The sequence below is a fragment of the Delphinus delphis genome, unplaced genomic scaffold (assembly GCF_949987515.2).
Source record: "Delphinus delphis unplaced genomic scaffold, mDelDel1.2 scaffold_84, whole genome shotgun sequence".
Lineage (NCBI taxonomy): Eukaryota > Metazoa > Chordata > Mammalia > Artiodactyla > Delphinidae > Delphinus > Delphinus delphis.
Genome location: NW_027192705.1, coordinates 1,049,052 through 1,193,230, shown reverse-complemented (window position 1 = coordinate 1,193,230; position 144,179 = coordinate 1,049,052). Strand labels below are relative to the sequence as shown.

Below are 144,179 nucleotides of genomic sequence, written 5' to 3'. Positions count from 1 at the left end.
GCTCTAGTAGTTTTCTTGTAGCGTCTTTTGGATTTTCTAGGAATACACCTACGTAAGGAGACAAAAGTCCTGTACTCCAAAAACTATAAGACAGTGATGAAAGAAATCGAAGGTGACACAAACAGATGGAAAGATATACCATGTTCTTGGATTGGAAGAATCAACATTGTTAAAATGACTATACTACCCAAGGCAATCTACAGCTTCAATACAATCCCTATCAAGTTATCGGTGGCATTTTTCACAGAACTAGGACAAAAATCTTAAAATTTGTATGGAAATAGAAAAGACCCTGAATAGCAAAAGCAATCTTGAGAAAGAAAAACAGAGCTCAAGGAATCAGGCTCCTTGACTTCACTCTATACTACAAAGCTACAGTGATGAAAACAGTATGGTACTGGCACAAAAACAGACATATAGATCAATGGAACAGGATAGAAAGCCCAGAAATAAACCCACCCACCTATGGTCAATTAATCTATGACAAAGGAGGCAAGACTCTACGATGAAGGAAAGACAGTCTCTTCAATAAACTGGTGCTGGGAGAACTGAATAGCTGCATGTAAAAAAATATGAAATTAGAAAGTTCTTTAACACCATACACAAAAATAAACTAAAAATGGATTAAAGACCTAAATGTAAGATTGGATACTATAAAACTCTTAGAGAGAAATATAGACAGAACACTCTTTGACATAAATCAAAGCAATATCTTCTACTATCCATCTCCTAGTGTAATGGAAATAAAAACAAAAGTAAACAAAATGGAACTAATTAAACAGAAAAGCTTTTGCACAGCAAAGAAAACCATAAACAAAATGAAAAGATAACCCACAGTATGGGAGAAAATATTTGCAAATGACGCAACTGACTAGGGTTTAGCCTCCAAAATTTATAAACAGCTCACACGACTCAATATCAAAAAAACATACCACCCAATGAAAAGATGGGCAGAACACCTAAATAGACATTTCTCTAAAGAAGACATACAGACGGCAAAGAGACACATGAAAAGATGCTCAACATGGCTAATTATTAGCAAAATGTAAATCAAAACTGCAATCAGACATCACCTCACACCAGTCAGAATGGCCAGCATCAAAATATGTTCAAACAATAAATACTGGAGACTGTGTGAAGAAAAGGGAATCCTCCTACACTGTTGGTGGGAATGTAAATTGGTACAGCCAAAAATGATACCAATAAACTTATTTACAAAACAGAAACAGACTCACAAACTTAGAAAATAAACTTATGGTCACCAGAGGGGAAGCGTTGAGGGGTACAGATTGGGAAGATGGGATAGACACATACACACTGCTATATTTAAAAAGATCACCAACCAGGACCTACTGTATAGCACAGGGAACTCTGCCCAATATTCTGTAATAAGCTAAATGGGGAAAGAGATTTGAAAAAAATAGATACATGTATATGTATAACAGAATCACTTTGCTGTCCATCTGAAACTAATACAACATTTTTAATCAACTATAAGCCAATATAAAATAAAAATTTACGAAAACAATTATAATTGGAGCTGGCAAGAGGTAAGGGTGCCTATTAAGAAAGGATTGGTTGGTGTTGGAAATTGTTGCATAGTTACAAGGGGAGACCTGGAGACCTTAAAGTTGCAGGTGGCAGCTGCCAGCAGATACTGTTTTGAGAATGGCTCTTGGTGTCCTTGAATCTGATACTGTAACTGGGAAGAACAATCTGACTTCATATTAGATCTGTTTGTTTTTTGTTTGTTTGTTTGTTTTTTTACTTTAACCTATATAACCTATTGTTTTTGCTTCAAGTTAAAAATGTTGCCTATAGCCTGAAATATACAGGATAGCCCATTCTCAATGCTCTGACCTTTAAGAGTATAACACTTTGCCATTCATATAAAGATAAAAAGTTGCAGAACAGAGAATAACATTTCTTTTGTTGGAGGTTTACAGGAACATCGTGACCTGACCTTCATGGACAAAGGATTACTGCACCAACAACCAACCTCACCCCTCCTTAAGCTTGCCCTTACACATGCTTGACTGAAACCCTTCAGGGAGTTTGGAGTGTTTTGAGCATGAGCCTCCCATTCTCCTTTGCATGGCTCTGCAATAAACCTTGGTCTCACTCTGCATCAGGCACATGAACTTGTGTTCGCTAACAATACAGGTCAGAAAACTCAAGTTTTCACTAATAAAAGAATGTGTTTGAAAACTTGTCTATAGTGGTCACCCGGTTCATTTCGAAAGCCTAAATCATAGTTGCTCCATTTTACTTTTAAATGCATTTTTTTCTTTAATGGTTAATAGCAGATGTACAGTGCATGTCGAATAGGCTACAAACAGGCTTTTTGGGATAACCTAAAGTTCAAGTCATGTGTCAGCCAGAATGACTTCCCCATATCTTAATATGTGAAATTTTCTTCCATCATTGTAAAACAAATTTTTTTCAAGTTGTGCAGAAAGGGTAGTGTGGTCAACAGAATAATGGTTCTTCAGAAAGCCTATGGCCTAATTCCCCAACACACAAATATATTACCTCACGTAGCTAAAGGAACTTGTGTGGGTGTGATTAAATTAAGAATCTTGACTTGGAGAGGCTCTCCTGGATAAGTTTTGTGGGTGCAAAGCAATCACAAAGGTCTTCAGCTATGAAAGAGGAAGGACAGAGAGTCACAGCCAGAGAAGGAGGTGTGAGGACTGGGGCAGAGGTGGGAGTGATGTGATTGCCGGCGGGGCCAGAAAGCGAGGAAATCATGTGGCCTCTACAGACTGGTGAAGGCAGGGAACAGACCCTGCAACAGATCCTCCAGAAGGAACAGACCTGCTGACACTTTAAGCTCGCACAGTCAGATCCATTTTGGATTTCTGGCCTCCAGAACTGTAAGAGAAGGAACTTTTGGTAATTTGTTACATCAACAACAGAAAACTAATACAGGTATTTCAGTGTATCTTTTTATTTTTATAAGTTTATTTATTTATTTATTTATGATGTGCCGGCTCTTCATTGCTGCGTGCGGGTTTCTCATCGGGTGGGTTCTCTTGTTATGGAGCACGGGTTATAGGCACATGGGCTTCAGTAGTTGTGGCGCGTGGGCTTTGTTGCTCTTTGGCATGTGGGATCTTCTCAGACCAGGGCTCAATCTCATGTCCCCTTCATTACAGGTGGATGATTAACCACTGTGCCACCAGGAAAGCCCTAGGTGGATATTTTTAAAAGCAATGTATAACACTGTTTGTGGAATGTCCTTGTGTTGGGGAGTTAGAAGGAGGAAGGGTCCCGCTGATAATGTTGCTCAGGAAATCAATGTAGAAGCCACTCTCCTAAGAGGGAGGGGGAGATGTGGGTAGATGCTACAGATCCTCCTGACAGCAGGGGTGTTGTGAGGAGAGGAGGTTCAGGGGGCCAAGCAGAGAGGGACTGTGGGCCTTGCTTAGAACCTCTGCGGGCATCTCTGCTGAAGAAGGAGGCCTTCCTAAGGTCTGTGCATTTGCACCTTAACCAGCAGCTGAGCACAGTCACCAGAAGTTGAGGGGTGGAGAATAGAAGTGAACCAGGACTTCCCTGGTGGCCCAGTGGTTGGGAGTCCACCTGCCAGTGCAGGGGACGTGGGTTCGATCCCTGGCCTGGGAGGATCTCACAGGCTGAGGAGCAGCTGAGCCCGCGAGGCACAGCTGCGGAGACCCTCGCGCCTAGAGCCACAGGTCTGCAACAGGAGAAGCCGCTGCGGTGAGAGGCACACGAGGATCTAAGGAAGCCAACAACAAAAAAGTGAACCATGGGAATTAGTTAATTAACTAATTAATTATTAAAATATTTCAGTTTTATTTCTTTCTCTTCCTCATTACAGTTGTTAGAAAGTGACAGCTGTGTTTTATTTAATGCTTTAACAATCTTTTATATTATATTTTTTATTATTATTAATTTTCTTATTTATTTTATTTTTGGCTGTGTTGAGTCTTTGTTGTGGTGCACGGGCTTCTCATTGAGGCGGCTTCTCTTGTTGCAGAGCAAGGGCCCTAGGCTCTCGTGCTTCAGCAGTTGTGGCTTGCGAGCCCAGTAGTTGTGGCTTGCGGGCTCCGTAGGTGTGGCCCACGGGCTTAGTTGCTCCGCAGCACATGGGATCTTCCCAGACCAGAGTTGGAACCCGTGTCCCCTGCATTGGCAGGCGGATTCTTAACCACTGAGCCACCAGGGAATTCCTATATATCCTTTTATTTTTCAAAAGATTATGCAAAATATGTGGGAGACTTTTCACAGTTCATTTCCCAATCCTGAATTAAAGGTGCTTGTGTGAGGTGTGGCTCATCCATTTAGACATGAGGATGCTGCTAGGAAATGCACAAGCTGGTCCTGAATTACACAAACATTCCCGCCCTAGCTCTACCCCTTCCTATTTGTGTGACGTTGGACAGGCCACCTAACCAACTCTAGCCTCACTTTCCTTACTTCTAAAGCAGAGATGGCCATACTACTATGTCATAGGGCTGTGTGGAGAGTTCCATGAGATGATGTATTTACTAGCACTTATCTAAGACCATGCAGCAAACACAGTAACCCCAATGAATGATTGGAGATAATTGTGTCAATTGTCTAAATAGGCCCCAGGGTGGTCACTCTTAGTGCTGGATTCTGGTCCTGCTTTGGACCCTTTTCATCTCTCATGGTCTGTTTCTACCTCTCCATCCCCTCGATCCACAATGGCCTAATGGCTTCCAGCTGAAACTCTGTGTTCCCTTGTCTGTGGTTAGAGTGGTGGGTGGGAAGCAGCCTTCTGTGCCCACCTGAGCCCTTACATGCAAGATCTTGTTTAATTCTCTTAATATAATTTTTAATACTTTGATTATTTTCATATTTAATGAGCCTGTTTTCTGGGCAGAATATCTTGGTAAATTTTCCATATTTACTAGAAAAAATATTATTTTATTCTGCAATGATTTGGTGGAGAAGTCTATAAATGTTCATTACTTCAAGGTGAATAGTGTCATTCAAATCTTCTATATACTTACTGATTTCTTTTTCTTTCTCTGGTCTAGATGCTATAACAACAAAGATGATTTTAATTATATATTTTCATTTATTCAACCTCTTTGTGCACCATACACTTTTCTATTCCATCTAATAAGTTTACTGAAAATATATAAATTCACTTATAGGATGTCACAGGCAATTATAAAGTATAAATTATGCTCATTAAAGTAGAATGAATACATTAAAAAGATAAACCAGTTTATTAACTGATTTATTAACCAGTTTATTAATTAATTCATAATGTGATTATTATTTAACCTTTTAACATTAAAAACCCGAATTCTCTTCTGAGTGTCATTATTTATAAATGAGGATAACCCAAGACTTTATAAGAAGTTTATGAAATTGAACTTCCTCATCTTGTCAATCAATGTTGCCAAGGAGAATTTTCAATTATTATAAAGAAAGAACAGAACATCGATTAGTGGCCAACTTCTGTTTTCCATTCAAAATATTGCTTTTACTTCAATCATAAATATTGACAACATTTACTTTGGTTGTTTCCCTTTGATAATTGATATACCTGAAGTTTATATTGAGGGGTAACAGAGCTCCTTATGTTGGAGATTTTTAGAAGTCTAAGGATAATACAAAAAAATTAAAACTTACACTTTTACTCGGTTCATGTGTTCATAGCCTCTGTGTCTGTAGGCACAAATATTCTCACACAATGTCCACATGTCTTTTCTTTAATCCCTTCAACTAAGATCAATTTATAATTTAAACATTGTCAGAAAAAATATATATCAATAAATAACCACTGTCAGACACTGGGGTGGAAGGAGGGTCTGCACAGCTGTCACCTCACAGGCCAGAGAGGATTTCTGAGCTTCCTCTTCAGGTAATTAGCCTCCCTTCCCTAGGAGAAGGTGTCTGGAAGGTCCCCTTGAGGGGATGAGATGGGTGTGAGACTTGTAGGATGTGCAGGTGATGAGCAAGATGAAGAGTATTCCAGGCAGAAAGGACAGGAGCAGAGGTTGGAAAGAGCCCGGTATGTTCTAGGGTGTGAGAGGAGGTTGGCATCATCAGATGCAGGGAACCATGGGGAGAGGGTCACAAGGGGGGCGGCAGAGATGGGCAGGATCCCCAGGGGGCAGGGTGTTATCAAGGATCTGTGGATAATGCGCCCCCTCCTTTTCATGATATTATCCTCATGTGTCTGTTTGAAAGCTTCTTTTCTATGGCTAAAAGCGAGCGAGCGAGAGAGAAACACAATTAGGAAAAAGAATATGGAAGATACAACTGCACGTATGCACGAGAGAGCACAACACTCGGAGAGTGAAACCTGGGGTTTTGGTGAAACAGTGACCCAGAAAATGAGAACAAAACCTTGCCCTCCCAGCATGCAGAAAAAGCAGCTAGTAAGACACCACAAATAGCAACTTCATTACCTCAATTCAGCTGATGTTTAAGATTTTGTCTGGGCAGGTCCCATGTTAGACACGGAGTGGGATACTGAGTAGAGTGGCCACAGCCTTGGGCTCTGGTAGAAATCGGGAGGGGGCACCACGGGAGGAGCCTAGCAGAGGATGAGGGGAGAGAGAAGTAAGAGAAAACCCTCGGAATCTAGCATTGCTGTTGGAATGCAGACACTCAAATACAGTAAAGTCTGGAGGATGGATTCTTGGTGGGGACCGGGGAGGTGTGTGCACCTGTGGGTTTATGTTTTGGAGAAGAGAAGGGGCAGAGCAGAGATGACAGATGTACTTTATAAAGTTGTGATCCGTTGTACTTTTCTTAACTTCTTGCCCATTAGCTTACTGATAATTATCTTTGCATTCCTGTTAGAATCACACTGGGAGATTCAAAACTTCTGTCACAGAGGACTCCACATCACGAGAACAATTAGGGCAGAGTGTGCAGGAGTGGGGCAGCCGGATGGCAGGATATTTAAACATTTACCTGAGTATTTTATATTGCAACCAGAGTTGAGGATCACAGGCCTCACCTCTACTTAGTAGGAAAGTCTAAATTGATGAAAATTTTAAATATTACTTTTCGGGGATATTCCTATTTTCTTTAGAATTTCAAAAAGAGTCTCAAAATACTAATTGGAGTCACCAACTGAATAATCGTCTTGGAGACTAAGAGACTCAGTTTGGGTGTTTTAGTGCCAATTGAATTAGAAAAAAAAAATCTAAACCAAACAAATGGACAAAAAAAAAAAAAAAAAAAAACCTCAAACATATAAGTATTGTTAATCTTGATATATTACTGCGTTTACTTACCCAGAAATAAATATGTAATATGTATACAAATTTTACACAGAAATACTTTAGTTTATGAATGTAATCTGAAGGTTGTCTGGGCCTTACCTCTGCAATAATGAAGTAATAATAAAGTAAGTTTGTACTGATCCTACCAGCTCTCAAGTGCACTGGCCATGCCCAGCAGAGGCTCTCAGCTCTCATGGTCCATGGGGACTTACCCTCGACAGCATCCCTTAGGATTCTCGGAGACGGGCTGTTACACAACACCTTAGCAGCTTTCATTGTCTACACACGACCTACTATGACTTGATTGTCCCTCCATCCTTAGTCGATGTTCATTTCTCCTTGGCCAGAGCCATGCTGCTCCCGTCCGGAGCAATTTTCCAGGAAGCCCCTGCCTGGGGGCTGAACTCTGCCCTGACACGTGAGGCCCCTCTCCCCTCCAGACATGCTTCTCACTGCTCCTGTCACGCTGCTCCAGGCCCCACTTCCCAGCAATTCCTCCTGCTGCCTCACGTGCCTCTGGGGCTGGTGAGCCTGTCACAGAGGGAGGCTGCTCAGAGCTGCCGGTTCAGCCCCTGCTGCTTCGTTTACCACCGACATCATCTATATCTGGAACTCCAGTTTCTGCACTGACCACACGGGCCACCGCGGCCTCTAAATCGCTCCCTAGTTTCTTCCTGGCTCTTATTTGAACATCACGCTCACTTCCACATTGTCACTAAGTCCACGATGTTCTGCTGTATTGTGCCTCACAAAATGAAAAGTTCCCAGGACTTCCTTTTTCCTGCTGAACTGAAAATATGATTCTCTTACCCTATATGCATTTATTAGACGGTTCACCGGTATTACTCATAGCTTCATTCCCACTTGGCATTTGGATTGTTTGGGTCAGGGTCATGTCAAGTAAGAGCCACCAGGTTTGTCTAGAACAACTGAACCCCTCTGATTATTGGCCTTGTTCCCAGGACTGTCTCATGAGGTCACACATATTTCCCACGGGGACTCTCTCTGAGATTCTCCAACCATGCTTCCCCTTTTGTTCACTTTCTGTCTGCAAAGTCATCAATTACACAAGGGAATTATGAATCCTTACTGTGGAAACAGGTCTAGGATGTTGGGTGGGGACTGCTGACAACACCTCAGTCAGAGCCGCTGGCCAACCCCACCTGAAAGCCACTGCACCCGGGGAGCATCCTGCTACATGAAAAGTAGCTGGCTTGAGTTATTTTATTTTCTCTTTTCTTTTTTTAAACACTAAAGTCATTTAATAAATTATATTCCTTGGGATTTTATTGATTTTAGGATAATTTTAAATTTCAAAGAGGAAGTAAATCAACATTGTCATTTTATAATTGGGAAAAAAGAAAACAAACACACTGAAGTCCATAGCTGTGTGAGGGGTAGACTGAATCAGGATAGAGAGGAAGAGAGCATGTATTGGAGTATTATTGGGAAAAATAATGCAGCTCTGGACTTCCCTGGTGGTGCAGTGGTTAAGAATCCGCCTGCAAATGCAGGGGACAGGGGTTCGAGCCCTGGTCCGGGAAGATCCCACATGCTGCGGAGCAGCTAAGCCCATGCGCAACGGTGACGGAGCCTGTACTCTAGAGCCTGCGAGCCTCAACTCCTGAGCCCACGTGCCACAACTGCTGAGTGCAAGCGCCTAGAGCCTGTGCTCAGCAACAAGAGAAGTCACTGCAATGAGAAGCGTGCACACCACAACGAAGAGTAGTCCCTACTCGTCGGAACTAGAGAAAGCCCGCACACAGCACCGAAGACCCAACACAGCCAAAAATAAATAAATAAGTATATTAACAAAAAATAATGCAGTTCTGAATGAGGGAATTAAGTGATATTTTGAAGGTAGAATTCATAACATTGTCTGTGGTCCTAGAATCCAGGTCTGAGACTACTTCTCCAAAGTTCCACGATTTGTCTCTTCCGAATGATCTGTCTACAGTGATAGTGGTTCATATGTAGTGAGAAATTACTCTTCTAGGCCATATGCTAAATATCTCCTATCTATGCTCTCCTCTAACCTTTTGTATAGCCCTGTTGATTAGGTGCTATCATCAACGTATTACAAATGAGAAAATCCAGGCTTAGAGAAGTTAAGTTAATATATTCTGTGTCACAGAGAAGAGGAGTATCAGAACTGGGCTTGGTCAGATCGCCTATCACAGAACAATACCCAGGGGAACTGTGATTATTATGTAACTAATAATATAGGTGCAGTGAAAACACCCCAAGAAATAAGATATTCTTATATAACTTACATCTCTGCCATGGTCACACCTGCGACCTCAGCAAATACTATAGCTCTATTTATCAAAATGTCAAGTGTAGACAATGTTTATTGATTCTCCTGTTAATCCATCTGGAAAGTATACATTAGAGGTCAGAAACTCACCAGCGCTCCCTGTGGTCTCTCGTGGCCCCTTTCAGCAGATCACATGTTCCAACAGCATGCAAAGTTTGCCAAGAAATGGGATTTTGCTCCCTGACCCTCCTGACGTCTCCTTGAATCCTTTTTTTTAAATTCTCCTGACCCTATTTCTCTAAATTCTATGCCATCTTCACAATCCACTTACCCTCATCAAGGAGAGGCCGTTTGGTACCTTACCCAGTATTTCTTGCTCTTGACCTCAACTCTACTGTTGGCGCTTGTTCTCCCCTTGACTTGCTGCATTTTTGGGAACTCTCAGCTGAACTGGCCCTAGAAACACCTCCTCTCCCTGTTTGTGTTTATTGTCAAGTCCCAACCCAGATGCCATGAGGGATGCAAGATGACACATATCCATGTGCCTGCAAAGACCTTGCAGTGCGGTGGGATAATGAGCCACATCCCTCCTGAGCCGCTACCATTGCAGAGTCAAGAGTCTTAGTGTCTCTTGACACTAAGACACAGGCTTATATGTAAAGGTGTAAATATACACAAAACCGACTCATGTTAATTCCCCTTCAGAACAAATTTGGTTATTCAGAACAAATTTGGAAAAATGCATGTGTGTGAAACTAAATCATTTAGATTATTATATCACTGCTGCTCCTGCTAGGAGAGAAGCCTGAAGCAGGAAATCTATGGCAGAGCAATGGAAAGGGTGATCACAGTTAATGAGTCTAGTTTCGCTTCAGTCCATTTTCAGGCTCAGCAATAAGTTTTGCCTTGGGGATCTGTGTGATATCCAGGGATGTATAAAATAATTTTTCCTATTCTCTTACTTACAACCAATTATCTGTATTCAAGAAAGGGAACAACTGAAATTCTAAATCCATGATTCGGACACATGCCATTACCACGAATTCCAGGGAAATACCTGCCCTGGCAGAATCTGCCTAACTGAGCAGAAAAGCTACAAGGCTCCTGTCTCCTCTCTGCCATAAGGTCTGCATGAAAGGTCAAGTGAACTGTCCCTGAGCCCCTTTACTTTATGCTCACCTTGGATCGTGTCCCCGTATGTCCCAGTGCTCTGAGGAAAAAAGTGCACAGAGATGAAGCTAGGGAAGGAAACACAGTCTTCCCTGAGCCACTGGGATGACCTAGGTTGTCCACACAATCACATGTCTCTTCTGGACACTCTCACAATCTGGCCAGGATTTTTTGGTGCAGGGACCGTGCTCAGCATGTCAGCCCTCATTGTCACCAAAGACCAGGGAAAACAAAAGACTGAAAGGGAAGCAATCCAAGTGAGGGGAATCACACCCATGATGAACTTATTACAGTTTGGCTTCATTTGCTAGAAAAGGAGTGTAAATCTGCCCGGTGGGGTTAACAGAAACTGGTGACTAACAGAATTCTTGAGCTTGTCTTAAAGCTCGTTAAACACCTCACTGCTTGTAGCCTGCCTTCGGAGAGCAAGCTCACTTTAATTGTTTTGTTGCATGTCCTCCAAGCGTCGTGTTGACTAAACAATAAGATTTCACCCAAGTTATTTTCGGGAACCTGGAGTCAGCTGTGTCTAAGTCAAGCTTGAGCTGGCTAAGACTTGTTGGGACAACTGCCCCCAAACTTGGGAAAGTGCAGGTGTCCCATGAATGACCCCTTCAGGTCAGAGGACCAGAATTTCCACCCTCAGACCATGCTAAGTGCCTCCACTTTTGAGCATACATCCCACGAAGAAGCACATTACTCACACGCCTCTGCAGAACACCAATTAGCTCACCTTTCCCTACTTCCAGTCACCTTTTCCCAGGCCCAAGCCCACCCAGCTTCTTTATCTCTCAAATGTCTCAAGCCTCTGGCCTTTGGGGAGGGGGATCTGAGACTTGTTCTCCTTTCTTCTCTCTTGGATGCCTTGTGAATAACGCCTTTCTTTGCCGCACCTCAGTGTCTCAGGTTTTCCGCTTTCTTTGCATAGGACACAAGAACCTGGTTCAGTAACAGGAGCACCCATGTTTCTTGTCTTGATGTTGATCAAAGCTCCACTTACCTGGGAGCAGAGTGGAGCAGGGGTGGCTCTTAACTTCCCTGTTGGATTAGGCTGGGTCACTGATGTTGGTTTACATTGAAGAAGTCTGGAATTCTGTAAATGAAGATGTATAGTGGCAAGTTCAGTTATAATCTCTCCATATTACAAGTTTTAAAAATCCAAAAAGGAAGCACATACCCTCCCAGAGTCCATGCAAAAACAGTGCACTGCCCTGCTCGACGTCCATGTAAGAGTCAGCCCGGGAGCCCCCAGCAGAGCTGAGTGTCAGGCAGAGACCAGAAAGAAAGGAGGCCAGTGTACTGGGTCCTGGTGGTGGTTATAGACAGACACCATAATGGGGGATCCACACCCAGAACCTGTAGGCTGACATGAGTGGGAATAGTGAGAAAAAGTAACATTTGTTGTCAGAGACTTAGCTGTGAGAATGTCAAAAAGAAAGGGCTTAGAAAGGGCTATGGGGCAGTGGGAAGTTCCAGGCCAGCAGCATGATGGAGAAGGAGGCGGCCTCATTAAAGGAGGTGATCTTTGTGGGCTTGTGACAGAAGCATAGGATGCTGCTAAAGATGAGACTTGTGGAACCTGATATAGTAAAAGGAATCAGAAGACATATCAGGAACAAAAAGAATCTGTACTATGTAGCTGCACACAACCATGGCAGCCATCTAGAGCGCTCTCCAAATAAGAATCCAAGTCACCACCCACATGCTCTCACCACTTCCTCATTTATAAACGCCATATATGGTGGTTGAGGCTGGGTTTAAGGTGCAGGGGTCAGTGCCAACGTATCAGGCACTGAAGTGGCTAATGTAGCCTTCTGAAAAAGCCAAAAATCTCTGGTTTCTTTCCTGGATCCGTAGATAAATGATACTCTGCATAGGGTTGATCTTAAACTTGTCTTTCAGATATTCACTTACCCATCCATAAAGTACAGTTCACACCATCTCTCGGGCCAGCACTGACACTTTTAGTGTGACCCACCCACAAATTCTTCAGAGGCTCACGGAGTTGAAATAAGAAATCCTACCTGCTCATCCACCCTCATGATTCCATTCCTGCCCTTCCCATTACCATTACCTGCATCACACAGGAGCAGTTCACTTGTCTTACAGAGCACACATGGGGTGGAAGTCACTTTCAGCGCATGGAAACTAGATATTTAATGGTGATTATATCAGGCATTCCATATGTCATCTCAAGCACTGGCCTACTTTATTTTTTCAAAATGGAAGTGGAGCAAGCACCAAGAGTGCCCACCCCCATTATCCCTGATTTTCTCTCATTCTCCATATTTTTTTTTACAAGTATGGAATCTAAAGCAAGCAGTTACGGTAGAGTTGAGCACAGTAAAGCCACAACAAAGGACAATGTATCCCTTCCAGTGTCGCAGGTTTTCATCATCAGCCCTTGGATGAGTGTCATCACTGTCCTGTCTCAACCAAAGACAAACAACGGGCGCTCTTCCTTCAATAACCTGATGCCTCCTGAGTGTCAAGTGTCCCCCGCCTGTTTGCAGGCACATTGCAGGTGTTCTGCTGGGTTAATAAGGGATTGTTCACACAGGGCTGTCCCCACCGGCTTAGCAGCATCTCAAGCACAAACCTGGACTCCACGTGACTCATATCTGGGGCTCCATCTCAGGCCCGATAACCCAGAAGCCCCCGTTTAGTTTACAAACTACACATAAAAATTGTTCCTATGACATCCTTCCCGAATAAACTTGTTAGCCCATACAAATGCATTCTCTCCCTTCGGTGACCCTTTCCCTCTTCCAAAGGGTGTTGCATAGGATCTTTCCTTCACGCCCCGCCTGCCCGAAATTTTCTTAGTTTCCCAGAAAGGTCTGCTTCTTCCAAGAAGAGACCTGCCCTCTCACCTGTCTCCATAAGAGAGCTCAGTCATCAGCCATCAGTTCAAGCAGAACGTCCCTCCAGCAGAAGCACCGCATGTTACCCGGCAGCCCCAGGTCACGAGCAGCTGCCACTAATGTGGGCAGAAACCCGTGGCCGCCTTCCCCGGCTACACCTCCTGCCAAGTCTCGCTCCCCCGAGAGTCATTATCCTGAAGCCTGACGTCTCTGTACAGCAGCTTCGTGGAAGGGAAGAGGTGCCCACAGGACAGCAGATCCCTATCCTGTCCCAGCAGCTCTCATTTCTTGCTGTCACTTCCCACCGTCAGCCATGGACTCTCTTTCCAGCCTTCATAGGATCCCAGGACCTCCTACAGAGAGTCCTTCTGCTGAGTCCCCAGCCGCCATTGGGCCTCACCTACCACTGCTGTGCTTCCCGTCCCCTCAGAAAATAGTTTCTGTTCTGAGTTCTGTTCTGTTTTGAGTTCAAAAAAATTGGTAATGATGCTTTATTCCCTTTTTTGTCCTTCTTCTTCTATTTTGTGTCTGACTTTGCAAACCATTGGAATGTTTCCAACACTCCAGCTCACTGAAAAGGGAGAATTTTCAGTTAGAGTTCAAAGAGGATCAGGGAAAGGATGGTCAGGGCTTCGGCTGGATGGTCCAGGAGACACGAGCACAGCAGTTACCCAGGGCCACCGGAAACCTCAAAGACCAGGGCAGCCAATGTGCCCCTGAGCAGTGGTGGCCGGTGCTCACTCATTGGCTGCAGAGGGTCTACGGGTCTCAGTGAGGTTTCCTGATGCCCACAGCCTGCTGATGAGGGATAATGTCTCTCCACGATGATTCTCATCCCTCATCAGTAAACCCAGCCACGTCTCTTCATCCATGAAGCCGCAAACCCTCCAAGAACAGCCCTCTGTCCACCCTCTTCTCCTCTCTCAGCCAGAATGAATCTTGTCTCCTCTCCTGGGCAGGGTGGTCTGTGTCATTCTCCTCCTCTTTCCTCCTATTGCTGGGCAGGTTATCACTGTGCTGCTCTTCTATCAGAGTGTCCTCATTCTTATTTTCTAGGGCCTTGTCTTCATTCAGTGAATTTCACCTCTTCCAGATGAAAGGGATAGCTTTGAAAACAACTATTTCCCGTCTGGACTTAAACAGTTTATTTTGAAAATATAAAAGCAGAACATTGGACCATTCTTTTTCTTTGCATTCTTGTGATAAAAACCTAATACTTTTTGAGGTAACATACATGTCTCTTACTAACTAGAGAAAGGGTCATATTGAAGAAAATCATAAATATATATATATAAACAAAATTATTCCATGATATCTCCCTATGTCTGATTACAATCTAATATATAAAAAATCAAAGGAGTCCCCACGAAGGGTAATCTCCAAATGCAGCATTTTACTTTGGGAGAATAGGATCGAACACTCTAGAAAGTTTCCAGTGTGCAGCTCTTTGTAAATCATGCACTAAGCCACCAATGCCAGTCAACATGGTAATTCAGAAATGAGTAATAAATAAGCCTTGCTCAGATACTGTCAGCCAGGGGGACCTTTTGGATCGTGTGATGTTTGACTGAGTTCCTATAATCCTAAGTGTTATGGAGCTAGACACTATCAACCTTCCATTTTTCATGGATGTAATACTGAAACCATGTCCCTTCCTGGGTTAACAGAAAGTAGTGACTAAGAGAAATCTTTGAGCTTGTGTTACAGAGCAACAGATAAGGAAATAGCGTGTTGAAAACCTGCCTCTGCTGATTGAACTCACTTTAGTTATATTTTCCCCGTCTCTCTTTAATTCCATACACTCCAAGCTTCACGTAACCTAGGTAATATATAACAAAACACTTTAACCATCCCTGTAGATAACACCTCCGACTATGGGTCACTATAGTAACAGGGAGGTTTAAGTAGTTTTAAAGGAACTTCGAGTTGGTTCCTGATCAGTTCCATCTAACTAAGACTGGCTCGGACCCACCACCCCTACAACTGGGTCTGCCCAGGGGTCTGATGAGTGACCATTTGATGTCAGAGGGTCTAAACCTCCCATCTCAGAACATGTTGAGTGCCTCCATCTATGAACATGCATCTCATAGAAGCCTGTGATCCAGATACACCTGGGAACAACACTGATGACCTCACCTTTCCCCCACCGCCAATCACCTTTCCTCATGCCTAAGGTTGCCCTGCGACTTTATCCTGTAAATATCCTGAGCCGTCACTTTCGCGGAGGTGGATCTGAGGTTTCTTCTCCTATCTCCTCACTTGGCTGCTTCATGAATAAACCTTTCCCTGCTGCAAACTTGGCATCTCAGTGTTTGGCTTGCTGTGCATCAGGCAAGTGAACCTGGTTCGGCAACAGTATCTGTTTTAAAAATTCAGATTTAAATTTAGGTAGAATTGTCATAAAATTGTAAGATATTCAAAGTGTACATCATGTTGATCTAGAATATGTATGAATGTGAAAAGATGCCCACCGCCGAGGAATTAACACATCCGTCTCCTCACATATTTATCATTGTGTGTGTGTCAGAGAACATTTAGGTTTCACCCTCTTAGCAAATTTCAGTTACAAAAACAGCGTTATCAACCATAGTCACCATCGTTTACATTAGATCCTCAGACCTTATCCATTTTATTGTTGAATGTCTGTTCCCTTTTCCCAACCCCTCCCTCTTTACCCCAACCTGGAAACCACCATTCTTTTCTCTATTTCTATGAGTTTAGTTTCTCGTGGCTGTAATATATGAGGGATGTAAGCAAATACAAAGTTGCTTTCTCAAGGTCATCCCTCCAATTGTGTGTTATCTTCCATGTTATGTAAAACCACTCTCAACCAAAAATGGATCAGGTCATGTCCCGAGAGGACTTACAGTGTGGAAAGCATTGCTTTGGGAATTCATCATGGGATTAATCAGTTTCGCAACTTAGAGCAACCTAATTTGACATCACACAAAAATGGATTTATTTATTGTTAGAAGGTTGATGTTAAACCAAAGCCATACAACTGGTGTATGTAAAACGAGTCACCAATGGAAATGAGATATTTCTAGGGTAGATGGGATATACTTTTGGAGGATAACATGGGCTTCTTTCGAGCCTGTGCCGAGAAAGATTAGCCTCCAGCCATGACCCTTCTGGTATAAACAGCCAAAGCAGCCCATCACCATGGTAATAAACATGCCAAATACGGCCACTATGGATGAAAGGAAGCTCTGCTGACAAGGTTTATTATTTATTTATTTATTTATATTTGATGTATGTGGGCCTCTCACTGTTGTGGCCTCTCCGTTTGCGGAGCACAGGCTCGGGACGCGCAGGCTCAGCGGCCATGGCTCATGGGCCCAGCCGCTCTGCGGCATGTGGGATCTTCCCGGAGGACCGGGACATGAACCCGTATCCCCTGCATCAGCAGGCGGACTCTCAACCACTGCGCCACCAGGGAAGCCATAGTTTTAAAGTATAGAACTACACAGAACAGTGATGCCAGAGCTGCGGTTTTATTTCACCGTGTTTACTTTTAGTCATGTGGCTGAGATTTAATGGGAAATCTTGTATAGAATCAATCTTTAATAAATCAGGCAGGCTTGTTTCATCTTCTCATCTCTTGGTCATTAGGACAAGACCAAAGTGAAATTCCTGCACACGGTGAAGTATATGGAACACTTAATAATCAATTCATCACAGAAGAAAACACTTTAAACCAGGAAGCACAAATGTGCAAGATCAACAATAGTAAGCAGTTGTAGCCGAGGATGGCTTTGTTTGAGATGAAGCATTCACCATCAGTAAGTGCATGAGCTTTTTATTCTGCTCTCTCTGGTGAGAATATGATTCCTCCTCCAAATATCTGGCTGTTGTGCAAGAAGTGGGCTCAACCTAGGCATGTCACTCACGCTGCTGAATGGGTAGAGATCAGCAATTTCAGAGAGCTTATGGATGGAAGCAGGGGCACTGCTCTACAATGAGAAGAGAGAGAGAGAGAGTATGTGTATCAATGACGTGACTTATAGGTCAACCAGGAAGAGATTTTTTATCTCCCAGAAATGGAATATTGAACCATCCAATTAGGAATCTCCTGATCAGGACTACTTAGGTTATCTGCCCGCAAGGCCCCTCCCATCCCCTAAAGGAAAGGAACCTTGCAATTAGCAAGGAGTCTGCTGCCTATCATAACTCTCTTGCCTCTGCTCCCTTCCACCTGTAAAACCTCTTGCTTTCTTTAGCTCTTGGAGCTCATTTCTGTCTGCTAGACCGGATGGTGCCAGATTCAAGAATCACTGAATAAAGCCAATAGGATGTTTAACATTTACTCAGTTGAATTTTGTTTTCACACTTTGAAAAATTGTCTACTGATTTGCCAAGATAAAGAGTGTCAAGTTACATAAGTATCAATATGTGTAAGAAAAGATCTGTAAAATAGCTACATGTTAAGGGTAAATTGATCAGCTGAGGCACTTTTTCATCAATGAAGGGTCAGCACAGGTCCTGGGAAAAAACGGAGTGTGAACTTTGGTCTCGTGGAGAATGATGACAAAGACACAGGAAGCAGAGAGAAAAGCAACGCTGTGTTGACAACAAATTCCCAGAACAGTGCCATGTTTGAAACAAAGGCTTTTATTTGGGGTTTGCTAGGACTGCAGCCCAGAAGACACACATCCAAGAAGCACTTGAACTGTGTTCTCACAGACTGCAAAATGGGGAAAGTGTATAAAGCCACAAAATTGTGATGTTACATAAATTGTTTGACAAGAGGTAGGATTGAAGTTGGTAGGAAGTAAGAGGCTTGTTAAGCAAGGATTGGTTTGGGTTCAAAATAAATGTATAGTTTTGAAGGAGGGTGATTTTGAAATTCCAGGGTTGCAACTGGCAGCTGCTGGCAGACATTGTTTGGAAAATGGCTAGTGGTGTTCTTGAGTTTGATACAGCCCCCAAAATTCAAGTTCTCGGTGATGCAGGGATGTATGTAAAGCCACATCGACAATGGCCACTCAACTCTATATGGATGCCTGAAGCATAGTTACTCCATTTTGGTTTTTAAATGGTCTTAGACATGTGATCAACCACAAATGAGCTCTGAAGCCTCCCTGTTTGCAAGACAGCTAGCACACAACTGTGTTCATCTTCGTCAGGTGTTCCCCTGGTGGATGACTGCCATTTCACCCTGGCCACAACTGGAGACAAAACACTGGAGAGAGACCAACATAGACAACATCTGAAAGAGGGAAGGAGAGGGGAACTAGGCAAGACCAGGAGTGCAGGCCAAGATGGAGAAGAATGAAGACCCAGTGAAGCTAACTGTTGTAGGGTTTGATCCCTTGAGGTAAAGAATATCCACCTCTCTACCCAGTCCAGTCATGAGGATGCCCTTTGTAAAGTGTCTCTAATTTCCACACTGGAAATATAAAATCCATAATAAGATGACACTGTATGCCCATCATGGCCAAGACACTGTGGAATTTTACAGGAAATTTTTTATTTCATGATCAACACAATCTTATCATGTCCATTTTACACATAAGGGCACTGAGGCTTGAGGGGGGTGGGGTGTGAGGGACATGCCCTGAGTCACAGCTGTCACAAGGCAGAGCTGAGAGGCACCCCAGGTCTGTCTCTAATTATAAGCTGAGTTATCATGGGGAGCAGGAGTTCAGTCAAAGCTCAGGTCTTTCATTAACCAGGGCTGTAGTATTACTAAGTTATACGATGTCCTGCTGCACAGGTGCTTTCCCGTCCGTGACTGGCGGGCGGCAGGTGGGTTGCTGCTGCGGGGTCCTCTGCAGGACCCTGGCCGGACCTCTGCTGTATGGGGGCCCCTCTCCCGTCCCCTCCACTTCTCTCCTCTTCTGATGTGACTCCTTCCACCTTCCCCCCCCCCCCAGGTGCTCTGTACTCCCCCCCTTCTGCATGTCGCTTCTCTTTCTCAACTCGCTTTCCTCTTGCGGTGCCGTCGCTGCTTTGGGTTCCCATTCATGACCCAGTTTTCACATTTTCTCTCCATCTGCTCTGAAGGCTCTGCTTCTCTTGGGGTCTGGTCTACTCTCTGCATCCTTGGCCTCTAGGGAACCTCACTCCATCCTCATCCTCAGGTCGTGTTCTGTGTGACTTCCCTGGTCACAAGGACGTTTGCCCCTTGTGCCCACCCTGACAATATGGCCATGTTGACCAGGTCACTGTTCATCACTGTGGCCTTGAGGTCAGGGCTGGACACATAACTCACGTCCTCAGGGATGTTCAGTGCAGGAAGAACTTATCTACTTCCTGATATCGGCCGAGGAACAGCAGTGGCTGTGACATGTAGGACGTCTCCATAAGGCAAGGGAACAGGCAGAGTCAAGGTGGAATGACAGGAGGGTGACTGTGAGGGAAAGGTGACAGCGTAGCCTGGCCAGCCCTCTGTTCAAGGACAGGCTGACACCCTTGTTGACTGAATCAAATGCAAATCAACCATCATCCCGAATTTGAACCCGCAGCAGGTAATGGTTTCAGATCTTTGTCCCCTCCAGCAGGTGGGCTCCTGTGAGTCCAGTACAGCCAGCCAGGGACACAGGAGAGACGAACCTGACAGGAGGTCACAGCCCACCTAGCCTGTAGCCATCAGCACCTGCTGGGGAAGCAGAGACAGACAGAGAGCTGCAAGTCACCAATCCTCACTAAGGGAACACGGCAGGAGGTTGTGGCCTGAGATTCATTCCCCAAAACCTTCGTCATGGCAAAAAGCAGAAGTAGCCATTTCTAGAAGCTGTTTAGCAGCAGCTCTAAACGTACTACACTGGCTTCCTACCGGGCCAAGGTGAGGTTAGAAGAAATTGTGGCCATCACCACATTTGTTCATTACTCAATATTTACTGAGGACTGGCCGTTCTTATCACTAAGAATACCAAACCAAACCAAACTAACAAAGTTTGTTTGAACTACAAAGTTTGACTTTGAACTACAAAGTCAAAATGTTATTTATAACATGTTTCACGGAAGTCTGATATTCCTGATAAATAATTCCTACAAATATATAATGGTATAAACATTGTAGCAGAAAAATTGGCACGATACATAAGTGGGAAAATTCAAATGAAGAAATACAAAGTGTTACTAGAAAACAGGAAAGGAAAACAACCTATCTGTATAAATTTGAACTGAAATATTTTCCTTTCTCTGAAGAGAAAAATCTGTTTATATAATATCTTACCCACTAACAAAGACTCTAGCTTTCATCCATTAAGATCTGCATCCCTTCAACTTTTTTCTGCTTGGCCCTTTTGCAGTATATGCAAATCAAAAGCCTTTAAAATGGATTCTGTTTGACGTAGAAATTTCTGTTGTCATTTGTGGGAAATTATATCAGATACATAATTAGGTATAATATTCTAACTATCAGAACACCTACTCTAAAATGAGAAATAATCTTAAATGTTCAACAACAAGAATTTTGGTGAAACAAATCTAGTAACTTCTATATCAGGAAAATATTTAAAATGGAAAGGAAATGGAAAAAGAGAGATCCTCTCTTACAGGTAGATTTTTTGGGTTGTGAGTTACAGGTGAATTTAAATCGCTCGTTTCGTGATTCTCAATATGTTTAAAGCTTGCTACAATAAATATAAAGTGTTTTGGTAATAAGAGAAATCCGTGACCAGAATTTGAAGACTACTTCTAAAGAAACACCAGTACAGTCACTGAGCTCTGAGTAGCACAGGAGGTGAACTTCCTGTGGTTGTGAGGGCCCAGGAATCAGACTTGCATGGATTTAAATCTTGGTCACTCACTCATTCACTCTGAGATCTTGGCCAAGTTACTAAAGCACCAAATTTCAGTTCTGTGTTCTCAAATATCAGGAGAATATTTGTGTTGCCTCAGTGATTTGTGACGAGGATTAAATAAGATCCTGAAATTAAGGGTTCAGGTGGGCACAGAAGAAGGCTGCTTCCTGCCCACCCTCCAACCACATACAAGGGAAAGTGGAGTTTCAGCTGGAAGTCATTATGTCCGTGTGGATCAAGGGGGATGGAGAAGTAGAAACAAGTCAGGAGCGAGGAGAAGGGTCCAAAGCAGTGCCAGAATCCAACGCAAAGACTGACCACCCTGCGGCCCATTTAGACCAGTAGCACATAATTATCTGAAGTCATTCATGCGGTTTATCGGGGATTGCTCCGTGCCCTGAGATATGTGCTAATACACACATTACTTCATGTAATTCTCCACACAGCTCTAAGACGTGATAGTATTGTCATCTCTGCTTTAGAAGTAAGGACAGTGAGGCATCGTCCCTGCTTCCACATGAACGCCCGGCGCTCAGCTGCTGGTTAGGTGCAGATGCAGAGCCCTCAGGAAGGCCTCTCAGCATCTCCCTGTCCCACTCAGAGGCCCTCAGACCTCCTCAGTCAGGTGTTGGGCACACAGTTACTCCCTCTGGTGCCCTGAGTCTCCCCTGCTCCTGATCTGCTATTTCTTCACAGGAGAGGGGCTCTGAAATGATTTTTTTGAGGAAACATTATGTGTCACCCCTCTTCATTCTAACTTGCGATACAAGGTAATTTCACTTACCAGTGTTAAAATAAACCTGCTTAAAAAAATAAGAAAAGATACATTTCCCTACCTGTATTTTTTTCCTATTGCTGATGTAACAAATAACACAGGTTCCTTCTCTTACAGTCCTGGAGTCAGAAGTGCAAAATGGGTCTCACTGTGCGGACATCAGGTGTGAACGGCGCTGTGTTCCTTCTGGAGGTTCTGGGGGAAGGTCTGTTCCTTCACCAGCTTCTAGAAGCCGCCACACTCCTTGCTTGTGGCCCCAGCACGCACTGCACTCCCGCCTCGGTCACGTCCTCCCATCTTCTGCACTTGTGACCCTCTTAACTCTCTCTTTCACTTCCGAGGATCTATGTGATCACAGTGCACCATCGCAAATAACCCAGAATGGTCTCCCCAGCTCAAGATGCTTAACTTAATCACCCTACACAAGTCCCTTTTGCCAGGTGACTTTACATCTTCATACTGGGGATTAGGGCCTGGACAACTTGAGGGGCCATGTTTCTGCTGACCACTCTCCCTTCTGCATCATTTGAAAGGACATTATTTTACATAATTGAAAATTTTCTTCACAACACTTTATAATACAACTAAGTATTAAAATATGAGTTACAGATAATCAAACAATGGGGGTAATCAGACTGGGTCATAATAGATGGATACAGAATAATGCTTTGTTAATTTATCACCAGCAAGAAGCAAGGCATGCACACTATATGGTGACAGCCTGTCAGGGCAGCTTCGTGGAGGACGATGTGGGGAGGCCAGGTGGGGTGTGCACAACCAGGTATGAGCCAGGAGGGTCCCCGGGAAACACAGGCACAGAATGCAATGCACAGCTAGGCCTGCTGCGGGGTTTAGGCAGGAGGAGCCCAAGACATTAGGGTGGCGGTTGGGTGGGCAGAGTGCAGCTGTGGGTGTGGGTGCTCCTGAGATGCTGACACTGCTCACTTCAGTTATTTGCGCAAGTACCCCGCCCACCTTAACACCTAGTCTCACCCTGGTGTCCTGATGTAGAGTCCATTCAACACAAAACACAACGCAGCAGAGTGTTTGGACCACAGAGTGAATTCCCGACCATTGAGGTCAAGGAGAAGCACAGGGAAAAACAAAGGCCTTGAGTGAAGAATGGTGAACCCCACTTTCATTTGAAGGCACACAGGGTGGAACAAGGGCAGAGAACAAGGACGCGCTCCTGGCAGGTGCCCATGGCCCGGAGCAGGTGTCCCCAGGTGGCCTCCACTTCTCAGCCAAGAACTTGCCCAGACCCTCCGGCGGTCACGTCGCCGCCCCTGTGGGTGGCGGACAGCGCGGGCCGCCTCCTTTCAGAAGTGTCTCAGGGCCCACGCACAGGGTCCGTTTGGGTTCCTAGGACAGGAGTCCAGGTGCCCCGAGGTTGGGGAAGGAAAGAAGGACGAGAGGGAGGACTCCGCACTCCAGGGCCACGGGGCGGACAGATTGACTGCTTCTTCGGGCGGGAAACAGCCGGCGTCGCGCGGGGTACCTTCAACGACCAAGCAGCTCAGACACAGAGGAGTCGGAGCCTGCCTGTGCTGTACCCGCATGTCCAGGGTCGGGGGCATCAACGGACCCTGGGGGCACAGCCGCGAGTCTGGAAGAGCAGGGAGCTGCCCTTCGGAAACTCCGCAGACACCTGACACCACGCGCCCTGGAGCTGCTTCCCCGTGTCCCCTTCGGGGAGGGCAGTGAGACCGGCGAAGCACGTGCGAGGTCCCGAACCCGCGGTAGGTCCCCTGCTTCCCCTGCTCCTCCAGCGCTCCTTCCCAAGATATGCCGGCCCAGCGGCAGCCCAAGCATTTGCGCCCGGCCTCCCGTGTAAGTCTGGGGGCGCAGGGACGATGCCACTTCCCGCTCCGCCTGCCTGCGGACCTGGCGCCCAGGGAGCAGGCGGACGGGACGCTCCGGCCCCTCCGCTGTCTGCGTGCTGCGCGCAGGGTCGCTGCTGTGGCACCAAGTCCATGCTGCACCCCGCGTGTCCCTTCCTTGATCCTTGTCTCTGGTGTGAAGGGTCCCAGGTTTCCATCCTGGTAATAACGGTTCTATAAAATTATATTGTAGAAGGCGTTCGGGCCCCTGTTAAAACAAGGCGGTTCATGTATCGAAATGCCAGTCATCCTTAAGCTTTGGCTGTGAGTCTCAAGATCTGGTCACAGCCTCAACCACCTTTGGGTGCACAGAGCGCAAAACAGCTGCCACGCTCCGCTGGCCATTAGCCGTCAGAGAAGCAGGACTCAGTGGCCGCACTCCACGTCCAGGGGTGGGGTTGGAAAGGCAGTTTTATGACCCTCTGGGAGGCCCTGTAGGTACTGGTGACTTGACAGATGTGGATATGTACCCAGCAAGTAGCTGCTACTCAGAACTAATGGGGGCCCTGCACGCGGCAGGACATGGGGCACAGGGAAAGGACAGGTTTCACTCACTGCCGGTGGCTGGGGATGCCAAGATGAGGAGGCCGTGCATGGGGACCTGGGGCATCTTGGGGGAGGACTTGATGGGGACCATTTGGTAATTTGGTATTTGTTTTGTTTTAATATTTTCTGGCATGTGTGTAATGCAATCAGTTTATATTGGAATGTTGATCTCTAAAAAGTGTTGGCTCCACTGTGGCTCTATAGATCAGGTCATGGCATCCTGCATCCCGTGCACCAAATTCTGCCCAAACCTGTGCTGGTAGGACCTGCAAGTTAAAAATGGTTTTTATAAATTTAATTGTTAAGATATTAAAAAAAAATTGTGAGACGTGAGAATTCTATGACTGTCAAATTTCAGTTTCTATAAATAAAGTTTTATTGGAGCACAGCCATGCTCATTCATTTACCTTTTATCTGCAGCTGCTTTCCTGATACAATAACAGTGTTGAGTAGATGCAACGCAGGTCATGTGACAAAGCCTAAAAGATTTACTATCTGCCCTTTAGAACATTATGCCAGACATAGGTTAGGAAAGTATTATTTTTTAATACATGTTGGAGTTTTACATAAAAAACACGTAAACTTAGGAAATTTTGCCAAGTGAAATAATGCTTTCTTTGGTAAATATAAAACTGGTTACATTACTCTCAGTAATCTTGGTTAGAATAAACACTAAGACACAAAATGTACAATTGTTACTGCTCTGGGGAGGGAATCCACCTGCTGCCTTCTCTCATCTAAGAAAAAATTCACAATTTCCTGTTACTGAAATACAGCTCCCATCTGCATGAGTTTCAACTATAAAAACTACCAGGTATTTTCTGAGTATCAAAACGGGGCATCATAAACCATAAAACTAGTTTGAACTTTGGTTTGGAGACAACTCTTTTGACTGTGAAAGTGTTTGCCAGAGTTCATTGAATATGTAAAGTTTTTTAAAGAATAGAGGGAGGATTCAAGATGGCAGTGTGGGAAGATGCAGAGTTAGTGTGTCCCCACAACTAGGGCACATGCCGGCCGCTGGTGGGGAACTCTGAACCCCAAGGAGACGGGAGGAACCCCAGAGTGAACTGGTAGGACATACGGGGGCTGAAGAGGGAGGAGAAGTGTAAACCAGAAAGATCGGCGTCCCTGAGGCGAGGGAGGCCAGCAGAGGCAGGTGGGAGGGACTCTCCAGGAAGAGTAGGAGAGGAGAGGAGAACCTGACCCACTTAGGCCAGAGGGCTTGCTGAGCTCCTAAGCCTCTTCCCCCCTTCCAAAGCCCCATGCAGGCCAGATGGGCCCTGGGGACATAGGAAGGAGACCAGGGTGATTAGGAGAGATAGGTGGAAAGGGCCCCAAGGGAGGAGGAGAGGCGAGGAGAGGAGGGTGTTTGCTCTACCCACTGGAGTCCAGGAAGCCTGAAGGGCTCCCAGGTGATGTCCCCTGCCCTCTGAGACCAGGGATTGGGGCACACGTGGGCCCTTTCTGTTTCTTGAGCCTAAGCCCCACCCCCCACAGCCCCCAGGGCCCTTTCCAGCCCTGTGGGTCCTGAGCATTGGCGCCACCCACTGCCCAAACCTCACCATTTCTTAGCTCCTGCTCTCCACAGCAAAGTCCTCCCCCTCCACCCCGCCCTTATTTTTTTGCTTCCCCCCTTCTTCTTTTTTTACTATTGCGGTACTGTTGTACCTTCCAGTTGTTGATTCATCTATATGTTTAATTTTATATTCTTTCAACATATCTGTTAATTTCCTAGTCTAATTTTAATTTTACTTTGTTATAGTTGTTTTCTCTCTCTCTCTTTTTTTTTTTTTCTGCCCCACGTGGCTTGCAGGATCTTGATTCTCGACCCTGGGTTTGGGTGGAAAATCCTGCACTGGGAGATCCAAGTCCAAAGCACTAGACTAACAGAGAACATACACCCAGAGAATATTCATCTGAGTGAGGTCTCATAGAGCTCCTCGTCTCAGCAGCAAGACAAAGCTCTAGCCAAGAGCATACAGACCCCAGGGATGGAAACCTCAGGCCAAACAACCAGTATAACAGGAACACAATCCGAATCATAGAAAAAAAAATGACACAGCAAAAAGCTATGTCATAGTTGAAAGAGGAACATAAAGACCTACAAGGCCAAATAAATAAAGAGGAAATAGGCAACCTACCTGAAAATAATTCAGAGTGATGATAGTAAGGATGATCCAGAATATTGGAAATAGAATGGAGACATGGATTGAGAAAATACAAAAAATGTTTAACAAAGATCTAGAAGAACTAAAGAACAAACAAACAGAGATGAGCAACACAATAACTGAAATAAAAAATACACTAGAAAGAATCAATAACAGAATAACAGAATCAGAAGAAAGAATAAGTGAGGTGGAAGACAAAATGTTTGAAATAACTGCTCAGGAGCAGAATAAAGAAGAAAGAGTCAAAAGAATTGAAGACAATCTCAGAGACTTCTGGGACATCACTAATTCATCAACATTCATGTAATAGGTGTCTCAGAAGAAGAAAAGAAAAAGGCAGTGTCTGAGGAAATATTTGAAGAGATTATAGTGGAAAACTTCCTCATATGGCAAGGGAAATAGTCACCCAAGTGCAGGAAGCACAGACAGTTCCATATAGGATAAACCCAAGGAAAAACAAACAAAGACACATATTAATCAAACTAACAAAAATTAAATTCAAAGAAAAAATATTAAAAGCAGCAAGGGAAAAACAAAAGTAACATACAAAGGAATCCCCATAAGGTTATCAGCTGACTTTTCAGTGGAAACTCAGCAGGCCAGAAGGCAGTGGCATGTTATAGTTAAAGTGATGAAAGAGAAAAACCTACAACCAAAATTACTCTACCCAGCAAGGATCTCATTCAGATTTGATGGAGAAGTCAAAAACTTTTCAGACAAATAAAAGCTAACGGAATTCAGCACCACCAAACCAGCTTTACAACAAATGCTAAAGAAACTTCTCTAAGCTGGGAACACAAGAGAAGAAAAAGACCTACAAAACCAAACTCAAAACAATTAAGAAAATTGTAATAGGAACATGCATATCAATAATAACCTTGAATGTAAATGGCTTAAATGCCTCAACAAAAAGACACAGACTGGATGAATGGATACACAAACAAGACCCATATATATGCTGTCTACAAGAAATCCACTTCAGACCGAGGGACACATACAGACTGAAAGTGAAGGGATGGAAAAAGATATTTCATGCAAATCGAATTTAAAAAAAAAAAAACCTCGAGTAGCAATACCTGTATCAGATAAAATACACTTAAAAATGAAGACTATTACAAGAGATAAGGAAGGACACCATACAATGACCAAAATATCAATCCAAGAAGAAGATATAACAATTACAAATGTTTATGCACCCAACATAGGAGTACCTCAATACATAAAGCAAATGCTAACAACCATGAAAGGAGAAATCGACAGTAACACGATAATAGTAGGGGACTGTAACACCACAATTACACCAATGGACAGATCATCCAAACAGAAGATAAATAATGAAATACAAGCTTTAAATGACACAATAGACCAGATAGCCCTAATTGATATTGATAGCACATGCCACCCAAAAGTGGCAGAATACACTTTCTTCTCAAGTGCACACAGAACATTCTCCAGGATACATCACATCTTGGGTCACAAATCAAGCCTCGGAAAATTTACAAAAATTGAAATCATATCAAGCATCTTTTCTGACCACTCTGCTATGAGATTGGAATTCAACTACAAGAAAAATACTGTAAGAAACACACGTACATGGAGGCTAAACAGTGCACTATTAAATAACCAAGGGATCACTGAAGAAATCAAACAAGAAATTATAAAATACAGAGAAAAACATGACAGTGAAAACACACTTACCCAAAACCTATGGGATGCAGCAAAATCTGTTCTATGAGGGAAATTTATAGCCATTGAATCTCACCACAAGAAATAAGAAAAATCTCAAATAAACAAGCTAACTGTACACTTAAAACAGCTAGAGAAAACAGAACAAAGAAAACCCAAAATCAGTAGAAGGAAAGAAATCATAAATATCAGAGCAGAAATAAATGAAATAGAAATGAAGAAAACAATAGCAAAGATCAATAAAACTAATAGCTGCTTCTTTAAGAAGATAAAAAAAATTCATAAACCCTTAGACAGACTCATCAAGAAAAACAGGGAGAGGATGCAAATCATAAAATTCGAAATGAAAAAGGAGAAATCACAACTGACACTGCAGAAATACAAAGGATTGGGCTTCCCTGGTGGCACAGTGGTTGAGAATCTGGCTGCCAATGCAGGGGACACGAGTTCTCGTGCTGGTCTGCGAAGATCCCACATGCCCCAGAGCAACTGGACATGAGAGCCACAGCTACTGAGCCTGCACGTCTGGAGCCTGTGCTCTGCAACAAGAGAGGCCATGACAGTGAGTGTCCCATGCACCACGATGAAGAGTGGCCCCCGCTCCCCACAACTAGAGAAAGACCTCACACAGAAATGAAGACCCAACACAGACAAAATAAATTAATTAATTAAGTAATCAATTAAAAGAAGAAATATAAAGGATTATAACAGACTACTACAAACAAGTATATGCCAATAACATGGGAAACCATGAAGAAATGGACAAATTCTTGTAAAGGTACAATTTTCGAAGCCTGAGCCAGGAAGAATTAGAAAATATAAACAGATGTATCACAAGTAATGAAATTGAAACTGTAATATAAAATCTTCCAACAAACAAAAGTCCAGGACCAGCTAGCTTCACAGGCGAATTCTATCAAACATTAGGGAAGAGCTAACACCGATAATTCTCAAGCACTTCCAAAAAACTTCAGAGGGAGAAACACTCCCAAATTCATTCTATGAAGCCACAATCACCCTGATACCAAACAAAACCAGAAAAAGATATCACAAAGAAAGAAAACTACAGGGCAATATCACTGATGAACATAGATGCAAAAATCCTCAACAAACTACTAGCAAACAGAATCCAACAGCACATTAAAAGGATCATACACCATGATCAAGTGGGATTTGTCCCAGGGATGCAAGGATTCTTCAATATATGCAAATCGATCAATGTGATACACCACATTAAAAAATTCAGGAATAAAAACCATATGATCTTCTCAATCGATGCAGAAAAAGGTTTTCACAAAATTCAACACTGATTTATGATAAAACCTTTCCAGAAAATGAGTATAGAGGGAACCTACCTCAACATAAAAAAGGCACTATATGACAAACCCACCACATGCCTCATACTCAGTGGTGAAAAACTGAAAGCATTTCCACTAGGATTAGGAACAAGACAAGGATGTCTACTCCTGCCACTCTTATTCAACATAGTTTTGGAAGTCCTAGCCATGGCAATCAGAGAAGAAAAAGAAATAAAATGAATCCACATAGGAAAATAAGAAGAAAAATTGTCACTATTTGCCTATGACATGATACTATACATAGAAAATCCTAAAGATGTCACCAGAAAACTTTTAGAACTAATCATTGTATTTGGTAAGGTTGCAGGATACAAAAGTAATGCACAGAAATCACTGGCATTCCTATACACCAAAAATGAAAAATCAGAAAGAGAAATTAAGGAAACTCTCCCATTTACTATTGCAACAAAAAGAATAAATTACCTAGGAATGAACCTGCCTAAGAAGGTGAAAGACTTGTACTCAGAAAACTATAAAACACTGATGAAAGATATCAAAATGACATAAGCAGATGGAGATATATACCATATTCTTGGATTGGAAGAATCAATATTGTGAAAATGACTATACTACCCAAAGCAATGTACAGATTCAATGCAGTCCCTATCAAACTACCATGGCGTCCTTCACAGAATTAGGACAAAAAATCTTGCAATTCTTATAGAAACACAAAAGACCCCGAATATCCAAAGCAATCTTGAGAAAGAAAAACGGAGCTGGAGGAATCATGCTCCCTAACCTCAAACTATACCACAAGCTACAATAATCAAGACAGTATGGTACTTGCACAAAAACAGAAATATAGATCAATGGTACAGGATGGTGCAGGTACCCACACACATATGGGCACCTAATTTACGACAAAGGAGGCAAGAACATACAATGGGGAAAAGACAGCCTCTTCAATAATTGATGCTGGGGAACCTGGACAGCGACATGTAAAGGAATGAAATTAGAACACTCCCTAACAACATACACAAAAATAAACTCCAAATGGTTTAAAGACTTAAATGTAAGACCACACAGTACAAAACTTTTAGAGGAAAACACTCTTTGACATAAACCACAGCAAAATCTTTTTTGACCCACCTCCTAGAGTAACAGAAATGAAAGGAAAAATAAACAAATACGACTTAATTAAACTTAAAACTTTTGCACAGCAAACGAAACCATAAACAAGACAAAAAGACAATCCTTAGAATGGGAGAAAATATTTGCAAATGAAGCCACAGACAAAGGATTAATCTCCAAAATATACAAAGAGCTCATGGAGCTCAATATCAAAAAAACAAACAATGCTATTAAAAAATGGGTGGAACTCCTAAATAGACATTTCACCAAGGAAGACATACAGATGGCCAAGAGACACGTGAAAAGATGTTCAACATCATTAAGTATTCGAGAAATGCAAATCAAAACTACAATGAAGTATCACCTCACGCCAATCAGAATGGCCATTATCAAAAAATCTAGAATCATTAAATTCTGGAAAGGGTGTGGTGAAAAGGGAACCCTCCCACACTGTTGGTGGGAATGTAAATTGATACAACCACTATGGAAAACAGTATAGAGGTTCCTTAAAAAAATAAAAAGAGAACTACCATATGACCCAGCAATCCCACTACTGGACATAGAAAACCATAATTCAAAAAGAGACATGCACCACAATGTTCATTGCAGCGATATTAACAATAGCCAGGACATGGAAGCAACCTAAATGCCCATCGACAGATGAGTGGATATGGCAGATGTGGCACATATATACAATGGAATATTACTCAGCCATAAAAAGAAACGAAATTGAGTTACTTGTAATGAGGTGGATGGATATAGAGTCTGTCATACAGACTAAAGTAAGTCAGAAAGAGGAAAAAAAATACCATATGCTTACGCATATATATGGAATCTGAAAAAGCAAAAAGGGTACTGATGAACATAGTTGCAAGGCAGAAATAAATAGGTAGACATAGAGAATGGACTTGATGACACGGGGTGGGGGGCGAAGAGAAAGTAGCATTGATGTATTTACACTACCGAATGTAAAGCTCGATGCTTTGTGCTGACCTACAGGGGTGGGATAGGGAGGGTGGGAGGAAGGCTTAAGATGGAGGGGAAATGGGGATATGTGTATGCATATGGCTGATTCGCTTTTTTGTGCAACAGAAACTAACACAGTAATGTGAAGTAAGTATACTCTAATAAAGATGTATTTTTAAAAATGATATGACTTTAAGAGTGATCACAGATTTAATTTTCCAGGTATACTGAAAAAAACAGAGTAGTGAGATTGCACTAAGGATGACGATAGCAACCAACTTCATTTTTATTTTATCTGCACATTGCACAAGAACTCTTACCCCTGTCCATCACTGCCTTTTAAAAGAGAAGCTTCTTCCATTATAGGATTCTTTTTAAACAAATAAATAAGTTTATTTATTTTTAGAAAAAGAATAATTTATTGATAGAAAACTATCAGGAGTTAATGAGTTCTAATTTACACTTGGGAGTGAAGCAAACTCTAAAAATGGTCACAATGATGAAATAATGAATACATAATTTAATATGCTTCTGAAAACTTAACAAAAATAACCAACGTCTAGAAGTACACAATTTTCGGTTATTAAATACAAAATATTTTCATGCAACTTCCAGAGATTCTTGCATCTGGTACAACATTTCTTTCTTAAAAGTGCATTCTTGCATAATAATAAAACAAACAAAATACATTTTGTTTTTTTCTTATGTATTTATCAATACATTTCATTTCAAATTTATCAATAATGTATATAGCTTCTAGCACATTTCAGGAAATGTCTATATGGCAAGAGTGTGTTATTTGGGGTGTTTTGGCTTATCTAAAATTAAGTTAAGAGAAAATTAGGAGCCCAAAATAATGATTAAAATAGAGATCCTCTTGTACAGTGTTCTTGAAAATCATACCCCATGGATGTTCAAATAAAATGGCAGATAAATGGAATGTTAAGGCACATGTGCAGCAGATTTTCTATTCTAATAAAAACCATTATTGATTTTCAAAAGTTTACTTTTGAATCGAAACAATTAATTTTAAAAATACTTATTTCATGATACAGTAAACAGGAAACCTGGCTCTTAGGAAAATAAATCTTGCTTTACTCTTCCTAAATCTTGCCGAACAATTTTACAAAAGTTCAGAATTTTAGACAGTATGTTTAATAATCCAGTCTTTCTCCTTTTTTTTTTTTTTTTTTTTTTTTTTTTTTGCGTTCCACGGGCCTCTCACTGTTGTGGCCTCTCCCGTTGCGGAGCACAGGCTCCGGACGCGCAGGCTCAGCGGCCATGGCTCACGGGCCCAGCCGCTCCGCAGCATGTGGGATCTTCCGGGATCGTGGAACGAACCCGTGTCCCCTGCATCGGCAGGTGGACTCTCAACCACTGCGCCACCAGGGAAGCCCAATCCAGCCTTTCTTAAAACACACAGCCTAATCAAGGATCCAGAATTGACAATGTTTTAAATTTCAACATTATTTTATAAAGCCAAATTTTCTTTGTAAGTTAGTAGAAAAATTTTTTAATTTTCCCCCTTAATGGCTAAGTTTTCTGAATGTTCTGTTTTTATATTAAGTAATTCTGAAATCAGTAATCTTATTACACATGTATTTTCACAAATGTTCCTCACACACTGGTTTCTTATCATTGGACTTTGCTTCTGGAATAGGTAAAAATGAATATATAAAGATGAATTTGTGGTTAAGTTTATCTTTCATTTCTTTGATGGTTTCTGGACTTTAAAAAAAAGATTCTTTACAAGGACTCCATTTTTTATCCCACATAATAAAAATCATTCATACAAGTTTTCTACGTGTACTTTTATGGTTTCAGTTTTACAGTCCACGGAACCCAAGTCCCCGCAAAATCCCTAAGTGCTCCCAGGAGCAGGGACCCGCCCGAGCGCTGTGGGCCGCTAGTACGCCCGCCCCGCCGGGAATCGCTTGGGGAGCGCTTCTCCGCTGCAGCCTCCCGGCGACCTCTTCCCAGTCCCCCGCCCTCTTTCTGTTGCCGGGGTCGCTTCCCGCAGTAGTGATACAGGAGCTAGCTCCGGGGCGGAAGCCGCGGGACGAACTCGGGCGTTTGGGCGGCCCGCGCTGTACCCTCGCCGGCCGGCAATCGGGATCCGTCCCTCGGGGTTTCCCACCGCTTGTCGGGCGCCAACTGGCGGCCGCTTGGAGACCGTCCCTTCCATCCGGAGCTTCAGTGACCTTCGCGAGGGCTGAGACTCAGCCGCCGGGCACGAGGCAGAGTTCCGGGAGGCCGGCGACGCTTGCGGCGCCTGTTCCGGTGGCGCCGGGGCGTGGGCGGTTCATGTTGCCGCCGGAGATTGGCCGAGCAGGTCTCTAGTTTCTAAGGCTGGCGCTAAGTTTTGGGAAGTGTTGGGCATACTGGATGGGTCGATCAGCACGCCGTGGTGCCCCTAGCGCCGCGAGGACAGCCCAGACAGGTGTGTGTGACCAGGAGAGGGTGTCCGTGTCCGGCGTCGTCCTCCGTGTGTCCCGGTGGTCGTACTTTCTCATATTTTCCAACCCGCCTGGAGGTTGGGAACAACACGGATGTACGCAGACATCGCCCAGTTTTCAACGGCCCCACCGTGGATCCCGATCGTCCTAACCCCCAAATGTTTACGTTTCTCCCCCTAGTAGGGATCGACCCTGGTGGCCGAAAGGAGGAGACACTGAGAGGGCGACCCGGGGCTCCCTGTCCTCCTTTCCACGGAGTCGCGACGCTCCGTCCCAGAGGCCGCCCGGCGGTACGTCCTCGCTTCCTTGGGGTCCGGGTCCGTCCCAGTGCCGTCGCGGAGGTGGGGCTGTTCCCCGGTGGCCACTTTCATTTCTCCAGGTTCCACGCGAAGCGGCCACGGGGCTCCGCACACCAGATTTCCCGCAGTTCGAGCTGCGTGTACGCGGGGAGGGTCCGTCGTCCCCTTTTCTATTTGCCCCGTGTTGAGAAATGGTAAGAATGGTGGACTGGGTGGAGCCGGAGTGTCAAGGTGCGCTTTCGTCGTTGTGCCACAAGGATCCCTCTGGATGAGATTAGCACTAGTGACGCTTTACCAGGTGGCTGCTGAGGTGAGGTCGACCAGATGGTCCGACGGCGATACTGGGCATAAAGAAAAGAAAGTAATGATATTTTTCTGTTACAAGCTCGATTCACTATAATGTGGACATTAGTTAAATGAGAAATCCTGAGATTTATAGTAATGAAAATTACCATTGTCAGTGTTACTCAAAATTACAGTAATTATTACCCTTGTTTGCAGTTAATTTTGAAAACAGTGATTCAAGTTTCTGTATGCACAGAGTATGTGACTGAAGATGATGAAAGAGGGATTTTGGAATGCAGAATTTTCTAAATCTTCCTGGAAGTCGGGAAACCTCTCCCTCGAGCCACAAGGCCCTATGCCACACCCTGCAACAACCAACGTGGGAAAGCAGACCTCAACCTCGGCAACAATAGGCCTCAAGGGTCAGTGTTTAGTCAGTGACTCACAGCTTCCTCATTTTTCATCCTTTCCATTTAGAACCAAATGGGGGAAAGAAATATATCAATATGGTCCCCGAAGTAATCATGTGGGACGCCCATTCTCCTATCAGTCCGCCTCCAACTTCCCCACTTGACAATTGTGATCAGGACATGCCTCCCTTTTTTTCCCCCAGAAGCCATCCCTATCCCTATGCATTCCCTGAGTCTCAGCCGAATGTGACTGGTGGTGGCTGACTCCTGTGCTCTATAGACGAATTCTGAGTAAATAGGGCTTGTCTCATTTTGGGAGTGGGGGGTCTTTGTTCATGTGTACAGAGCTTAGAGTGGGAACCAAATCAAGCAATGAGGATAATATGTGTTTCCAATTATTTTTCAAAACGTATTATTTATTACTCACCGGTTTTTAAGTTGAGATAGAAATCATATACCATAAAATGCCCTTTGAACACTCTAGAGTTTAGTGATTTATTGTCTGTTTACAAAGTTGTGCAACCATCATCACTATCTGATCCAGAATATTTTATCTCCCTACAAAGACACCTAGGACCTCTTAAACAGTCACTTCCTAGTTCCCTGCCCCACAGCCGTAGGCAAATAACTGTGTGCTTTTCATCCCTGTGGACTTGCTTTTTCTGTATATTTCAAGTACATGGATTTATACAACTGTGGCCTTTATCTGGCTTCTTATACAGTGTCATCTATTTGAGGCTCATCCATGTTTTATCATGTGATTAATTCCTCTCTTTGGCCCAGAACTTTCCTTTGTAAGTCCTTAAGATACACACACAGGAAATTCCCTGGCGGTCCAGTGGTTAGGACTCCACCAGCCTCTCTTTTTCAAGGGCCCTGGTTCCATCCCTATGGGGGAACTAAAATCGTACAAGCTGCGCAGTGTGGCAAAAGGAAAAAAAATAAACACACACACACACAAACACACCATTTGCACCAAAAATGCTACCATTTTTATTTAATTTGGAAAATAGAGTACCAAAATTGCTATTGTAACCATTTTATGCAGACAGTTCCAGGGCCCAAAATTGCCCCACCAACCCAGAGCTGCCAGCAAGCACACAGGACACCAGCCCAGCCGTGCTGCCCTTTCTCAGAACTCTCCACACACCCTTTCCAAGACTCCACCAATTTGTGCCACCACCCAGCGGCCAAAGAGGTCACCAACTGTGCAAGGGGAGGGGTCAGCAGTGGCAAAGGGAGAGAGAGATGAAAGGAGAGACAAGTGGCAAAGCCTACAGCACCGGGTATCCCAGTCGGTCTCACCACCAAGTACTAACCAGCCTCAACCCTGCTCAGATTCTGAGCTCAGAAGCTGGCAGTTGACTTCATGGTGAGGCGGACCTGGATGGTGGCAGCCCAGACCAGGCACCCAATGCCCCATGTTGTGCAGCCCTGCCAAGCCACCTCCACTCCCCAGCCCGTGTCAGAGCCCTGTGGCCCCAGACTCCTGTGGCAAACTGCTCCTGACACACCCTCAGCCATCTGGTGGCCAGGCCACCAGGCTGTGACTCTGAGTTCCCAGGAGATTGTTTTCAGTCAGGGTATGTGGCCAGTGGTAAGAGGGACTGGGCAGCTGGAAGTGACTGGAGGAAAGCCCAGTCTTCTGTAATTCAATGCTGCCCTGACACTGACTGACAGGGTCTCTCTGATGCCTTCATGGCTCCCTCTGGATATTCCACCCACACTGCCATATTCCAGGCTGGGATGCCAGGGGAAGCACAAACAGGGTGGCAGCATCCCCCAGTGACCAACGCAAGGCACTCGGCCTCCACCATCTCTGGACGCTCATGTACATAGCCTCGCTATCACATTCCTTAATATTAAAAACAGGGGATCCAAGGCACTGAAGACTTGTCGTAGGTCAGGGTGAGAGCTTAGAACTGAAGCCTAGTGACTTCGAATGCTGTCCCCTAAGGTGACGCCATCTGCCAGGAGACACGTCCACCTCCAGGTAATCACAATCAGTCTAGTTCAGTACAAAGAGGGACAGGTGTGCACGGTGGGGATGGGGTGGAAACTTCCCCCCTCTGCTTCTGTTTCCCTACTTGCTGCTGCCCGGGGGGCCCAAGCCAAGTCCTCCTCAATATCCTATATTATTATGTCGTCCTATTTTGACTCAGACACCACAGGAGGATGCCTGCCCCTCAAGGTATAATTTTCTCATTTTTGATTAGTACAGCCATGAAATGTTTTCAAAGTGTTAAAGTACACAAAATATGAAAATCTTCCAGGCCATTGAAGTTCTACATGAGGTAAGGGTGAAATAAGTTCCGTTGAGCTCCTAGTCCTGGAAGGAGGGAAGGAGGAGGAAGAAAGAATTAAACTTTGGTGAACTTACTCTACACATGGCCTGTGTTTAATCCTTTTATCTATTCAGTTACTTAGTCATCACAGTTTTTCAAGATGTTTCTCTCTCTGGCCCAGTGTGTTCACAAGGCTCACAGGCTGGAGAGTTTCTCAAAGAATGATCACACCACTGTGGGCGGTGGGGTCCCAGATGAAGCCAGAGGCAAGCAGGAGAAGGTGTGTAGATCAAGAAGGGCTTCGTGGAGAAGGTGACATCGGAAGCAGCTCTTCAAGAATGAGTTCTCATCTAGCCAAAGACTGGCATTGAGCAGGACTCAAGTACAAGATAAATAAATGAGTGGATAGATACACTAATTCATGCCATCCCTCTAGCACAGACAAGGAGGCCTGGCCCACTGAGGAGTTGCAAAGCTTGGAAACAGGGAACACGGGGTGATCAGTGGGGAGGGGCTACAGTGTGATGCCTGCCTCACTCTCTTTATGGGTGTCTTGACACACCGATGCCCTGTGTTCTGCCTTCTTAGGGAGCGCTTGTCTGTCCTCTGCTATGGGATACTGCCTGTAATTCCCAGCAACACCTTCCTGTGTGTCATCAGTGATTCCATGTGTAATTGTGCTCATTTCAAAGGGATCTATTGACGAGTGAGAGTGTGGTGGGCAGCTCAAGATAGAAAGGTGGAAGGAGAAAATGACAGGGAGTCTTGCGTCAATGGGATCAGGGGTGGGATGCAAGGGAGTGGGGGAGGGGGCAGAGGTCGTGTCTTAGAGCTTGAGGGTGGGGCCATCAAGGGGTTCCCTGACTGATAGTGATTTCACAAGAGGAGACAAGGGATGAACTCAGTTTGGGACCTAGGGCTTTGAGAAGCCTGTGGGAATTTCGGGCGGGGATGACAGGTGAGCTACGCATAGAAAATGAAGGTGTGGCAGAGAGGCAGGATCAGAGCTTTGACCCAGATGAGATGGGGAGGAAGTGGAGCGGAAGGGGCCTGAGGACACTGGGGAAGTTTGTTAACTGCAGTCATCATGGGTGTTCAGTCCACAGACTGCTAGCTGCTAACAGAGTGCTGGGCCCAAGTTCACATGTTTCCATTTTGAAACTCTGGAGTAGAATTTGCTGATCACTGGAATTGAATTTACAGTTGGTGTGATCAAACTCAAGCTAATGAGCTAGGAAAATGAAATCAAGGCTTACAAATAAAAGCAAAACAGACTGAGCACAAGACAAGTATTCCAGCTAAAAGCTAAGTCTCTCAAACATGCAGCCCATGGTGACTTCAGGGCCTTTGCACTTCCTATTCTCACAGCCTAGAACACTGTATACTCTGCATGTTTGCTCCCTAAACTTCAGGAATTTTCAAAAGTTTACTTTCCTTTTCTTTATGGTACATATCACCTCCTGATATTGTGTACCTCTATTTCTTAATCTGTTTTCCCCATGAGCCTGTCACCTGCATGTGAATTGGGATATCCCTCCACCTGTTTCACCCACTGCTGTCGTCTGGTGTCTGGACCAGGTCAGCACACAGTAAGGCCTCACTGAATGTGTGCCATGTGCTGGGTGAGGGAGCACTGAATGTATAGTGGGGATAGCTGCGGGTCATAGAGAATTGCCCTTGATTGAGAATGAAGTGTTCAGAAGGACAATCTGCTGAAGGTCTTTGTATCTTGTTCTTCTGGAAATTTCTCATGGTTATTGTAAAGACGCAAAACTAGACCCAGGGAAAGCCGATGCTGTCCTGATTTGGGGACAGCCCTAGATATGCTATGCTGCTACTTTCCAGAGCTGAGGTCACATGGGTGGGTGTCAGGTCCAAGCGTCTCAGGGGCATTTCACCTCCTCCTAATCTCTCCTCCCATTGATGTAAGAAACGCCGTGTTCAGTACACCTTTCAATTGATGGAGGCTGGGCTAAGGTAGCAGGATTTCCAACCCGAAAGACCTCATTCCCCTCTGTAAAACTTAAAAAGCTGTTTCCTCCAACCTGAGTCCATCCAAGCCCCACCCATTCCTCACATTCTGCATCTCAAGAGAGTTTCTGCATCTTCATTCAGCAAATGAGACTCCACTAGATGTTAGGGGCTGGGGCTCATCCAAGGACCCAAACCTCATGTGACGAGTAAATGGTCCTCGTGTGTGGATAGAAACCTGTGGGCATCTTCTGGGACAGCTAGGAGCCTCCTATCTTTCTGTGCTCTCAGATTATGAATGCTGCAAAGCTGAGCCCTGATTGTGCTAACTCCTACCCACCCGTCCCCTCACTCTGAACGTCACAGAGATGCTCTAGTGTATTAGACAAAGCTCAGATCCTGCTTAGACTCGCAAGGCCCTTAGGAATACAGAGCCAAGGAAGCAGCAATCTTGTCCCTGGTTGGTCCCTACCGGCGTCATTCTCCTCTGCTTGCTATTGTCCAATGACCAAAAAAAGTTGTTCTATGTGTTTTGCACAGTTTCTAATTGTTTATATTGAGGACAACTCCCACACAATTTCCTCCTTCGTGGAAGGTTCTGGAATTATCTTTTTTCATGTGCTTCACCTTCTGGACTCCAAGAGCGCAGCGAGACTGTATTGGGCCCTGACATCCGTTGCTCTGTTGTAGCATTCATCACAGAATCTTCGTGGTGGTTTATCTAAAAAGGCAGCCACCTTCAATTCCTTCCTTCCTTATACAAAACGAGGCACCCCACCCCGAGGAGACAAGCGGTCTGTTTCTCCAAACTCCTACATCTGACCTGGCCTGTGAATGCTTTGACCTGTAGAGAGTTGCAGAGGTGACTTTGGGCCAGTCCTTAACGGGCCTTATAAGAGATCTGACCCTTTCTTTAATCAGACTGCTGCTCATACAATGTGGTCCATGGAAACACAGGCTCTGCTGCGAGGAAACCAAGCCACGTGCGGAAGTCACGTGCACACTCTGGCCCCCAGCACAGGTGACCCCCAGCCAGCCCTGTGAGGGGCCTGCTGGAGCCTCTCTGTGACACTGCCCCATCTGCCCTCCAACTGCAGCAGCACGAGGAGCTCTAAGCAAGAAGCATGCAATTAAACACAGACAGCCCACAGAACTAGCAGTGATAATAATAAATTATATTTCAAACCACTAAGTTTTGTAATAGTTTGTTACATAGCAGTAATAAACCCGACTATTTCTAGGACAATCCCTTGAAGCAAAATATAACCTGAAAATCAACTATAAGTTCCATTAAAAGAAAAAAAGTAAAATAAAATTCTACTGAGTAAAATTTTAAAATCACTGGCTTTATTTGAAGATTTATGAATCAGGCAGGATCCAATTTAGCAGATAGAAAGAAGCTCTGAGGAGTTGCACAAAATGAAAGACGCTTATAGGCAGAAGGGAGCTGAAACAAGGAAGCTGTTCTGGGCAAAGCTTCGTGTGGGTTATTGCAAGGTTTCTTTGCATTAGCGGATGGCAGCAGTCTCCCAGGCAGATGGCTTAGCTAGTGCTGATCACAGGATTCCTGACCCTCTGGATTACGGTTCCATTTCTGGAGGAGCCGAAACTGCATTTAAGTCGCAGTTTGATGACATTGTTCTTACTAAGCAACCCCTTTGGGGCTGTTGTCTTGATTTTAACTGTCCCCTGAGGGCAGCAGCAAGGTTTATCACTGTTGAGTCCTTGTGTTAAGCACAGTGAGTGGCATATTCATTCGTCAAAATGCTGATCCAACATATGCTGTGTGCCAGGCCTGTGCTGGGGGAAGGGATTCCCAGTCCCGAGAAGACAGAGACTCTCTCAACAAGGAAATCACAAAAAGGCGCGTTCCGGGCCATGATACCAGCTGCTCATTCAGTGCTTATGGAGTCTCTACCTCGGGCTCCACACTGATCTGGGCTGTAGGCCATGCAGAGAATAAAATATACAAGAACAAGAACAATTTAAAAAGAAACAACCCTGCTGCTGCTCCCATGGAGCTGACGCTGCGGAGGGGGACAGACAGTAAGCAGAACAGCGTGTAGAAGGGTTGGCGCTGTGCAGGGAAGAGCAGGCCTCAGGGGAAGCAGGAGAGCAGGGTGGGGGAGGGGCTGGGGTGGCAGGGAAAGGGGACAGCGGTGGCAGAGGAGCTCGTAGGACTGGGACCCCGTGAGGAGAGTTCCTCCGGGTGAGGCAGCCACAGTGGGTGCTGACTGGGCCGGCCCTTGGTGCTGCGCAGCAATGAGGTGGGTGATGACTGGGACACATGGGCGGGGGAGGCTGACACTGCAGATGCACAGGCAGGGGACGTGTCTCTGAGGACGGGACGTTTAAGCTGCTCCCTAGTGTGGACCAAGTATCTATGTTCTGTAAACCTGACGCTTTAACATCTCCTCACATGAACACGCTGGGCTCGCCTTGTTCTAGACAAGCCAGTGCCAAGCCCGGGTCCCCTTGCCTCGGCCCCTGGGTCCCTACTCTCCCGCCGCCCTGGATTCAGAACTGCTCCCAGGCCTGCTTTTCAAATACAAGCCGATCCGTCCAGAGCCCTCACCATCCACCTCCTCTGTGGCTCTCACACTGGGGGCCACTGTCTCCTTTCCCTCAACACCCAGACACCAGGGACAGCCCCTGACATCCTACAGGCTACTCAGTCCTGAATCTACTCGCCATCCTCCCTGTTCCTTCCTGGGGAATCTCAGAAATAGCACTTGTCACGAATTCCCCTCCCTCCCTCTGCCTGCTGACCAATGTGCGGCCTGTCCCCTCCTCTTGGGAGCTGCAAGTGACCAACCATCTTTTTAGAGACAGTCGTCTAGTGATCCGTTGCCCTTACCTTACCTCATATTCCCTATTAATAAACTATATTTTAAACCAGTCCCGAAAGAAAAGACACTCTGTACATAATTAAGCATGAACAAATAAAGAACAAATGAACTATGGAACTTGTTATAATGTTCTCAATAACTTTAATATTTTATTATATATTAGGCTGTCTTTTCAACATAAAATTGTGGGTCCATAAGGCTGGAGAGTACATGAGAAGTTACATGGACAAGACAAGACACCTGGGAATTCCCATACACCTGCACTTGAATGGGGAGCTCAGGCCAACGCTTGAGTTGAGTTCCGCTTTGGGGGTGGATGACGCAATTGGAAATTTTTGTTTTTCCAAATTAAGCTTTTAAATGTATTGGTTTAGCAGAGGAGTTAGTTCTAAACTAATCTTTCCAGCAACATTCAAGTGACAACAGACGTAAGATGGTCTGTGTCCTGAGTTATTTATTTAGAATCTGCACGTATCATCAGGGAAACAGCACAGCACATTTCAAAACAAGCTACGTGTTTAGGAGAGAGCCGGGGTTCACGCTGTGGTGGAAAGAACAAGACCGTATCCCTGGAAAATATTAGCTCCAGATTCCTTTTGTTGGGAGCATCCATCTTCACCCATTAGATTTCCAGAGAAGCACCGGGAAAGGATACTGATTGTTGCTGAGCTTGGCTCCCCCCCCCCCCTTACCCCATGAAACAGAGAGCTGAAAGTATCAGACAGCTGTAGTCCTTGGAGCAGCCTGACCCATGGCAAGTGCAGAGAGGAGCCCCTTCCACGATTCCTGTATTGGTTAGAGTTCAGTTGCTGCAACACACCGACCCCCCCCCACCCACGTAATTATGCCAAATAGAAGTTTGCATCTCTCTCACATTCTGATCTGGAGGCAGTCCTGTGCTGCTCTCGCAAGGCTATTTCAGGAAGCTTCTCTGTCATCCCTGTTGCTGTATCATCCTAGGGGAGTTGGCCTCCTCCGGGGTGGACGTGGGGCAGGATGGAGCTACAGTTTCAGTGTGAAGTAGGACAGAGGGAGAAGGAGAAAGTAAGGCCTGCCTGTCCTATGTAGGAAATATCCTAGAAGTTATACAAATTTCTTTCCTTCCATCTTGGAGGGAGAGCTTAGTCTCACAAACAACCCAGCTGCACAGGAGGCCGGGAACGTCTGTAGTCTCGGGCAGCCCTGCACTTAGTTAAATATCGAATGTTCAGTTGCTCTAAGAGAGAACTGGGCCAGGTTGTTGGGAGCCAAATGGTTGTCTCTGCCCCCCGCCCCCACAGGTTTCAATGTTTTCTCTCATCACCCACCCCTTCCCTAACAGAGTTCGAGTTTTATGAGAGTTTTTCCAGACAAATCACATTAAATCATAGCTCAGGACCCAGCTGAAAATCATCAGCCTGTGGGTGCTTTTCATTAGGCTCACTGGCAAATTGCTGGTGGAACTCCGTTACTAACATTGTCTCTGGCTAGGGGAGGTGACAGGGCAGGGTAGTGGCAGAACAATAGTAAAGTACAAAGTGGGAGCAACAGGGTGACAGGCAGAGGCTTCAAACACCAGGAGGAAAATAAACACAGACACACTCCTGTATTCAACCCTCAAAATAATTTTGTAGGGAAGAAACAGCTACAATTAAGTAAAATCATATCTAAACACTTAAAATTATCCTCCTTAGAATTTCTCTTAGAATTTTCATTAGTCAGAATCTCCATAAACACTTGATCCAGATGTGAAAGTAATTTTTTTTTTTTTTGTATATCTAACTAGCAAGGTGTCAGAAAAAAATGCAAGTGTAAACGTGGTGAGGATGCAGTGAGACCAGCACTCTTAGATGCTGGATTGGAAAAATGTAGATGGTACCACTTTTTTCTGGAGCATCATTTGGTAATATGCATTAAAGATTGCAAAATATTTATGGTGTTTGAGCTAGTAATTTTACTTCTGGGAATTCATATAAAGATAATAATCAGAGATGCTGACAAAGATTTAGGTACAAGTGTTTACCAAATAACTGGAAAGATATTCCATGTTCATACATTGGAAGAATTAATGTTGGCAACATTTCCATTCTCCCCAAGGCAAACTACACAGAGATTTAATGTAATAAAAATAATTAATGTAATGTATCAAATTTCCAATGACATTATTCACAAAAATAGAAAAAACAATCTTAAGATTTGTGTGGAACCACAGAGGACTCTGAATAGCTAAAGCAATCCTGGGAAAGAAGAACAAAGTTGGAGGAATCACACTTCTTGCTTTCAAATTACAATGCAAAGCTACAGTCATCAAAACAGTATAATACTTGCATCAACATAGACACACAGACCAAAGGAACAGAATGGGGAGCTCTAAAATAAATCCCTGCATGTACAGTCAACTAATGTCTGACAATAGGACCAAGAATACTCAATGGAGAAAGGATAGTCTCTTCAATAAATTGTGTTTGAAAAACTGGCAGCCACATGCAAATGTATAAAACTGGATGTGCATGTTGTCCCACTTATAAAAATCAACTGAAAGTGCATTAAAGAAACATTTAACATCTGAAACCATAAAACTCCTACAAGAATATATAGGGGACCGGCTCCTTCACACCGGTCTTTGCAATTTTTTTTTTTTTGGATTTGACACCAAAAGCAAAGAAAACAAAAGCCAAAATAAACAGGTGGGAGTACATAAAATTAAAAGGTTTCTACACTGCAAGGGAAACCATCAACAAAGTGAAAAGGCACACTATGTAACGGGAGAAAGTATTTGCAAATATCTAATAAGGGGTTAATATACCGATTGTATAAAAACCCACACAAGTCAATAGCAAAACAACAATAACAAAAACAATTTAGTTAAAAAATGAGCAGAAGAACTGGATAGATATTTTTCCAAAGAAGACATGCAAATGGGCAACAATACATGAAAAGATGTTCAACGTCAGTAATCATCAGGGAAATAAAAATCAAAGCCACAGTGAGATATCACCTCACACCCGTTAGGATGGCTGCCCTCAAAAGCACAAAAGAGGGCTTCCCTAGTGGCGCAGTGGTTGAGAGTCCGCCTGCCGATGCAGGGGAGACGGGTTCGTGTCCCGGTCCGGGAAGATCCCACATGCCGCGGAGCAGCTGGGCCCGTGAGCCATGGCCGCTGAGCCTGCGCGTCCAGAGCCTGTGCTCCGCAACAGGAGAGGCCACAAAAGTGAGAGGGCTGCGTACTGAAAAAAAAAAAGCACAAAAGAATGAGTGTTAGCTAAGATGTGGTGAAAAGAAATCCTTGTGCACTTGTAGGTGGGATGTAAATTGGTGCAGCCACTCTGGAGAAGAGTATGATGGTTTCTTGATTATACCACAATAAAGCTGAAAAAAATCTATTGTAAAATGAAAAACAACAACAAAAAAACCCAAAACCACAGGGCTTGTGGGAAAATGGGTTTAGGGCCCAATACTCAAAAACTGTCATTGGTACATTAAAAAATAAGGGCCTGCTAGGGACTGAATATTTCTGTCCCTTGAAAATTACTATTTTGAAGACCAATTCCCAATGTGATGTTATTTGGAAGTTGTGTGATGTTAGTTCAGGAAGTAATTGAGTCAGGAGAGTGGAGCTGTCATCAATGGGATTAGTGCCCTTATAAAAAGACACCCGAGAGCTTGCTTTCTCTGCTTTTCACCCAGAGAATACCTCTCCAGGAAACAGCTCTCACCAGACAAGTGCTGCTACCCTGATCTTGGACTCCCCAGCCTCCAGAACTGTGAGAAATAAATCTTTGTGTCAAAACCACACAGTCTGTGGTATATTTGTTACAGCAGCCCAAACTAAGACAAATCCTATTAAAAATGGTAGTGTAATTATATGTGCTAAATGGTTCAATATTCACCCACAACAAGTATGGCACTTTAACTTGAAAAGGGCCTGCAGTTTGCTGGTTAATCTGGGTGGCAGAAGGGTTGCAGCTTGTGGGTGATTGTGAAGCAGTGAGAGAAGGGTGATTTGAAATCCCATAAAAAGCTGTAACGTCTGATGTGAGTGGGGTAGCTGTTGGAGGTGTGTGCAAGCGTGTGTTTTGTGTTTTTCCACCTGGCTAGGTTCCTCTGGGATGCAGCTGTGCATTCATTCACCAACTGTTTCTCTGGACAAAATTACATGTGAACACAAGTGAGATTCAGAATATGTTCAAATTGTTCCCTGTATGTCAGGCATGTTAGAGCAAAACTTATTGCAACTCTGACGATGTATTAATATCTTTCTCCTGATGGCTATGAAACAGCATATATGCCCTTTAATCTGGGGCTCCCTAAGGATCACGAGCTGCAGGTTGAAGGAATTGAAGAAACGGGATTTAAACAATTATTTTTAAATAATTAATGTAATACATTATGGAAAAAAGGAGTACTAAGGTTTAAAGCTTACCTTGGCTTCCATGTTCCGTTGAGTCATTTTCTCTTAATGAATTCAGTTCTCAGATTATGCAACCAAAAATCTTTAGGCTTTTGTATAGTTAAATATAGAATATTAGAATATAATGCTAATGTAGTATGAGCTTCAATAGGTGTGGAGAACAACATTTTGAAATATGAAAATCCATAAAGCAGGGTTAGTATTTCCATAGGCACCATAGTCTGTGCTGTCTAACTTTAGATTTAGAAAAATAATGACCCTGACTATCTGAGATGGTTAAAGCCAGTTTTTCAACTTTTCTTGTGGTGGGGCCCCACACTGTCTTAACAACATCTTCAACTTACATTGATTAAACAACTCTAAACTAAATGCACTTCAAGAAATATCAATAAATCTTTACCTAATTAAAAATAATATCCCAGAAATTTTCATCTATATTTTGGATGCTTCAGCATTTTTAAATTGGTTTTTACCCTGATTGTGTGAGTAATGTGTGGACAAAATTTATAAAGTACCAAGAAAATAAGAATTATGCACATCTCTATCGCAAAGAAAGAGCTAGTAAGAGTTTTATATATTTACACTCCTCATAAACTCACATGTAAATATTGTTGATTTCCCCCTCTCTCCATATATATATAATGTAATGTAATATATAATTTTTGGAGCAATGCATTGAAAGAATGCAAGATGGGGCATCTGATTTGCAGATGACACCACCCATCTTCCAGGCCTGCTCTAAGGATTTAAATTAGATTCCCAAAGTTACGGGTTCAACATATGTAACACATAATGTAAATAGTAGCTGCTGTGATACATTTATTGACCTATATTTAAGTATCTTCATAGACATTATGATAATGCCTGAATAATGTTATGTCAGGAACTTGGGCAATATAGTTTAACCATTTCCTTGCTAGTTAGAGTCTAGATTTAGGGCTCTTCACAATTTTTCCATCTTAAAAGTAAACTATTTGAATACCTTTTCTATGTACAAACACGTTGCCATATCATTTTTCCCCCGTTAGTAGTAGAATTCTAAGGATGGAATTACAAGAGGTTTATTATCACCTCTTTAAAAACTGCTTTCTAGAAATGTACCAATTTATGTATGTGGCTGTTCACCACTTTTGATTTAATTGTGCCATGTTTTGAAAGTTTTCTTAAAGGTAGAAAAGATTGTATTATTATTCACTTGTGGGATCAACGTTTTATGTTGGTATTTTTATTTAATCAAAGGAATTTTCTGTGCACATCATTCGTGTGTCTGTTTTAGATCTGCTTTATTCTTTCGGTTTAAATCGATTTGCATTAATGTTTTAATATTTTAAAACTAATAGTTTATTTTAAAAAATAGTTTAAAAATATTAACATACAAATATTAACATCTTGAAGTTTCCCATTTTTATGTAATTTTTCTTCTATCCTTTATATGTTTGAGATTTTCCCATCTAGAAACCATATACATCTATATATTTTTAAAAAATAAAACCCTGTTTGAATGTATATCAAATTTATTTTTTATGTTTTGAGTGAAGATGTAAATACTTTTTAAAGAAAACTAACTACCCAGTTTTTCATCACCACTTATTGTATGCTCCATAATGGCTTCTATTGACTGTAATACCTTTATCATATAGGCTCTCATCCTAGAATCTACATTTAGGGTAACGCTAGTCTCAGCTACGAATTGGCACTCGTCATCTACCTCCTCAAGGATTAAATCATGTGCTGGTGCAGCTGCTGCTGCCGCTGACCTTCAACACTCCCTGAAAGGAGTTCCGGGTGGAAAGCAGAAATGAGGCACTCTGTGCTCGGGGGAAACTGGCAGGACAACTCTTCAGAGAGTTAGATACTTTCAGGAGAAGATTTTATGAGCCCAATTCTTGTATCCCCTCATATCTAGAAAAACACTAAGATCTTTCATGGTGAGGTCTGCTCTCAAGACTAGCAGCAACCTTCGCGAGACTAACAGAAACATTCTGCAAAAAATATATGTTCTCGATTGCATATACTCCCCATTCACCAAAATCACATATATACTGATCTCCCCCCGCCTCTTTGGAGTAGTTTCTCAGAGCTCTCTGAAATGCAGTCTCCTGGGCTATACTCCTCATTTTGCCCCAAATAAATCTGAACTTGCCACTCTCACGTTGTGCATTTTTTTTAAAGTCGACAGTAGTTTACCATTTTCTGTATTAGAACTACTCTCTTAATTTAGCTTTATATATATAATTAGTAAGGCACATTTCACTCATTCTCTTAAAAAAAATTCTAGCTTGACTTTCAACTAAACCTTAATCACTTTCTTAACAACATACTAGGATTTTGATTGGAAGTTTACTAGAATTAAAATCGAGAAAGGTAGATCTCTCTATAATATTTGGTGCTCTACAGAATCATGGTATTTTCTCTTTTTTTTTTTTTTTGGTCTTTTTAAATGGTATTTTGTAAATTTGATTTTTTTCTACTTATTCATTCTCTATATTCCTTTAAAATACGTTTATTTTAAATTTTAGTTGCTTTTTTATGAAAGAGATTTATACATATGTTTTCTATATCTTAAAAGTAGAAAGTCAGCTGTTTTGTGCACTCTTTATGATTCTTGTCCATTGAACTGTTACATTTTTAAGGATTTTCAGTGCCGTTTCATTAACTATTGGGAAATCTCATAATTTCTGAAAATGTCCTTTAGCATTCAACAATTCATATATTATTAATTAGTATTTTAATAAGATAGGACTTTAAAAATTGGGGTATAGTTGCTTTACAATGTTGTGTTAGTTTCTGCTGTACTGCAAAGTGAATCAGCTATATGTATGCATATATCCCCTCTTTTTTGGATTTCCTTTTCATTTAGGTCTCCACAGTGCATTGAATAGAGTTCCCTGTGCTATACAGCAGGTTCTCATTAGTTATCTATTTTATACATAGTAGTGTATATATGTCAATCCCAATCTCCCAATTCATCCCACCTCCCTTTTCCCCCCTTGGTGTCCATACATCTGTTCTCTACGTCTGTGTCTCTACTTCTGCTTTGGAAATAGGTTCATCTGTACCATTTTTATAGATTCCACATATATCCGTTAATATACGATATTTGTTTTTCTCTTCCTAACTTACTTCACTCTGTTTGACAGTCTCTAGGTACATCCACGTCTCTACAAATGACCCAATTTCATTCCTTTTACTGGCTGAATAATATTCCATTTATATATGTACTACATCTTCTTTATCCATTCATCTGTTGATGGAGACTTAGGTTGTTTCCATGCCCTTTCTATAGTAAATAGTGCTGCAATGAACATTGGGGTGCATGTGTCTTTTTGAATTATGGTTTTCTCAGGGTGTACGCCCAGTAGTGGGATTTCTGGGTCATATGATAGTTCTATTTTTAGATTTTTAAGGAATGGCCATATTGTTTTTCATAGTGCCTGTATCAATGTACATTCCCACCAACACATAAAATTGGTGTGTGGTTTTGTTTTGCACCATTTATGTCTGATATCAGGGTTAAATTATTTTCACAAAATACAGATTTCCTCTATTCTTCTATTCTTGATTCTCTGAAACTAGTTGTTCCTTTTGTAGTCAGCTGTTTTTTGTTTTTTTTACTTCTATAACCCATACACGATTTTCAGAAGTAATTGTTGAAAAACTTTATGTGCTTTCTAGCTTATTTTTCTTTCGTTTTAGTTGTTTTAAATATTGCTCTTGAGAATTCATATTTTTCCAGAAAGTAGTCAATTTCTTGAATATTCTAATGTAGTTGCAGTATATATATATATATATATATATGTGTGTGTGTGTGTGTGTGTGTGTGTGTGTGTGTATCTGACCTGGGGTCTCACACAATGTCCCTAAATCCCTTGAAGTTTCCTGGGTGATAGAAGTGGGGCTTTTTTCTATGTTTTTTAAAGTGTTAATTTAAATTTTTTTTTCTGGTAGGAAACGATTACTTGCATATCACTTAGACCCTTTAAAGTCTCATTTTTAAGGTTTGTTAGTGCAGTTCTAGAGTATCCTAGAGTATCCTTTATTCTAGGGCTTGTGATTAGTTCCACTTCTAATATGCACAATTTCTGGTGTCTTAATTGAATGCCCCATGTATTCAAGGAGGTTTCTTCACTCTGGCTGGTGAGGATTCTCAGCCATACATGAACTTTGGAAATTATTTAATGTACAGTTCTCCAGTAATTGTTCTTTCTGCAGAAATTGTTCCTTCCCAGCCTTGTGAAATTTCACCTGTGTGTGCTCAGATTAGTACTCGACAGAGACTCAGAGGGATAATCAGGCAGTGGTGGAGTTCTCTCTCTGGGTAGCTCCTTCCTTTTGGATGCCCTGCCACACAAATTATCGCCCCCTGGACCTCCCAACTCACTGTGTTCTCTCCCTTGCTCTTCCCTTGTGGTCCCTTCCTCTCAGTTCACCTGTCATTTCTGGGCCACTGAAAGTACTTGCATCTAACTCTGTCTTCTCCTGCTCCTATGTAAAGTCTCAGTAGCACCTTCCCCTGAATGATGACCATGGATGAAACCTAAATCCTCTTCTCCTTCCCCAGCTACTTTAAACTCCCCTCTGGATGTCTCCTCTCATCCAGGCTCAGTGAGTCAGAATCATCCATGATCCATTTTTTCATACTCAACAAGATGTCTGGCCATGTTGAGTGTTTCTCCAGTGGAGTGGGTTGAGCAATGATGGACAAAGAGAGATGAGCAGACAGCAGTTAGAGACCATGTCAGGCTGTGGTGGGCATGAGAATGAATGACACTGCTAAGAAGAGGAACAGATTATAGAGAAGTCACAAGGGTAGAAGAGGTTGGAAAATGTTTTCAAATACAGATCGGGGAGAAATCTGGTAGAGGAGAGGTTGAATTTATAATAAAATACAGAGAAATGACCACTTCTAGGTTCCTCAGAAAAACTCAGTACCTGCTCTCTTACTGGTAACATCTTATCAAATGTTATTTCAGTTAGAAATACTTTAGGCTACAAATCCTTTAGAAACTATCCTATACAGATTTTAGCAGTAGAATAACATAGGCCAAAGTTATGCATTGCAGCATTGTTTGTAATGTCAAAAGATGGTTGACTATTAACGTTTATCCCAATATGGACTGGCAACATGCATTATAGTACATCATCCACTCAGTGGACTGCTTTGTAGGAAACAACGTCCTGATAGAAGTTTTTTTCCCCAGATATTTTTCAACTGAATATAAGGACGATGTAATGAAACATTATACAACTACTTATGTATTAAAATATGGAGTGAAGGAAAATATATATTCACATTTTCTTGTATACCCATAAAATGACACTCTGGAATGATACCTGGGAAATCAACCACAGTGGCTGACTTTGAAGACAGGGGTCCTGGGCAAGGGCGGGTGGCAGAATACAACATAAAGTATTTAATATTTATAGGTTCTTGAACCTTCTACACATATTATCAACTTCTCATAAATGTGGACATTAAATTCTTTTTAAATCTCTAAAGATTAAAAGTTATAGCACGATTTCTACCAACTGAATGAAAGTCCAATTTGTTTTTCCAGAAAGATTATCCGGCTTCCCTAAAATGTCTACTCATGAGAATTTTCTGGTGGCTTTTGCTTCTTTTCTTTCACTTTGGAAGCAGTTTTCTGATTCATAATCCTTTGTGTTCTTCCTTTCAAAGAACATCTACCGCTGCTAATTTTAGGAGTTAAGCTTGATCTAATTTTCTTACCTTTTCCCCCATTTTTCCCTATGAAAAGGCTCTGTACATTCATTATCAGTTGAGACAATACTTAGATAATTCATAAGGCTAGGAGGACAATTATTTGCCTTAATACTTGAATTCTTTCTCTGCATCTGACATATTAATAATGCCAGTAAGATATTGTATAAAACCGTTGACTTTATTATAATAAGAAATATTAGTCAGGAGACCATATCTTAAGACTGATTGTAAAACCAGCAGCCATGTTAACAGTGAGGAGAGGTGAGGGGATATTTCATGTGGAAGAGAGGAGAGCTCTCTTCAGAGGTTTAAAGGGTGTTTAAAAGCATGTAGAGCTAGGCCCAGTGGATGGACCCTTTGGGAGTCACTCCCAAGGGATACATAGGAGAGAGTCCTGAGCATCTCGAGTGCTGCACAATGCGGTGGTCTGGAGTGGTGGCTGTGGACCCCTCTGTAGATCAGTAGAGAAGAAAGTTGCAGCCTTGTGTCTGTACAAGTGTGTACAAGGCGATCTGGCCTTCAGAAAAAGAAATTTGACTAAATCGCATATGGTCTCAGCTCTAATAATAAGATCTTTTCTTGAATCCATTTCTTTTTCCTCTCAAATTCTCAAACCCGAGTAGTTATTCTGCATGAGACAATTCTCTTTTAATTCCATTCTTCAGTCTCAAATTTTGTAGCTTATCTTCAGTAAGTACCTGTCCATCTTTATTCTTTAGACAAGATAAGCAAGAGGGTCATTTTCTTATCAGACTTTAAAGGAAAACAAATACCTTTACAATTAGACTTTCTAAGGTTCTAAATGTATTTCATGTTCCCACAGTAGTATCTTCAGTCCTGAGTTTGTGGCATTTTTACCCACTTCAGAGATGACTCTGGGGAGTGAATTGGTGGTGGGACCTGACAGACCACTGGGATTTTGAACTCTTGGCAGTTAGATCTCCGTTTATAGAAGTGTTAACAACCAATGGAACAATCAGCATACAGTCCAGGCTTACAGGGATGACAGCCCCGAGAAGGCGACCTGTGGATGACAGAAGAGATCGGCCTTCTGACAAGCAGTTGCATTTCACTGCGAGGCAAAGAGAAAGTGCCTGCAGATACAGAGATGCCATCAGCAGGGAGCAGGAAAACTTCACTCAGATCTGTTATCAACAAAAACGTCAGAAGTCAGTCATTCCCTGGGCTTATTTGTGCTTCCTGTTTCTGCGCTCCCTTGTGCTTCGAGACTGCTCTGCTGAGTTGATGTTCTCCTCTGTGCTTTTTCTAAATCTCCTTCTGGGCCAGGAGGATGTAGGAAGCAGAGGTGCTCTGTGGCGGATCTGTTTCATATAACACGTCTGACCGCCTTGCAGCTGGGAAGGTATGTGTGCTGAGTGTCGACCTGCCTTCCCACGGGTGTGGCTGGGGTGGGACCAGAGGTCTGAATGGGGAGGGGAGGGTGGTAAGGGTGTGTTTGTTTTCTTTCACTCCCAGGTCAGGAGATCTTAATCTGAGGGGTTTAGGGAGCCCAGGGGCCCTGTGGTCTCCCTGAAGTCATGTATAAAATGTGTTTGTGCACAGGTTTTTATTCAAATAAAATTAAATGCCCTGGATTTACCCTTTCCGAATATTTAACACTGTTCCTAGTCTGTAGAGATCCTTGTGCACTGGAGTAGAACATAGCTGCAGTCATTTCAACACATTTCCAGTGTGAACAGTACCTAGTAAAGTAAGCTTTCTGAGTCAAGAGCGAGTGGTGGCTGAAAAGGTTTAAAAACATTCTATGAAGTGTCTAGAATCGGGAGTGTTTGATCTGCACTCTACTGGAACATTTTAAGGTCTAATACTTTGTTTTCCACTTGTGAGCAGCTAGGTCAAGTTTTTTTGTTCCCCCAGACAAGAAAACCTAAATATATAAAGTCTATGTGTCTGGCCAGGGTCAAAGGACAAACTAGTTTAGGGATGGTCACAGGCAGACTTTTCTCATTACCAGAAATTAAAGTGGCAAAGAGTATTTATGACACAAACCCTAAACGCATTTAATTATTGGATAATCTCGATCTACAGAGAGGCAAAGTCTCTTCCTGTGGTTATTTGTAAATACTTCATACAGATCTATTTAAATGGCTTTGTGCTCTTCTAGGATTATTCTCCCGTGACAATGGCCAGGACTTAATGCACTTATGCACAAAACTATTTAGGTTCCTGCTGGGGTGTGGTAAACTGGTTAACAACAAACCAAACCAGTGAACTGTTTTTTAAACTGGCTGATGGTGCCACCTACTGTCCAGTCTGTAGAAATGAGCTGGGACTGGAACCTGAGCCTTATCTACTGAGAGCCACAGAAACTAGGATATGAAGGAGAATTAGACTCAAGTCTAATTATACTTTCTAATTATACTCTATTTAGAATGAGTTACATAAATAGTTATATTTATACCCTCTCCCCAACATTCCCAATCTCAGGTTACAGAAAATAAAACATTAGAAAATTATTTTAAATTGTGGCAGATGTAGGAAACAGTATCAGGCTATCATGTGCTTTCTGTAGATGTAGATTATCCAGTACCAAAATGCCTTTAGGGCTCTGCATCAAACATGCTCTTTGCCATTTCAACTCCTAGTGATGTCCGAAGCCCCGAGCCCCCTGAGTAGCGGCCCCTGCTGTGGACTCGACTGTATTTACTTTACACTGTGTTGAACAGATGACAGAAAATAAAAAGCTCTAAAAAGGAGGAAGATTTCAGGTAAGCAAAAATAGTATTTTAAAATATTGATTTGGGTGTTTTGTTTTTAATGGACCAATCCATGATAGAACAGGCCCAGAGGAGTTTTGAAAATAAAATGTATATTTTCTTCCCTGGAGAGATACTGGCAGCCAAGTTAATTAAAACATATGTTTTCTAGGAACCGGGCATAAATTCTCACTTAGTTTAGACAAATAACTGATTTCCAAGCTGGCTTAAACCCAGCGAGTGCTCAAGGAATGTTCTAGTGACTACTGTGCAGTGAGGGTTTTATTATTTGTGCTTCGAGTGTGTTCTGTCTCTAATCCTTAAATAAAAACCCATTCTCTTCCACGTAACTTACTATTTGACTTGACTCTAGGCTGTATGACAAGACATTTCTGTTATCACATGTAAAATTGTGCATGTGTGCGCGTGTTTTTAAATACAAACAGTGTATACTCTTGTTCAAGTTCATCCTGAGTTCCAAGTACACACAAAAAAAACCGTGAATACTTCAGAGTAAAAGTACAATTTCTCGTTCACACGTATCAATGTATCCATTGTTCATTTGTATATATTCTGACAACTTAAAAAAATTTTTTCAAATATACTTTTATTTACTCACAGATAATAAAGTTTCATTTTTACTTGTCTTAAATACTGTGTGTTGACTTGCAGCTTGCTTTTGTCGGGTAACAGCATGACTTTGAGGTGTCACGATTTCCTGCTTTGGGGTTTTCCACTGCTATTTGAGAACACTGCAGAAAGCTTTCCACAGAACCACATAACACTGCTATAAGCATATCTAGGTTCATATTTCATTTCTATCTCTCACCTTCATGCTAATAACAATATGCATAATTAAACGTTTCTAAGTTTTTAGAGATAATTTTCTTTAAAGTGAATATAAAGCCCAGTCACCAAGCAGTTTCTGTGGTGTCTTGTCTTATTCTAGTCTCGTCTTGAATTCCTTAAAACTTTGAGGCGAAAACTTCGTTGTAAACTTTAGGTTAAACTGTAGGTTATCTCTAGCGCAGCTAATTCCATTACTGACATCGGTGGTAATAACCCGTTTTCAGATTAATGCTACTAAAAATATCTAGTACATTAATGACAAAAACAAAGTTATTGCAAGTCAGTTCTTAGCATGAGGCTTTGGAAGTCCGCAAGAGCCGGGAGCTGCCTGTCCATGTGTAGGGGCTGAGGCGTCTCATCGTCTCCCTTCTCCACCATGAAGGGCTGAGACAGCTCTGACTCCGCAGGGATGTCGAGAGGAAAACCCTCCAGCCAGTTCAGTGCCCCTACACTTGACTCTTCCATGCTCGGTCCTGTCCAGACGCTCCCATGAGGGCATCTCAGGTGACACACTGAGAATTCAGTCCCATTTGTCTTCTCGCAGTCCCACCAGCACACTGGCTGGGTCATGAAGCTCTTTTGGGAGAGTTATAGCCTGATGGCCAGGAGAGGACACAGGGGCAGCTGGTCTGCACTCTTTCCGAGCAAGGCGGCAACAGTTGTTTATTTGTTGGGTTCTCTTTTCTGCATGTGTAGAATTTATTCAGCATAATCACAGGGACGTTGTAGTCATGCTGTCACACACACACACAAACACAGATATTGCACCACATCCATGTGGAGCCCAAGTGCATTCCATCTGAGACTTACTTATATGCTTTTACGTGCCACAGCCCACCTTTTATATAATACATGTTTCAATGCCAGTTGCTGTGTTGACTTTCTCAGCATCATCTGCAGACATCTTCACGACTGCAGCACCCAGAGCAAGCTGTTTTCCTTCTGCCTCGATTGCAACAATCCTATCTACTGCAGCGGAGCAAAGCTTAGCTCCTCGAGAAGCTAAGCGTAGACACGTGATATCAACTCCTTTGAGTACAAATTTGATGGCTCCTTTATCCACCTGTTGGTGTGGAAAAGGGGTCTTTTTTTATCTCTTTCTTTTTTTTTACCCCCGCGCCCCCCACCCCCCCTTTATCTCTTTCTGTGTGGAATAACCTTGGGGTTGGATAAAAAGACCCTCTCTTTTTCTAAATAGAATAACTCTCCAGTCACTGTAAAGATTTCTTTCTGTTCATAGCATACCACTCTTTTAACTGGTTCCTTCTTAGGCACGATTGGATGAAGCCATGGTTCAATGTCTGGGAATGGTTCTACTTGTTCTTAATACCCGTAATAGCAGGTTTTCCACTGGATGTAGCTGAACACATTTTCTTTTTAATCAAATTTCTTGAACATGTTTCAAGGTGAAGGGGTGATGATAGGGAAGGGCCGGGAATGACGAAAAATAGACTTAGCAAGGATCCCACAGACCCCCTACACCTGGAAGGCAAAAGGGATGGTGGCAGCTGGGGTCGTTACTCACAGGTGACGCATCGGGACTCAATTTTCCAGCTCTGGTGAAATCTCACTCCTTCTGCTCCTTCAACTACTTCCTCCGACTATTCATATGAGCACTGAGGCAATTTGGGGTGTTCTTTGGGGTTACCACTTTCTCCCTAGGGCTGGTAGCTGAAAGGGTGGAAGTTGAGCAGTAAGAAGGGACCAAGCACTCATTCTCATTGCAAGAACAGGATGGACGGGCGGCACCTGGTCTACACAGGGACGGTTGGCCATTTCTGCAGGCTCACAGGGATCAGAAGAGTGTGGGCTTCAACGCTCAGGGGCATCCTCCTGAATTCCACTACCAAGTTAGGGTCCCTCTCACGGCGCTAACGTCCCACGGGCTAGCAGACCTCTGGTGGTTGGCTGACTAACCTCGTCTGGGACTTGGAGCCTGGCTACTTTAACTAATAAATTGTTGATGAAAATAATCAATAAACAATCTATAATAGGAATAGAAAAGCATCTGATTTGAGCCAAACTGTGGACTATAGCCTGGAAGACAACCCCTAAGATAGCTCTGATGACCTGTTTCAGGTAAACATGGTTTTCAGCAAACTTTTATATATTGTCAGAACAAAGAACATTAAACAAGTCAGGGATACTTTCCTTTAAGGTTTCAGGGAAAAAACAAAAACAAAACAAACAAACAAAAAACAGATCAGCTCATACACAGAGAGTCAGCATGGCCTTGGCACTTGGGAAATGAGGCTTATTATTGAAGGAGCTTCAGCATTGGCATCCCAGGAAGGGAGGCATTTCATCTTTATTTTTAACATGGACATTCTTTACTTCTGGTCAATGCACTCTTTTCTTTAATAATTAAAGCAGAAGCACAATGTATGTTTGATAGGCCACACGCAGGCTATTCTAGTATGCATAACACTCAAGTTAACACCTGTATAAGCCAGACGACGTCCCCATACCTCAACATGTGAAAATATCTTTGTCAAAATCCTGTGTCTGGGTGGGGGGTTCAGCTTTTTCTGTTTTCTTTCTACCCGGAAGCTCCTCTTCTTGTTTCGATGGTGACTAGCAATTACTACCCTGTCACCTGTGAGAGTTTGCACACCTGACCATCGCCTATTCCAGACACTATGGGTGCCCCACCTAGCCCGTGGAGGGGTCCTTGCTACTTCCAACTGTGGAGCAGTCTAGCTCCCAATTCCTCCTCATCACTGCTTTCCCCCCGTCACAAGTCAGTTTCTCTGGAAGGGAATGTTAACATGGATTTTGGCAAGCAGAGTGCAACTTAGGTGTCAACCTCTGTGACAGGGCAGAGAGGGAGTAGGATTGGCCAGATGGCATAGTTGAGCAGGTGTCCGGCCCCGAGGAAGCCTTGGCTCAGCCCATGGGGGCTCTGAAGCATATGTGGCCATCACAGTTGTTGTAATTACCCCTCTGCACTTGACCATTGGGTGTGGTAGCCCTGAGAGGGACCCATGCGTGGGTGAGGGTGCCTGAGGGGATCTTGGCTGGAAGTTGCCTGTTGATGGCATTCCAGCAGCTGGGCAGTGAGTGTTTTCTGGGCCAGACGTGTGGGTGGCACATCCGTGTGCACCCTGAGTGGTGCCCCATATATTAGAGATGAGTAAGTGGGGAACACGTTAGAGATATTTGTCTTGTCATCTTCACCCTGCTGCACCACCTAACATGCTACACTACCTGATTCTGGTGGTAAACAGTCATGATGATTAAATTTCTTTAACTTCATTTTGAATTATTACTGTAAAATAGATTGTTTCCTAATATTTACTACATATTCTGGTAGCAAAGTCTCACTATTATCAGTAAAATTAGTTTAGCTTCCTTGTGCGTTGTTACGCTGGAGGCTCTTGAAATAATGAGGATTCTATTTTCTCACATTGTCTAATCTAAGTAGATACACGCTGTTGATGCAGGCACACAGAGGGGCACATCTGGGGGAATATATTAAACAAACGTGACATTACACACACTTTAGGTAAAGGCATCTTGGGGCCTTGGGCCAAGTACCACTAAGGGATGGAGCACTTCGAGTCAGCTCTGCACAGAAGTATCCAAAAATAGCCTGAAGATACTACACAAGGAAAGCCTATTCTTTAGTTTGTCATAATTCCATCACTGGGCAAGTCTTGGTGAGTCTTTTGTTGGTGTCGTTTTGGTTCTCCTTGCAATCTACTGGTGCCACTTGAGAAAAAAATTTTCAGCTGGAGGAATTTTTCCTCAATCCCCTATCCCCAGAGGACTAGTGGATGTAACCGGAGACATTCTGGGTTGTCACGCCTGAGGAGATGCTAGTGGGTAGAGGCCAGGGCTGCTGCTCAACATCACAGAACTCACGGGACAGCTCCCACAGCGAAAAGTTATCCAGCTCAGAATGTCGTTAATCCCCAGGTTGAGAAATCTTGCCCTAGAGCAAGAGCAAAGGGCTTAAATATCACAAAGTGTGCCTTCTGAACTTTTTGAGCAGAGTATTGGACTAAAACCTCTATACAAAAAGTGAATAGACTTGTTGAGGTTAGTGCCACTGTGACAACTCTTGTTGAAAGTCACCCCCACGGGATACTGTACCTCTCATGAGCTTTCAGTGTAGTTGAGCTTTAAAAGCCTGACACAAGACTGGAACAACTTTGGTCTTTCTCACCTGGTCTATGCAAAACTCTAGGAGGAGAAGCTAAAAGGATCACATTATCAGGGGGAAAGCAACATGCAGATGAAACAAGCTGTGAGAACTTTAGCCCCCACCACAGGCAGTGAGGTCTCTGGAGCTCAGCTGCAGTCACAAGCTGTGTGAAGCAGCTTAGGAGTAGATGCTTGTGCAGTTTAGCCTCCTTGTCCTCAATAAATATTCATTCAATGCCTGCTACATGCCAGACCGGAAATGTCACAGCCCAGTCTCAAGCAGCACCGCTGTAAGCCTGGACACTCAGGACGTGTTATAGGTTCTGTGATAGACACCAGAAGCAGCCTCAGTTGAGGAGAGCACAGAACACAGACTAGCCACTGCAGAGGATCTAATTTGTAAACCTTGCAGCTACAAGGGTCCTGCTCACGTGTGAAGCCAAAGAAGTGCCTGATGAACGGCTGATATCCTTACACTGAGTTTACCAAGAAAAGTTGCCCGTCTGGGGGGCTGAGAGAGCAGCCCCGTGAAGGACGTGGTAGAGCTGCCGCCACAGCTGCCTGGTCCCACCGCCCACACTGGGCCAGCTTCCTCACCTCACCTCTCACTTCGTTCATCTTTTTGGCTGAATGAATACATGTCTCTATTTGACTTTTCTCTGGCATTCTCATTTTTCTGGGTGGTTAATCAATAACATTTTAAAAGTAGTCGGACAATTTTGACCATATTAGGTATTTTGCAGGTGTTTCTACCTTTAGTCCCTGTTTACTCTGCCATCTGGAATACAATGACAGCTAATAAATTTCCCAGTGACCAATCTTTGCAAATCTGAGTAGAAATTAGAAACCTCTAAAGCCGTAGTAAATTGAGTGTATGAGAATAGGCTCAATGAAGTTCTGAATATATTTAGTCACGCCAACCTTATCAGGGGAGTTTTTTTCTTATTGTATTTTTGGGCTATATCTTAAAACAACGCACAGCCTGTGCTTAGGTGGCTAGCCTTAGCAAACTACAATAGGTGCTACCATGCACGCCCGGGGAAAGTCAGAGTCGCCTTTAGTTGTCCTGCGCATCCGACCACCTGGCGAGGGGAGAATAACAGCAGGGAAAGTCTCTAGTGAAAGCAGGTACCCAGTTATCACAGCTCTAAAAGGAGGAAGATGGGGCAAGACCAGCTCACTGGCTGCAGGGAAGGTGCTTACGACTGGCTGTGGCCCCCAGCCAACCTGATAGCAAGCCTGAGAGCCTCAATGAAGGGAAAGAAAAGAGAGACAGGAGGGAGGAGAACAGTGGGGGAGGGTTAAATTCACCTCCAGGTGTCAAAAGACAAGTGCCACAGCAGAGACTGGGGAGTAGAGGGTGTCAGGTAGGAGGAGCCGGTGAAGAAATAGCTGGAGGACGCTTCCTCCCCTCTCCACTCCAGACGGGGCGCACGGGGCGGGCGACAGTGTTTGCACCCACTCCCCTCACTAAGAATGTGCGCTTCAAGCTGGTCTTGAGAACACACCTCATTCTTCACTGTGACTGCAGGTTGGGTCTTCTCTGCCCACCTCTCCCTCACATTTCCCTTTGCCCTGAAGTCTTCATTTTTTCAGGCAAACAGTCTGGCTCAGTGGGCAGAGCTGAGCACCCAGGAGGCAAATCCTGAGTCGCAGGTGTAATATATATTCATATTAATAGCTTATTTATATTTATTAATTTAATTTATTATAATAAAATAATACTATATAAATAAATGTACATATAATGTAAATAAAATGTTAAACATGATATACTAATATTATTTTAATATATCAACACTATATGTTCATATTAATCGTACATAGGCTAATTTAGTTAGTGACATCCTTGGCATGAAGAAAAACGAAGACTATGGAAACCAGAAGAACTGAGAACTTTGAAGATCTCTGAGAGAACTCCATGCCCACGATGTAAATGGAGAGAAGTATGTGAAGGGCTCCTGGCCAGGGCTGCTCACAGAGATATTCTAGGCTCCTTGTTTACTGGGTCAAGAGTGAATCAGGGCACCCCAGATGTCTGGATAAAAGCAGGAGCCTAGGGTCCAGGGGCCATCCCCCGTGGACAATGCCTGTCCTTCTTTCACCACATTGCAGTGGCCCAGCCCGCCCGCGCATCACCTCCTCACTTACACTCCTGTGAACAAACGTTACCGCTTCTACACAATGAAGTGTGCGTGTTGCAGAAGAATTGGCACCTACCAAATAGTGACGAACATCTTAACGCTACGGAGAGAGGAAGAAGGAGAGATAGATGGACAAATAGGTAAGCATGCCACAGTTTTAGACTATAATGTAAAACTTATGAAAATAGAAAGTAATGTTAAAACTCTTTAGCTCTCATGCTCCCCTGGGGACGCAGTGGTTGAGAGTCTGCCTGCCGATGCAGGGGATACGGGTTTGTGCTCTGGTCCAGGAAGATCCCACATGCCGCAGAGCGGCTGGGCCCGTGAGCCATGGCCTCTGAGCCTGCACCTCCGGAGCCTGTGCTCCGCAACCGGAGAGGCCCCAAAAGTGAGAGGCCCAGGTAATGCAAAACAAACAAACAAACAAACAAAAAGACTCTGTAGCTCTCAGCTTTTATTTTTACCAATGCCTTCATTAAACAATTTATCAGTCATCTAAGTACAGTAGATTCTAAATCATAAAATAGGATTTTAATTTTGAAGTACTGTAGTTTTCTACATTACCAGAATGTACCTTCAAATCACCCAATGTCTTCTTAACCAAAGCAGACATTTGTTGCATATTCAAAGACCCTGTCAGAATGTTCCCAGGATGGTAGGGAGGGGTTTCCTGGAATGTCGTCTGCCCTTGCCCTGTTGCCAGAAGTAAGAGTGTTTATTAGTTTTGAGAGAGCTTGGTGAACTGGTTCAGCTCCTACACATGCAGAAATTGCTTGCTGACCAACATGCTCCACTAGGTTCAGCCTCCAGTTGAATGTGCCCTAAATCCCGAGCCACTAAGCAGGCCAAGAGCCTCGCTGTCCCATTACCCCCTCTGCTTCCACCCACCAGAGTCATGGGCCCACAGGATGCAGAATAGACTGGACTCTAGGCCGCTCGTCTCCTCCTACACTTCCCCACTCACAGGCCCAGAGAAACCAAGCTCTTTCCCCTGACTTAAGGAGGAAGGGGATCCAGCAACAGTGCCAGAAGAGGCACATGGGAGGGGCCCCTGCACTCCCAGAGGACCGTGGACTCATCACGTAGGTTTGAGTGGATCATGGTAGCTGGAAGAGACTCAGGACCTGACACCTATGGGACTTCGCCTGCTGTACAGACTCAGAAACCGTCTGTGGGCTGTGCGAGCTGAGGAACGATGGGGACACTTGGATGGACTGGAGGTCGAGGGGAGGGTTTTCCCTGTTGCAAAGCACAGGCTGTGGTCTTTCTGGGCTGGAAATATTGACAGCTCAGCACCTAATGGAGGGTGTTGGTTGGAGGTGTCCTGGTAGTAGAGTTTCTTAGGGAGGTGAGAGGAGATTCTGGGAGGATGCAAAACACCTCCGAGAGCCTTGGGCCACACACCCAGCCTTCTGACACCAGAGGTGGAAGGTAGCAATTTCTTATATTTAAAGCTGTCCCAGGTCAGGACAGCCGATTTCCCAGTGCCTGAACAATGGGGAATACAGTTGGGTGTTGCTAACGATGAGCAGTGTCCCTGAGCAGAGGACAGACAAGGGTTCCCGAGCAGCCAGAACAAAGGCTGTTGGTTCAGCAAGACAGTCATGAAGGGGGTGAGGCAGACACCATGCTGGAACTCACAGCAATCTTTGCCATTGAATAAGCCCCCACAGGGGAGTGAAGTGTTGGAAGAGGGAAGGGAAGATGGGGGACTGTGCAGGGCAGCCACACAGGTGAGCGTGCATGGAACACATAGAACATCTTAGTTCCTTGGAGGGTTTTTATTGAGGAAATAAGGACAGGTCCATGAGGCAACCCTGAAATATGGATGGTCTAGAAAGTCATTTACTTTTTTCTTGTCAAGCTTTACCTCTTCCAGGTGGAAAGAGAAAAAGAGAAAGGAAGGAAGGAAGGAAGAAAAGAATGACAAGAGATGTCCCTAAGTGTTCACTGGTTCTCCTCCATAGGGGCCTGGCCGTGACCTCAGCAGAATATGCCCTCAGGAGACCAGCACTGTACCTCATGGGGCCCCAGGGTGACTGCAGGTCGCAGGGCACTGCTTCCTTGTCCCAAGCACAACAACTTGCCTGGGAGCAACTGCCCTCTTCACTAGAGTCTATCCATGTCCGGGGTTCTTTTTGCTACAATGAGGGGCACTAATAGTGGGGTCATGGTCATGATGGATGACGTTGGGTTTTCCAAGGAAGGGCAGCATGGCTGGGCTTGTGTCCTCTGGGCCTACTGGAAGCTCCAGGTGAGTGGGGGTATGTTGGGGCCAGGCAGGGAAGCAGTACTTAATGTTAGTCAACTGTAGACTTTAAATGGTTAAAATGGACAATATATATTTTACAAAAAAAAAAACAAAAAACCTCCAAAAACCCTGGTGGCATGTGAATGTACATAAAACCTTATGGCTTAAAAAGAAAAATTCTTAGGCCAAACGAAGGAGTACATTACTGATACATTCTAAAGCATGAGCCTCAAAAACATGACATTCAGTTTAAGAAGCAGACATAAAGGGCACATATTGTATGATTCCAGTCACATGAAATATTGAGAATAGGCATATCCATAGAGACAGAAAGCACATTTGTGGTGGCCACGCCTGAGCATAGGTGGAATAGAAGAGACTAATGGGGATGGGGTTTCTTTTTGAGGTGATTAAGTGTTCTGGTATTAGTGCCCATGGTTGCACAACTTCGGGAATAGATTATAAATCACTAAATTCTACACTTTTCAAAGGGTGAATTTTATGGTATGTGAATTATGTCTCAACTTAAAAAATGGTGATTAATAAATGTGATTTTTAAAATAACATGGGGAATATTATCATGAGTTTTATTTGCTTCCTGCCATCCTAAGCTCTGTAGATATGAAAAAAGACACACACACACCCCAAATGAGAACAAGCACTATTTACTGAGAACTTGTCTATAGAGCACGGGAGTCAGCCACCACCACTCACATCAGGCTGAGACTCAGGGCACATAAGAGTGGGGACACTTTCTGGTGGCAAAAAAAGGAAGCCATGTCCTCCCGAGAGCTTGTGATGCAGGGAGGCTTGAGAGAAGCTGATAGGAAGAGGGGCATCTTACGTGATTACTTAGGGGAACATATTTGGCCTTCCCCACTTTTGGTTCTACATGGAAAGGACTGAAAATTTCGAAGCTGTGAGTCACTGACCAAGTCCTGACCCTTGGGTCCTATTGCTGCAGAGGTTGGAGTCTGGTTTTCCAGATCGCTTGCTGTAGTGTGTGGGGCAGGGCCTTGTGGCTGGAGGGAGAGTTTCCCAGGCTTCCAGGTGGATTTAGTAAATTCTGCATCCCAAAACCCTCCTTCATCATCTTCAAGCAATCAGATACTCTGTGGATAGAGAAACTTGAATCAATGTTTTTAAAATTAACTGCAAACAGAATTATAAATGACTAATGTACAATATAATGACATACTAAAAGGCAAATATCAATAGAAGAATCAAACAGAATTTTATAAATTCCTTCCAAGAAATGAATATGTTCAATAAAATCACAAACTCCTGAACTTCATTATTTGGTAGTACATATTTGTGTGAAAAGAATTTTCAAATATGAAATATGTAAACCAGGCAAAATCTCCTTATAAGTCAGCATTAACAACTGCAATTTTGATGATAGGAACCTGTAATAAGCTAAATGGCATCCCCCTTGCCAAAGAATTCCATTTTTCTCATTAGCAGACTTGTATCACAAAAAATTGTACTAAATATATTTTAAATTTCATAGATAAACATTTTGTGAAAAAAAACTGCAAACGATAGTAATTATTACAGTAATGTGAATTTACTGTAAATCTTAAGATTTCTTATTTCACTAATGTTCACATTGTAGTGAATCTCACAAGAAAAAGAGTTTTAATTCATTCAATTTTTTTTTGCCCCAATACCGAAATCTATCCATCTGGTCGACCTTGCCGCTGCAGCCGCCAAGTGACGTGCAACTGGTGTGAACCTCAACAGGAAGTATCCAGATCGCACACGGGCGAAGGCGCACCGCCACACCGATGACACCCGTTCTCGACCCAGGACACCATCGGTCCCATTTGTTGCCCTGGGGGGGTCCTCCCCTCTGCCCGCGCGTCTGTAGGCCGTTCACTGTCTGCAGAGCTTCTTCAGAGAAGCTCCCGACAACAATGCCCACCCAGGACCGCGGCCAGGCTCGTGTCTCCTCCCGACCATCACGGATGCCCCGGCCAGTCCCTGTTTCCCAAATAGAAATGACAACTTCCGACCACCGAAGCCTAGGAGGAACTGCCGCCCCTCCATGAGCGCCCTACACGCTTGCCCTCGACAGTCCGCGGTGAGGGGACCTGAAGAGGTTGGAAACGCAAGGGCGACGCTGACGAGGCGACCAAGGAGTGGGGACGGGAGGTCCCTGCGTAGCCGTCGGTTCAATCTGCCGGGTGGATCCCGTCTGTTGACAGCATCCCGTGCCCCTTCCTCGGGGCAAGAACCGCCCCCGTGACCGCCTCTCCTGGGGCCCGGAGAAAATGAAGTGGCCCCGTTGAGCAGCCCCACCGCCTCGACAGCACAGGGATGTAGCCGGGCCCCCAAGGCGGCGAGGACGCAGCGACGGATCGTTCCACACGGAGTACGACGTCGGGCACGGCCATCCTCTCCTGCTTGCGCGTAGAAGGGTAGGAGGTCTCCGCGGGCCAAGGGGCATCAGGGAGTGCTGGTCGACCGGCGCAGACCTCCCCCTAAAACTTCGAGGGAGCTCAGTGTTGGCCCCACAGCACACTTCTCTCCACATTCAATCTCCGGTAAGACAGTACGCGCCCAGCACTCGGCACCACCGGGATGGTTGCCGCCTGCGTCGCCGGCCTCCGGAACTCTGGCCTGCGCCTGGCGGGCGAGTCACATCCCTCGCGAAGGTCGCCAAAGCTCAGGAGGGAAGGGACAATATAAAAGCGTCCTCCAGGTGGCTCCCGACAACGAGCTCGTACGTCAGCGTGATGGATTCTCACCGCTGGCCGGCGAGGGATCAGCTCCGACCGCCCAAACGCTGGAGATCGTCTCGGACCGTCCGCCAAGAGACCTTAGCAATTCACTTGGTTGCTCCAATTATCTCTGCCCACCCTACACCTGTGCAGCTCTTCTCTCCATGAGTCTAGAGCTGCTTTCCCAAAGAAGACATCCCCATGCCATTGCAGGTAGGAGCCAAGGAGAAAACTGAACATTTGCAGCTGGACCTATTACATAAATTTTATGTATCCAACACAGGAAGATACAAGACTGAGAGGGTCTTATACCTTTAGCACCACATGAGCATAGTTTTCATGAAACAGTGATGCACACTCGGCAAGTCCAGGGTTGTCAGGAAGAAGAAACAAACACACACACGCACACACACACGCACACACACACACACACACACACACACACACATCCTCGGGTCTAATAGGAACACTTACCAGGGCTGGCAATGGTGGGAGCAGAAAGCCCATTGTTCCCACCTCTGGGGTTCCCTGGGCTAGAATCCCAGCTCATTCAGGCAGATCCTGGTTGTTTTACTGATGGATCTGTGTGGGAGTGAGGTCTTGGAGCTCCCCAGACTGTCATTTGCTGTCCAGAGCTCTACACTTTGTTCTATGTACTATGCCCCTTCTCCTCCATACACAGTCACAATTAAGAAAATAAGAATCTGCAGACATTGCATTCAACTTTCTAATTTGAATGAAGGTTAACTACACAAAGGAACAGAGTTATGTGAATAACTTTGCTAAGGAACTTACATTTATCTTTATAAAACTATCAAAATGTTTATGAGTAGTCTGTAGAAAGTTAAACATTTTAAAATTAGGAAAAAGAATTGATTCTTTATTGCTATCTCTCACCAAGCCTCCATTCACCCCAGCACCTATAACACAGGACTCACCTGATGAAACGCCTGCTCCCGACTGACGTAGAGATTTCTGTTCTCAGTCATTTTCTATCCCCTGTGTTCACCACATTCCTAAGTCCACTGCAGCCAGTAACATGATGAAGGAGGCCACTGAGCCCAACGAATGACCTTTATAAAAAGAGAAGGTAAAAACCTCTCCCGTCTTCTGTGAGGTCACAGCCTTAATGAGACTGGAGCAAGTGAAAGTAAATGTTGGGAAAGAGAGTGTTTCTACATTGGTCCCTGACCTGCCATATCCCTAAAAGGGTGGTGAACATAACTGGCTTTAATATTTCCTGGGTGCACTTAGAAGATCTGGACCCAAAGTAGAAACCTGACCACTTGGCAAAAGATGGATCAATTCAGGAATCAAAATATTTTTTTTCTCACCTGTTGTTTCATTATCAGGAACTCTGCCACCATCTGCGCTCCTCTGCATCCTTATGCAGGGACAATCCGGAAATCAAGCAGATAAATCTGAAGAAAGAGAAAACAGCCATGAGAACCCAGCCTTTCAGAGTATTGTTAGATATATCAAGCATCAATCCCCAACCACTCAGCTGGGAGTGACTCCTGCCACATTACCCACAGGCATGCGCAGACAGAAGGAACGCTTTTTCCTCCCATGGTCAAGAACAAGGCTGCATTGGCTACTCGGCATGTAGGGAGAATATAATATCCCCATTTTGCAGAAAACAATGCAAGTTATGGGGTGTTATACTTTGATTGGACTTACTGTTCAGAGTTATTAGTTTATTAATATTCAGTTCCTAGGATTAACACTAATTCCCAGGTAACCCTTATCATGGTCTCCTGGAGAGTCCTGTCTCCACAGCAAGGACACCTCTCACAAAATTCTTATTTAATAATTCTTGGTGAAAGACACCATCATTTGTTCTCCAACACCAATTACAGGCCTTTAGCACCCCTGGTGCACCCACCACCACCCCGGATGCCCTTGCCCTTAGTCACCTTGGTTCCTCCCCATGTGGGAATCAGTAACATCAGAGACTCAACCCTAGCTCTGCCCTCCATGTCCTTGGCCATGTGGCCAGGAGATTTTCTATCAATTTAATGGAGGATGGAACAATCTGAGGACCCATGTTTTTTGACATTACATGTCAAACACTATCCTGGGCTTCAATGAAAAGGTAATTGATTAAACATAGCTCCTGGATATAGTGTTTGAAACATAAAGAAGACCTAAATCTTAATCAGAAAGCTATGACCAGTGAGGGTTTACCAGATAGAAAATCTGTGTGAATTCCGCAAAGTAACATTACCTGTGAATGTAACTAACATGGGGAGATTTTCAATGAAGACCATCACTGAGGAAGCTGCCTAGAAGTCACATGTAGAGAGATGACTGAATGATTATTATGTGAGCAATTTTTAACAGCCTCTCTTTCCTTGTCAATAGCGGGGATTTCATGCTGGAGAAGAGCCCACTGAATGCAATGAATATGAGGACATGTCACATACAACAACCTTAACTCCACGTGTGTTACACTTTCAGCCTGAATGGGAGACTTCAGCCATTATTCACCACTGAATTAACATAAGCTAATTATACTAGAGGGAAACCATGCAGATCTCAGAATGTGGAAGGTTTTTAGTCACCCTCCAACCTTAGACAACATGAGAGAGTGCACTCTGGAGTGACTCTTGCAAATGTCCTGAACGTGGGAAATAATTCAGCTGAAGCCTCGCATTTATACACCAACAGCTCACACTGGAGAAGACGAACCTTATAAAGGTAATGCAGCGAGAGAGCTGACTTTTATTCACACCAATAAACTCACACGGGAGAGAAGCCCTATGTTTGGAATGACTGTGGAAGAGCTTTCAGTGACCCTTCAACGCTTCAATAACATGAGCACATTCACACAGGAGAGAAACCACAAGGAATATCATTTATGTGAGAAAACACTTAGTCAAAGCCATAACCTTAGTCATGGGGGAGAATTCACACTAATGAGAAAGCCTACAAATGCAATGAATGTGGAAAAGCCTTTAAACGCAGCTCTCACGCTTATACACACTAGAAAACTTACAGGAGAGCCACCCTATGTCTGGAATCCATGTGGTGCAGCCTTTACCCAGAGCTCCCACTTTTATAAACACCAGCGAATTCATACTGAGTAGAAACCCTGTGTCTGTAATCAAGGATATTGAGCCTTCAGCCAGAAATTATCCCTTTTAAACCACCAGGAAAGTCATGTGGAGAGAAACCCTGACCCTGTAATCATGGTGGAAGAGCCTTCAGTTGGAGCTCCAGCCTCAGAATACACAGAGAACTCAGAGTGGACTGCATCCCTGACACAGTAGAGAAGACATCCCAAGGTTTACTACGAGGAGAGCCCTCTTGGTGTAAGCCATCTAATCACTGCTGTAGAAGAAATCCAATGAAATGAATGCTACAGTTCCATTAGTCATGGAGTCATTAGACGTGAGAGGGTTCACACTGAAAAAATAGTCTCAGTGTAATGAAGGAAGGACATTATTCAGTAATTCCTCATTCCTGACTGAACAAGAATGTGCTCACACTGAGGAGATGTCAATTCTAAAGACAATGTGGAAAATCTTTCACTTGCTATTCATCAGAAAACTCATACTGGGAAAATAGTCTATAAAGAATGTGTTAGCATGCAATTGAGTCAATAATTCAGTCCTTCAGCAATTGTCTTATTATTAAATATACAGTATAAAGATGTAGATGGTGAAGGGTTTTGAGAAGTGCTGCAAGCAATATTCAGTATCAAGTAAGAAGAAACGAAGCAAACCTGCTTCAGTAGATCAGGATTTGCAAATACATAAGCGTTACTGAGTGGGTATGTGTCATTCAAAACCATGAAATATTGTGATAAGTAAGAATGAATCCATTTTCTGTTAATACTCTGTCACTGTTGATCAGTTAGACACTTTCTGACTTTATAAAATTATAATCATAATTACAAAGACTGGGATCAATCAGGAAACAACGATGAATGTTAACTGAAAATATAAAACATAGTATGATGTGTGTTAACTCGTACATTAGGGTCCAAATATCCTTATACGCATTCCGGATGAATGGCTTCAAGAATAAATACACACATACTTTGTGATTAACCTCTGCTGCTTCAATTAATTCTATTACTTAACGTTCATTTACTATTTCTCGTATGACTTAAAAAAATGTATACATTAATTATATTTAAAGAAAGGTGAATAATTGTGGGTACATGGACAGGAAGAACTCAAGAATTCAGAGTCAGATGGTGGTTTAATCCCTACATAGCATTTTGTAGCCAAGGGTTTCTTTGTTTTGTCCAAAAAGAACAGATAGATATCTTCAGGACTGAGAAGGTGAAAGATCTTTGAAGACATAAAAAGAGTTCTACTTTAAGAATGTATTAGAACATTGAGGGGTGCATATAGTAAATCATGTAAACAGAAAGGAGATCCCTCACAGAGCCATTGGTAAGTCTACCTTTAAAGCTTTACTCTTTGATGTAGAAAAATTGTACTAAAAAAAGTTCCGGGAGAAAGATCACCATAGAGACAACGTCTATTTTGTCAATTAAACTTTCAAGAAGGCTAGCTAGGGAGAGTGTACAGGCTGCCTGATGAGTTCTGGACCTTTTTCAGTTCAATTTCTTTTTCTTTGTTGGCCAAAACAATCGTTATAGCCCTGAGGTCCATTGAAGTCTAATGGGTTGAGAAATGGTATTCTAGGGCCTATAAAGCCCATCATGGGGACTTTCCTAGCATTCCAGAGGTTAAGACTTCACCTTCCAATGCAGGGAGTGCGGGTTCGATCCTTGGTAGGGGAGCTAAGATCTCACATGCCTCGCAGCCAAAAAACCAAAACATAAAACAGTAACAATATTGTAACAAAGTCAATAAAAACTTTTAAAATGGTCCACATCAATAAAAAAATCTTAAAAAATTTTTTTTAAAAACCCATGATGTTACCTGCAACATTACTGTGTGTACATGCATCTGAACGCACACACAGACACCCATTCAAGGGAGGGACAGTGTAACAACTATCTGATCATAAAGGGAAAATGCGATTCAGGAATTATTAGCATAAAGGATTCATGCAGGAGAAAAATAAGATAAATCACCCTGTTCATTCATTTATAAACTTTTAATTATTAAATATTTAATGAGAACTTCCAATATTTCAGAACCTGGATTGTTATGATGATTAAACATAAATAGCAGAACGCCTTTCTCTTCATAGAACTCTATATTCTAATGCAGGCAATAAGAATAAATTGCAAAACAAAATTTCTGACATTAAAAAAAAGACATGTTCATACATTGTATAGTCACAAAATATCACTACTGGTCTACAATAAAAAGTTGGCACTTCATAAAATAAAATTGACATTTAAAACAGTCTCAATTCTGGAACTTTGAAAAGTTATATATTTTTAGAAGTACTGGTCAGTAAAAATATTTTACAAAATTCTCAATTTTGGAAAATCTTCTCTACATGAATTGAGGAGAGCAAAGCTAGGTTTCCTGTCTTAATAACCAGGTTTGCTCTTCTCTATATTCCAAAACAAGTATTTTTTAAATTGTCAGAATTCAAAACTATATGTTTGAAAATCAGTACCGATTTTTATAAGGATAAAAATTCCCTGTATGTGCCTGTGAAAATTCCTTTCATTATCCATTTTATTCAAAATTCAACCGGATACCATTTTAAAGGATAACAGACAAGAGGATTGCTATCTTCCTCTTTATATTGGGCTCTTAATTTCTTTCTATTTTTTTTTGATAACCCAAAGCAATCCAAAATAACACATTATTATCATAAAATCTAGAATTTCCCAGTGTGTTCTGTAGTGTATAGAGTCCCAATGCGATTATATACACTATTGGTAAATTTGAACTTAAATGTATTCCTAAATACAAAATAAAAATCTAAAAATGCATTTACCTATATGTTTCATTATGCAATAATGCCCTTTTAAGAAAGAAATGGCTTACCAGATGCAAGAATACCTGGAAGTTGCATAATCTGTTTTTATATTTAATAACAGAAAATAAGGTAATAAGTGATTTTTGTTGTTATACATTTTTATATTCTTATGTAAATTACATATTCATTGTTTCATCAATGTGATTGTTTTCTGGTTTATTTTACTCCAGTGTGAATTATAGTGCATTAACTCTTGATAGTTTTCTATTAGAAAATGATTCTTGATGAAATTCTCTGTGATCAATTAACTTTGGTAAACACTGCCACAGGCAAGAGATGTCGCCAAACCAAAATTTAAAGTAAATACTTTTATGGCTTACAATGTTCTATTTTGAGGCTCAGAAATATCTAGCAGTTTATGCAGTTGATGCTAATTTTTGTGGGTGCTAGGTTTTAGTTACACTAATTTGTGATTATTTCTGAGATGAAAATAAAATTATCTGCAGGTGGATTCCCTTCCTCAGTGCAGGAATAATTGTGAATTAGTGTTTATTCTAACTGAGATTACTGAGAGTAATTTAACATATTTACATCTACCTAAAGTTTGTTTCCAGGGAGAAAATTCGCTAAAAGTTTAACTGTTTTAAAAGTATAAATCCCAGCATATGAGTGTCAAAAAAATATTTTTCCCGCTTTTCCAGAGCAGGGGTTGGCAAACTTGTGTAAAGGACCAGAGAGTAAATATTTTAGATTCGTCATAGGATGTCTGTTATTTCTACTCATCTCAGTCATTGTAGCCAAAAAGCAGCTACAGTAAAACGTAAATAAAGGATTATAACTGTGTTTCAATAAAACATTATTTATTGACAAGGAAATCTGAATGCTATATAATTTTTGTGGGTTGCAAATAATGTTTTTATGAATTATTTTCAGCCATTTATATATATAAAAACCACTCTTAGCTTGCAGTTCCTACCAGCACAAGCTGGGTGTGGAAGTTGGCCGATGGGATGTAGGATGCAATGGCTTGTTCTCTCGAATTACAGTGCAAACATCCCTCCTTGGAGACCAGCATTTCAAAACGAATTGATTGTACTAGCTCTCCGCCAGAAAATATGAAAACTACAATCAAAACAAAAAACAAGTTACCAAAATCTGCCCAAGATGGGAGAGGACTTACTCCTCCCCCAGGGTGCGCCCCCTGCTCATGTATGGTCCCCTCCTGTTGGCGTCCCCAGCCACCAGCAGTGAGTGAGACTGTCCTGACCCTGTGCTCCCTGTCCGGCCGCATGCATGGGATCAAAGAGTTCCAAACAATAGTTATTTGCTGGGCACAGATCCTCATCCATCAATTCACCCCTAACTTCTGTGGCTCCCAGAGGGACAGAAGCCACCTTTCCAGCCCCACCCCTGGCTTGGAGTCCAGCCGCTACGGGTCCACCTTCTCTGAGGGCTAATGGCCAGAGTCTGACAGCTGTTGTGGGTTCTGTGCACCCAAATGTGGTTGCGGCAGTGACCTGCTCTTCAACCTCACGGCCAACATCAGCGGATGACTCTGACAGTTCAAGTCACCAAATATCTTATTTTGGTAGGGGACAGAACATCTTCTACAAAACATTTATAAAGAACATTTCTGTTGCCCAGGATGGGAAATCTGGGCCCTTTCACACCAGAGACAAAGATCAAAGAAGTAGCACGCGGGGTGCACTGTGTAGTTGACCACCGCGCTGTTATTCCAGTGCCGACCCTGCGCGCAACGTGCAGCCAGCGAAGCGTCCCGGCGCTGCGTCCTTTGGCTATTAAGCTACAGACCGGGAAGCACATGGAGCCAGAAGTGGAAGAGGCCCGGTGTCCCCGGACCGGCCCAGAAAACCCGACGGCCCCTCTGGCGTCAGTGTCTCCACGGCTCCTCCTGCAGCTCGGTCGGCAGGTCCGGGAAGGAGCGACCGTGTGTCGGGCGGAGCACACGACAGGGTTCCGGGCTGGGGCGGCGATTGCGGCTGGGTCCATCCCCGCACGAGCTCCCGCCCCCCTTGCTGACGTCGCCCGTGCTGGATGCATGGCGGGAGACTTGGAGGCTGCGAGGAGAGGAGCGTGGCGGCCTGCAGGCCCAGGAGACTGTCCCGCTTCTCTGCGGTCAGGGGAAGCGGCAGTCATAGGAGCATCACGGACAGTAGAGCGGGTCCTCGGCCCGGCAGAGGGCTTCCCACCGGCCGGGCTCTGCCCCGCGGGGCCGGAACAGCACCTGCTTCCCTCCCTAGGCGTACATCTCAGCCCGCTGTCTCTGCCGTCGCCGAGGGAACTTGGGGTCAGAGGACAGAGAGAAGGGGCGTGATGCCAGCATATCCTCTGGCACCCGGAGGCTGCCTCGTCCTCCGCAGACAGTGGCCTGTCCCTGAGCTTGGCGGCGGGGCCCAGGGCCTCAGACGCGACGGTGCCCTGGCCCTTCCCCAAGCAGAAGACCCGGTGCTCATTTTGAAATGTATAGTAATTCCAAATTACTCTGTTGTGTAACAAGAAGTAACATAGTGTTGTAGATCAGTTATATTTCAACAGCCAACCAACAAGCAAACAAACTCATCCAATAACAGTCCAATTTGTGGTCCACAGAGGCAGGCGTGGGAAGGGGTGGGACTGGATGAAGGTGGCCCAAACTGCAAGCGTCCAGCCGAGAGATGAAGTACCAGGGATGCAATATAGCACATGTTAAAGGTAATAAATACTTCTGTCTCCTACACATAAAACTGGTTAAGAGAATAAATTATAAGGGTTCCCATCACAAGAAAAACACACTGTTCTATTTCGCTAATTTTGTATCTATATGAGATGATGAATGTTCACTAAATTTAGTGTGATAATCATTTCATAGCATATGTAAGTCAAATCATTATACACTGTAAAGTTACTCTGTGCTCTATGTCAGTAATATATCAGTAAAACTGGAAGAAGATAAATGAATAAATAAAATGGTGCCCCATTGAATCTCGATTAAAATGGATGCTAAATGGAATTTTAGTGGGCATGTGCAGCAGTTTTTGTATTCTAATAAAAAACATTATTGATTTTCAAAAGTGTATTTTGTAATTGAACAGTTAATTTAAAATACTTATTTCATAATATTTTGAACAATTATCTTGGCTGTTAGAAAGGGAAATCTATGTTTATTCTTCCCAAATCTTGCAAAATAGCTTTTCAAAGGTTCAGAATTTTGTAAAATATTTTTTAAAAGCCCAGTCTTTTTGAAAATTTTTGACCTTCCAAAGATCTATAATGACACTGTTATAAATCTCAATTTTATTTTTTAAAGTGGCAACTTTTCTTTGTAAATAGTAGCAAACATTTTTTAGTTACACAATTTGTAAACCCTTATGTATCTTTGATTTTCAGTATCAGAAATTTTATATTGCAGTGTATTTGAATTGACTGCGTTAGAATGTAGAGTTCTACGAAGATAGGAACATTGTATTATTTACAATTTAGTCCTCATAACAAGCCAAGTTCTGAAATCCTGGAAGCTTTCAGTAAATATTCATTAATAATTGAAAATTTGATAAATTAATGACTGAGGTAACTTAGATGCTCTCTCTCCTGATGACACATTTATACCATTGATTCCAGACTCACATTTTCTCTTTAGGATCAGATGGATGCTATATGCTCTCTGCCTTGCTTGCACGTTTGTGTGTGTGCGTGTGCATGTACACAGACAGGAGCACAGACACACAAATGTTGCAGGTAACATCCCATGCTTTATAGACCCCTACAATACCATGCTTTCACCCATTAGACATCCGTGGACTTTAGGGTTATAATGAATATTTTTAGGCCAACAAAGTAAAAGCAATGTACCTGAAGAGGAGCCCGACCTTATCAGGAAGCCCCTACACTCTCCAAATCTGAAAATGGAACTCTCCATGTCTCCAATGATTTATCTTATTTTATCTTACCTTATTTTATTTATTGGGGGTATAGTTGCTTTACAATATTGTGTTTCTGGAATGATCTTCCACCTTCTTCATTCTGACATATCTATCTGTTCTAGGTGGGGGGAAAACATTTTGGATAAAAAATTCTGTTGCAGGAATAAATCCCTGCCTGACTGAATTCTTGGAATTTTCATGGTCGGGTCCACAAATTCTCTAGGACTAGGACTCTTGTGAAAAATTAAATGTATTTGTAATTCAATTTTAAGTCACGAGAGGCACATTAATAGAAAATATAAATGGAATAGAATAATTGAGGCACCAGGTTTTACAGTGTTTTGAGACAGAGGCCTTCTCATCTTGTGAGTTCATCAGTGTGAATAAAAGTTAAGGCTCTGCTGAAGTGTGTCCCACATTTATCTCATTAAGTGTTCTCTCCAGTGTGAGTTTCTGGTGTATTTAAATATGAGGCTCCAGCTAAACTACCTTCCACATTTATAACATATATAGGGGCTCACTTCAGGGTGAGTTTTCTCATGACATCTAAGGTTACAGCATTGTCTACAAGCCTTCTCACATTGATGAGACCTGCATGGTTTCACTCCAGTATAAATTATCTTATGTTAATTCAATGATGAATAAAGGCTGAAGGCTCTTCCAAATTGATTGCAAGCATAGGGTTTCTGTCTTCTGAGAGGTCACTCATGTGGCGTGATAGTTGAATTCTATGTGAAATCTCCTCATATTTGTTACATTCAGTGGGCTCTTCTCCAGTGTGAAGTCTCTGCTATTGATAAGGAAAGGAAAGACTGTTAAAAGTTTGCTCACATAAAATTCATTTCTTTAGTTCTCTACACATGAATTCTAGGCTGCTCCCTCAGTGATGGTCTCCACTAACTACCCCCCCACCATGTTACTTATATTCACATAGAGTCTCACTTTGCTGAATTCACATAGATTTTTCTATTTTGTAGCCTCTCAATGCCATCGTTTTCTGATTAAGTTTTCGGTCTTCTTTATTTTTCAAACACTATATACACGAGCTACATTTAAGCAACTGACCTTTTGAAACTCAAGGTACAGTTTTTTTTGGGGGGAAAAATGGTTCCAAATGCAAACTATTCAAAAGCCTCTGCCAGGCCAGGGTTTAAGTCAACTTTCAGTCAGATGGTTGGGCTGAATTCCTCTTACCCTAAGATCATGTCTCTAATGTGGACAGCGGGGTTTATCCCCATAAACTTACTATTGACCTTCAGATAAATGGCTTCTTCCTGAAGCTACTGTCTGTGAACATTTTTAAAATGTTGATCTTTAACAGAGAGAAAAAGTATGAAATGGAGCAATATATAAGAAATTGGAAACATATTATAGGATATTGACAATTAGCATATATCTTTAAGGGTAAAACAAACGAAAAATAAAATGGATGGGATGTTGGCGAGATAAAGATGAGGAAAAGCACCAAAAGGGAGAGACTGAAACAATGGGTGCTGCGTTGACGTTTAGCACCAGTAGCCACAGAGCCATCCTTTCCTCTAAGGCCAAGGAATATGCAGAAGGTTAGATTAATAAGATTGATACGTTCACAGGATTGTGACACCATCGGAGGGATTTTTCCACATTGACTTCAACAAGATTCCAGAGACATTTCACTCAAAGAAACCTGCAATTGACATTACCCCAGTTCTGGATGAAGGTCACAGTCACATGTCTTGAAAGTCACTGATTCCTAAAATCATGCAGGACATTCTGGTTCAGGCTGCCCACTTTCCCCAAATGTTCAGAGGTGATGGTCGAGGGTGACAGTACTGAGAAAAGGCAGCTGTGTGTATCAAAAGCTCAAACCTGTTTGACATCAAATCCAATGTTCTTCTGGGCTGACTTGGCATATGTCTTTCACGTGCATCACAGAGACGGGCACACTCTGAATACAGAGTGACTTTCATGGTAAAGGACCATCACATGAGGGGTGGTGTGAAATAACCTGCACAGTCCACAACAGAATGTTAACTGTGAGCTGACTGGCAATTAAAAAACGTGTACTTGGGGATTCATAAATATCCCTGCTCCCCACTACTTTCAGTTAAATCTACAGACTTAGCACAAGACAGGCAATATACATGTTCCGCCATTTTTCAGCAGTGACTACAGCAAAGTATTCCCCAATACAAACCTCACTGTTCTCATGTGGGAAACACTTTAATAACCTCTCAAGAGAGCTGAGTGATTAAATGAGCTGACATGACATGTTTGAACATAACAAAACCCAATAAATAAAAGCTACAGGTGAATTAGTCATTAAAATGTCAGAGAGCCTTGATACAATGTCCACCATTTTGTGTGAGTGAACAGACTGTATATACAACTTGGGGTCCGCAGTTGCTGCCTACCTAACCTCGACAGAGACCATTCATTCATCACCAGATATGAGGACAGACGGGCTCAACTTTACAAGCCAGTAGTCCCGGGGTTGCCAAACTCTAAGATGATCCCCAACTGACCTTTCCTGTGGGTTGAGGTCCCTCTTTCCCTCCTCGTTTCCTGGGACCTCACCACTTTGACTATCATGGTCTCTCCTGTAGCTTCCTCCTGTCTTCCCTGCTCAGAGACTAATCGGAGACTCTCGATGGTTCAGGCCTCTCCAGGGCTTCACATATGGCCACAGTTTTCTAAGTGTTCCTCTACCTACTATATCCTACTCAATGCACCAATTAAGGAAAAAATGATTTCTGTAAAGTGCTTCCAGTTTCTGAACAAAGGTTCCTAAACAGGGGGAAAATGGTTGGTTTGGAACAAGAATGAAAGGGCATATTTTGTTGTGACTTTTTAGAGTTTTCAAAATAGTCAATTGTATTCTCAGAAAACAGATTAAAATTGGAAAAACAAAGGAAAAAAAGCAAATTTGGCTCCACTGTCCTCTCTGGGCCAGTCCTGCTGAAGGGCTTCTTCTCTTTCTCCTGCCCCCTCAGCCCAGAACAGCCCTCTAGCTAGCATCTCTGACCCTGGACGTATAGATCTCACCTGTCCACACACCTCCTCCCCTTCCAGACCTTGAACTTCTGCTCTTGCTCATCCTTCCACTTGTGTCCATCACATGACAGAGCTCACTGCATCGCAGACTCGCTTATGGAGTGAGTCACACCCCCGTCAAACCCATGGCTGAGCGGAGAGAAATACAACCTCTCATGTGCTCACTTTACCATCACAGCCTTCATGGAGTCTGGAGCACGTCGGTGTAAATGTTGGAAAGGAGATGGTGGCTGTATTAGCCCTTGCCCTACTCCACGATACTCACAGAGATGCCAGATGACAGGACTAGTGCTCAGAGCCTTGACTTGCACCAGGATACACTTAGAGCTCTCAGTCCAAGTGGTGACACCTTCTATCCACCGGAAAGAGAGTTACCACTTCAGGAGAAAGAGCAAGTCCCCACTCACCTGGAGACACATTGCCAAGAACTCAGCTGCTAGTATTCTCTCTCAGAGACACTGTTTACTCTAAGCGGGAAAATCCAAGGAAAGAGAAGAAAGCCATGAGACTTGAACCCTATCTAGAGTTTCCAGACCTAAGAGTCATGAACCCATAAATCTTTACCTGGGCGTGAACAACCACCCCACCTGCAAATGTGAACTGGCCTATGAGAAAAGAGGAGTAATCTTGTTTCCCACGGTCAAACTAAGAAGGCTTTGGCTACTCCTTCTCATAAGGGAAATATTAGTATCCCAAATTTATTTATTAGGAAATAAAAATCAAAGAGTTTTTAAAGGTAATTAACCCATGATATTCCAAGTTATTAGTCACTTTCCTCCCTTGCCCCAAATGCTAGGAGAACCTCCAGTGCACTGACCCCACTCTCCTAACATGTGTGCCAATCGTCTTCATTTTTATTCCAAATTAATCAAATCAAGTAATTTCAACATATAGTTATGAAGACCAACAATTTCCATATTCCTCTTTCCATATTCCTTCCAAATTCATCACATTTGCTGGTCAAGATTCCAATCTTGGAGGGCTCCAAGTACCTGCTTCTTCCATGACTGAATCTAACTAGGATATTAAATCTGGTAGGGTTCACAAATCTCCCAACATCTTTCAAATATCGCTGGCCATTGTACTATATCTAGATGATTAGGTTTTATTCTATGCCTCACAAATATTTCAGATATTCTCTATATCTTTTGATTTTTAATCATTCTCAGTACTTTCGCCACTTTCCACAAAAGGGACCACCTTCTACTAGACAGATTAATCAGATAATTTGAGGACATTCTTCAGCTCACTGTCACAAAATCTACAAATATTCCTCACGGTTTATTCCCAAGCCCATAGTAAGAAATGAGGAATCATCTCTTCCTTGACCAAGCCCAATTTCTCCAATTGTATTCTTTTCTCTCCTGCCTCCCTGGAAACTTCATGTAATTGATTATAATCTAATTATTATTTACCTTGGTATTAAAATACAAATGCTATAAAACCCTAAAAATATCTTCCTTGAATGTTTGATATCATCAAACAACACCAGTCCTTATATAAAGCCACACAAAACCAACAGCCTGATGGGCTGTTTGTAGGTTAAACATATTTATATAAAGACTAATCCTCCAGCTGCAATTCTCTTCCCAGAACTGGCCACAATTCACAAAACAGTGAGACCTCCGGCCAAAGCATCAAGACTGGTTTTGGAGGTTTTTAGAATATTAGCAAATTAAAGGAATCTCTTATACTTTCCTTACATGTATCTAAGTGGTTAACGTGTTGAGAAGGAAAAGTTTGTGTTAGGGAAGTTGTTCCTTGATTAGATTTATCCTGATTGGCATCCAGATTAAAGGCGTTCTTTCTTTATGATTATACAATATATGAGGTTATCAGATCTATTAACAGGAGCCCACAGACAATTCTATGCCTGATTCTGTAGAAAGAGACTAAAACTTTGAACTCAGAAGTGTGGTAGTTGCATACTTAAGTAAAGACACAAACACAGTTTTCCCACACATTTTGTTTCTGGTGATGACTAAATAAAATTTTCCCCAGGAGGAATCAAAGTCATTTATTATTCAAAGAATTATTAATTTAAAGATAGTTATTTAATTTGATTAAAGAACATTGGTCACAGGCCATCTGAGAGTAGATTAGGTTACTGTGTACATGGAATTTCTGTGCATTTACAATCCTTATGTAATAGTCAAGAGAAACTTACTTTATGACTCTACGGTTTACTGTTTTGCAATTGGTGCAGAGAGGAAAACAGGAAAAAAAAGAAAAGAAAAAATACATGAGTAGAGATATCGCGAAATATTACGTGTGTTGCCTGTAGGTTCTATTCAAGACAACAGAGAGAGGAGAGTTACTTAGCTAGTAATTTAAAGAAGGAATCTCTGAGGCACTGACATTTAACCTGAAAGTGAAGCAGTATAAATGTAGCTGGAACTATGTATGTGTATATCAGGGAGGAGATGAACAGAGACGAGAGCGCTCATTGTAGAGATAAAATCGATGCTTGGTTCTATTTGTGTGGTTCTGGGACGTTATGTCAATGACTGAGCCCCAAATAATTAGTGGAGCCGCTATCTGAAACTGCCAATGAGAGGAGTAGTAGTTTTTATTTGAGGAGGAAGTTCCTGGCTTCTGTCTGATATACATTTCATTGTAGGTGTCCGCTTCCCATGCAATTATGGATGAGACGTCAGAAATGAAATCTAGCATTCGTTTTTACGCATTATTATCATAGTGGTAACAGGAGAAGACTGAATAATTATAACAGTTTTCGAAGATGGTGTATATAGTAAAAAGAGAGAAGAGGGCTACAATGGAGTCTTGAGATGTTGAAATAGTATTGTTTGAGGAGAACTGCGCACAGTACACTGGCAGGAACTGACTAGTTTAAAGGCAGTGGGGAGTTTGTGATGTCAGAGGACCTTGGAAATATAAATTTCCTGACGGAGGTTATAGTCCAATTCTGCTTGGGTTCAAGTAAAATACTGAGAAACATTCATTGGATTTAATCACGGAGAGATAACTATAATGTTATAAAGGTTTATGTATACGCAAGTCAACAGTAACAAGGAGATCAACCCTAGTAAATCAAACTGTGGGAGGGGCGCCCAGAGATTGTCACTAATCCTGCACTGCTCTTTCAGTTTACTTTGGAAAGAGGAAATTCATTGGACAGGAACTAGAGAAAAATTGGCTCAGAGATTTTGTTTCAAGAATGAAGAAACTGAAAAAGATGAAAGGGAATGGACTGGGAAGAGAGGGGTGTTCGCTGGTAGAAGAGCTTCAGTTTACAACTAATAATAAAACAACCTCCAGAGAACAGGAGGGAAGGGGATTCATTTGAGAAAAATGGGCTTATCCAGGAGTAGAAATGACTTTCAGTTTAAACAGGAGCGGCATCGCCAATGGGTGAAGATTCAGGAATAGGTGTTGACTTCATGACAGTGAGCTGACACATTTCTTCGAATATGCTACTTCATCTGCATTGTAGGAGGTGAACACACTGTTGAAAGTGAGGGAAGGTGAGAATTTCAGGGATTCAAAGAAACAAGGGGAACATTCAAAGTGTGTGCAAAGCATGGGAGAATGGTTTATGATCATGTCCTGGTAGGATGCAGATATTTATAAAACTCATTGGGAGATACGTATGATAGATGCAGCCATAGGAAGAGGAGTTTTTTGTCATCTCTCATTGGGGTCTTTATCATCAGCTGTGTTGAGAGGTCAGAGGGACCTGAGAATTGTTCCATAAAACTCAGGAGACATGGGAATGATCGGGAGGCTGGGTCAATGCACTGGAGGATTCCTGTGTTGGGAGAACCTAAGCACGGTAGTCATTGTGTGAACAGACTGGAGGGGAAGTGTTATGATAACAGGGAGGATTCCAGCCACTGATTTGATAGGCGACATATCCAGGTGAAATTTGAATCTGGGATCCACACCTCAACACCAGTATATTTAGGAATTTGAGATTCAGAAACAGCCTGAGCTACGTTTGAATTCTAGCTCTGTCATTTTCTAGCTGCATGATCTTCTCACATAAGCAAAATTTCAGAACCTAGCTTATGTTACTTGTTAAAAGGTAACTAATCTATAAGTAACAGGGTTGTACGAAAGATAAATGAGCAAACGTAGGTAAATCTCAATCACAGGGTCTCAAAAGGAATGTTTTCTCTTTTCAGAATCTCAGGATCAAAGGGCTGTGATCCACCCCTCTTCATGACACATTATCAGTATTTGTCTATGCAGTAGTTAATGATTAACATTGACTTGGGTAGCACTTGACAGTTGACACATACTTTCCTATAGAAATATTATGAAGTGAAGAATGTTTCTCCCCATGACATTTAGTAGGACAGAACTCCACCTACTCTTTCGCTAATGTATCTGAAGGTGTCGACTAAATTTCACCCCAAATTAAACTTCACTCTATATTTGATGAGCGTGTCTGCCCTGTGTGGATTGTGGTACCCAACAGTGGGCTTATGATGTACGTACTCCTGCTGCTTTCCTGTGCAAGGGGTTTTTAGCCCTGATTTGTGTGACAAGACCTTCCAACAAGACATGAGTCCCTGGATTGTTTTCCCCACCATGAAGTAGATCCAAAGTGGCCTGGCCACATGGTCCAAGGCCATGGAGGGCAGCAATAGGGTTGAGGCCCTCATGTTGCTTGATTCCCACATGGGGAGGAACCAAGGTGACTGAGGGCAAGGGCATCCGGGGTGTGGGGAGAGGGCACAGCAGGGAGGGTGGGGCCTCTGAAGCACTGGGGCGGGTGTTGGAGAAAAAATCCTGGTGCGTTTGATCAAGAATTATTTCATGAAACATTTGAGAGTGGTGTTCTTTCTGTGGAGTCAACATTCCCCAACTGATCATTGTGCGGGTTTCCTGCAGTTTGGTGTAACTCCTAGGAACTGAACATTAATGAAATAACTCTGAAAAAGTAGCTCTAATAAAAGTACAACACCCAAGGATTTTCATGTTTTATGTGTAAATGAAAACATTACTGTCTTGATTATGTGCAGTAGCCTACACTGCCTTATTGTTGACGCTGGAGAGAGGGGGGTTCACCATATCTACACATGCCTGGGGGTTAGGTGGTAGAGCTCATTCCCAGGTGAGTGGCTGGGGATTCATGCCTGGAATGCCTAACAATGCTTTAAATGCCAGGATTCTCTTGGTTGCTTTCCCTTTCCTCATCTTTACCTGCTCAGTTTTTCATCTGACCCTGCATAAGTATGCAGAGGCGGACAAGTGTTGGCTGAGTTCCTTACAATGAAACAACATGTGAGAAGAGACTTATTTTTATTCTTGAATTGGTCCGTCTTTTGCCAAATGGTCAGGTTTCTCCTTTTGGCTTGGATCTTCTAAGTACACGCATGAAATACTAATGCCAGTTATGTTCACCACCCTGTTAGGGAGACTGATGTGGAAATAATCTCCTTCCGTCATTCACACCCACTTGTTCCAGACTCCATTAATGCTGTGACTTCACAGAACACATGGGAGAGATTTTCACTAAAAACAATAAATACAGCCCTTAGCCTCAGTAAAGAAAAATTCCCTAATTACCATGTGAATGACTACAACAGCCTTAGGTGCGTGGTGAACACAGGTGATAGTAATGAGAGAAACAAGTTTACAGACCCAGGGTGGGGGTGGGGGGGTGGGGGGTGGAGCAGATGTGAAAGGTGCTGGGGTGGAGGTGGATGCTGGACAATAAAGAGTAATGAGGAATTGTTTACTATTTCTAATTTTTAAAATATTGAACTTTTTATAGACTATATTTGAACATTTTTAAGTCTACAAAAGAAGATAAATAAAATTTCCTTCCTTCACAATAACTCAATTATCCTATGTGTACTTTTCTTTTTAAAGAGTTTCCTATTTATTTATTTATTTTTGGCTGTGTTGGGTTTTTGTTGCTGAGCACGGGCTTTCTCTACTTGCTGCGAGTGGGGGCTACTCTTCGTTGAGGGGCACGGATTCCTCATTGCCGTGTCTCCTCTTATTGCTGATCACGGGTTCCAGGCGCGCATGCTCAGTAGTTGTGGCTCACGGGCTTGGCCATTCCGCGGCACGTGGGATCCTCCCAGACCAGAGATCAAACCCATGTTTCCTGCATTGGCAGGTGGACTCTCAACCACTGCGCCACCAGGGAGGTCCCTCTCTATGTGTTCTTCACCTTTGTTCAAACTTGAAAATTGAATGTAACATATGCAGATTATTATTTTCTTAATTGTAACTGTGTATTGAGGAGAAAGTGTATGATAGACAGAATGAAATGTAGGGCACTGGACAGTAAATGACACATTAGGGAGCTCGAAGCCCTCACTCCCCGCCAGTGACATCAATACAAAAACCAGGGTTTGTCAGCACAGGGGACCCAAGAAGTGGCAACAATGATCTCTTTTCTGCTCCCACCACTCTCAGACCTGGTAGGAGTACGGATTACCTGCCGATATGTGTGTGTGCGTGTGTGTTTCTTTTTTCTTCGTGCCACAGCTGGACTTGCTGATTGAGCCTGCGTGTTTTAAGAAAGCAATGGCCATGTTGCGCTAACAATACAGTGGACCCTCCGTCGCTCTTGTGTCTTTGGGAGTTGAGTGCACACAAAATTTGTATGATGGATCCAGGTGCGAACTTCCAGTTGTCCTCTTGGCTCATACCTGCTATGCCAGGGGAATATTCTTCCCTTGGGAAATCAGCTCAAAGGTTTTGGAGAGAAAGGCTGCACAGGTGTAGGTTGGGACCAGCAACACTTGGCATGGACGACTGGGCAAACCAAGTGAATTGCTAAGGGTTCCTGATATGAGGAAACAGGCTGAGGACATAGGAAGGCCAGGCCTGCAGAGTGAAAGTTCTTCTTGGCTGTAGGTAGCTCTGGGTGTGGGTGGAGGAGAGACATTGAGGGGCTGAGATGCCAGCCGCCTGTCCCAGGACTGCGGAAGGAGGGGGCAGAAAAGCAGGAAGTGTGGCTCATGTTTGTTTCTGACACACTCATCGTTCTGGTTCTTGACTCCAGGCTGTAAGGAGGAATTTACTCTTGTTTTGCAAAGTTGCTTTACCTATTCCAATCCTCTACTTTTCCATTTACTCTTTTCAAAAGATATATATAAACTTGCTATTTTCATTAAACAGCTTGTCATCAACATTTTTTCCAAGTCAATACCTATACATCTAGCTCATTAAAAAAATATATCAATAAACCAAACCACAAAGTGATTATACTGTATTGTCTGAATGTACTTGAAATTTACTTACCTGGTCCCTCTCAATGGCTGTTTTCTAAATGTTCTGTTCTTAAGTAATACTGATATCAATATTCTTAGTACACATGTATTTGCACAAATATTCCCACCTACCCACTTCTTGTCATTTGACTTTTCTTGTGGAATATGTAAAGATCAATTAGGTGGTCAAGTTATCAATCGTTTCCTCTATGGCTTCTGGGCTCTGGTTTTTATGTTTTAGTAACATCTCCACTCTGCAATTACAGAATAAAATGTCGTCCGTGTTTTCTATTGGTACGTTCATGGTTTCAGCTTACAGTTCACGCAGTCCATCCCCCTGCAGAATTTTCCTTGTTTACAGCGGCCGGCGGCCCAGGAATAGCGTGAAGAGCGCGTCTCCTTCGCGGCAGCCTCCCGGCACCATCCTCCCAGCTCCTCGTCTCCCGTCTGCTGCCGGGGTCGCGCCGTGTCGTGCCGAGCCGGGCGCTAGCTCCGAGGCGGACTCCCCGAGACGAGCTCGGGCGTTTGGGCGGCCGGCACTGCACCCTCGCCTTTCGGCGATCGGGATCCGGCCCGGGGACGTTCGAGCCGGTGGTCGGGCGCCACCTGGCGGCCGCTTTTATATCGTCCCTTGTCTCCGGAGCTTCGGCGATCTTCGCGAGGGCTGACATTCGGACGCCGGGCGCGAGGCAGCGTTCCGGGACGCCGGCTATCCGTGTGGCGATTGTCCCGGTGGCCGCGGGGCATGGGCTCCTCCTGCGGTCGCTGGAGATTGGGTGTGTAGGTTTACGAGGCTGTGATCGTTGCCGCGCTCCTTAGTAAGTTGTGAGGGTTGCCTGGCTTGGTCGACCAGCAACCGCCCGTGCCCCTCCAGCCACGGGAACTGAGCGGACTCGACCCTACCTGGGCCGCCCGCCGCGTTCTGTAGGGAGGGGTTCTTGCGAGCCCTCCGGAGCGCTTGAGGCTTGATGGTCCGTCCTTCTGAGTCACTTTAGGTGCGTTCATTTTCTACCACTTCGGTCCACCAGCGTCCCACTCCGGACGTGGGGAACGCACCAGGCACGTGCGTTGAGGCCGTTGGAGGGCCCGATGTGCTTGTTGACTGGCGCGCTTGGGTCCCTGTCTCCGGGGCATGGGCGCTTGCTGCTCTCGCGGGATTTGGACGGGCAGACATGTGTAGTGTGAGGCCGGCGCTGCGCTCCCTAGAAGTCGTTGAGTGGTGGGTCTGCTCGGTTCGACCGGCTGTCCCTTGCGCGTGAAACGCCCACTTTGAAGCACGTGGTCAAGAGAGGGTATCCATCCCCGGAGTCGTCCGTGTGGCCCGGTGGTCGTACTTCCGCTTTACAAGTGTCGCCTGGGAGTGGTTCAAAGTCTCCTACGGACTTGGACGCCGACAAGTTTCCGCCGGCCTTCTCTCTTGATCCCGTTTGCCCTTATTCCCAAATATGTTTTTCTCCGCAGTGGGTAGGGCCCGAATGGCATAACGAGGAGGCACTGGAAGTGGGACCACGGCCTTCACGTCCTCCACGTTCTCCTTCCCACGGGACCGCCACGCCCCGTCCAATAGGACGCCCGGTGCTGCTTCTTGGCCGCCTTGGGAAAACGGTGCGTCCCGGTCCTGTCGCCGTGGTGGAGCTCCTCCCCTGCGTCTACTTTCTCCGAAATCCGCGAGAAGCGGTCATGGGGCTGCGCAGACGGTATTCCCCTGCAGGCCGAGCTGCGTCTACGGGGGAGTGACCGGCGTCCCACTTCTGTTGGCCGCGTCGGCGAAGCGCTTGAGTGGACCAGGTCCTCTCACCACAGGTGAGAGCAAGGAAAGTCGCAGGCGAGAGGTAGGGCGCCCCAGGCGCAGCCACGGTTCCGCCTGTGGCTTGGTGGTCGGAGAAGCCTAACAAATGGGAAATGGGGAGCTGCCTGGGGCGTCTGGTGATGGTCGTGTGGAGGCATGAGGCGATGCGCAGTCCTGGGTGGGCGCGGTTGTCAGAAGCTCCTCGTGAGAATCTCGTACTGGAATGGCCTCTGAACGCGCGTGTGGATGAGGAGACAACCCGGAGAGAGAAATGGGACCTGTGGTGGGCCAGAGGGGATGAGTTCGGAGGAGTGGAGGCGCACCTTCTCTTCCGTGCCATCCAGATCTATCCCGGTGGTTTTTCCTCCATTTGGTTGTTACCTGGCGTCCGCTGCTGCAAGGAAGACTAGACCATACAGCGTTGTCCTGGCAAGAAACAATTCAGTGACGAGAATTTGTTTGGAGATCCATTCGTGTAGACACTGGTGAAGTGAGAAATTCTGAGATCTACAGAACTGAAAATTACTATTGTGGTCGTTACTCAACAGCATTGTAATTACCATGGTTTGTAATTAGTGATAAAACTGAGTAAAGTTGAGTCACACAGTAGCTGATTAATTGGAGATGATCAAAGAGGGGTTTTCAGTATTTCTAAATGCTACTAAATGGGCAGAGGTCAAGGTGGAGACAGCAGGTATGTGCCAGGTAAGGCTGTGACGTGTGTGAGAATAAAGAGAGGTGCTGAGAAGATTATGGAGGGTTTCTGAATGGTACAAGAGGCTGGAAAGCATTCTTAAGGATATGTGGGGGGATAGATAAGTTGCAGTTTACAGAAAGAGAAAGGCTCATTGCTAGTCTCCACAGAAGGATTCAGCAGCAGAGTATCTTATCAAATGCTGTTAAAAACACTCCAGGGGGCTTCCCTCGTGGCGCAGTGGTTGAGAGTCCGCCTGCCGATGCAGGGGATGCGGGTTCGTGCCCTGGTCCGGGAAGATCCCACATGCTGCGGAGCGGCTGGGCCCGTGAGCCATGGCTGCTGAGCCTGCGCGTCCGGAGCCTGTGCTCCGCAACGGGAGAGGCCACAACAGTGAGAGGCCTGCATACTGCAAAAAAAAAAAAACAAAAAAAAACTCCAGGTTATAAATCCTTTAGAAACATACCCTACACTTTTGCTAGCAGCAGAATTATGCATTGCTGCATTGTTTAATATAAACAGATTATTGAATATCAGCATTCATCTCAACATGGATTGGCAAAGTGCATTATAGTACATCATCAATTCAGTGCACTGTCGTGCAGGAAACGATGTCTTGATAGAGGATAATTTGCAAAATACTGTCAAATGAATAAAAGCAAGCTATAACAGCACTGTGCCTAGTGTTCTATTTGTGTTTTTAATTAGGGTGCCAAGGAGAAATGTATATTCATATTTGCCTGTATGCACATAAAGACACTCTGGAAGTTTGCCGTGGGAAACCAGATACATGGCTACCTGTGGAGGGCAGGGACTCCTGGGCAAAGAGGGGGAGGCGGTGCGGGGCACAATGTAATGCAATTTTCAGGACCTTCAACCATGTACATGGATTACAACCTCTCTAGAAATCCAAGAAATTGAATTTTTTAAACCTCCAAGGATTAAAATGCATTTACTATTTCTACCGAGTACATGTCAAGTTTGTTTTACTATGGAGCTATGCCTTCTCTAAAATGTCTACTCAAGCCTTCCATGGTGATTTTGACTATTTTCCCTTACTTTGGTAGCAAAGAAAACCAGGGGAATCAATGGATGTGTAGTTCATCAGCCCCTGCAGTGGCTCCCCTGCATTTTTCTTTCAAATAGTTTATACACTTTGTTTTTTGGTGCTATTTTCATAAGTTTTATTTGCAAGAAAGAGGATAGAGGAGAAATAAAGCTGTATTAGGGTTTTGCTAGGGTTGCCAGAAAAAAGTGCAGACTGGGAGGCTTAATTAATTTTCTCACAGCTCTGGAGGCTTTGAGTTCAAGATCAAGGTGTCTACAGGTTCAGTTTCTTCTGAGGCCTCTCTCCCTTGCTCGCAGGTGGCTGCATTCTTACTGCATCCTCAGATGGACTTAACTCTATGAGCTGAGTGTGCATGGCTGTGTCCTAATCTTCTCATAGGGGCACAGCTCTGGATTAGGGCTCACCCATATGACCCATTTTAACTTCATCATCTCTCTTAAGGCCCTATTCCCAAATACAGTCACATTCTGAGGTACAAGGGTCTGGACTTCAATATGTGAATTTATAGGGTTTCAGTTCAGACCTGAAGGGAAGCCGCTCCCTGTTGGTTGAAGCAGAAATCTCAGAGGAGAGAGGAGTCTTCCCACATGGCCTAGAACTTCTTGACACAGGCAAGTCATGACCCATAAGCCTGATTCCGTGGTTTTGCATGTCTCTGTGACAGAGTGGAGGTCAGGGAATGACTAAGGAATTATGTCCTCAGTACATTGTCACTAAATATTTCTGCCTTTTGGAGGCCAGGTGTTCACAAAAGTGAAGAAGTTATGTTTTGCTCAGCAAGTTCTCGGCCTTGGAAGGTACACAACGCACTGAGGAGTCAACCTAAGTGTCTCCCATATCCTGATCAGGCCACGGACACAGGAACAGGAGACAGCCATTAGAGGCCACAGCCTTGCTGGGAAGCAAGGGCATCACCAGTTTAGCTCAATCAGATCTGTGTTCTAGGTGCTGAGCTTGAGGAGGGCGTCAGTCCTGGGACACTGTGGACATGATGCAGAAAAATTACCTTAAACCCTGAGTCATACTTAAATAGAAAAACTGTGAGATATTAATTCTTATTGCCTCCACTGAGCTATAAACTTGGTGAAGATGGTTATGTTATACGTTTCACCTCTTAGTCTCCTGAAAATTCCACATGCTGGATCCCTTGAGACTCTCAAAAAATATTTGTTACTTTAGTGAGTGGTGTGGGAGAGAGCTACCTGATTTTTCTTGAAGACTCTTGTCCTATGATAATTTACAAAATCCAGAACACTTGGGAGATATGTTCTCCCTTAAGTATCTGATGGATACTGTGGACCCTCCACCTAGTAATGCACATGCACAGACACAAACACATTGCTGCAGTCGGCCTCAAGTGTTCTATTTCCCTCTTTTCAAGCTCATAGACCAACCCTTTAGCATTCTATGTGTATGGGCTTTATACTCCTTTTGTGTGTGTGGCTGTGTGTGTGTGCATCAAGAAAAAGTTAATGGATTTGAAGGGAGAGAACACGTCATGTAGCTCCTGCCCTCTCTCAAGCCAACCCGACAGCAGATAAACTTAGGACATAGGCATTCTCCACGGGGACCATCTCTTTTCCCCAGGTCTTTATTTTTATTTATTTTTAACTTTATTGGAGTATAATTGCTTTACACTGGTGTGTTAATTTCTGCTTTATAACAAAGTGAATCAGCTCTATAGCCTGGTCCTTATTGATTAGCACCATTCTCATTGGAGGAAGAGTGGAACTCGGGAGGGGGACCAAGTCCCTCTGACTTCCCTGGCTGAGGGTGGGAGGGGTGCCCCAGCCCCTACCCCTGCCCCCTGCCTCTGGTTACTCCCTGAAATGTAGGGGCCACAGGCTCAGCTGCAGAAGCAGAAAAGCCACTCCTCTTCTCTGTGCTTAGTGTTCTCATGCAATATCTCTTCCACTATTTTCACTTTCAGCATATGAGTGTCCTTACTTCGAAGTGAGTCTCTTGTAGACAACATATAGTTGGACCCTTTTTATGTCTATTTTGTCCATCTTTGTTTTTTTAATGTTATTAAATACTCACCTATATTTTAGTATGAAACATAATTTTATTTCTTTATATTTAAATCTATAAGACCTACATAATTTATCTTAGTATCCAAATTGGTTTAAAAACAGCCACCCCTGACTCTGTATATTAAATAATTCAACCATTTTACACTTAACTTAAAACGACATCCCTATCACATATTAAAATTTTTTTTTCCTTTTCCTCCTATGTCATAAGAATGTCCACAGGAACTGAATTTAGTTGACTTCTTTAACTGTATAGAATACCTAGTCATATTATATGAGAAGGCCATGGCAGGAGAGAAATATAATTCTACACACTAGTATGTATTCTAGACTGAAGAGTCTCTTTCACTGACCATCAGACTATTTCTACTTGGCTTTGTATTTCCAGTGAAGTTACACTTTCATATCCGCATGGATAGCATGGCTTAAAATGCCCTGTACATCCTCAATATACCTGTGAATTCATTTATCGACATCATTCGGTGCCTACTGTGTACCATGCACCAAGCTAAGGAGTGAACCAGACAAATACAACTCTTCCCACAATGGGGCATGAATATTATCTGGTAGAAGACAATCCTTAAATATTCACACCAATAATCCATCACAGCTGTGTTTGGTGCTACAAAGTATACCCTTTGCAGCTGAGAAGTCTCGTTTCCAGATCTGTTCACTTCTGCATACTTTGAGTGCACAGCCGATTTCCAATTCCCAATGAAAAATACCAGAAGGAACTTGGAGAATTATCTTCAGCGTATTTACAAGATGTTATAAGCTAATGAGAGGAGTAGGAAAAAATAATTAAAACAAACCCCTAAAATATTAGGCAACAAAGTCTCATGAGCTCAATGCACTTGGAGACAGTCCTTTAAATTCTCAGGTCTATATCCTGAGCAAAGCCAGGCCCATGACAGGTGAGGTCCCAAACAAGTTAAATAAGATCAAGAATGTGGCAGAAAGGCAACTCCAATGCAGGATCATTTTGCCTTTTGAAAGGGAAAACCTGTTACTACCTCTTTATGTACTGTGACCTATTTTCCTGGGGTGTCCCTATTCTCTACAATTAATAGGTTTCAAAACTGTGGGCAACTGGAAGGGATAATTTTAATAACTGAAACAAAAAATTCCTTTATGAGAAAAAGAAAAAAGAAAACCAAAAAAACCACAAAATTTTCCAACCAGCAAATTTTACATGCATTGAGAGGCTACAGAGTCACTGACAGTGATTAAACCACAGAGCACCAGTTTTCCAGCTCAAACTGGAAAGGATTTGGTTTCTTTTAATTAAAGTAGATATGTCTGAGGGCATCTAAATATAAGTAATTCTTTTCTTTGTAAAAAATTTCTCCCTCGGGGTGGGATAGGGAGGGTGGAAGGGAGACGCAAGAGGGAGGGGACATGGGCACACATGTGTACATATAGCTGATTCACTCTGTTACAGACCAGAAACCAACACAACATTGTGAAGAAAATATACTCCAATAAAGATGTTAAAAAAAAAAGTTCTCCCTCAATGAACCCATTTTGATGGTAATAAATAAATATGACTTCATAATAACCTAAAAAGAACCCCAACTTAAGTTTTTGTTTCTTTTGTTTTTTCAGTACGCGGGCCTCTCACTGCTGTGGCCTCTCCCGTTGCGGATCACAGGCTCCGGATGCGCAGGCTCAGTGGCCATGGCTCACGGGCCCAGCCGCTCCGTGCATATGGGATCCTCCTGGACCGGAGCATGAACCTGTGTCCCCTGCATTGGCAGGCGGACTCTCAACCACTGCACCACCAGGGAAGCCCCAAGAGGCCAATTTAAAACAAAAACAAATGGGTAACTTGTATTTTTACTTTAAAATAAGTTTGAGATTTCTGAAGTCTGTGCTGATGAAAGAGGATGCCAACAAATTCACTCATCACCATACATAAAGTTAAGCTTTCTAAACTAAATCTCTTTAGCATGAGATCAAAAACAGTCTGCTCTTAGAAGAGTCCCCAAATGCTATCTCTTCCAATTCTTTAAAAGCTAACTTCTGTTTCTTCAAGAAGCAAAATACATTCATTTTTTCAAACACCATAGGTATCTGAAATGCAAAATAACCAGCAAGCCACATTCTTTTCCACAGAATTAGCGGGAACTATCACCTGTTTCTCAGATTGTTTATGTCCCTGTTTTCTTTTTTTTCACTGGCAGGACGGTCCAGAACCTCTATTTTGCCTTTTCCATCTTCTGAATGAGGAAGCTTAATTGTATCAATGGTGACTTCACCTTCAGAAGAGGTGCTATCATCTTCATCCTCAAATTCTGAACTGTCCTCTGAACTGTCTTGTGAATTCTCTTGTGAACTGTCATCTTCTTTGAATCAGACTGATTCATCTCAAACAAGGTCATATCCATTTGCATAACTTTTCCGAGAGTGTCAATATTTTCAATATTGAAATGACCAGGTGGTGCAGCTGCCATTTCTTTCCTTAGCTTTTCGTTTGCCTGAGCCATCTGTGGGAGAAAGCTCTGTACTTGGTCCAATAGGGGACTCCTCTCTATCCTGTTTGAAGAGTGGAATTCTTTCTGGAATTACGCTTGGAGTTGATGAGCAACCTGTCCCGTATACCTCCGTGGCCGCCGCTGCCCTCCATCAGCAGCTCTCTGGACACCAAGACCCTGGAGCTGACCCGGGAAAATGACGAACAACTCGCATCGGGCTGGGATTTGCCATGGGCCTCCCTGCTGCTCGCCCGTCTTCAGAGCAGCCCCTCCAGGCCCAGATGCCGGAAAAAGGCTGGGGACATCTTTGTTTTTTAACTGATGAGTTTAAGCCATATATATATATATATATATATATATATATATATATATATATATATATATATATATATATATATAATTACTGATATGGAATGACATTTAATTGCCAATTTGTTTTCTGTAATGTCATATAGCTTTTCTGTCCCACATTTTCTCACATACTGACATCCTTTGTTCTTACTTTTTGTACTCATTTTCAAAATTAATTTCTTTGGCTCTGCCAGGTCTTAGTTGTGGCATGGGGGACCTTTGATCTTCTTTACAGCATGCGAACTCTTAGTTGTGGCATGTGGGATCTAGTTCCCTGACCAGGGATTGAGCCCAGGCCCTCTGCATTGAGAGCGTGGAGTCTTCGCCACTGGACCACCAGGGAAGTCCACTGACTTGACTTACTTTTAATTTCCTTCTGCGTATATTCTATAGATAATCAATTTGTGGATACCATGGAGGTTACATATAAAATCCTATCAAACTAGCTTAAACTGATATCAACATAATTTTAATCACACGCACAATCTCTATTACATCTCCAATTACATTACACATTAATTACATGTTATTAATGTCACAAATCACATATTTACACATTAGTTACATGTTAGTACTGTCACAAGTCACATATGTATACATTGTTTTCTGTTTATGTAGATGTATGAATTAGTTATTTGGGGATGCTATAACAAAATGCCACAGCTTGGGTAGCTTATAAACAGAAGTTTATTTCTCATGGTTCTGGAGGCTGAAGTGTGAGATCAAGGTGGTTAGGTAAAGGTCTTTTCTGAGTCATGGACTTTTCATTATATCATCACCTGGAGGAAGGGGCTAGAGAGCTCTCTGGGGTCTCTTTTAAAAGCACACAAGAGACTTCCCTGGTAGGCCAGTGGTTAAGAATCTGTCTTCCAATGCAGGGGACATGAGTTCAATCTTTGGTCAGAGAACTAAGATCACACATGCCAAAGGGCAACTAAGCCCATGCACCACAACTATTGAGCCTGTATGCTGGCTCTACAGCCTGTCTGCCACAACTAGAGAGCCTGTGTGCTGCAACTACCAAGCCCCCATATCACAGCTAGATATGAAGCCTGTGCGTCACAACAAAGATCCCACGTGCTGCAACTAAGAGCGAATGTAGCCAAATAAGTAAATAAATATATATTTTAAAATAAATAAAAGCACACACATTATATTCATGGTGGCTCTGCCCTCATAACCTAAGCACCCCCCAAAGGCCCTACATCCTAATACCAACACATTTGGAGGTTGTATTTTTAACATATGAATTTTTGGGGAAACAATCATGCAATAGCAATAAATTTATAATTATTTTAATATTTTGGTTTAAAAAATATCCTAGAATAATAAAAAGTATAGTTACAAGTCAAAATTATAGTGATGTCTCTATTTGTCCATTTATTTATCTTTATCAGAGACATATATATTTTCATATGGCCTCAAGTTACTGGTGTCCTTTCATTTGAATTTGAAGTACCCCCTTTAGCATTTCTTGAAGGATAGATATTATGGTACTGAACTCCTTCAGCTTTTGTCTGAGACTGTCTCTCATTTTCCTCATTTTTGAAGAATAATATTGTAAGATATAGAATTGTTGGCAGGTAGTTTCCGCCATACTTTAAGCATATCATTTCACTCTCTTCTGGCCTGCAAAATTTCTGATGAGAAAGCAACTGATAATCTTACTGACAATCACAATTAAGTGGATCATAATAATTGTCACATATAACTTTGTTTATATATATTTCTTAATGCTAACCTATTTACAAAAGTACTTATTGTTTCAAAATTTTGTATTTATCATTCTAAGATTACTTAACAAATCTATATTTTTATTCTACTTATTTATAAAATAAGAGGTTATTAGCCAAAATTATGAATTCATAGCTGAAATGTGTGGTAAAACATTCCTGATAAGCGTTTTTCCATGTCTGAGAATTTTGATATGAACTCCAGCTTTTCAGTTTGATTTTAGCATTGATAGATCCAGTGTGAGGATTCAATGTTGACTAAGGAATTAAAAATCCCTCAGGGCTCTCCTTCATTCATTATAGTAAAAGTGTTTTCTATGCTGTGAAAACTCATGTGTATGTAAGTCTATTCAATGATATTCTCCAGTTAAAATGATCTCCATGTCAGTTACATACACATAGTATGTAAATCTTCTGCATGGACATCCCCCCTTTGTAGCATTTCTACTAGCTATCATCAAAATTCAGTCTAATTTAGTCCATAAAGTGAACACTTCATGCTGGTCTGGTGTTTACACTGCACTGTAACTGAGTTCTATGAGTCTGCTGAATTCCTAACATACCTCATTCTCAGGTTTCACATGTGGATGACCAGGGTTCACACCTGAAGAAATTTACTATTTTCTTACAGCTACATTGTTCCACCAGGAAAATAACTTGCCTGGATATCATTTCTTTCTTTTAATGGTCACAGTTTTTGCTTGAAATAAGACAAAAATAATAATTAAATTAAATAAATAAATAAGAAACGACACATGTGACATTTGGGGATTAAATTGTTGAAAAGTACATTACATGGGGAAAGAACATGAATTTGAGGAATACACTAGTGAATAGAAACATGGTTTAGAAAAATGTTAATAAGATGTTCAGTGTTTAGGTAAAAGAAAAGTAAAATAAATTCAGACGCTACAGGGAATATGAGAGGAAACATTATTAAAGAGACCGTGGCAAAGAGAAAAACATGAAATTTTAACTCCCACATGGACAGGAATTTTGCTTCTCTGAGGTGAAAAGTACAGGGGGAAACGTGAAGAGAAATTGATGTGTGATGCATAATGACAGAATCTGGATAATTTGACTCAATGGCTTCACATATATTTCTAAAAATATCCTTTAGTCGAGCCACCTCCAGTTGACATTCCAAGTGTCCTGCTCCCTCCCCACACAGAGCACATGTGTCTGGAGCTGACTTGGACCCCAGCCTGGGGAAACCCTCCTCTTCCCTCCACACCTACTCTTCTTGCTCCAACTGGGAAATTATATCTCTTTTGCAGAGCGGATGCCCTGGTACGTGTGGGAAATGCTAGATGGATTTAAAGTTCTGTGCTGAGAACAGTGCATGCAATGCAAGCACAGGACAACATGCCAAGGCTCAAGTGTGGGGGTATCAATGGCAGCCCAAGTTCGAGCACCCTGAAGGGGGGAAACACTGAAGGTTGTCACCCGACACTTCACTCAAAGACAGTAAAAGTCTCTGGTTGCTGCTGTTCTTGCCCAAGAAGAAAGACAGGCTGCAGGCTGCTTAGAGGTCTCAGCCAGGAAGGAAGCAACGTTTTCATAATGTGGTTAACACTGTTTTCTAACAGAATCCAATAAACATAAGACCCATGAGATTATTACTTGGAGTTCATGTAGAAAGGGGGATACAAGCTGTTATGTGTTTTTTGCTGTGTTCAAACCTCATGGTAGTCCCCCGAGCAGAAGAATTACTTAGCAACATAAAGTCACTTGTCTGTTAGATAAAATAGCCCATATCTGTGTCCAGCATTATTCTGCGTGTTGGTGGCAGACTAGTAAGGAATACTTGCGATTGTGGTAATGGAGACTGTATCTCCATGAAGGGGCACATGTGCTGTGATTAGTAAAGGAACACATTCGTTCCAGGTTGCTCTAAGTGCTACAGAAGCATGAGTCAGGGACAAGAGTGCAGCAGCATATGTGGAAGCTGCAGAGCCTATCTCAATAAGACATGTATAAGGAAGTAAATAAATATTGAGAGACGCACTCGAAAGATGAGACAACAGGCGTCCTCCAGCATCACATCTGTGTACATCTTTCTCTGCAATATGTCCAGCAGTTCCTACTCTTTATGAATGAGTTCTACAAACACGTTCTCAAAGGTCAGTGATCTCTAAAGCCCCGTCAATGGCTTCTCTGGGCTGATATGGCATGTGCCTTTCATACATATTCAGAAATATATATATTGTGAAAAAATGTTACTAAAGGAAGCATATGAGGTGTTGTGTAAAATAACCTATCAATTTCCCAAGATAGTGGTAATTCAACTTCCAGATAGGTTATTATAAAAATTTTACATGCAAATTCATAAGTAATATTCTCCTCCCAATTCCAGGTAAGTCTGTAGGTGCATCAAAAGGCAATCAATAGCCCTGATCTGTCACTTTTTCAATTGACAGGCAGTGGGGATAGAGATAGAGCTGAAGCTCCATGTAAATTTTACGTGTTTTTTTCACGTATTGAACGTGTTCCTGGAGTCCTGCTTTTCTTTCCCGGGTTAGAGCTGCAGACACCAGTCGTCAGAACTCATGAGATTTGCTGGCTCCATGTGTCAGGAAAGCCCAGGATCAACATTTCTCTTCTACATAGTTCTCTCCTCTGGGCTTGGAATATGAGACTTAAGTCAGCCCACGCCCTCCCATGGATTTCTTTTACCTGCTGCTGTTTAGTTTTGCTCTATTTATACCTTCACTATGCAAACCTACAATTTTGGCTGCTAACCTAAGACTCTGACTCCAAAATACCCCAGGAAACTTGTCATTCAATTAGGGAAGTCTATAATCCCTCAGTCCTTAAGTTTATTAGTATTTTGATTGGTAGTAGTACAATTAATATCTTTATGATAGTAATCACTATTGATATTATTATTTATCACTATTGTTGTTATTGCATTTCTTAAGTTTCTCTGCTCATGAATGTATCTAATTTACTGAAGAGTATTGTGGAGGGTTTTCAACAGACTTACATACACATGGTGCTTCCTGGTTCCTGCTGTACTTATGGGTACTTGTGGGTCAGAGAGCCTCCTGAGATACTCAGACTTACCCAGTGGAGGAAGAGACAGCTGTTACTGGTAAGTGAGCCCCAGGGAGGACACTCTTGACTTTCTTGAGCCTCTAGAACAATGTTTAAGTCCTCTTAAGTGACCAGAAAATGGTGCCAGTGCAAGAGCCCTGGAAGACACCCTTGTCCTGCCAGACTCAGCACAGGATTTTCCACCTCAACTCTGTGCCAGGAACTAATATCATGTCTCCTGGGAAGGCTGGAGAAGGTGTCGCTCCTGGAGTCCAGTCCTCTGAATTAGTAAAGTCAGACCAGGAGCTGACATTGTGATAAGTGAGAAGTAAGGGGAGTATCCTTGGCATGCCTGAACCTGGGGACATGTTCTAAATTCACTCAGGTGTCCAGGAAAAGCTGGTGCAGCACTGGCAGACATAGAGATGGTGACGTGCCTGCTCAAGTAATCATTTCTTTTTCTAAGTCCCCCAGGGAGCCCCTGCACTGTTTGTGCCAACATATCATCCTCCCTGCTGACCCAGGATCACCTGCCTGTTTTCTCCTCTCAGAACAAATTTCTTTGTGCAAACCTAGCATTCTGACTCTAAAATATCCCAGAGGACATCTGATATAGGTACCCTGAAATTTACTTAGAGGAGTCTGTACGCAAATCTGCAATCTTTCTATGTTTATTTTTCTCTTTAACAGTAGTAATGGTAATATCATCATAATTCTCACTATTATTGTTTTTAGTCCATTTTATTACCTTTATTAATATGCATTATCTTTGTGGTTGTTTCTACATAACATTGAGTAGACCCGCTCTATGCTAAAGATTGTCTGATTTACTGCAGATCATTATGGAGGGTTTCCCAACATACAAAATACATACACCTAGCTACTCCTGAGCTCCCACAGCACTTAGCTGCGTGCCCTCGACTCAAGGTCTCTATGAAGCTGGGGCTGAGGTCTCAGCTGTCGCTCCACAGGGGAGGATTTGTTCCCAGACTCACTGAGATGGGTACTGGCAGGATGCAGTCTGAGCTGAGAGCCTAGTGCCTCTGCCTGGAGGCCTGGGACTTCCCTGTGTTCTCTCCTATGTGGGCCTCTCCATATGGAACCTAGTAACACCCATGCAGGCTTCCCCATGTCCAGGGATAAAAGAGAGAGTCAGACAGAAACAGAGAGAGAACACAGGATGCAGCAAGTGAGATGTAAGTGACAGAGGTTCTGTCAATGAATCTTAATACTGACCTCCCCTGATTTGCTATATTCTGTTGGTCAGAAGCCAGTCACTAGCTATTTAGTACTTGCACAAATAGTGGAGTTTCCTCACTGCATGTGCATCACAGTCTGTGGCTGGGAACACCCAGGAAGGCATGTTCAGTGATTTCCCCCAGAACTGGGAAAAGTGGCTGCATTCTGGAAATAACTGAAAGTGATAAAAGTCCAGCCTCACTCATCAGAAGAGAAGTGAAAAGGAGACAATGGGTTACGTGTCATTTCTCATCCACTAAAGCAGCAAAACAAAAGCTCCCCAAACTCCTGAAACTGGAACCCTTGGTGTGAATGAGGCACAGGACCACTCATTCCTCAGTGGTAGGAGGGGCACCGACTCTTCCTGGAGGGTGATGGCTGCCTCATCCCCAGATGCCACCCACTTGATTAAGGAGGTTACTTCTAGAAAGCAAAGGCAGAGTGGTCAGAGGTGTGTATGAAGAGTCCACGTGGGTGGTGTTGTCTGTCTTATTTCTAAGAGCCCTGCATGGACACCTGCATCCAGAGGGGAGCTGGTTCCACTGACAGTGAGAAGAGGCTGCAGCTGTTTAAAATGACAGTGTCCGTACTACCCAAAGCAGTCTACAGGTTTAATGTGATCACTATCAAATTACACATGACATTTTTTTCACAGAAGTAGAAGAAATAACCCTAATATGTATATGGAACCATAAAAGACCCAGAATTGCCAAAGCAATCCTGAGGAAAAAGCACAAAGCAGGAGGCATAACCCTTCCAGACTTCAGACAATGCTACAATGCTGATCAAAACAGCCTGGTATTGGAACAAAAACAGACTTATGGATCAATGGAACAGAATAGAGAGCTCAGAAATAAATCCACAGACCCATGGTCAATTCATCCCTGATGAAGAATAGACAATGGGGGAAAAGATTGTCTCTTCAGCAAGAGGTGTTGGAAAAGTTGGTTCATGCAAATCAATAAAGTTAGAACACTCTCCCACCATACACAAAAATAAACTCAAAATGGCTTAAAGGCTTAAATATAACACATAACACCATAAAACTCCTAAAAGGGAACATAGGCAAAACATTCTCTGACATAAGTTGTACCAGTGTTTTCTTAGGTCAGTCTCCCAAGGCAATAGAAATAAAAGCAAAAATAAACAAACGGGATCCACTCAAACTTATAAGTTTTCTCACAGCAAAAGAAACCATAAACAAAAAGAAAAGACAACATACCGACTAGGAGAAAATATTTCCAAATGATGCAACCAACAAGGGCTTAATTTCCAAAATATACAAACAGCTCATACAACTCAATAACAAAAAACCGAACAAACCAATCAAAAAATGGGCAGAAGACTGAAACAGACATTTCTCCCAAGAAGACATACGGATGGCCAATAGGCATATGAAAGGTTGCCCATCACCACTAATTATTAGAGAAATGCAAATTAAACTACAATGGGGTACCACCTCGCACCAGTCAGAATGGCCATCATCAAAAGTCTGCAAATAACAAACGCAGGAGGGGGTGTGGAGAAAAGGGAACCCTCCTACACTGTTGGTGGGAATATAAATTGACACAGCCACTATGGAGAACAGTATGGAGGTTACTAAAAATAGAGTTGCCATATGATCCTGCAATCCCACTCCTGGGCATATATCCAGAGAGAACGATAATTCAAATAGATACATGCACCCCAATGTTTGTAGTAGCACTATTTATAATAGCTAAGACATAAAAGCAACTTAAATGTCCATCAACAGATGAATGGATACAGAAGATGTGGTACATATATACAATGGAATATTACTCAGCCATAAAAAGAATGAAATAATGCCATTTGCAGCAACATGGATGCAACTAGAGATTAGCATACTAAGTGAAGTAAGCCATAAAGATAAATACAAATGCTATATGGTATTACTTATATGTGAAATCTAAAATATGACACAAATGAACCTATCTACGGAACAAAACAGACTCACAGACATAGAGAACAGACTTGTGGTTACCAAGTGGGAGGGGGTTGGGGAACGATGGACTGAGAGTTTGGGGATAGTAGCTGCAAACTATTGCATATATAATGGATAAAAAACAATGTCCTACTGTATAGCACAGGGAACAGGATATTCAATATCCTGAGATAAACCATAATGGAAAAGAATATAAAACAGATGTATATATGTGTATAACTGAGACACTTTGCTATACAGCAAAAATTAATACAACATTGTAACTCAACTATATTTCAATTAAAAAAAATCAGTTGATGTGAACAACATTAAAGGCCAAATGATCCTAAGAGTCATATACAGAGCATTCTATCCAACATATGCTGAATACACAGTCTTCTCAAGTGCAGAAAAAATATTTTCTAGAAAAGACCACATGATAAACCACATATCAAACCTTAGTGATCTCAGGAAGACTTAAATTATACCAAGCATATTGCCTGAGCATATTATTAAACTAGAAATCAATAACACGATGAAAACTGGAACACTAATGAATACAAAAAATTGATCAACACTCTCCTGACCAACTAATTTATCAAAGAATAAATTTAAGAAGAAATAAGACAGTATTTTGAGACAAACTGAAATGGAAACACAGTATACTAAAGGCTATGGGATGCAGCAAAAGGAGCGTTAAGAGAGAGGTTTATTGCAACAAATGCCTACCTTACGAGTTAAGAAATATCTCAAATAAAAAACCTAACTCTTTTTTTCAAGGACCTGGAAAAAGAACAAACTGAGCCCAAAATTAGCGAAGCAAGAAAATTATAAAGATTACAGCAGAAATCAATGTCATAGAGATAGAGGAAAACAACAGAAAAGATTAGTGATACTAAGAGTTGGTTCATTAAAAGATAAAATTTCGAACCTTTTGCTAGACTAACCAAGGAAAAGGAGAGAAGACCCAAATCAACAAAATTATAAATAAAAGAGAAAACATTACAACTCTACTGCAGCGATAAGAAGGATAACATGTTACTTTGAACAACTACATGCTAACAAGCTGGGCAACCTAGATAAATGGAAAAAATTCTTAGAAACATACAACCTACCAAAAGTGAATTAGGAAGAAAGAGAAAATCTAAATGAAGCAATTAGTAGTATGGAAACTAAATCAGTAATCAAAACTCTTCAAATGAAGAAAAACTCAAGATCAAATGGCTTCATTGGTAAATTTTACCAAATATTTAATGCATTAATGCCAATCCTAAAAGTCTTCAAAAGAGAAAGAGAAAAAAATGAATGAGGAGGAATAGCTCCCAAACTCATTTTACAAGGCCAGCATTACTTTGATATAATAATCTGAAATGGACACTGCCAATTACAGGCCAATAACACTGATGAATATAGGTTTAAAAATTCTGAATAAATACTAGCATATCAAATAAATGGGATGCATCATATTAATAGAACAAAAGGAAAATATAATATCAATAGGCACAGAAAAAGCATTTAATAAGTTAGGTATAAAATGAATGTAACTCAACATAATAAAGGCTAAATATCGGGACTTCCCTGGTGGCGCAGTGGTTAGGAATCTGCCAGGAAATGCAGGGGACATGGGTTCAAGCCCTGGTCCGGGGAGATTCCACATGCCAAGGAGCAACTAAGCCCGTGCACCACAACTACTAAGCCTGCGCTCTAGAGCCCGTGAGCCAAAAATACTGAGCCTGTGTGCCACAACTACTGAAGCCCACATGCCTAGAGTGCATGCTCTGCAACAAGAGAAGCCACTGCAATGAGAAGCCCACGCACCACAACGAAGAGTAGCCACCACCTACTGCAACTAGAGAAAGCCCGCATGCAGCAACAAAGACCCAATGCAGCCAAAAGTAAATAATTTTTTTAAAAGGCCAAATATGACAAGGTCACAGTTCAAAGCACACTCAAGAGTGAAAATGTGAAACTTTTTCTCTAATATCAGAAACGAGACAAGGGAGTCCACTCTCATCACTCATTCAGCATAGAAATGGAAGTCCTAGCCAGGGCAATCAGTCAAGGAAGAGAAATAAAAGGCATCAAAATTGGAAATTAAGAGGTAAAAATGTGTCTATTTTAAGATAACATGATTTTATATATAGAAACTCTGAAAAACTTCACCAAAAACCTGTTAAAACTAATCAACATAATGAGTAAAGTTGCAGAATAAAAACTTAAAATGCAAAAATCAGTCATATTTCTATATACTAACAATGATCGGAAAAAAGAAAACCATTCTATTTATAAGAGCATCCAAACTAATAAAATAATAAGGAATAAATTTATCTAAGGAGATGAAAGATATCTACAATACAAGCTACAATACACTGATGAAAAAATTTGGAAAAGACAGAAATAAACGTAAAGTTATCCCTTGTTCAGGATTGGAAGAATTAATATTTTTAAAATGTCCACACCACCCAAAGCCATCTATGGATATAATGCAATTCCTATCAAAATCCAATGGCATTTTTTAAAGTAGAAAAAAACAACAGAGAAATGTATGAGGAATCACAAAAGAACTTGTATATGCAATGTGACTATGAGAAAGAACAGCAAACCTGGAGGTATCACATTCCATGATATCAAACTGTATTATAAAGCTATAGTAATGTAAGTAGTATGGTACTGTCATGTAGAAAGGCATACACAACAATGGAATAGAACTGAGAATCCAGATATAAACCCATGCATATAAGGTCAACTAATATTTGATAAGACAGTCAGGAACATTCGGTGGAGAGATAATCTCTTCATTAAACAGTGCTTGGAAAACTGCATAGTTATATGCAAAAGAATAAAACTAGACTCCTGTCTAACACCACTCATGACAATTAAATAGAAATAAGATAAGGTAAAGACAACTGTAAGACGGGAGGCTTTTCTTCCTGGAGGAAAACAGTAAAAATCTTTTTAACACAGGTCTTTAATATTATTTTTGATGATACCTTAAGCACAAGCAACAATTAAAAAAAACTAACACGTGGAACAATATCAAACTAAAAATCTGCTAGACAACAAGATAAAATAAATAAATAACGAAAAGAGCCTATGTAATCAAAAATAATATTTGCAAACCTTACACCAAATAAGGGGTTGATATCCAAAATACATCATAGAACTCAGTAACACAAAATAAATTAAGCCAATTAAAACCTGTTGCAAAGACTCCAACGGACATTTTTTCAAAGAAGATATGTGAATGTACAACAAATACATGAAAATGTGTTCAACGTCATTACACACCAGGGAAATTAAATCTAAACCACAATGAGATATCACCTCAGGATTGTTAGAATGGAATTCATCAAAGAGACAAGATATCTGCTAACAAATGCTAACAAAGATGTGGAGAAAAAGGATGATTTTTGTGCTTTTGCTTGTCTTATGAATTGGTTCAGCCTCTATGGAAAACACTAGAGAAGGCCCTCAAAATTTAATATGACTACCATATGGTCCAGCATTTTCATCTATAGAAATATATTGAAAGAATTAAAAATACTATGTTGAAGAGATATCTGCACTTCCATGTTCATAGCAAAAGTGTTTACAATAGCCAAGACATGGAAAAAAACGTGTGTCTATCAACAGATGAGTGGATATAAACCTTGTGGTATATTTAGAAAATGGAGTAACATTCAGCCATAAGAAAGAAGGAAATCTTGCCATTGGTGACAATATGGATGGACCTTGAGGGCGTTATACTAAGTGAGAGAAGTCAGACCAAGCTTATATGTGAAAAACACACACACACACACACAAACACAACTCATAGAAAAAGGTCAGATTTTTGGTTACCAGAGGAGGGAGGTGAGAAGAGGCAGAATTTGATGAAGTCCAAAAGTACCAACTTGCAGCTACAGGATAAATAAGTATTGAGAATATTATATACAACATGATGAATAGAGTTAACACTGCCATATGGTATATTTGAAGGCTGTTAAGCAAGTAGATCTTAAGAGTTCTCATCACAGGAAAATATATTTTCCTTATTTTTCTTTTCTTGCATCTATATAAGACGATGTATGTTAACTAATCTTACTGAAATAACAATTTCACAATATATGGAAGTCAAATCATTATAATGTGCATTTTCAACTTAAATAGTACTGTGTTCAATTATATCTCAATAAAACTGGGGGGAAAATTACAACAGCTTTACAATAATGCCTTTGAAATTTGAAAAAAAAATTGAAAGCAAATGGAAACACAACTTGCTAAAACTTATGGGCTGCAAGAAAAACAGTAATAAGAGAGTTTATTGAAACAAATGCCTACAATAAGAAAAAAGAAAGATCACAAGTAAACAATCTTACTTCTCACGGGACTAGCAAACAAAGGAAAAACCACTAAGCTCACAAGTAGCAGAGCAATGAAATAAGAGATAAGAGAACAGAAATAAAACAGAGACCATGCAAACAATAGAAAACATCAATGCAAGAGGTGGTTTTTGAAATGAAAACAAAATTAACCTTTCAGCTATACTAATGAAGAATAAAAGAGAATACTCAAATAAAATCAGAAATGAAAAAGGAGACATTACAACTGATGCAACAAAAATACCACAGCTCATGAGAGGTGACCATCAACACATATATACCATCAAGTTTGATACCTTAGAAGAAATGAATTCCTAGCAACATAAAAAATACCAAAACTGAATCATGAGGAAATAGACAAACCAAACAGACCAATGATGAGTGAAAAGATTGTACCAGTAATAAAAGATTTACAAAAAACAAACAAACAAACAAAAAACAACAGGCTAGGACCAGATGGAAATTTTCCAATTTCCATTGGGAAATGCAACCAAATATTTAAATAGAATTAAAACAACTCCATGTCAAAGTTTTCTAAAAAAACTTTGAGGTACATTCCCAAACTCATTTGATGAGTCCAGCATTATCCTGATACCAAAGCTAGATAAGAACATTACAAGAAAAAAAAAACTGTCAAGTATTACTAATATAGATGCAAAAATTCTCAGTGAATACTAGCAAACAAAATTCAACAGTATATTGAAAGGATCATACACCATGATCAAGTGGAATTTATCCCTAGAATGCAAGGGTAATTCAACCTATGTAATTCAAACATGTGATGCACCACATTAAGAGAATGAAATATGAAAATCATATAGTTATCTCAATAGATACAGAAAGAGAATGTGAAATAATTAAAGAACTTTCCATGATAAAAAATACTTAACAAATTGCTATACGTAGAATGTACCTCAACACAATAAAAGTCATATTGAACAAATTCACAGCAGACATTAAAATCAATGGTGAAAGCTTGAAAGGTTTTCTGCTAAAAATATAAACAAAATAAGTTTTGTGCACTCTCACCACTCCTTTTCAGCATAATACTGGAAGTCATAGCCAGAGCGGTTAGGCAAGAAAAATAAATAAAAGAAATACAAATTGAAAAGGATGAAGTAAAGCTATTTCTGTTTGCATTTAATATAATCTTATATGGAGAAAATCCCAAAGATTCCAAAAAAATGTATTACTGATTATAGACAAATTCAGTCAAGTTGCAAGATACAAAATCAACATGTGAAGAGCAATTGTACTTCTATATACTAACAACAATTTGAAAAAGAAATGGAAAAAGCAATCATATTTAAAATGGCATCAGAAATAAATAAAACATTTAGGAATAAATTAAACCAAGTAGGTAAAATATCCATACACTGAAAATGACAAAACACTGATGAAAAAACTGAAGATACAAATAAATGAAGAACATTTCCATGGTTATGAAACAGAAGAATATTGTAAAAATATCTATACTACTCAAAGCTGTCTATACATTCAGTGCAATCTCTATCAATATTCCAATGATTTTTTCACAGAAAGAGAAAACAACCCTAAAATTTGTATGGAACCACAAAACACCACTAATAGCCAAATCAACATGGTCAAAGAAGCACAAATCTAATGGCATCACAATTCCTAACTTCAAACTTTATTACAAAGCTATAGTAATCAAAACAATAGATTCTGGCAAAAAATAGAGACTTAATCCAATGAAACAGAATCAAGAGCACTGAAATAAAACCAGTCATTTACTGTTAACAAATATTTGACAAGGGAGCCAAGGAGCTGCAGTAGGGGAAATACAGTCTCTTCGATAAATGGTGCTGAAAAAAAACTGGATAACAACCTACAGAAGAATACAATTGGACCCCTTTCTTGTACCATTCACAAAAATTAACTCAAAGTGGACTGAAGGCTTAAATATAAGACCTAAAGCTGTAAAACTACTTGAAGAAAGCATAAAGAACAAGTTCCTCAATATAGTTTTGGCAAATATTTTTCGGATATAATACCAAATGTGGGAGCCACAAAAGCAAAAAAAAAAAAAAAAAAAAAAAAAAAAGTGTAACAGCAAACAAACAAACGAAAAACTTTGCATAGCAAAATGAACAATCAGCAAACTAAAAAGCATCTACAGAACTGGAGAACATATGTGCAAACCATTTTTTTGATAAGGGGCTAATATTCAAAATATATAAGAAGTAACATAAAATAATAGCAGCCAAAAATTAAATAAAAAATGGGCTAAAGGACTTGAAAAGACATTTTCCCCCAAAAAAGACATACAGATGGCCAACAGGTACATGAACAGATGCTCAACATCAATAATCATCAAAACCACAATGATACATCAGCTCACACCTGTTAGAATGGCTATTCTAAAAATGAGAAGAAAAAACAAATGTTTGTGAGAATGTGAAGAAAAGGCAACTTGTGTGTATATTTGGTGGAAATGTAAACTGGTACAGTCTAATGAATGTAAAAGAATTCAATTGGACCCCTATCTCACACTACTCACAAAAATTAACTCAAAAGAGATTAAAGACAAACATGTATGACTTGAAACCATAAAACACCTAAAAAATTCCTGGGGGAAAATCTCCTTGACCTTGGTCTTGGGAATAGTGATTTTCTGGTTATGACCCCAAAGGACAGGCAACAAAGCAAAAGCAAAAATAAAATGGGACTAAGAAAACCTAAAAAACCTTCTGTTCAGAAAAAAATAAAACCACACACAAAAGCAAAACAAAACAAAAAACAACTGGTTAAAAATGGAGAAAGGATCTGAATAGATATATTTTCCAAAGAAGACATACAAATGTCCAACAGATATATGAAAAAGTGTTCAATGTCTTTAATCATCAGGGAAATGAAAATCAAAATCACGAGATCATCTCACTCCTTTTAGAATGGCTACAGCCAAAACACAAGAGATTACAAGTGTTTGAAAGAACATGGAGAAAAGAAAATCCTTGTGCATTGTTGGTAGAGATGTAAATTAATACAGCCACTATGAAAAACAGTATGGAGGTTCCCCCCAAAATTATAAGTAGTATCCAGTTTTTCCAGTACCATTTGTTGAAGAGACTATCCTGCCCACAGGGTGTGCTTTATTCCCATCTCAAATATTAGTAACTTATACACTGGGGTTTACTTCTGGGCTCTCTATTCTGTTCCTTTAGTCTATGTGTGTATTTTAGTGCCAATATCATAGTGTTGTGTAACTACAGGATTTTAATATTGTTTCTTTTTGTTTAAAATAAATTTACTTATTTATTCACTTATTTTTGGTTGTGCTGGGTCTTTGCTGTTGCGCGCGGGCTTTCTCTAGTTTCAGCGAGTGGGGACTACTCTTCAGTGTGGTGTATGGGCTTCTCATTGTGGTGACTTCTCTTGTTGCAGAGCATGGGGTCTAGGCACGTGGGCTTCAGTAGTTGTGGCACATGGGTTAAGTAGTTGTGGTTCATGGTGTCTAGAGCACAGTCTCAGTAATTGTGGTGCACTGGCTTAGTTGCTCCGTGGTATGTGGGATCCTCCCAGACCAGGGCTTGAAATTGTGTCCCCTGTATTGGCAGGCAGATTCCTAACCACTGCAGCACCAGGGAAGCCCCTGTAATATAATTTTAAATCAGGAAGTGTGATGACTCCCAATTTTTTCTTTCTCAGGATTGCTCTGGTTATTTGCGGTCTCCTGTGGTCACGTACAAAATTTTAAAATTGATTTCTCTATATCTGTAAACGATGCTGTTGGAATTCTGATAGAGATTGCATTGAACCTATAGATGTCTTTGGGTAGTATGGACATTTTAACAACAATAATTCTTCTGATCACAGAACACAGTACTGTATATCTTCCCACTTGTTTTGTCTTCTTCAATTTTTTTTGATCAAAGTCTTGTAGTTTTCAAAGGACAAATTTTTCATTTCCTTCGTTAAGTTTATTTCTAAATATTTATTCGTTTTAATGCAATTTTGAATGGGGAAAGGATAGTGTCTTCACCAAATTCTGTTGGGAAAACTGGAAAACCACATACAGAAAAATGAAACTGGACACCTATCTTATACCACTCACAAATATTAATTTGAAGACTGAAACATAAGACCAGATACTATAAAACTCCAAAAGAAAACATAAAGAAGAATCTACTGAACACTGGTTTGGGCATATGATCCCAAAAGCATAAGCCAGAAAAGTAAAAACCAACAGATGGGATTATATCAAACTAAAAAGCTATATATATATATATATATATATATAAAGTCTACATACAGATTAGGAGAGAATATCTGCAAATCATACGTTGCATCAAAGAGTATAAACTTCCACTTTTAAGGTGAGTAAGTTCTGGGAACTTTAACATACATTATGGTGGTCATAGCTAACAATGCTGTATTATATATTTGAAAGTTGCTAAGGGAGTAGATCTCAAAAATTTTACCACACAAAAAAGTTAATGATGTGAGTTTATGGAAGAATCCTTATTGCGGTAATCATTTCACATTATATATATGTATCAAATCACCACAATGTACATCTTAAACTTACACAGTGCTGTATATCAATTATGTCTCAATAAGTCTAGAGGAGAAAAAAAAATAAGAATTTCAAGATGGCCACAAGAGCATGAAACAAAGCACGGGCGTTTCTGAGTGAAGAACCTTGCGTCATATCCATGTGGCTGGCCCCAGTTGTACCTGCAAAACCACAACGAATATCTGACAACTGGTCTCCATCACCAGGGCTAACAACGTGCCTGAGCTCCCACCTTGGTTACTACAGCAGTCTCCTAATTGGCGCCCCAATTCTGCTTTTGCCCCTTCAGTCAGTTGGTAGGACAGCAGCCAGAGGAAGTCAGATGATAGCCCTCCTCTGCTTACAACCATTCACTGGTCCTTTATTTCACACAGAGTAAAAGCCAATGTCCTTTAAATGGCCGACAATCTGTTGACAACACCAAGGGCTCTATCCCTTGCTCACTTAACTTCAACCACCCAGCATTCCCAACTTTCCTCAAACAAGCCAGCCATGTTCCTTCTTTACAGCATTTTACCTTGCTCTCCCCTCTGCCTGGAATCTGCTTTTGCCACCTATGCACACTATGTATGCCCTCCCTCATATCTTTTAAGTCTTATTCACAGGTATTTACTGAGCAAGACTATGTGCTGGACAGTATTCAAGGCACAGATGTTTGGACCCAGCATCCCTCTGATCCTTCTGAGATGGAGCATCATTTCATAAACTTACTGGCTATTATTTCTTGAAAAAACAGATACATAAATATGGGAGTGTAGGAATCGCTCAGGCAAAATCCCAAATAATAGAGATAGATGTTTAACTATCAGAAAGGTGGAGCATAACTTCCCAACTCCCTAATTGTGTCCTGCACGCAGTGACATCCTTCCAAACGGTACACACTGAATGGAAGGGAGAAAAGTTTGATGTTACAGTGAGGAACTTGACAAACTCCACCTCAGCCAGGTGATCAAGGGCAACATCAACAGTAGTAAGTCATCTGCAGAGCATGTGCCCTTGATACGAAGTGAAACACATAACCCCAGGCTAATCACGAGGGAAACAACAGGTAAATCCCAATTCGAGACTGTCAAGGTCATCAAAAACAAGAAATGTCTCAGAAACTATAACAACTAACAGTGTCCTAAAGAGAAATGGCGGCTAAATGGAATGAGGGTGAGATATCCTGAATGCAATCCTAGAAGAGAAAAAGGTAAGTCTAAGAAAATTTGAAAGAAGTGTGGGTTATAGTTAATAATCAGGTGTCAACACTAGTTCATTAACTGTAAAAATGTACCCTAATGACATGAAACTGTAATAAGAGAGGAAACTGAGTCTGGGCTAGTTGTGAAATCCTGCACTATTCTTGCAAATTTTCTATAAATCTGAAACAATTTTAAAATGAAAATGTATTAAACAAATTTTTATTTTTTTCTAACACATATTATTTTTAAACTGTCCTACCAGTAATTACTATTAATTTCCCCTGTCACCTAGTTGTACTGTTTCATCTTGTTAAATAGAATTTATAACAGAGAGAAGGAAATTACCCATGACAGTAGAAAATTTCCAATAACACCAATTTTACATATTTTATGTTAAATTAAGAATGCACATGTGTATAATCATTTATTATATATTATGTTATTTGGGAGTTTTTTTTCTTTTGGCTGCTGTCATTTTACTGGTATGGCTGTATCCTGAGTCACTTTCTAAGAAGTCACTCACCAGAGATGTCTGTCAGGACTCAGAAGTGAGTCTACATGTCACTTCATGGCTGAACATATTCAAACAGCCCATTTATAAAATAAAAATAAAATAACTAATAATTCATTGTGACTGGTTCATTTATTCCAAGAATGCTTTTAAAAAATTTTGTTTCCATGCTTACATTTCATACTAATGGAACAAAATCAAATTATGTACCAACTCAAATATTACATTAGAATAATGAGAACTGAGTTGTGGCCACAAAACTTCAATGTTTCATCCTGATATTTTCTAAGCAGAAGTGTTTTTTAAAATATTCAGGGCTTCCCTTGTGGCACAGTGGTTGGGAGTCTGCCTGCCGATGCAGGGGACACGTGTTCGTGCCCCGGTCCGGGAGGATCCCACATGCCACGGAGCGGCTGGACCCGAGAGCCATGGCCGCTGAGCATGCGCTTCCGGAGGCTGTGCTCCGCAACGGGAGAGGCCACAGCAGTGGGAGGCCCGCGTACCGCAAAAAGAAAAAAAAGAAATTCAAACTCAGTTCCTAGGGGATAGCTGAAAGTGACAATATCAGAAAGCCCAAATGGCACACAAACTTGCAAGTGATTGTAGATGTTGCCATATAATGTGCCAGAAATAAATTGCCTCTTAGAAGATTACATAAAATTACTTGAAGCTCAAACCCTGGAATGCTTCCCAATTTTGTCAGACTTACATGTTATTGTAATGTCTATATCCATTTAGCTCATGAGGTAGGTAAAGATAAAAAGTGATCTGTTCTTATGTGTTTAATACAGTTTAAAAAAGTACCTAATGCTCCTAAGAAATCAGGTTAGATCTGGAATACAGATGAAAATATGAAATGAAAGTACTTTGCTTTGTACAAGAGCAGTAGCCCACCATGTACAAATATGTCAGATGACAAGGTACCTTCATGTTAAAAAAGAAAAAAATGCCATCACTGCAAAAGAAAGCTTTATTGATTGTACTGAAGTAAAAGGAAAAACTAGATATGATATACCTCAGCTAATTACGAGTATATTGGGAAAAGATAATGTTGACATAAAAATGCTCATGCTCACAGATATTATACAGGTGTAACTGTGGCACATGTACGAAGACGTAGAAGCCATGTTCCTCCACTGAGGGTGACGATGCCAAAATTGTGACCTGATCATTTCTTAACCTTAATGGACAAAATTTCTGCTCCCACAATTTAACATATGACCTTTAAAATGCTGTATAACGAGACGATGTGATATTTTAATGTCTGTTCTAAGTAGTACTTTAAACACACATAAGTCTATCCAACTGTCAGTCAGAAAGATCAGATACAATCAGCTATCATTCTATGCAAATGAATGGCATGTAGCAAATATTCATATATGTGTGTACCTATATAAAACATGTTAGCATATATGAATAAAATCAACTATGTTATATTAATATTTAATGTAAAATCATATTAACAAATGCACTGTGGTGAAATAAGAAGCATCTAGGTATAAATAGATTACAAATTTTTATGCAGTTGTCACAATGGGATAATATTGTGAGCAAAGTGGAAATTGTAAAGAAAGTCGTCCAAGAAAAACATCTTGACTATAGGAAAAATCGCATGCTTATTATAAGGCCTCTCCCCTTGTTTACAACCAATGTCAGAAAGTAACCTTGAACTAGGTTAGGAGAATAAAAACTTTAACAAGACATAGGAATACTCTTTCTGTTGTAGAAAATAAACCAAAATAAAAAGTAAATGAATAAGCTACGAAGATTCTACAGATAGACATATCAATTCTTATGGGAAAGAGGCTTAAAATAAATAATAAGGAGATTATAGATATCCTAATTTCACCTTTTGAATGGAGCTATACAACATTAAGCTAAAAACCTTCATATTCTCTATTAGCAGAAAATTTATTTGCTATGAATGTATTTAATTTACAAAAAGCAGCCCCTGTCTTACCTTTTAAGTATTCTGTTGAAGTTTTAAGTTTTAATATATTTCATCTTAAATGGTCTTATGAAGTATGCAATGGTTGGTATTTTAAAAATCGTCACTGTGCCTGGAACTTCTAAAAGTGATTCACGATTTTTTAAATTACATTCTTATAAAAATTTGGTATTGACATGAATATTATGATTTTTAATAATACTAGTCACATTGGAATATTGCAGAAGATTTTTCAATGAGCTTATGTGTATAAATATTTAAGACTGTCACTGTATTATGAGAAAATTTCAAACACAGCAATATTTTGACTTGAAAATGAGAAAAAAGCTAAGAACTACATCTTAAATATTGCTCATTGTGGGGCTTCCCTGGTGGTGCAGTGGTTAAGAATCCACCCCCCAATGCAGAGGACACGGGTTTGAGCCCGGGTCAGGGTAGATCCTACATACAGGGGAACAACTATGCCTGTGAGCCACAACTACTGAGCCTGCGCTCTAAGCCTGCGAGCCACAACTATTGAAGCCCAGGCACCTAGAGTCCGTGCTCTGCAACAAGAGAAGCCACCGCAATGAGAAGCCGTGCGCCACAACAGAGTAGCCCCCGCTTGCCACAACTAGAGAAAGCCCATGCAACAACGAAGACCCAATGCAGTCAAAAATAAAATAAATTAAATAAATTTAAAAAAGAATTATTTGTAAAAATAAATAAATAATAAATATTGGTGACGTAAAGAAAATAGCACAACATGAAAGTTGTGAGTTAAGTTTTATTGGGGGCAAAATAAAGACTATATCCTGGGAGACAGAATCTCAGATGGCTCCAAGAAACTGTTCCAAAGAGGCAGGGGGAAGGCCAGTATATATGTAATTTTGGTGAAGGGGGAGTACACGCAATCGAGCACATATAATTTTTGCAGAAGGTTTCTGCTTGTCTCATGCAGGCTCCGGCTAGTGACGTCACCATGAAGGATTTCAGTGCTTCTCTAGACACGAGGAGATACAAGAACTGGGCTCATAAAATCAGCTCCTGAAAGTATCTAACTCTCTGAAGAGCTGTCCTGCCAGCTTTCCCCGAGCACAGAGCACGTTATTTCCGCTCTCCACCCTGAACTCCTTTCAGGGGGTGTTGAAGGTCAGCGGCTGCAGCAGCTGCACCAGCACCTGATTTAATCCTTGTCGAGGTAGAAGGCAAGTGCCGATCCATAGCTGACAATACGCTCCAAATAATTTTATTCCTTTAAGATGGAAAAGTAAAATACAATAAATTCTGATTCTGACATGTTTAAAGTATAAAACTTAACATAGTGTGTTTTACTACACTGTTTTTTTTACTCTTTTTTTAATTTTTATTTTGCGGTACGCGGGCCTCTCACTGTTGTGGCCTCTCCCGTTGCGGAGCACAGGTTCCGGACGCGCAGGTTCAGCAGCCATGGCTCACGGGCCCAGCCGCTCCGCGGCATGTGGGATCTTCCCGGACCGGGGCACGAACCCGTGTCCCCTGCGTCGGCAGGAGGACTCTCTCAACCACCGCGCCACCAGGGAAGCCCTGTTTTTTTACTCTTTCAATACGTTTTAAACTAGATCCACCTTACCTGCACATCATCCGTGTATAGTCTGTTAGTTAAGGTCTTTGAACAAAGGAATAAGTGGATAATTCCGTGCGGTTGAGGACAAGGGGCGGAAACATTTCTCTTGGCCGCTAAAAAAAGGGGACATTTTTACAACCTTCCGGGGGCGTCTGAGGAAACGCAGCAGAGTCAGTCCGCGACGGTGAACTCTCCCGGTCGCCCGCGCCCCAGCTCCTTCCCCGCGGCCCGAGGGTCCGGGGCCCAGCCGCGCCGCCCACGAGGGCACGCGCTTCCCGCGCTCCGCCTTGGGCGGAGCTCCTCCCGCCAACCGCCCCGCGTCCGGAATAGACGCCCCGCCGGGAACAGCCTCCACGCGCCGGCCCCTCGGAGACCGGATCCGAGGGACAACAAGCGACATCGAACGTTACCTGAGAAGGTGGGGATACACCGCGCGGGGCGGCCGGAAAGGAAGACGCGGAGCGTCGAGGAACGGGCACAGCCCCTTTGCACCGGCCGGGGCGCGGGTGGGGAACATCGTCCTCCCGCAGACCAGCCAGCCCCACACGCGGGCCCGCAACCGCCATGGCACCTCCACTCCGTCCTCAGGGAAGACCGCCCATCGAGTGCGGGTGCAGTTGCGCATGCGCCCCATCGCCTGTGACATAGTGGCTTCGTGCCCCCCCTGCAGGCCCTTGGGGGAAGTGTAGGATGCTCGAACTCACTGGAGAACATGTGCCCCCTCCCAGCCAGGATGCTAAGTTACTCAAAATCTCAGTGCCTCAGACTCTCTGCTGATGGCACTGGTGATGCTCTGTTCAAGCCATGCCGGCTCTCTTGCCTGGGATGTGCCCCACTCTTTGGAGCCATGTTATCTGGGTTTTAGGTCATCCCCCCCAAAAATGATAATAACCTCTATTCTATGCTACAATGACAGCATCAATTTCAGGTCCCTAGAAAAGAGCAACCAATTTCCATCATCAGATTCTCCACTGGATCTTCAACCTGTTAGACACAGAGGACAGCTCCTCTGCTTGGAATAAAATTCTCTATAGTAATATACAGAGTTGATCACAAACACAAATAACTGAAACAGAAGATGGGAGTAGAAAATCTATGGACTTTTCCTCATTTGAGAATAGGAGTCCACAGTTAATTCCAAGAAACCGTTAGCTATCTGAGGCAGTGGAATACAGCTGGCATACCTTGGAGCTTGTCAGGGAGGGAATCAAACTGTGTTTTCCCTCATTTAGCAAATCCTCTCAAAAATTAAGGAAACAAGAAAAAACATTCTGCTTATGACCACCTTTATTCAATTATATTTTATGCACAAGAAAGTAATGTAAAATACGTTAAATATAAAATATCAGAAAACAAAATGATAATGTATTTAAGATACACATTTCTAATATCCAAAATTATTTACAAAATTCATAATCAGTTTCTTAAATAAACAAACTCATGAATTACATTTTAAAACTTATCCTTTCAGAACTTCATGTGGGATTTTCTGTTTTCAGAGTTTGGAAAGTAATTTTTCTTGAAAAAATTTCTTCAGAACATACTTTTGTTACAGACTTTAAAATTAGCTGCTTAACAGATATACATGAAAATATCAGTTGTTTGAACCTTTCATAAACTTACACTCACATCATATAACAGCTCAACAAAGGCTTTGAAATAGCAAATGATTCTGCTTGTTGATTTTCTTCCAATAAGAGATTCAGGGACCCAGCAACCTTCGATCTGTGGATTGTCCAACAACAACATGTGCTTTCAACTACGGGTATGTTCCTTGGGTTTATTCCACTCAGTTGTAAAGGGAAAATGTATGGCAAATCAGGGAGCGTGTCTCCAGGGCCTGAGCCTCTACAAAGAAAATATCACTTCCATCCCCAATTTACTTGCTGGGAACCACTCCACTGTGAATGATCTTCGTGCTTAGGGCTCCAGAGAATGTGGACCTTTTAGACACAGCAGGTGGGGGCATCAGACAGAGCTCACCTTTGAGGAGAGCCCTTCTTCCAGTGTTCATGCTGGTGCAGGGAGGTGGGGTACAGGCGCCCTGTCTCTTGCTTGTGCTAGGACATCGACAGGTATCTTGGTCACTCCTGCTACATGTCCGCCTACATCTGCCCGTGTTAGGAGGCCTGTGTACCTGTGCCTGCCTGAGCTCACTCACGTCAACCACCCATCTACTGTTGCTGGAGCCTGAGAAACTTTCTGGCTGTGCACGTGCCTACGTAACTCTGCATCGAAACCCTCTTTATATAATTTGAAAACTGAAGCCCAGAAAGAGGCAGGGACTTGTCTAGGACACCATATGTGAGCAGAGACCGGAATAAAAGTGAGGAATCCAGCTCCCTAAGCCAATACTCAGTCCCTCCCATCATGCTTGGTTTGAAATAAGAGCCCTTAAGATCCTGGTGAATTCCTGCCAACTCGGCTCAGTTTGGGCCATTACTCTCTCCGCATCTCCATGCAGACACATGTATGTACAAATAGAAATAGGGTTAACAGCTGGGGATGATGCGAGGGTGGTTAGGGAAGAGAAAACAATATGTAAGTGTTGAGGAGAGCAAGAAGATGTTGGAGAGAGCTCTGCCATGGAACAGGGGCGTCCACCCCTCTGGCAGTGTGTCCAGAGGTCGAAAGAATGAGGGGGATTCTCCAAGTTCCCATAGTCCTGCCTGGGCGTGGGCCATCTCCCTCGTGTTCTCCAGCGGACAGGGCCTGGGGTCTTACAGTCCACCATTCTGATCTTCTAGACCCAGGCTGAGCACACACCCCATTCCCCAGTGTAGACAGTGCTGCAGGGGAGAAGGGCTTTCTTTCTCTACAAATTGTGTGCTTGCCGTGGCGGATTGCAAGTGTTCTGCATGCTTGGAAAGACTGCTGAGAAACTTGGTTCTCCACCACTGACCACTGTGTCCTGAGAGTTTGGCAAAATGCTTTCCACTTCACGGAGGTCCTGCAGAGGAGGGATTAGCTGGGAAACGAGGCCTTGTGCGCACAAGGGGGCACAGCCTCAGACCCAGAGACAGGGTTCTAGGAAGAAGACCAGTCTTAGTTGGTGCCTCGTGGTCCTCATTTGGATGGGGGGATATCATTGTTTTGGCTGAAGTCATCCCTGACGAGCAAAGAGACACCACAGTGATGGACAAAACGGTGGGGAAAAGGAAGCTTCTGGGGCCACTTTCACTGCACTGCCCTGGAGCCTGTATGTTCTACTCTATGCCCCTGTGACTCTGAAGAGCTTCTGTGTTGAGGACACTCAAATAAAGGTACCAGTTTTTGAGGGGTGTGCAGGCCCAGGACCACAGTTGTAGTGCTGGTCACCTAGGAGCAGACAGGCTTTTGCATCACTGATGCCCACTGAGGGCCACGTAGAGGGCTTTGTGGTCCCCCCTGTTACACATACAACTTTAAACTCTTGTCAGTAGCATTCACCTCCATAGTCCAGCTGGTTAAAAGGGAGGAGGGCGCCAAGATAGTCACACATATTCCTTCAGCAACTATGCACCATGCACTCCTTCTCTGCCAGGTGTCCTTGTGTGGGGCACAAAGTGACCAAGAGTTCCCTAGTTTCCAGGAGCTCACAGCCTGGAGCAGAGATGGCCAAAAGTACAGGAGCAAGACATATGAAAGAAAAGAGCCAATGTGAGACTGGAAATAAAGACTGTGCTCTGAGGGAGGTTTGGGGAGTCCCTGGGTAGGAGGGTCTCAGAGGCCTCACTGGAGTGACAGTTACGGGGACCAGAATGACAACAGCAAACCAACCCTCACACATCTGGGAGCAGCATGTCAGGGAGAAGTCACCACTGCTGCAGAAACCTGTGGGCAGAGGTGAGTGGACCAGAGATGTTAGAAAGTGATGAGTAGAACTGGAGAAAAAACTGCGGGGGTTAGGGGGAGTCAGGAAGTCAGGGCCATATCCTGGGGTCTGCTAGACTGTTAAGTATCTGTTTCTTTCTAAAATTTACCCCAAACCTTGCATTTAAAATTACATATATTTAATAGCTCGCAATTTTTGTGGGTAATAAATACGGGCAGAGCTTAATGGACTCCTCTGCATCAAGGTGTCTCACAGGCTGGGGCTGCAGCCTCAACTGAACTCAAGTGACAGAGGATTTGGTCCCAACTTTACTCACAGTGTTCAGGATGCAGGCTGGATTTGGAGTTTGAGTTCCTTTCTATGTGTTGACTTGGGCAATGCCTCGATTCTCTCCTTTGTGAGGCTCTTTATATGACAGCTCAAAACATCTGTGCTTGATTCCTCAATTCACGGATAAGAGAGAGAGAAGTGGAAAATTAGAGAGGGAATAAAAGGAAGGTGAGCGATTTTTGAAATTAAAGTGTACGCATGACATTCCATCACTTCGGCTAAAATCTACTGATTGGGGTATTTGCTAACCACTTAGTAGTTACACAGGGGTATGTATAGCAAAGAAGGGGTCACTGGGTGCCATGTGGAGGCTGCCCACCACACAGGCCAATTTGAGTCACTTGAGTCTCATTCAAGTTATAACAGGAAACTCAACAGTTTTACTCCAAAGGGTGACAATGTGTGAATTTCCATTAATTTCAACTCCCTCATGCTGCTGACCTAAAAATGAGGCCAAAAGCGGAAGTGACAGTTCCAATATCACCTTCCTGAGACTCAGACGTCTTTTGAGTTATTTTATGCTGTGTCCCACCCCTTCTTGTAATTTTCCAGTCTCTCCTTTGTGCCTTAGACACACGTGACACTAGCCACAGCTGTTACAGGTATTATCTCAATGCACATGGTGATGCTCCGAGAAAGGACATTCTAGCCCGATCTCCACTGTGTAGGTTGGAAGACTGAGGAACAGCTGAGAGGAGCAGGGTGTTTTCCAGGACACAGAACTGGTGAGAAAGGGGACTGATTTCAGTTCTATCTCCTGAAATTTAGGACCCTAGTTACATTTCCAGACAGCTGTGGCCAGGGTTGTGTCACCTCATCGTGTACAAAAAAGAGGATGACATGGGGGGGTGGAGCAGTTAACAGCATAGAAGCGGATTTGGGTAGATTTGATTGAAAGGAGGATCCCAGGTAATAAAATCTTGAATAAGTGACCTCACTTCCTTGGTGAGAGGTCCCAACAGAACTTAAACAATGGTAACAAGGCAACCACATTATAGGGAGAGCCCTCCAAGAGCTCACTTGACGGGAGACTCTCAAGAGAATAATCTATTCTCCTGTTGTTCCCCACTTTTCAGAGACTCTGGGCTGAGGGACTTTTTGGTTGCTGTGGACATTGCTCAGCCCTCATCACCGATACCTCTGGCCATTTGGCAGGAGGCACTGAAAGGTAACAGAGGGCAGCCCAGCATTGTTTGTGTGTGAAGGGTGTGGTGGGGCCAGGGGATGAGGGGTACATCCTTCCAGGGCAGGAGCAGGTTGTCAGGTGTCAGCAGCCTGGGGGGTCTGTCATGTCCAAACCCCAGTTCGTGGCTGGCCTGATGAGAGGTGAGGGCTCGAGACCAAGATCATCTGCACACATGTTAAACCTGATCCCTAGAGCTTTCATCTGCTCTCTCCCCTGGCTGGGGGACTGGGGGATTTGACAGATGCCTCTCTGTTCCTGAACTGAGGAATAGAAATTCTCATGGGGACTCTCGCTGTGGCAATGTTCAGGTAGACTCCTGATCACTCCTGGCCCACCTACCAGACAGTTCTTTGCACAGTTCCACCCAGAGATCTTTGTGGAGCTGGTCAATGGGTTCAACTCTTCCACGTTTCGAGGCAAGGGGCAGGCTGCCAACAACATCAAATTCTGGTCTTCAGTCAGAACAGGTGCAGAGGAGTCTCAAATCTCAAGACTTACAGGTGATCAGAGTTGGCCTAGAACCCAAACATGAATCTGGCAAGTGCCTGGGGTCCTATGAGGAATGTGGTTTTCCAGGGCCTTCTGCTCCACATCAAGAGCAGACCAAGCCTCAGGCAGCTTAGAGGGAATGTCATGCAGCCAGTGCTTTGGGCAGTTCCCTGTTTGACCTGCATGATCTTGAGTACTTGTTTGTAATTCCCAACCGTCTATTTTCTCATGTCTACAGTGGTGTTTACTGATGACTAACTGGGATGATGCACTTAAAACAGGGAGGTGCTGGTGTTCCTCAGATAACAGAATGCTTTGAAGGCGTCAACGGTCTATTACCCCCATCTGCTTAAATTGTACTTTTAAACATAGAAACTTTTTCGGGGTGGACACTCAGGTCCTCCTCTTGCACCAGTTCGTGAGATACTAGGAGTTTCTGGTCTGAACTCCAGATCCTGATCCTACTGGTGATTTATGGTGTTGCCATTGTGTATATGTCCTTCCTTGTCTACACGGTGTGAAAAGAGACAACCCTGTCCCCAGAAGATGCCTGAATAATGCTGCCCCTCAAAACAGGCACAAGGAAGAATCAGAGAGAGTCCCTGGTGCCAGCTTTCCCAGGTAGAAACATCACCTACACCACGCTGTTCCTGTACTCCGATCAGGCCTTCACTACTGCCCAGCAGGTCCTGCATGATCAGTTTCATAGGTGAGGGCTGCCCCAGCCACAGCATGGTGGGGAGTGCCCCACCTTTATCTGTGTGTCTTTGGAATGTCACCGCACCTCTCTGAGCTTCACTTTGCTCTTCTCACAAGTAGGTGGATAAAAGTATGAACCTCCTAGTGTTACTGTAGCAAGTCACGGTAGATGCTTGCCTGGTGGCTGGCTCTGAAGAGAAGGCTGCTGGCCATGCTGTGTGTCTTCACATATATATTTCTCTCTCCCCAGTGAAGAAACTCTCTGCCTCATCCAGCACTGGCCTGTGGTCTTTGTGAGTTTGGAAAAGCACATGAAAATCACCCTGATTTCCTATTTGCAAAGAAGCTTTGTGTTTGCATCCATCTTGTTCTGGACCTAGTCCTTGGTGTGGACAGATTAGGAATTTCTGGTAGCAGGCAGAGGAGCTCAAGGTCCACCCAGATACCTGGGATGGTTCTGGTTGGCATTCACTCATTCAGCAATATAGATTAAGTACCCAGTACATGCAGGCATTTTCCTAGACACTAAATTTAAAGAATAAAACAGACACAATCCCTGGGGCTAAATTATAAACTGAGTTTCAGACCATCTCTCTAGATATCTTAAGTAGTCATGTCCAGACTGCATTAGAAGTGATGCCCTCATGGCTGCCTCTGGATATGGGTGCTCCTCCCATATTACAACACAAATATGAACCACAGGACCAACTAAAACTCTGAGTGGTCTTGGACTCACAGGCTCCTCTGTCGACCCAAATACCACTGGGCTAGGCCTCAGCACAGAGTGGGAGTCTGGAGGCTGTGCTGGGCAAGGACAGGCAGAACACTGGAGCTCACACACCTTTCAGTTCCCATAGGAATGCTTATGTCTGGAGGTTTACCCCAAAGAAGCAAATGAGTCAGAAAGCTGTGGATAGGGTCCCAACCTCCCTGGAATCAGAGGGGTTGAGTTGGTCCCCGAGAGACTCATCCCCTCCATAGCCCCATCTCACTCCACCTGCCCTCCCTACATCTACCTCCTCTGGCACACATAACTGGGGACCAGAAGAGGTGAGGTGAGCAACATGTTCACAAAGCTCTCTCAAGCTCAGTCCTGATGCTCATGTGCATGAAGGGTGGAGTATGCTGTGCCCATGACCTTGGAGAGAAGAGTGTCAGTAAGAAGACAAGACTCACACAATCTCTGTCGGGCTCAGGCCTTCCAGTGCAAGGATAACCACAGTGGGGTTGGAAGTGGGCTGAGGCCATCATCTGGGTCCAAGAGCCAAAGGAGGGTGTTTCCGTTGCACAGCATTGAGTGAGGCAGGCATCCGGCTCTGTTCCACACGTGACCCCCCATGCTCTGTCTCTCATCTTAGGCACCTGGTTGTGTTAGTACCTGCAGCTCACCTGGCAGCCCCTGCTCTGCCCCTTTTTTAGGCTAAAGTTGGCCTATATGCAGGTCAGTTTGCCTGCCTCAGACATGAAACACCATGCCCCATTTTCCTGGTCCAGAAGGAGATTTTAGAGTCCACAGAGACAAAGCCAGACGGTAAGAGGGACTGCAGGCAGGGAAGATTCTCTGCGTTAGGGTTTAGGGGCTGGGTATTCCTTTTAAAGACAGTAGATGTTTCTGTTTGGGGGAAGGCACAGGGAGTCAGTTACGTGGGTGAACCTTTCTCTTTATCCTGCTCTAGTGCCAGCTCCAAGGTTCTTGCTTGCTGAAGGGTCAGAAGATGGGTCAACGCAGTGCTAGAGACAGCTGCACCAGGACCATTGGCTCTGATGGGCGTGCGGAGTAGGTGGGCGCTCATGGTGGGCCTGGGGCCCCACACCTGCCTTTCCATGGCATGGACTCCTATGATCAGGGTGCAGATCCCCAGCTCCACCACTTATCAACCACGTAACCTGGGCAAATTCACTTTCCACCTGAGATCAGTAGAGATGGACAATGAGAGGACTTCCCACACAGTGGCTGTGCAGATTAAAAGAGGTAGAACAGGCAGAACATCAGGCAGAGCCTGGTCCATTGCTTGGGGGAGGAGAGCTCACTGTGTGCAGCCAGGTACCCGGGTCAGCCCCCAATCTGCCCAGAGACTCAGCAGCCTCAACACCTATTACACACCTGAAGTGCACTTAACCTCAAGGGACAGAAACAGACAAAGCCCCTGGTTGTAGCTGTACAGAGGAATGTGCATTTGAACAAGGAATTAGAGCAGAAGGGTGACCGGGGTGGGTGGAAGATGCTCCCTTGGTTTGGGCAGAATTGAGCTGCCTTGTGGAGCTGGCAGTTAGTGGAGATGGGCAGGCTGGGCTACATCCTCCACTTCTGAGCTCCCACTGTCAGTGATGCCCCTGTCTGGTATGCAAAGATGGTGTGTGGCAGACCCATGTGACGTTCCCCCTGCTCCCCAGGACGTGTTCAAGAAGGTGGCTCCCGCTCAGTGCCTGGGCTCCATCTGGTCCCAGAAAACACATTTGGAAATGAGCACATGGCACCAACCATCCATGCCACTGTCACCCAGTTCAACAGTGTGGCCAAGTGCGTCATCACCACCTGCCTCGGAGATCTGGGCATGATGGTCCAGGAGAGGGCCTGGGTGGTGAAGCACTGTATGAAAGTGGCCAGGGTCTGCCATTGGAGGTCCAGCAGAGTAGCTCTTCAGAGTCCTGGAACTGCCACTTCCAATGTAAGAGATTTTAGGATTGAAGTCTGTGGTCTAAACCCCTGCACCATCCCTATGAGGCAGGGGATAGATGGGTCCCAGGGTGAACAGCTGGAGTTTCTGCCCTGTGGACAGATACTCCAAAATATCAGGAGTGAGAGAGGAGGCTGGGCCCTGCCCAGATAAGAGATAAAAGAGCACATATTCCTCATTCTCGAAGTCAAGGAAACCTTCCCAAATACACACATGCAGAAAGGCTCATTGAAGGTCAAAAAGGGAGGGTTAGGGTTAGGGTTAGGGTTAGGGTTAGGGTTAGGGTTTGTGATGTCTGCGTACATCCGTGTTGCTCCCAACCTCCAGGAGAGTTGGAAAATATGAGAATGTACGACCAACGGGACACACGGAGGAGGAGGCCAGGCACGGACACACTCTCCTGTTCACACAAAACAGCCCCGTGGTCCCCGTTACCCGAGGGGAACCACGGCGTGCTGGTCGACCCATCCAGTATACCCAAACCTTCCCAGAGCTCAGCGCCAGCCTCAGAAGCTATAGACCTGCTCGGCCAATCTCTGGCGACAACATGAACTGCCCACCTCCCGGCGCCACCGAAACAGTCGCCGCCAGCGTCGCCGGTCTCCCGGAACACTGCCTCGGGCACGGCGGCTGAGTCCCAGCCCTCGCAATGGGCACTGAAGCTCCGGATGGAAGGGACGGTCGCAATGCGTCCGGGAAAGTCTGAGGCATGGATCACGATTGCCGGCCGGCGAGGGTACAGCGCGGGCCGCCCAAATGCCCGATTTCGTCCCGGGGCGTCCGTCTCGGCGCTAGCTCCTGTATCAGTACCGCGGGAAACGACCCCGGCCACAGAAGAAGAGGGCGGGGGACTGGGAAGAGGTCGCCGGGAGGCTGCCGCGGAGAAGCGCTCCCCACGCGATTCCCGGCCGGGCGGGCGTACTAGCGGCCCACAGCGCTCGGGCGGGTCCCTGTTCCTGGGAGCACTTAGGGATTTTGCGGGGACTTGGGCTGCGTGGACTCTAAAACTGAAGCCATGAAAGTACACGTAGAAAACATGTATGAATGATTTTTATTCTGTGGTTTCAAAATGGAGTCCTTGTAAAGCATTTTTTTTACATGTTTTTTAAAAGTCCAAAAATCATCCAAGAAATGAATGATAAACTTGACCACAAATTCATCTTTACATATTCCACAAGCAAAGTCCAATGATAAGAAACCGGTGTGTGAGCAACATTTGTGCAAATACATGTGTAATAAGATTACTGATATCAGAATTATTTAATATAAAAACGGAACATTCAGTAAACATAGCCATTAAGAGGGATCAGGTAAGGAAATTCTAGTATGTCTACACAATGCAATATTATTAATTTGTATTTAGTTTTTGATATTTTTAAATGAAGTAAATCTATAGGTGTAAAGGTGTTGACTTGGAAAGGTGTTGATGATGGACTGTTCAATGGAAATAGCAAGTTGTAGGACTTCCACTGGTGCTAAAAATAAAAATTAAGGCATACACACACAAACACACAGGAGAGACTATAGCATCCATGTGATCCTACGGGAAAATGTGACTCTGGAATCAACCACATAAATGTGTCATTCAGGAGAAAGATCATCTAAATCACCTTATTCATTCCTTAATCAAATTTTCATTTATTAACAACTATTTTCTGAGACCCTCCAATATTTCAGAATTTGAACTGTTATGAGGATTGAAAGGTAAATAATACTATGGCCTTACTTTCATAGACTTCTTCTTCTTAATACAGTAAATTAAATTACCCTGCAAAATAAAACTACTGATATTAAAAATTAAATGTAAATAAGGGTTTGTCCATTGTATAATTCCAAAATTTTGCTACTAGTTTACAAAGAAAAGTTGGCACTTTAAAAAATAAAGTTGACATTTGAAACATTGTCAGTTCTGGATCCTTGACTAGGCTGTATATTTTCAGAAAGGCTGGGTTATTAAAAATATTGTCTAATATTCTGAACTTCTGTAAAGTTGCACTGCAAGATTTAGAAAGAGTAAAGCTAGATTTCTTTTCCTAAGAGCCAGGTTTCCTGTTTACTCTATCATGAAATAAGTATTTTTTAAAATTAATTGTTTGGATTCGAAAATAAAGTTTTGAAAATCAATAATGGCTTTTATTAGAATAGAAAATCTGCTGCACATGTGCCTTAAAATTCATTTATCTGCCATTTTATTTGAACATCCATGGGGCACCATTTTCAAGAATACTGTACAAGAGGATCTCTATTTAAATCATTATTTTGGGCTCCTAATTTTCTCTTAGCTTAATTTTAGAGAATCCAAAACACTCCAAATAACACAGTATTGTCATATAGACATTTCCTGAAATGTGCTCTAAGCTATATACATTATTGATAAATTTGAAATGAAATGTATTGATAAATACATAATAAAAAAACAAAATGTATTTTGTTTCTGTTATTATTATGCAAGAATGCACTTTTAAGAAAGAAATGTTATACGACATGCAAGAATCTCTGGAAGTTGCATGAAAATGCTTTTGTATTTAATAACCGAAAATTATGTAGTTCTAGACTTTGGTTATTTTTCTTAAGTTTTCAGTAGCATATTAAATTATGTATTCATTATTTCATCAATGTGACCATTTTTAGAGTTTGCTTTACTCCCAAGTGTAAATTAGAACTCATTAACTCCTGATAGTTTTCTATCTATAAATTATTCTTTTCTAAAAAATATAAATAAAATACATAAATTTATTTATTAAAAAAAGGGATCCTATAATGAAAGAAATTTCTCTTCTAAAAAGCAGTGATGTACAGGGTGAAGAGTTCTTGTGCAATGTGCAGATAAAATAAAAATGAAGTTCGTTGCTATTGTCATCCTTAGTGCAATTTCACTACTCAGGTTTTTTTCAGTATACCTGGAAAATTAAATCTGCGATCACACTTAAAGTCATATCTTTTTTAAAAAAAATACATCTTTATTAGAGTATACTTACTTTGCAATATTGTGCTAGTTTCTGTTGCACAACAAAGCGAGTCAGCCATATGCATACACATATCCCCATTTCCCCTCCCTCTTGAGGCTCCCTCCCATCCTCCCTATCCCACCCCTCTAGGTCATCACAAACATCTAGCCGACCTCCGACCTCCGTGTGCTATGCTGCTGCATCCCACCAGCCAACTGTTTTACATTTGATAGTGTAAATACGTCGATGCTACGTTCACTTTTCCCCCCAGCCTGTGTCATCAAGTCCATTCTCTATATCTACCTATTTATTCATGCCCTGCAACTATGTTCATCAGTACCTTTTTTATTTTTTCAGATTCCAAATATATGCATTAGCATACGGTATTTTTTTTCCTCTCTCTGACTTACTTCAGTCTATATGACAGACTATGTCCATCCACTCACTACAAATAACTCAATTTCGTTTCTTTTTATGGCTGAATAATATTCCATTGTATATATGTGCCACATCTTCCTTATCCGTTCATCTGTCGATGGACATTTAGATTGCTTCCATGTCCTGGCTATTGTAAATATCGCTGCAATTAACATTGTGGTGTATGTCTCTTTTTGAATTATGGTTTTCTCAGGGTATATGTTCAGTAGTGGGATTGCTGGATCATATGGTAGTTCTATTTTTATTTTTTTAAGGAACCTCCATACTGTTTTCCATAGTGGTTGTATCAATTTACATTCCCACCAACAGTGTGGGAGGGTTCCTTTTCACCACACCCTTTCCAGAATTTATTGTTTCTAGCTTTTTTGATAATGGCCATTCTGATTGGCATGAGGTGATACCTCATTGTAGTTTTGATTTGCATTTCTCTAATAATTTGTGATGTTGAACATCTTTTCATTTGCCTCTTGGCCATCTGTATGTCTTCCTTGGTGAAATGTCTGTTTAGGGCTTCTGCCCATTTTTTAATTGCATTGTTTGCTTTTTTTGATATTGAGCTCCATGAGCTGTTTGTATATTTTGGAGATTAATCATTTGTCTGTTGCTTCATTTGCAAATATTTTCTCCCATTCTAAGGATTGTCTTTTTGTCTTGTTTATGGTTTCGTTTGCTGTGCAAAAGTTTTAAGTTTAATTAAATCCGATTTGTTTATTTTTGTTTTTATTTCTGTTATTCTAGTAGGTGGGTCAAAAAAGATGTTGCTGTGGTTTATGTCAAAGAGTGTTTTTCCTACATTTTCCTCTAAGTGTTTTATAGTGTCTGGTCTTACATTTTTAAGTCTTTAAACCGTTTGGAGTTTATTTTTGTGTATGTTGTTAGGGAGTATTCTAATTTCATTCTTTTACATTTGCCTATCTAGTTTTCCCAGCACCAATTATTGAAGAGGCTGTCTTTTCCCCATTGTATGTTCTTGCCCCCTTTGTCATAAATTAGGTGCCCATATGTTTGTGGGTATCTGTACCATCCTGTACCATTGATCTATATTTCTGTTTTTGTGCAAATACCATACTGTCTTGATTATTGTAGCTTTGTGGTATAGTTTGAGGTCAGGGAGCATGATTCCTCCAGCTCTGTTTTTCTTTCTCAAGATTGCTTTGGCTATTCGGGGTCTTTTTTTCTTTCTATACGAATTGCAATTTTTTTTGTTCTAATTCTGTGAAGAATGTGATTGGTACTTTGATAGGGATTGCATTGAATCTGTACATTGCTTTGGGTAGTATAGTCATTTTCACAGTATTGATTCTTCCAATCCAAGAATATGGTATATTTCTCCATCTGTTTATGTCACCTTTGATTTCTTTCATCAGTGTTTTATAGTTTTCTGAGTACAGGTCTTTCACCTTCTTAGGCAGGTTTATTCCTAGGTATTTTATTCTTTTTGTTGTAATGGTAAATGGGAGTGTTTCCTGAATTTTCATTTCTGATTTTTTGTTGTTGGTGTATAGGATTGCCAGAGATTTCTGTGCATTAATTTTGTATCCTGCAACCATACCAAATACAATGATTAGTTCTAGTAGTTTTCTGGTGACATCTTTAGGATTTTCTATGTGTAGTATCATGTTATAGGCAAATAGTGAAAATTCTACTTCTTCTTTTCCAATTTGGATTCATTTTATTTCTTTTTCTTCTCTCATTGCCATAGTTAGGACTCCCAAAATTATGTTGAATAAGAGTGGTGAGAGTGGACATCCTTGTCTTATTCCTGATCCTGGTAGAAATGCTTTCAGTATTTCACCATTGAGTATGAGGCTTGTGGTGGGTTTGTCATATATGGCCTTTATTATGGTGAGGTAGCTTCCCTCTATGCTCATTTCCTGGAGAGTTTTTATCATAAATCAGTTTTGAATTTTTTCAAAAGCTTTTTCTGCATCGATTGAGATGATTGTATGGTATTTATTCCTTAATTTCTTAATGTGGTGTATCAGATTGTTTTATTTGTGTATATTGAAGAATCCCTGGGACAAATCCCACTTGATCATGGTGTCTGATCCTTTTAACGTGCTGTTGGATTCTGTATGCTAGTATTTTGTTGAGGATTTTTGCATCTATGTTCATCAGTGATATTGCCCTGTATTTTCTTTCTTTGTGATATCTTTTCTGGTTTTGTTTGGTATCAGGGTGATGGTGGCTTCATACAGTGAATTTGGGAGTGTTTCTCCCTCTGCAATTTTTTGGAAGAGTTTGAGAAAGATCGGTGTTAGCTCTCCTTTAAATAGTATTCGATAGAATTCAATAGAATTTGATAGAATTTCCCTGTGAAGCCAGCTGGTCCTTGACTTTTGCTTGTTGGAAGATTTTTTTTATATAAATATGCTGGGGCTTACACTGAAGGAATGGAAGGGACCCACGCGTGCTTTGCATCCCTACTCTCAGAGGTCAGGGGACCTCACCTGGGGGTCCATCAGGCTTCCAGTGCTCGATTGGGTAGGGCAAACACCATCCTCTCCTCACCTCTCCTCCCCCATTCCTGGAGGGCACCTACGGCCTACCTCTCCTGATACCCCTGGCCTCCCTCTTATGCCCCCAGGACCCATACGGCCTGGATGGGGCTTTGGAAGGGGGGAAACAGGCTTAGGAGCTCAGCAAGCTCTCTTGCCCAAGTGGGTCAGGCGATCGCCCTCCACTCCTCTCCTGCTCTTCCCGGAGAGTCCCTCCCACCTGCCTCTCCTGATATCCCCATCCTCAGGGGCACCGATCTTATCTGGCTTACACTTCTCCTCCCCCTTAAGTTCCTGTATGTCCTACCAGTTCACTCTGGGGTTCCTCCCGTCTCCTTGGGGGTCTGAGTTCCCCACCAGCGGCTGGAAGGCGCCTTAGTTGTGGGGAGACGCTAACTCTGCATCTTCCCACACTGCCATCTTGAATCCTCCCCCTTATTCTTTTAAAATATGTACATATTCAATGAACTCTGGCAAAAACTGCCACAGTCCAAAGAGATGTCTCCAAACTAAAGTTCAAACTAAATAGATTTGTGGGTTTTGATGCCCCGTTTTTGATACTCAGAAAATACCTGGTAGTTTTTATAGTTGAAACTCATCCAGATGGAAGCTCTATTTCAGTAAAAGGGGTTTGTGATTTTATTCTTAGATCAGGGAAAGCAGCAAGTGGATTCCCTCCACAGAGCAGTAAAAATTGTACCTTTTATGTCTTAGTGTTTATTCTAACCAAGATTACTGAGAATAATATAACCAGTTTTATATTTACCAAAAAAAAGGTTTATTTCACATGGCAAAATTTCCTACGTTTATGGGCTCTTTAGGTAAAACTCCAACATGTAGTGTTAAAAAATACTACTTTCCTAACCCAGGTCTGGCACAATGTTCTAAAGGGCAGATAGTAAATCTTTTAGGCTTTGTCACATGACCTGTGTTGCATCTACTCAATTCTGTTATTGCAGCAGGAAAGCAGTCACAGATATAAGGTAAATGAGTGAGTGTGGCTGTGCTCCAAAAAAACTTTATTTATTTATAGAAACTGAAATTTGACGGTCATATAATTCTCATGTCTCACAATTTTTTGTTTTAATATCTTAACATTTAAGTTATAAAAACATTTCTTAACTTGCAGGTTCTATCAGCACAGGCTTGGGCAGAATTTGGCGAACGGGATGCAGGATGCCATGACCTGTTCTATAGAGCCACAGTGGAACTGACAATTTTTAGAGGTCAACATTCCAAAATAAACTGATTGCATTTGACACAGGCCAAAAAATATTAAAACAAAACAAATACCAAATTACCAAAGGCTCCCCATCGAATCCTCCTGAAGATGCCCCAGCCCCCCATGCATGGCCTCCTCATCTCGGCATACCCAGCCACCGGCAGTGAGTGAAACTCTCCTGTCCCTGTGCCCCATGGCCTGCCGCGTGCAGAGTCCCCAATAGTTCCGAGCAGCAGCTACTTGCTGGGTACAGTTCCTCATCCGTCAAGTCACCAGTACGTACAGTGTCTCCCAGAGGGACATAAAGCTGCCTTTCCCGCCCCACCTCTGGACGTGGAGTCCGGCCACTGAGTCCTGCTTCTCTGACGGCTAATGGCCAGTGGAGCGTGGCAGCTGTTTTGTGCTCTCTGCACCCAAATGTGGCTGAGGCTGTGACCAGCTCTTGAGACTAACAGCCAAAGCTTAAGGATGACTGGCATTTCGATTCATGAACTGCCTTGTTTTGGCAGGGGACCGAACGCCTTCTACAAAATAATTTTATATAACCGTTATTACCAGGATGGAAACCTGGGCCCGTTCACACCAGAGACAAAGGTCAGAGAAGGGACACGCGGGATGCGGCGTGGACTTGGTGCCCCAGACAGCGGAGGGGCCAGAGCGTCCCATCCTCCTGCTCCCTGGGCAACTGGTCCGCAGGCAGGTGGAGCGGGAAGTGGCAGCGTCCCTGCGCCCCCAGACTTAGACGGGAGGCCGGGATCAAAGGCTCGTGCTGTCGCTGGGCCGGCAGGTCATGGAAGGAGCGCGGTAAGAGCTCGGGAAGCAGCTCCTTCTTACCCGGCTGAGGCCGCGCCTTCCCGGGACGGGGATCTACCGTGGGTTTGGGGCCTTGGATATGATTCGCTGGCCTCGCTGGCCTCCGCGCAGGGGACCCGGGGAGGCAACTCCAGGGCGCCTGGTGTCAGGTGTCCGCGGAGTCTCCGAAGGGCAGGTCCCGGGGCTTCCAGACTCGCGGCTGCACCCCAGGGTCCCCTTACGCCCCCGGACCTGGACATGTGGGGACAGCGCAGCCAGGCACCGACCCCTCTGGGTCGGAGCTGGTGGGGCGTTGAAGGGACCCCGCGCGACACCGACTGTTTCTCCGCCCAAGGAAGCAGTCAAACTGTCCGCCCCGTGGCCCCAGAGCGTGGAGCCCTCCCTCTCATCCTTCCTTCCTCCCCCAAACTCGGGGGGCACGGACTCCCCTTCCAGGTACCCCACCAGACCCCATGCTCGGGTCCTGAGATGCTTTTGGAAGGAGGCCCCCCGCGTTCTCCGCCAACCGTCGGGGCAGAGACGTGAGCTCCTGAGGGTCTGGGTGAGTTCTGGTCTGAGAAATGAAGGCCACCTGGGGACACATGCTCTAGGCCATGGGCACCTGCCAGGAGCGCGTCCCTGCTCTCTGCCCTTGTTCCACCCTGTGTGCCCTCAAATCAAAGTGGGTTCACCGTTCTTCACTCAAGGCCTTTGTTTTTTCCTGTACTTCTCCTTGAGTTCAATGGTCGGGAAGTCACTCTGTGGTCCAAACTCTATGTTGCGTTGTGTTTTGTGTTGAATGGACTCTACATCAGGACACCAGGGTGAGACTAGGTTTTAAAGAGGGTGGGTTACTTGCACAAAAAACTGAAGTGAGCAGCGTCAGCATCTCAGGGGCACCCACACCCACAGCTGCACCCTGCCCACCCAGCCCCCACCCCAATGTCTTGGGTTCCTCCTGCCTAAACTCCCCAGCGGGCCTAGCTGTGCATTGGATTCTGTACCTGTGTTTCCCGGGGTCCACTCCTGGCTCACCCATGGCTGTGCACACCCCACCTGGCCTCCACCACCTCGTCCTCCACGAAGCTGCCCTGACAGGCTGTCACCCATATAGTGTGCACGCCTTGCTTCTTGCTGGTGATAAACTAACAAAGCATTATTCTGTATCCATCTATTATGACCCACGCTGATTACCCTCATTGTTTGATTATCTGTAACTCATATTTTAGTACTTAGTTTTATTCTAAAGTGTTGTGAAGAAAATTTTCAATTATGTAAAGTAATGTTCTTTCAAGTGATGAAGAAGGGTAGTGTGGCCAACAGAAACATGGCCCCTCAAGTTGTCCAGGCCCTAATCCCCAGTATGAAGATGTAAAGTCACCTGGCAAAAGACACTTGTGTAGGGTGGTTAAGTTAAGCATCTTGAGCTGCGGAGAACCTCCTGGGTTATTTGTTTGGGTGCACTGTGATCACATAGGTCCCCGGAAGTGAAAGAGAGAGTTAAGAGGGTCACAGGTGCAGGAGATGGGAGGACGTGACCGAGGCGGGAGTGAAGTTGGTGCTGGGGCCACAAGCAAGGAGTGTGGCGGCTTCTAGAACCTGGTGAAGGAACAGACATTCCCCCAGAGCCTCCAGAAAGAACACAGCACCGTTCACACCTGATGTCCGCACAGTGACACCTATTTTGGACATCTGATTCCAGGACTGTAAGAGAAGGTACTTGTGTAATTTGTTATATCAGCAATAAGAAACAAATACAGGTAGGGAAGTGTATCTTTTTTTTTTTTAAGCAGGTTTATTATAACACTGGTTAGTGAAATTTCCTTGTATTGCCAGTTTGAATGAGGAGGGGTGACACTGAAAATGTGTCCTCAAGAAAATCATTTCAGAAGTCCCTCTACTGCGAGGAAAGAGTGGATCACGGCCAGGGGAGCCTCAGGACACCAAGGGGAGCAGCTGTGTGCCCAGCACCTGACTGAAGAGGTCTGAGGGCCTCTGAGTGGGACAGGGAGATGCGGAGAGGCTTTCCTGAGGTCTCTGCATCTGCACCTAACCAGAAGCTGAGCATCGGTCGTCCAGATGGAAGCAGGGACGATGGCTTACTGTCCTTACTTCTAAAGCAGTGATGACAATACTATCACGTCAGAGAGCTGTGTGGAGAATTACATGAAGTAATGTGTGTATTAGCACATATCTCAGGGCTTGTAGCAATCCCCGATAAGCCCTATGAATGATTTGAGATAAATATGTTACTTGTATAAATGGGCCACAGGGTGGTCAGTCTTAGCATTGGATTCTGGTCCTGCTTTCGACCCTTCTCCTTGCTCCTGACTTGTTTCTACTTCTCCATCCCCCTTGATCTACACGGACATAATGACTTCCAGCTGAAACTCCACTTTCCCTTGTATGTGGTTGGAGGGTGGGCAGGAAGCACCCTTCTTCTGTGCCTACCTGAAAGCTTAATTTCAGGATCTTATTTAATCCCCGTAACAAAGCACTGAGGCAACACAAATATTCTCCTGATTTTCGAGAACACAAAACTGAAATTTGGTGCTCTACTAACTTGGCCAGGATCACAGAGTGAATGAGTGAGTGACCAAGATTTAATTCCAGGCAAGTGTGATTCCTGGGCCCTCACAACCACAGGAAATTCACCTCCTGTGCTACTCAGAGCTCAGTGATTGTACTGGTGTTTCTTTTGAAGTAGTCTTCAAATTCTGGTAACAGATTTCTCTTATTACCAAAACACTTTATATTTATTGTAGCAACCTTTAAAAATATTGAGAATCACGAAACGAGCTATTTAAATTCACCTGTAACTCACAACCCAAAAAATCTACCTGTAAGAGAGGATCTCTCATTTTCCATTTTCTTTCCATTTTAAATATTTGCCTGATATAGAAGTTACTAGATTTGCTTCACGAAAATTCTTATTGTTTGGCATTTAAGATTATTTCTCATTTTAGGGTAAGCATTCTGATAGTTAAAATATTATACCTAATTATGTGTTTGTTATAATTTCCCAGAAATGAACACAGAAATTTCTATGTCAAACAGAAACCATTTTAAAGGCTTTTGATTTGCATATACTGCAAAAGGGCCAAGCAGAAAAAAAATTGAAGAGATGCAGATCGTAATGGATGAAAGCTAGAATCTTTGTTAGCGGGTAAGATATTATATAAAAAGATTCTTTTCTCTTCAGAGAAAGGAAAATATTTCAGTCTAAATTTATACAGATAGGTTGTTTTCCTTTCCTGTTTTCTAGTAACCTTTTGTATTTCTTCATTTGAATTTTCCCACTTATGTATCTTGCCAATTTTTCTCCTACAATGTTTATACTATTATATATTTGTAGGAATTATTTATCAGGACTATCAGACGTCCGTGAACCATGTTATAAATAACATTTTGACTTTGTAGTTCTCCTCTTATTTCTTGACCTATAAGACTTGAACAATGTTGTGTAGTAAAACCCTTTAAGGTGTTTCTATGTAGTTTGGCAATCAGGATAATGCTTATGTATCATTTTCTTGCAGTTGCCATATCAGGTACCACAGCCTGCTGGGGGTGGAGGCCCTTAAAGAACAGAAATATATTTCCTCAAAGTTCTGGAGGCTGGATGTCCAAGGTCAAAATGTCATGCGTTGTGGTTTCTCCTGAGTCCTCTCCTCTAGCTTTGCAGATGGCGGCCTCCGCAGTGTGTCCTCACATTGTTTTCCTGTGGTGCACACAGCCCTGTGTCCTTTGTTGGGACGAATTTCCTCTTCTTACAGGGACCAGGGACGGAGACAGATTGGATTAGGGTCACCCTAACAGCCTTATTTTAATTGGTTCACCTCTTTAAAGGCCCATCTGCAAGTCCATCCACATTCTGACATACTGGGGGTTAGAGCTTCAACCTATGAATTTGGGGGACACAGTTCAGTTCATAACAGTTTATAAATGTCTTCCTTGCCTCAAGATCATAGAAATATTTTTATTTTCTTCTTGAAGTTTACTATATCAAATTTTGTATATAAATGCCACTTGTAATTTATTTTGTCATGTGATATATTATTTATTGAGAAATATGTAAAGAAACTGCATAAGTAATATAATGTATAGTAAAAAGTACTCATATTCTCCCCACCCACTTATAAAAAATAAAACATTCTAATTCTTCTGTGCCTCTCAACTCTCTGACATTCCCTGGCTTTCATTAGAGAGACTCACATGCATATGAATTCCTAAACAACTCTTTGGCTTTTCCTCCTTTGGTCCTTTATATAAGTAAAATCACAGTGATTATCTGTTTGGAAAGTAATTTTTATTTTGTTTCCAGTGTTGTTTTCTGAGATTTATCCATGTTGCTGCATGCACGTGATTTATTTCTGTTATTTAATAGTTTATACTTTAAATATACCAAAATCTATCTAATCTATTTGGAATGAATATTTGAATATTTCCTAATATTACTATTATGGAACTGGTTCACATGTGTCTGCTGTGTGTCTTGGGTAACAATTGATAAGACTTCAGAAATGTACTCAACTAGCTGTACAATATAATCACAGCTGATATTCCTATTAAACTAGAATGACACTTCCTGTTATGCCACATGTGAGACAATGTTGTTATTGCCATTTATAAACCTTTGCCCAACTGTGGAATGTGGAAAAGTGTTTAACTGTGATTTTAGTATGCATTTAATTTATTACCAATGAGAGTGACCATCTCTGAAAATCTTCACTGGACATCCATATTTTACCTTCTCTGAAATTCCTGTCAATGTCTTTTTGACATCATTTATTGTTGATTTCTAAAAGTTGTTTATAATGATTGCACCTATCACTTAATTCCTGTCTTCCTTCTTTTTATGTTGCATTTTAATGATCAGTTCTTAATCATAACATGATAGTATTTATCAATCTTCTTCTTTAATGTCTTCCACTTTGTGTGAATTTTTAAGAAGTTCTTCATTTCCCTGATATCATAAGAATATTCCTTATGTAGGTGCCTAAAGATTTTGGTTTTTGTCTTTCACTTTGAATTTCAATTTACCTGGAGTTGATATGTCTGCATTGTTTCTGAAGGAAAGTAGCTCATCCTGCAGCGAAGCCTGTGGGGAGAAGATGCCACCCCACCCTCTCTTCCCATCTCCCTTCACCTACAGCCCGAACTTGGGATTAAGATCCCATCTCTGGAGGCTGTAGGAGCTACAAGAAAAGGTAGAACAGGACAAGGGGACAGAGAAAATGGGACTGATATTTTCCATGGGTGGTGTGGAATCTTTCTCTAAAGAGGGGACATTTGAGTAAAGGCTATGAAGACAGAGAAGGAAAGAGCCATTTATTGCTAGAGTAGTAGCAAGTTTCATCAAGCCACAGAAGAAAATGGAAAATTCTCTGCAACAGAGGGTGCTCAGAGGTTTCTAAGATGGTGCGGTGGCCGGTGTGGTCAGAGCGTGTGCATGTGCATGAGGAGGAGAGGACGCCAGAATCCTGGTTCATTTTCACAAGCTCTGCCCTTCAGGTTACCCCATCCCCTACCTGATGGGGAAACTTCCTGTTTTTCAGGAAAAAACTGGAATGTCCTTGTGACTCCTACACAAACAAGGACCTCCACTGCATTGTGATGGTCCTTTACTTTCTATCACACCATGAAAGGATGAGTTTGTTACAGAGAAAATTTGGGATGGAGGGGTGTTTGTTTGTCGGTTGGTTTGGTTTGATTTGGTATTCTTAGTTATAAGAATGGTCAGTCCTCAGTAAATATTGAATAATGAACAAATGAGTGCAAAGGGGTGATGGAATCAATTTCTTCTGACCTCATCTTGGCCTGGTAGGAAGCTGGTGTAATAGGTTTAGAGCTACTGCTAAACAAAGTCTAGTAATGGCTACTTCTGCTTTTCACCATGATGAAGGGTCTGGTAAATGAATCTCAGGTCACAGCCTCCTGCTGTGTTCCCTTAGTGAGAATTGGTTCCCTAGAGGCCCAGGATGCCAAGAGAAGACCAGACCCCAGGAGAAGAACAGCCTTCAGCGCAGATAGAAAGAAAATTTGAAAACTGGGTCTCGAGTGGGGACCAAAGGCAGCGATGACACCGCAAGAGGAAAGCAAATGAAGAAAGAGAAGCAACAGGCAGAAGGGGCGGAGTACAGACCACCTGGGGATGGGGTGGTTGAAGGAGTCACAGCAGAAGAGGTGAGAAGTGGAGAGGACGGGAGAGGGGCCCTCGGACAGCAGACGTCAGGCCAGGGTCCCGCAGGGGACGCTGCAGCCTCAGCCCGCCTGCTGCCCACCAGTCATGAAGGGGAAAGCACTTGTGCAGCAGGACAGCATATGACTTAGTAATACTACAGCCCTTGTGAATGAAATCCGCAACTAATGCCATTGCTTCAAAAATCTCACATAAATACTTACTTTTACTTTGTTTTTTGACTTTTTTTGTATAAAGACCTAAGTTTTGACTGAACTCGTGCTCCACCTGATAACTCATCATAAAATTACAGACAGACCTGGGGTGTCTCTCAGCTCTGCCTCGTGGGAGCTGTGACTCAGGGCATATCTCTCACACACACACACACCCACGCCTCAGTGCCCTTATGTGTAAAATTGACATGATAATATTGTCTTGATGATTAAATAAGAAATTGCCTGTAAAAGTCCACAGTGTCTTGGCCATGGTAGGCTTACAGTGTCATCTTATTATGGATTTTATATTTCCAGTGTGAAATTAGAGACACTTTACAAAGGGCATCCTGATGACTAGACTGGGTACAGAGATGGATTTTCTTTATTTCACGGGAAGAATACCTACAACAGTTAGCTTCACTGGGTCTTCATTTTTCTCCATCTTGGCCTGCACTCTTGGCCTTGCCTAGTTCCCTTCTCCTTCCCTCTTTCAGACGTTGTCAATGTTGTTCTCTCTTCAGTGTTGAGTTTTGTCTCCAGTTGTGGCCAGAGTGAAATGGCAGTCATCTACCAGAGGAACACCTGACGAAGATGAACACAGATGCATGCTAGCTGTCTTGTAAACAGGGGGGTTTCAGTACTTACTTGTAGTTAATGACATGCCTAAGACCATTTAAAAATCAGAATAGAGTAACTATGCTTCAGGCATCCATATAGAGTTGAGTGGCCATTGTCGATGTGGCTTTACATACATCCCTGCATCACTGAGAACTTGAATTTTTGGAGGTGTATCAAACTCAAGGCCACCACTATCCATTTTCCAAACAATGTCTGCCAGCAGCTGCCAGTTGCAACCCTGGAATTTCAAAATCACCCTCCTTCAAAACTATATATTTATTTTGAAACCAAACCAATCCTTGCTTAACAAGCCTCTTAATTCTTGGCAACTTCAGTCCTACTTCTGGACAAAGCATTTATGTAACCTTGCAGGATTTTGGATTTATACACTTTCCCCATTCTGTAGTCTGCGGGAACACAGTTCAAGTGTTCCTTGGATGTGTGTCTTCTGGGCTGCAGTTCTAACAAACCCCAAATAAAAGCCTCTTTGTTTCAAGCAGGACACTGTTCTGGGCGTTTGCGGTCAACACAGGGTTGCTTTTCTCTCTGCTTCCTGTGTCTTTGTCATCATTCCCCACGAGGCCAAATTTCACACTCCGTTTCTTCCCAGGACCTATGCTGACCCTTCATTGATGAAAACGTGCTTCAGCGGATCAATTTACCCTTAACATGTAGCTATTTTACAGATCTTTTCTTACACATATTTATACTTATGTAATTTGATGCTCTATATCTTGGCAAATCAGTTGACAACTTTTCAAAGGGTTAAAAAACAAAATTCAACAGAGCAAATGTTAAACATCCTATTGTCTTTATTCAGTGATTCTTGAATCTGGCACCATCCGGTCTAACAGACAAAAAGGAGTTCCAAGAGCTAAAGAAGACAAGAGGTTTTACAGGTGGAAGGGAGCAGAGACAAGAAAGTTACACTAGGCAGCTAGGTGGTTCCTAATTGCAAGGTTCCTTTCTTGTAGTGGATGGGAGGGGCCTTTTGGGCAGATGACCTAACTAGTGCTGATCAGGAGATTCCTAATTGGATGGTTCAAGCTTCCATTTCTGGGAGACAAATAATCTCTTCCTGGTTGACCTATAAGTCACATAATTGATACACATACTCTCTCTCTCTTCTCATTGCAGTGAAGTGTCCCTGCTTCCATCCATAAGCTCTCTGAAATTGCTCATCTCTACCCATTTAGCAGCGTGAGTGACATGCCTAGGTTGAGCCCACCTCTTGCACAACTGCCAGACATTTGCAGGAGGAATCCATATTCTCACCAGAGAGATCAGAATAAAAAGCTCATCCACTTACTGATGGTGAAACCTTGGTAGTCTCATCCTTATCTAAATCTGCTTACTATTGTTGATTTTGCACATTTGTGCTTCCTGGTTTAAAATGTTTTCTTCTGTGATGAATTGATTATTAAGTGTTCCATATACTTCACCATGTGCAGGATTTTCACTTTGGTCTTGTCCTAATGATCAAGAGATGAGAAGATTAAACAAGCCTGCCTGATTTATTAAAGATTGATTCGATACAAGTTTTCTTATTATATCTCAGCCACATAACTGAAAACAAACACAGCGAAATAAAACCACAGCTCTGGCATCACTGTTCTTGTAGTTCTATACTTAAAAATAAATCTTGTCATCAGAGCTTTCTTTCATCTATAGTTGCCGTATTTGGAATGTTTATTACCATGGTGATGGGCTGCTTTGGCTGTTTATACCAGAAGGGTCATGGCTGGAGGCTAGTCTTTTTGATCACAGTCTCAAAAGACACCTATGTTATCCTGCAAAATTGTATCCCATCTGTACCTGTAAATATCTGATTTCCCTTGGTGACTAGGTTTATACACCAGTTGTATGGGTTTGGTTTAACATCATCCTTCTAACAATAAATAAATCCATTTTTGTGTGATGTCAAATTAGGTTGCTCTAAATTGTGAAACTGATTAATCCCTTGATCAATTCCCAAAGTAATGCTTTCCACTCTGTAAGTGCTCTCGGGACATGACCTGATCCATTGTTGGTTGAGGATGTTTTTACATAACATGGAAGATAATGCACAATTGAAGGGATGACCTTGTGAAAGCAACTTTGTATTTGCTTACATCCCTCAGATATTACAACCATGAGAAGCCAAACTCATAGAAATAGAGAAAAGAATGGTGGTTTCCAGGTTAGGGTAAAGAGGGAGGGAGTGGTAAAAGGGAACAAGAATTCAACCATAAGATGGCTAACGTCTGAGGATCTAATGTAAACCACGGTGACTATGGTCAATAACACTGTTTTTGGAAGTGAAATTTGCAAGAGGTTGAAACCTAAATGTTCTCTGACACAC

At 42.6% G+C, this 144,179-nt stretch overlaps 2 long non-coding RNA genes and 2 pseudogenes across 3 annotated transcripts; all 4 read right to left on the bottom strand.

Annotated features, from left to right (window-relative positions):
* Positions 1-55,760: 55,760 nt before the first annotated feature.
* On the bottom strand, positions 55,761-57,370 carry LOC132419394 (malignant T-cell-amplified sequence 1-like; annotated as a pseudogene).
* Positions 57,371-62,714: 5,344 nt separating this feature from the next.
* Positions 62,715-90,307, bottom strand: LOC132419399 (uncharacterized). 2 transcript variants are annotated; one of them, XR_009518181.1, is made up of 5 exons: positions 87,279-90,307; positions 68,571-68,657; positions 68,175-68,309; positions 65,446-65,625; positions 62,715-62,955 (listed from the first exon to the last, which is right to left on the bottom strand). It is a non-coding gene; the product is annotated as an uncharacterized lncRNA (long non-coding RNA). The 2 variants fall into 2 exon arrangements; XR_009518180.1 differs by lacking the exon at positions 62,715-62,955 and having other exon boundaries at positions 65,201-65,625.
* Positions 90,308-94,927: 4,620 nt separating this feature from the next.
* On the bottom strand, positions 94,928-95,473 carry LOC132419396 (NOP protein chaperone 1 pseudogene; annotated as a pseudogene).
* Positions 95,474-116,840: 21,367 nt separating this feature from the next.
* LOC132419398 (uncharacterized) lies at positions 116,841-118,339 on the bottom strand. The gene is made up of 3 exons (XR_009518179.1): positions 118,144-118,339; positions 117,740-117,846; positions 116,841-117,382 (listed from the first exon to the last, which is right to left on the bottom strand). It is a non-coding gene; the product is annotated as an uncharacterized lncRNA (long non-coding RNA).
* Between the last annotated feature and the right edge of the window lie 25,840 nt (positions 118,340-144,179).